The 144,179-nt window shown below is 42.2% G+C and overlaps 2 protein-coding genes, 1 long non-coding RNA gene and 1 other non-coding gene across 6 annotated transcripts in view; 1 reads left to right on the forward strand and 3 right to left on the reverse strand.

Annotated features, from left to right (window-relative positions):
* Nucleotides 1-13,005: 13,005 nt before the first annotated feature.
* On the reverse strand, nt 13,006-44,339 carry LOC135965078 (POTE ankyrin domain family member I). Of its 2 annotated transcripts, none has more exons than XM_065520585.1 (12): nt 43,988-44,339; nt 43,756-43,924; nt 39,246-39,360; nt 38,913-39,086; nt 35,961-36,067; nt 34,491-34,628; nt 31,919-31,989; nt 27,164-27,234; nt 25,412-25,456; nt 24,210-24,376; nt 15,747-15,870; nt 13,006-14,396 (listed from the first exon to the last, which is right to left on the reverse strand). In XM_065520585.1, the coding sequence occupies exons 1-12, from the start codon at nt 44,337-44,339 to the stop codon at nt 13,068-13,070; spliced, it is 2,862 nt and encodes a 953-aa protein (XP_065376657.1). In that variant the 3' UTR covers nt 13,006-13,067. The 2 variants fall into 2 exon arrangements, with proteins under 2 accessions (XP_065376657.1, XP_065376658.1); XM_065520586.1 differs by having other exon boundaries at nt 13,007-14,396; nt 44,099-44,339.
* LOC123571627 (U6 spliceosomal RNA) lies at nt 33,092-33,198 on the reverse strand. The gene has a single exon (XR_006695788.2). It is a non-coding gene; the product is annotated as a U6 spliceosomal RNA (small nuclear RNA).
* Nucleotides 44,340-56,628: 12,289 nt separating the features above from the next.
* LOC135965079 (uncharacterized) lies at nt 56,629-107,966 on the reverse strand. Of its 2 annotated transcripts, XR_010577935.2 has the most exons (8): nt 107,767-107,966; nt 106,829-106,969; nt 102,211-102,276; nt 92,733-92,811; nt 76,109-76,259; nt 74,984-75,076; nt 65,901-66,009; nt 56,629-59,510 (listed from the first exon to the last, which is right to left on the reverse strand). It is a non-coding gene; the product is annotated as an uncharacterized lncRNA (long non-coding RNA). The 2 variants fall into 2 exon arrangements; XR_010577934.2 differs by lacking the exon at nt 76,109-76,259.
* Nucleotides 107,967-138,135: 30,169 nt separating this feature from the next.
* Nucleotides 138,136-144,179, forward strand: part of LOC135964890 (uncharacterized) — a 13,864-nt gene continuing 7,820 nt past the window's right edge. The window contains exons 1-2 of the mRNA XM_065520018.1: nt 138,136-138,406; nt 140,194-140,314. Of these exons, the coding sequence (XP_065376090.1) occupies nt 138,136-138,406; nt 140,194-140,314 (392 nt within the window). The remainder of the gene's footprint in view (nt 138,407-140,193; nt 140,315-144,179) is intronic.

The following is a 144,179-nucleotide window of genomic DNA, read 5'->3' on the forward strand; positions in this document are numbered from 1 at the left end:
CACGCATTGCCATTCGAGGCCTGAGGCACAGACTGGAGCCCCAAAGGCAGCGCACAGTCTGCTCCTGAGCCTGCTGCTCATTTCCTTTACGTGGCTCCATGTGCAGCACGTTTGTTGCACCGAGGCTTCCGCATGCCGGGCAAGGCCAAGTTGGCTCAAAGAGCAACCAGCCACCTCTGCACGGGTGTGCCAGGAGCAGGTGGACCAGCCACCAACCTCACTCGCTGATGGACATGGTACATCAGTTCTTCTACCCTAAAGGTAGGGCTGAGAGGCAGACCACGGGCCGTCTTGAGGAGGACTTTATGTTCAAGTGCAGAAAGCAGGCAGGATTACCACCCAGTGGACTCGGCCTTCTGTGGCCTACAGTGCCATATGAGCCCTGAGGCATGGACTGGTGCCATCTCCTTTATACAAAAATTAACTTAAGATGGATTAAACAGTTCAACATGCTGTCTGTGTTTCCTCAGCCCTCTGTTCCATCAGTCATTAGGTGGAGGCCACTTAGCCTGTGGGAACCTGGCCATTACTGCTTCCTTGAGTAGCTGAGGCTGCTGGTTGGCCCACCTGCTCCAGGTGCACCCTTGCAGAGGTAGCTGGTTACTCTTTGAGCCGGCTTGGCCTTGCCTGGCATGCACAGGCCCCAGCTACTTACATGCTACTCCAAATTAGCTTGTCCCAAAGTCTGAGTCTGGCCAGGACCACAGAAGGCCGAGTCCCATGGGTGGTAATCCTGCCTGCTTTCTGCACTTCAACATAAAGTCCTCCTCAAGACGGACTGTGCTCTGCCTCTTGGCAACCAACAAGCCTGCACTTCGATAGGAGCCCTGAGACGTGGACTGGAACCCCAAAGGCAGCACATACCCTGCTCCTGAGCCTGCTGCTCGTTTCCTCTATATGGTTCCATTTGTAGCACGGTTGTTGCACTGAGGCTTGTGCATGCCAGGCAAGGCCAAGCTGGCTCAAAGAGCAACCAGCCACCTCTGCAAGAGTGTGCCAGGAGCAGGTGGACCAGCCACCAACCTCACTCGCTGATGGACATGGTACATCAGTTCTTCTACCCTAAAGGTAGGGCCAAGAGGTAGACTATGCGCCGTATTCAGGAGAACTTTATGTTCAAGTGCAGAAAGCAGGCAGCATTACCACCCAGGGGACTCGGCCTTCTGTGGCTACAGTGCCACACGAGCCCTGAGGCATGAACTGGTGCCATCTCCTTTATACAAAAATTAACTTAAGATGGATTAAACAGTTCAACATGCCATCTGATTTTCCTCAGGCCTCTGCTCCATCAGGTGGCGTCCACTCAGGTCGTGGGAATCAGGCCATTCCTGTGTCCTCTAGTAGCTGAGGCTGCTGGATGGTGCACCTGCTCCAGGTGCACCCTTGCAGAGGTGGCTGGTTGCTCTTTGAGCCAGCTTGGCCTTGCCTGGCATGCACAGGCCACAGCTACTTACACACTGCTCCAAATCAGCTTTTCCAGAGTCTAAGTCTGGCAAGGGCCACTGAAGGCCGAGTCCCCTGGGTGGTAATCCCGCCCGCTTTCTGCACTTGAACATAAAGTCCTCCTCAAGATGGCCTGTGCTCTGCCTCTTGGCAACAAAGAAGCCTGCAGTTCCATAGGAGCCCTGAGACATGGACTGGGACCCAAAGGCAGCACACACCCTGCTCCTGAGCCTGCTGCTCGTTTCCTCTATATGGTTCCATTTGAAGCACGGTTGTTGCACTGAGGCTTGTGCATGCCAGGCAAGGCCAAGCTGGCTCAAAGAGCAACCAGCCACCTCTGCAAGGGTGTGCCAGGAGCAGGTGGACCAGCCACCAACCTCACTCGCTGATGGACATGGTACATCAGTTCTTCCACCCTAAAGGTAGGGCCGAGAGGCAGACCACAGGCCATCTTGAGGAGGACTTTATGTTCAAGTGCAGAAAGCAGGCAGAATTACCACCCAGTGGACGTGGCCTTCTGTGGCCTACAGTGCCATACGAGCCCTGAAGCATGGACTGGTGCCATCTCCTTTATACAAAAATTAACTTAAGATGGATTAAACAGTTCAACGTGCCATCTGCGTTTCCTCTGGCCTCTTCTCCATCAGTCATTAGGAGAAGCCACTCAGCCTGAGGGAACCTGGCCATCACTGTTTCTTTGAGTAGCTGAGGTTGCTGGATGGTGCACCTGCTCCAGATGCACCCTTGCAGAGGTGGCTGATTGCTCTTTGAGCCAGCTTGGCCTTGCCTGGCATGCACAGGCCCCAGCTACTTACATGCTACTACGAATTAGCTTGTCCCAAAGTACGAGTCTGGCCAGGATCACAGAAGGCCGAGTCCCATGGGTGGTAATCCTGCCTGCTTTCAGCACTTGAACATGAAGTCCTCCTCAAGACGGCCTGTGCTCTGCCTCTTGGCAACCAACAAGCCTGCAGTTCCATAGGAGCCCTGAGACATGGACTGGAACCCCAAAGGCGGCACTCACCCTGCTCCTGAGCCTGCTGCTCGTTTCCTCTATATGGTTCCATTTGAAGCACGGTTGTTGCACTGAGGCTTGTGCATGCCAGGCAAGGCCAAGCTGGCTCAAAGAGCAACCAGCCACCTCTGCAAGGGTGTGCCAGGAACCAGTGGAAGAGTGACCAACATCACTCGCTACTAGTCAGGGTACGTTAGATTTTCTACCCTAGAGGTAGGGTCAAAATATCATCTGCTTTTCCTCAGGCCTCTGCTCCATCAGTCGTTAGGTGGCAGCCACTCAGGTTGTGGGAACCTGGCCATTCCTGCATCCTTGAGTAGCTGAGGTTGCTGGATGGTGCACCTGCTGCAGGTGCACCCTTGCAGAGGTGGCTGGTTGCTCTTTGAGCCAGCTTGGCCTTGCCTGGCATGCACAGGCCCCAGCTACTTACATGCTGCTCCAAATCAGCTTGTCCCCAAGTCTATGTCTGGCCAGGGCCACAGAAGGCCGAGTCCCCTGGTGGTAATCCTGCCCGCTTTCTGCACTTGAACATAAAGTCCTCCTCAAGACGGCCTGTGCTCTGCCTCTTGGCAACCAACAAGGCTGCAGTTCCATAGGAGCCCTGAGACATGGACTGAAACCCCAAAGGTGTCACACACCCTGCTCCTGAGCCTGCTGCTCGTTTCCTCTATATGGTTCCATTTGTAGCACGGTTGTTGCACTGAGGCTTGTGCATGCCAGGCAAGGCCAAGCAGGCTTAAAGAGCAACCAGCCACCTCTGCAAGGGTGTGTCAGGAGCAGGTGGACAAGCCACCAACCTCACTCGCTGATGGACATGGTACATCAGTTCTTCTACCCTAAAGGTAGGGCCAAGAGGTAGACTATGGGCCGTCTTCAGGAGGACTTTATGTTCAAGTGCAGAAAGCAGGCAGCATTACCACCCAGGGGACTCGGCCTTCTGTGGCTACAGTGCCACACGAGCCCTGAGGCATGAACTGGTGCCATCTCCTTTATACAAAAATTAACTTAAGATGGATTAAACAGTTCAACATGCCATCTGATTTTCCTCAGGCCTCTGCTCCATCAGGTGGCATCCACTCAGGTCGTGGGAATCAGACCATTCCTGCGTCCTCGAGTAGCTGAGGCTGCTGGATGGTGCACCTGCTCCAGGTGCACCCTTGCAGAGGTGGCTGGTTGCTCTTTGAGCCAGCTTGGCCTTGCCTGGCATGCACAGGCTCCAGCTACTTACACACTGCTCCAAATCAGCTTTTCCAGAGTCTAAGTCTGGCAAGGGCCACAGAAGGCCGAGTCCCCTGGGTGGTAATCCCGCCCGCTTTCTGCACTTGAACATAAAGTCCTCCTCAAGATGGCCTGTGCTCTGCCTCTTGGCAACCAACAAGTCTGCAGTTCCATAGGAGCCCTGAGACATGGACTGGAACCCCAAAGGCAGCACACAGTCTGCTCCTGAGTCTGCTGCTCATTTCCTCTATATGGTTCCATTTGAAGCACGGTTGTTGCACTGAGGCTTGTGCATGCCAGGCAAGGCCAAGCTGGCTCAAAGAGCAACCAGCCACCTCTGCAAGGGTGTGCCAGGAGCAGGTGGACCAGCCACCAACCTCACTCGCTGATGGACATGGTACATCAGTTCTTCCACCCTAAAGGTAGGGCCGAGAGGCAGACCACGGGCCATCTTGAGGAGGACTTTATGTTCAAGTGCAGAAAGCAGGCAGGATTACCACCCAGTGGACTCGGCCTTCTGTGGCCTACAGTGCCATATGAGCCCTGAGGCATGGACTGGTGCCATCTCTTTTATACAAATATTAAAGATGGATTAAACAGTTCAACATGCCGTCTGTGTTTCCTCAGCCCTCTGTTCCATCAGTCATTAGGTGGAGGCCACTTAGCCTGTGGGAACCTGGCCATTACTGCTTCCTTGAGTAGCTGAGGCTGCTGGCTGGCCCACCTGCTCCAGGTGCACCCTTGCAGAGGTGGCTGGTTGCTCTTTGAGCCGGCTTCGCCTTGCCTGGCATGCACAGGCCACAGCTACTTACATGCTACTCCAAATTAGCTTGTCCCAAAGTCTGAGTCTGGCCAGGACCACAGAAGGCCGAGTCCCATGGGTGGTAATCCTGCCTGCTTTCTGCACTTGAACATGAAGTCCTCCTCAAGACGGACTGTGCTCTGCCTCTTGGCAACCAACAAGCCTGCAGTTCCATAGGAGCCCTGAGACATGGACTGGAACCCCAAAGGCGTCACACACCCTGCTCCTGAGCCTGCTGCTCGTTTCCTCTATATGGTTCCATTTGAAGCACGGTTGTTGCACTGAGGCTTGTGCATGCCAGGCAAGGCCAAGCTGGCTCAAAGAGCAACCAGCCACCTCTGCAAGGGTGTGCCAGGAGCAGGTGGACCAGCCACCAACCTCACTCGCTGATGGACATGGTACATCAGTTCTTCCACCCTAAAGGTAGGGCCGAGAGGCAGACCACAGGCCATCTTGAGGAGGACTTTATGTTCAAGTGCAGAAAGCAGGCAGAATTACCACCCAGTGGACGTGGCCTTCTGTGGCCTACAGTGCCATACGAGCCCTGAAGCATGGACTGGTGCCATCTCCTTTATACAAAAATTAACTTAAGATGGATTAAACAGTTCAATGTGCCATCTGCGTTTCCTCTGGCCTCTTCTCCATCAGTCATTAGGAGAAGCCACTCAGCCTGTGGGAAACTGGCCATCACTGCTTCTTTGAGTAGCTGAGGTTGCTGGATGGTGTACCTGCTCCAGATGCACCCTTGCAGAGGTGGCTGATTGCTCTTTGAGCCAGCTTGGCCTTGCCTGGCATGCACAGGCCCCAGCTACTTACATGCTACTACGAATTAGCTTGTCCCAAAGTACGAGTCTGGCCAGGATCACAGAAGGCCGAGTCCCATGGGTGGTAATCCTGCCTGCTTTCTGCACTTGAACATGAAGTCCTCCTCAAGACGGCCTGTGCTCTGCCTCTTGGCAACCAACAAGCCTGCAGTTCCATACGAGCCCTGAGACATGGACTGGAACCCCAAAGGCGGCACTCACCCTGCTCCTGAGCCTGCTGCTCGTTTCCTCTATATGGTTCCATTTGTAGCACGGTTGTTGCACTGAGGCTTGTGCATGCCAGGCAAGGCCAAGCTGGCTCAAAGAGCAACCAGCCACCTCTGCAAGGGTGTGTCAGGAGCAGGTGGAACAGATGCCAACCTCATTTGCTGCCGTTCAGGGTACCTCAGTTTTTCTACCATAGAGGTAGGGTCCTAGTGCCATCTGCTTTTCCTTAGGTCTCACCTCCATCAGCCGTCAGGTGGCAGCCACTCAGGCTGTGGGAACCTGGCCATCCCGGCTTCCTTGAGTCGCTGAGGTTGCTGGCTGCTCCACCTGCTCCAGGTACACTCTTCCAGAGGTCGCTGGTTGCTCTTTGAGCCAGCTTGGCCTTGCCTGGCATGCACAGGCTCCAGCTACCTACACGCTGCTCAGTCAGCTCGCCCTGCCTTGGCCCAAATTCTACGTCTGGCCAGGGCCACAGAAGGCCGAGTCCCCTGGGTGATAATACTGCCTGCTTCCTACGCTTGAATATGAAGTGCTCCTCAAGATGGCCTGTGGTCCGCCTCTTGGCAACCAACAAGCACGCATTGCCATACGAGGCCTGAGGCACAGACTGGAGCCCCAAAGGCAGCGCACAGTCTGCTCCTGAGCCTGCTGCTCATTTCCTTTACGTGGCTCCATGTGTAGCACGTTTGTTGCACCGAGGCTTCCGCATGCCGGGCAAGGCAAAGTTGGCTCAAAGAGCAACCAGCCACCTCTGCACGGGTGTGCCAGGAGCAGGTGGACCAGCCACCAACCTCACTCGCTGATGGACATGGTACATCAGTTCTTCTACCCTAAAGGTAGGGCCGAGAGGCAGACCACGGGCCGTCTTGAGGAGAACTTTATGTTCAAGTGCAGAAAGCAGGCAGCATTACCACCCAGGGGACTCGGCCTTCTGTGGCTACAGTGCCACACGAGCCCTGAGGCATGAACTGGTGCCATCTCCTTTATACAAAAATTAACTTAAGATGGATTAAACAGTTCAACATGCCATCTGATTTTCCTCAGGCCTCTGCTCCATCAGGTGGCGTCCACTCAGGTCATGGGAATCAGGCCATTCCTGCGTCCTCGAGTAGCTGAGGCTACTGGATGGTGCACCTGCTCCAGGTGCACCCTTGCAGAGGTGGCTGGTTGCTCTTTGAGCCAGCTTGGCCTTGCCTGGCATGCACAGGCTTCAGCTACTTACATGCTGCTCCAAATCAGCTAGTCGCAAAATCTATGTCTGTCCAGGGCCACAGAAGGCCGAGTCCCCTGGTGGTAATCCTGCCCACTTTCTGCACTTGAACATAAAGTCCTCCTCAAGACGGCCTGTGCTCTTCCTCTTGGCAACCAACAAGGCTGCAGTTCCATAGGAGCCCTGAGACATGGACTGTAACCCCAAAGGCAATGCATACCTTGCTTCTGAGCCTGAAGGTTGTTTCCTATATATAGTTCCATTTGTAGCACGGTAGTTGCACTGAGGCTTATGCATGCCAGGCAAGGCCAAGCTGGCTCAAAGAGCAACAAGCCACCTCTGCAAGGGTGTGCCAGGAGCAGGTGGAACAGCTACCAACCTCACTCGCTGATGGACCTTGTACATCAGTTCTTCTACCCTAAAGGTAGGGCCGAGAGGTAGACCACGGGCCGTCTTGAGGAGAACTTTATATTCAAGCGCAGAAAGCAGGCAGGATTACCACCCAGGGGACTCGGCCTTCTGTGACTGCAGTGCCCACGAGCCCTGAGGCACGAACTGGTGCCATCTGCCTTATACAAAAATTAAGATGGATTAAACAGTTCAACATGCCATCTGCTTTTCCTCAGGCCTCTGCTCCATCAGGTGGCATCCACTCAGGTTGTGGGAACCAGACCATTCCTGCGTCCTTGAGTAGCTGAGGCTACTGGATGGTGCACTAGCTCCAGGTGCACCCTTGCAGAGGTGGCTGGTTGCTCTTTGAGCCACTTGGCCTTTGCCTGGCATACACAGGCTCCAGCCACTTACACGCTGCTCTTAATCAGCTTGTCCCAAGGTCTAAGTCTGGCCAGGGCTACAGAAGGCCACGTCCCCTGGGTGGTAATCCTGCCTGCTTTCTGCACTTGAACATAAAGTCCTCCTCAAGACAGCCTGTGGTCTGCCTCTTGGCAACCAACAAACCTGCAGTTCCATAGGAGCTGAGACATGGCTGGAACCCCCAATGCAGCACATACCCTGCTCCTGAACCTGCTGCTCATTTCCTCTATATGGTTCCATTTGTAGCACGGTTGTTGCACTGTGGCTCTTGCATGCGAGGTAAGGCCAAGCCGGTTCAAAGAGCAACCAGCCACCTCTGCACGGGTGTGCCAGGAGCAGGTGGAACAAATGCCAACCTCATTTGCTGCCGTTCAGGGTACCTCAGTTTTTCTACCATAGAGGTAGGGTCCCAGTGCCATCTGCTTTTCCTCAGGTCTCAGCTCCATCAGCTGTCAGGTGGAAGCCACTCAGGCTGTGGGAACCTGGCCATCTCAGCTTCCTTGAGTAGCCTAGGTTGCTGACTGGTCCACCTGCTCCATGCGCACCCTTCCAGAGATGGCTGGTTCATCTTTGAGCCAGCTTGGTCTTGCCTAGTATCCACAGATACCAGCTACCCACTCGCTCCTCCAAATCAGCTTGTCCTGTCTTGGTGCTAAATTCTAAGTCTGACCATGGCCACAGAAGACCGAGTCCCTGGGGTGGTAATCCTGCCTGCTTTTTACACTTGAACATGAAGTCCTCCTAAGAAGGCCTGTGGTCCGCCTCTTGGCAACCAACAAGCATGCAGTACCTCACGACCCCTGAGGCACTGACTGGAGCCCCAAAGGCAGCACATACCCTCCTCCTGAGCCTGCTGCTTGTTTCCTCTACATGGCTCCATTTGTAGCACAGATGTTGCACTGAGGCTTCTGCATGCCAGGAAAGGCCAAGTTGGCTCAAAAAGCAACCAGCCACTTCTACAAGGGTGCCCCAAGAGTCGCTGGATGAGTCACCAACCTCACTCGCTGTCGGTCAGGGTACATCAGCTCTTCTACCCTACAGGTAGGGCCCCAGTGCTATCTGCTTTTCCTGAGGACTCTGCTCCATCAGCCATCAGGAGGCAGCACCTCAGGCTGTAGGAACCTGGCCATCCCTGATTCCTTGACTGGGTGAGGTTGCTTGATGGCCCACCTGCTCCAGGCGTACCCTTGCAAACGTGGCTGGTTGCTCTTTGAGCCAGCTTGGCCTTGCCTGGCATTCACAGGCTCCAGCTACCTACACACAGATACTCCGAGTCAGCTTGTCCCAAATTCTAAGTCTGGCCAGGGCCTCAGAAGGCCAAGTCCCCTGGGTAGTAATCCTGCCTGCTTTCTGCACTTGAACATAAAGCCCTTCTCAAGACGGTCTGTGGTCTACCTCTTGGTAACCAACAACCCTGCAGTTCCATAGCAGACCTGAGACATGGGCCCCAAAAGCAGTGCACACCCTGCTCCTGAGCCTGCTGCTCATTTCCTCTATATGGTTCCATTTGTAGCACGGTAGTTGCACTGAGGCTTGTGCATGCCAGGCAAGGGCAAGTTGGCTCGAAGAGCAATCAGCCACCTCTGCAAGGGTGTGCCAGGAGCAGGTGGAACAGATGCCAACCTCATTCGCTGTCATTCAGGGTACCTCAGTTTTTCAACCCTAGCGGTACGGTCCCAGTGCCATCTGCTTTTCCTCAGGTCTCACCTCCATCAGCCATCAGGTGGCACCCACTCGGGTTGCGGGAACTTGACCATCCCGACTTGTTTTTTGTTTTGTTTTGTTTTTTGTTTTCTTGGGTTTTTTTTGTTTTTGTTTTGTTTTGCATTGTTGTTGCATTGTTGTTGTTTTTGCAGCCACAGGAGATTCAGCCAATTCAGATGCCTTGCTACCCACAATTTGGAACATTCCTTTGGATTTGACCAAGTCAGGAAGAGATGGGAGAAAAATGAAACAACAATAAAACCCCAAACACAAACAGAGTTCAGCAAAACTAACAAATGCACAATCCATATGATTACTGAGTGTTCTAATGGTAAGGAGAAATTAAAAGACAAAACTCTAATTCAGCTACTTACCTGGAAATAAGGTTCAGGCTAGTCATCGTTCTCTGCCCTCTTAGAAGCTGGAAAAAACTTACACTCACCTTCCCTTAAGAAGCTGAAACTCAGGAAAGGAGGTGCCTGCTCTCCATCATCATGGAAGCAGGAAAACTTGCCATCCTTGTTGGAAATGAGTAAAACTTCAGAAAAGAGATATACAACAAAATCAACCATAGATCTCAACCAAATTTTGGGAGATCAGAGGCTCTCTGTTAAGCTCCCCAACCTCAGCAAATTATCGTCTTGGTTTGGGCAATAAAGATAGCCCAGGTTGGTATCAAGCAATAATGAGATTTCTCAAAGGTCAGAACCACCTTTGTAATGTCCTCTTTTTATCTTTAATGGTAGTCTGTTTTGTCAGAAACTAGGAGTGCAACACCTGCTTTTCTCTGTTTTCCATTTGCTTGAAAGATTTTTTTCCATTCCTTTATTTTGAGCCTATGTATGGCACGGCATGTGAGATGGGTTCTTTGAAGATGGCGTACTCCAATGGGTACGGTTCTTTATCCAGCTTGCCCCCATGTCTTTCAATTGGAGCGTTTAGCCCATTTACATTTAAGGTTAGTAATGGTACATGTGGATTTGATCCTATTATTATGCTGTCAGATGGTTATTTTGCAGACTTGTGTATGTGGTTGGTTTTTAGCATCACTGGTCTGTGTACTTCAGTGAGTTTTTTTAGTGGCTGGTGGTGGTCTTTTCTTTCCCTATTTAGTGCTTCCTTCAGGAGCTCTCATAAGGTAGATCTGGTGATACTGAATTCCCTCAGCATTTGCTTGTATGAAAAGGATCTCATTTCTCCTTCACTTATGATGCTTAATTTTGCTGAACATGAAATTCTAGGCTGAAAATTCTTTTCGTCAATAGCAGTTGGTGTAGGCTGGGGTGGGTGCTGCACTCCCCTGTGCTGTCAGAGCAACTACAGCAAAATCAGGTCTCAGAGGAGAACTCTTTCAAAAGTGAACCCCCACCACAGCACAGCTGCTCTACACAAACGTGGCCAGACTTCTTTTTAAGCAAGTCCCCTTTTTAAAGAGGGGAACTCTCAGACCTGATCTCTGCTGGGCAATCTTGTACATGAGATGTGGCTGGTCTAACCTCAGCATTCCTAAAGTGCTGGGATAAAGTGTCTCACGAGAGCAAGTGGACCCTAGAGAGAGAGCTGTCCCTGCCTTCTGGGCTCCACATCACCTGACTTGCTGCTCCACCACTTTGCTCCTCTCCTGGGTGCTCCATCCCAGAGACATGTGAGTTAGCAATCACTAGTGTAATCAGCCCAGGATGGAGGGTCTGTGCTGTGGGCCCAAGCCAGGGTTGCTTGTCTGGTGATGAGCAGTGGAGGGCATGTCATGCACATGGGAGATGGACTGGCTTGCTCCAATAAACTGCAGCTTATTGGAGGTGTTGTCAAGGCACTTAGGGTCTTTGCTCCCTTGATATTCTGAGGGTAGCAAGGGCAGTTCCACTGCAGAGACCGTGGCAGAAAGGATTTCATTGGCTCCTGGAAGCTCTGTCCAGGGAACTGGCAGTTGCTGCTCACTTGACAGCTCTGGTGTGGGCTGGCTAGAGACCCAGGCCAGGAGGACCTGCCCATCAAGCAGACAGTCTGGCCACTTTTCTGTAGGGCTGCTGTGGTATGCTGGGGGTCCTCTCCCATCCCTAATTGCCTCGTATTTTCCAGGGAAGATGATAGCCTGCCCCTTCCTCTGGGAGCTCTGTACCACTGAGGTGCGAACTTGTTGCCAATCTGAACACACCTGTGAGACATGTCTGGAGGCAAGTGGAGAAGTCTTACCTAGTCAGGAGAAAGAAGAACAGGGACTTGCTTTAAAAAAACATCTGGCCACATTTTTGTAGAGCAGTTGTGCTGTGCTGGGGGTTCGCTTCAGCCCCTGGTTGCCTCAGACACTCTGAAGCCCTAAGGCTAAAATGGCTGAGTCGCCCAAACAGTAAACAGTCTGGTTCTCCCCCTGGGAGCTCTGACTCAGGGAGGCCTGAGACCTCTGTCGGCCAGAGAACAGCAGTCAAGGTAGCTGGAGACCCTGGTTGAAAGACTTCACCCGCTGACCAGAAATGGGGTCAGTGACTGACGTAAACAAGAGGCTGGCCACATTTTCGTAGTATGGCTGTGCTGTGGTACCTCTTCCATCCCTTGTCAGCTTGGGCTCTCCAAAGCCTGCAGGCCAGAACAGCTAGTCATCCAAAAAGCAAAGGAGGTGGCCTGTCCCTCTCTCTGGGAGCTCTGTCCCAGGAACATTTCAAATTTCCACTGGCCAAGGAATGCTGGCGGGGGTAGCTGGAGGCCCCAGGTGGGAGGTCCTGTCCAGTGAGGTGGAACAGGATCAGGGCCCTGCTTACAGAATCAGTCTGGCCGTGGTCTGGTAAAGCAGCTGCTCTGTGCTGCGGGATCTCTTCTGTCCCTGGTCGGGGCAGGCTGGAACGACTAAGTTGCCTGAACAGGAAAGATGGTGGCCTGCTCTATCTTTTCTCTCAGAGTTTATCTTGTTTGATGGAGCTTAATTTTCAGCCTGTTGATTTTACTTTCTACATTAGACTTGTTCAGAAAGAATCTGTTATATTTTAGGTTAGATATATGAGAATTCACTGTTTTCTGTAAATAAACCTGTTCATGTCTTGTTCTCTGGAAAGAAGTCTCTTTTAGCTATCTGACTTTGGTCACAGTCATGTAGAGCAGTAGCCAGTCCACAATGACATAACTGAATTTCCATTTCCAGTGTTTCCTTGGTGTGTCTTACATTGTCCAGAACTGAGCATTTTATTCTCAGTTGTCAAAATGCTAAGCTGTTCACTGTATTGAAATACTGTGCTTACTCATTCAATTTTTTTAAGGTGTGCACTTTCATCCATTTCTTCTCAATTCAGAGTACAGGTAAGCCCTGGCTGCCTCCAGCCACTCTCAGGGAGACCAAAAGCCTTCATACACCCCGAGTTGGGGTACAAAAAAGGGGGCCATGAAAACTGTTCAAAATGAAACAAAATCAAAAAGTACTCAGGCCAAGATTTTAAAAATTTTGCATTACATAATTTACATGAAAGCAATGCTATCATCTCCCCTGTGTGAACTCGGGAGAGGACTGGGGCATTCTCCTTAGAGAGAAGTGGGGTGGCTTTTAGGAGGGCAAGGGGCTTCCTGAAACAACGCATCTCACAAAATTGGGAATGACTATTGAAAAGAAGAACAATGTACAATCAGAGTCCTCAGCCACATTGTAGAACTTTGGGGGATGCTCACTCCAACCAACTGCTGTCACCTTCAGCATTCCAGTTTTTAAATCCTAAGTCAAGTCAATAAAAAAAAAAAAAAAAAAAAATTGAAACAATAAAACAAATAAAGTCATGCCAATCTCATCTTGTTTTCTGCGAAGTTTGGTTTTGTCAAGAAAGGGTGTAACGCAACTAAGTCACAGTCCACCTAGAAGCATTTGCGGTGGACAATGGAGGGGCCTGACTCATCATACTCCTGCTTGGTGATCCACATCTGCCGGAAGGTGGACAGCGAGGCCAGGATGGAGCCACCGACCCACACGGAGTACTTGCGCTCTGGTGGAGCAATGATCTTGATCTTTATTGTGCTGGGCGCCAGGGCGGTGATCTCCTTCTGCATCCGGTCGGCCATGCCAGGGTACATGGTGGTGCCGCCAGACAGCACTGTGTTGCTGTACAGGTCTTTGCGGATGTCCACGTCAGACTTCATGATGGAGTTGAAGGTAGTTTCGTGGATGCCACAGGATTCCATGCCCAGGAAGGAAGGCTGGAAGAGCGCCTCAGGGCAGCGGAACCGCTCATTGCCGATGGTGATGACCTGGCCATCGGGCAGCTCGTAGCTCTTCTCTAGGGAGGAGCTGGAGGCCGCTGTGGCCATCTCCTGCTCAAAGTCCAGGGCAACATAGCACAGCTTCTCCTTGATGTCACGCACGATTTCCCGCTCAGCGGTGGTGGTGAAGCTGTAGCCACGCTCGGTGAGGATCTTCATGAGGTGGTCAGTCAGGTTCCGGCCAGCCAGGTCTACGCGCAGGGTGGCATGGGGGAGGGCATTCCCCTCATAGATGGGAACACTGTGGGTGACCCCGTCACCGGAGTCCATCACGATGCCAGTGGTACGGCCAGAGGTGTACAGGGACAGCGCTGCCTGGATGGCCACGTACATGGCTGGGGTGTTGAAGGTCTCAAACATGATCTGGGTCATCTTCTCGCGGTTGGCCTTGGGGTTGAGGGGGGCCTCGGTCAGCAGGATGGGGTGCTCCTCGGGAGCCACACGCAGCTCGTTGTAGAAGGTGTGGTGCCAGATCTTCTCCATGTCGCCCCAGTTGGTGATGATGCCGTGCTCCATGGGGTACTTCAGGGTCAGGATGCCTCTCTTGCTCTGGGCTTCGTTGCCCACATAGGACTCCTTCTGACCCATGTCCCCCATTATGCCCTGGTGCCTGGGGCGCCCCACGATGGAAGGGAAGACAGCCCGGGGGGCATCGTTGCCCGCAAATCCAGCCTTGCACATGCCGGAACCGTTGTCAATGACAAGCACGGCGGTATCATCATCCATGGTGAGCTCATTCAACTGCATAGCCTTTAAAAGATCATCATTCTCTTTTTTCACGCTTTCAATTTCCTCCAAATATTTCTCTTCTCTTAGCTGGCTCTGATGTTTCATCATGTCTAGCTCCAGTCTTAGCATGGCAATTTCTTCCTGCAACGTACTATTTTCATGCAAGAGATCTTTTTCTTTCTTAGGACAAGGAGAAAGCTAAATAAACAAAGGGAACTTTTAATTAGCACTCAATAGAATGACATATCATGATTTCTTCTGAAATTAAAAAATAACATGTGTATTTGTATAATGAAAGAATCCCCATGGTGGACATTTAACTGGAAAAAAAAATTGGACAAAATTTCAAACCTGATAGAGTGTAAATTCCCAGAAGTTTAAGTATTTATTTAAAGACTATGAAAAATAAATCACTAGAGGATTTTAAAGAATCTCAGAATTTATAAAGCCTTTCTCTGAGTTACAAAAAAACCCAGAGGTTAAATTCTTTAAGTTCCTTTTACTGAAGAACATTTTACTGATATTCTACATTTCTAATATTTTTATACTCAGTTATAAGAGTGACATTTATTCATAACTGTTAAATCTAAGCATTGTACCCTTCCACAATGTACACATCTGCATCTAAGCACTGTACCCTTCTACCCTGTACACGTCTGCATCTAAGCATTGGACTTCTACATGCAACACTGAACTCATTTAAGATCACGATTCTTAAAAGGAGAGGTCAAAAAATATATACAAGATGCAGGATTTTCCCCAGGTCTCCTGATGCTACTTCTAGTGATCCTCCACAAAATCACAGTTACTTCTATGGTGTAAATACATAAATACAAAAGAAGCCTTTTATTTCAAAATACGAATGGTAAATAAGATAGAACTTAGAGAGATTTTCTTAGAAATCACGAGATTATTTGCCATTGCAATAACTTTTCTTTCCTCTTTACAATGTTTGAAACAGTAGTAAGTGTGAAATAGGGGAAATACACTGAACTATTTCTCTAGGAACAAAATACTTATCAATAAATTATCACTAAATGTGTATCATGGCATGTCATTGTTTTCAAAGCTCTTTGCATTGAAATGAGAAACTTCTTGGAGCAAACTGTTCCTCTCTGCAAAAGCAAGGATAATGACATCCACAATGTGGCCTCTGACCCAGCTATACATTTCCGACTTTCCTATCAGTGAAAATAATCAATTCACTTCTCTATTAATATTTTCAAAAAAATAAACCAATGTCCAAAAACTAGACAATTTCTTTTTACTAGCGAAACTTATTTTTGATATTGGAAAGATCATCAATTCTGATGAAAAATATCAAAAGCTTCTCCTTTGGATTGAGGCCATTGCTCGACTGCTGCAGGCAAATGGAGTTGAATTCAGAACATAGCTTTATCCTATATGTACATATGTAGATATATGACAAAGGATATATAGAATATATACACACATATATATGACTTAAAAATCCTTTGTATTTCCAAAATATATCGTGTTTTAAATATATACACATATGAAAAATTTGAAAATAACTAAAGAAAATACCTCAGAATTCATTTTCTTTTCAGTCACTTCTATCTGCTCTTGTTTATTAGTCAGAATCTCATCTTGTGATATTCCAGTGTTCCGTTCTTCAGAAACTTGCTTCTGAGTATCATTTTGTTCATCACTAGAAGAAATTTTAATTTTCATGAAATACTGGAGGTGTCCCTAAAATGATCTGCAGGGCACGATGGCGCCATCAGACGTCATTCACACGATGTATATCTGCACATGAATCCTAGACAAGGCAAAGGGGTCTCACATCTGTTAACCCAGCTGCCCCAACCATGTTGGCACCAGGGACTGGTTTTGTGGAAGATAATGTTTCCAGGAACCTGAGGTGGGGGATGGTTCCAGGATGATTCAAGCACATTACATTCATTGTGCACTTTATTTCTATTATTATTCATACATAATGAAATAATTATATAACTCACCAAAATGCAGAATGAGTGGGAGCCTCAGCTTGTTTTCCTGCAACTACATGGTCCCATCTGGGGGTGACAGGAGACGGTGACAGATCATAAGGCATTAGATTCTCATAAGAAGTGAACAACCTGAATCCCCTGCATGAGCAGCTTACAACAGGGTTCGAGTCACACTCCTATGACAATCTAATGCCACCGCTGATCCAACAGGAGTAGGAGCTTGGGCGGTAATGGGAGATTTGATAAATGAATCAGTAAAGTCTCAGAAGTTACAAATTAAATGAATACCAATCAGTAGCACCACTATACACCAACTACGACCAAGCTGAGAGTCCTTATCAAGAATCCAATCCCTTTTACAAAGGCTGCAAAAAAGTGTGAAATACCTAGGAATATACTTAATGAAAAAGGTGAGTGATCTCTATAAAGATAACTTCAGTGGAAAACACCACTGAAGAAAATAATAGATGATGCAAACAAATGAAGATCCATCCTATGTTAATGGACTCAAAGAACTGATATCGTGAAAATGACCATAGTGCCCAAAGCCATCTACACATTCCATACAATTTCTAGCAAAGTACCAATGTCATTCTTCACAAAGTTATTTTAAAATGCTGACATTTATGAAGGACCACAAAAGAGCCTGAATAGCAACAGACATACCAAGCAAAAGGAACAAATATGTTGGCATCACATGACCTGACTTCAAATTATACTCTAAGGCCACAGTAACAAAAACAGCGTGGCACTGGTATAAAAGTAGATACCTAGATCAATGGAACAGAATAGACAACTCAGAAATAAAGTCACTACAACCAAATGATCTCTGAGCAAGGATACAAAAACATACACTGGAGAAAGTACACGTTATTCAACAAATGGAGCTGGGGAAAAAAGATAGCCACATGTTGAAGAATGAAACTGGATCTCTATCTCTCACCATGTACAAGAATAAATTCAAGATGGATTAAGGGCCTAAACCTAAGACCCGAAAATATTGGCCTAGGCAAAGAATTTATGATGAAGACCCAAAAAGCAAAAGCAACAAAAATGAAAATAAATAAGACCTAATTAAACTAAAAAGCTTCATCACAGCAAAAGAAATAATCATCAGAGTAAACCAACAACCTATACAATGGGAAAAATATTTGAAAATTATGAATCTAACAAAGGACTAATATCTACAACCTACAAGAAACTCAAACAAATCAACAGGAAAAATACAAAGAATTCCATTAAAAAGTGGCCAAATTACATGAATAGACATTTCTCAAAAGAAGATGTACAAATGGTAAACAAGCATATAAAAACATGCTAAATATCTCTAATCATCAGGGAAATGTACAATAAAACAACAGTGAGATATCACCTCACTGCAGCCACAATGGCCACTTTTAGAAATCATAAAACAACAGATGTTGGTGTGGATGTGGTGAAAAGAGAACAGTTATACACTGCTGGTGGGAATACAAATTCGTACAAATCTATGGAAAACAGTATGGAGAGTTCTCAAAGAACTAAAAGTAGATCCTACCATTTTATCCAGAATTCTCATTTCTGGATATCTACACAAAAGAAATCGTACTCTCAAAAAGATACCCGCATACATATGTTTACTGCAGCACAATCCACAATATGCAAAGATACGGAATCAACCAGTGTCTGTCAACTGATAAGTGGAATAAAGAAAATGGATATATATATATCTCACATCACATATATATATCATATATATGTCTGTGTGTATATACACACACCGTATACATACATACATACCCAAGACTGGGTAATTCATACACATACATACCTGAGACTGAGTCATTCATAAAGGAAATAGGTTTAATTGATTCACAGTTAGGCATGGCTGGGGGGGCCTCAGGAAACTTAACCATAGCAGAAGATGAAGGGGAAGCAGGCACCTTCTTCATAAGGCCGCAGGAGAGAGAGAAGTGAAGGGGAAAGAGCCCCTTAAGAAACCATCAGCTCTTCTGAGAACTCACTCACTATCACAAGAACAGCATGGAAGCAACTGACCCCATGATCCAATCACCTCCCACCTGCTCTTTTCTCTCAACACCTGGGAATTACAATTTGACATGAGATTTGCATGGAAACACAAAGCTAAACTACTGGGGGGTGTATCCTTACTTTTAAAATATCTAAATGTCATTATTTATAATTCAAAAATGGTAATTTTTATTAGTTATGATTTTATTTGAAAATAAAATGATCTGGTAAATTTTCTTCACTTTTAACTTATTCAGTCAAAATATATAAAAAGCTGGATTTGCCAGCAGAAAATTGTAACTACTTTTTAATGAGATAAAAATGTATAACAATATCATGATTACTGTACAGAGAAGAAAGTGAACAAGAAAAGAAAAGGAATTTAAAAAGAGAGAATATCACTACCATATACATACATGAACTGACAAGGAGACTAAAATCTCCTACTAGAGATTATGTTAGGACTTGAGCAAAAGCTTCTAAAAATACCAAAAACAAAAACAAAACAATTATTTTCAAGAAATAAATTATACACAGAATTCTTCTGGTTAAGATGATGTATCAAAAAAAAATCATCCTGAGAGCTACTATTAACCAATCCATCATAACCAAAACTCTAAGTCTACAATTCTGGAATATTAAAAAGTTTCATTTTGAACATAGTTAATGGAAGGCAACTTTTGAACAGAAAATTTCTGGTTAAAGTTGACTCAACTTAGGAAAGAATTGACCTGTAGCCATGGTAACAAGAAGCCACCCAGAGCCAGTTCAAAATCTAGTCAATCCACCAATGACCACTGGCCTTGCTCACCAACCCATATCCATGTGAGCAGCTTGCTTCTGAAAGACAGCCCAGCAGCAAGAGCTGCTCCATTAGAATAGACAGTGCCTGACCAGTATACGTCTTACTAGAGGAAGCAAAAAATTCCAACTCTGACTTTTTATTTCAAATACCAAAGGTCCATAATTCCTTGGAAAGAATTTGTGGTCCATTAAATTTACCACTCTAATAGTTTTTAATATAAAATACTAGTGGTCGGGTGTGGTGGCTCACGCCTGTAATCCCAGCACCTTGGGAGGCCGAGGCGGGTGGATTGCCTGAGGTCAGGAGTTCAAGACCAGCCTGACAAACAGGGTGAAACTCCCTCTCCACTAAAAATACGAAAATTAGTCGGGCGTAGTTGCGCGCACCTGTAATCCCAGCTCCTCAGCTGGCTGAGGCAGGAGAATTGCTTGAGCCCAGGAGGCGGAGGTTGCAGCGAGCCGAGGTCACGCCACTGCACTGCAGCCTGGGTGACAGAGCAAGACTCTGTCTCTAAATAAATAAAATACCAGTAAAGTTTGCAATTCCTCTCACTCATTTTACCATAATTGCAATTATCATGATTAACAGTAAAAGAATAGTGAATAACCACAATATTGGGCTTTTCTCCCTAAGCGAAAAAATATTAATATAAACAATGTAGCGTATTATAAAGTGCCAAAAGAATTTTAAAAATGCATATAATCACCTGGCAAAATTGTTAAAATGAACCTTGTCGAACACTTTTTAAGTGAGACTCAAGCAACATATCCAGGATAAACTCCACTCGTTTGTCCAACAACTATTTATTAGGTAGCTACGTCTCATATGTTAGGCCTTTTTCTAGGAAGTGAGGATATGGTAATGAACAATAAAACCCCTATTCATGAGAGTGAGATAAACACACAATACAACAGACAGGTAAGGCAAAATACACAGTACGTTAGAGGAGAAAAACTAAAGCAGGAAAATGAAATGTTTATGTGTTTGACGAGGAGGGTGGTGGGAAAGTTGGGAGGCCAGAAAAGCCCCTGCTGAGAAAGAGGATTTTTCTTTAATACAAAGAATATTGTATTTGTATATCAAAGACTCTAGAAAGTGATGATGTTAACAGAGTTGATGTCAAGATAAAAACAGGTTTAAAGTTAGAGATGATAAACCACTGTTGCACTGAACCTTCCCTTGATTATGTTAGACAGCATCCCTGGTAGGCTCCCAGCTGAATCTTAAGCATGATGTGTCCTGGTGATACAATTGTAATTCCTTTCTGCTAGTCATCGTTCTCTCTCTTTTTTTCCTTTTCCTTCATTTTTCTCTGGACTAGGAATTGTGGGTACACGGTTCTTCCTCAGAAAGTGGTTATTCCTTAATGTGTTTCTTTTATCCCTTTTCTTCTTAGAAAGGGTATTTTAAGTAAAGAACTGAAGAGATGGAAAGCTAGACGAATATCCAGACACAGGGAACTTCTAAGGGCAGACAGAGGTGTGCCTAGAGTCTAAGCACTAGGGATAGGTAAGGAATAGCAAGAAGCTCAGTGTGGCTGAAGCAGAGCAAAGAGGTAAGGAACAGAAGTTCAAGCAGGAGAGGTAACATGCCAGATGGTTTACTGCCTTTTGGTTATTAGGAGGAACTCTGTCACATACTCGAGGAGTGAAATGGGAGGCAATCAGAAGGGCTGGGGCAGAGGAATGACACAATTTGACTTATGTTTTAAATCCATCCACTAAGTTAAGAATTGATGAAAGGGGAAGTTTTTAAAAACCAGGACTATCAATTCCCAGTCTACGACACTCATCTAGACTGCAGATGATGGTGGCTCAGATGTGCAAGATATGACTGGCTTCGGGATACATTCTTCAGGTAGGCCTGGCATTTACTGAGAGATTAGATGTGAGGTGTCAGAGAGAGAGAAAGATGAGTCAAGAATGACACCAAGGTTTTTGGCAGAGCGACTGGAAGAGTTGCCCTTAACCAGAGGAGGAAAGACTACATGAGCTGTAGATTTCTGGAAGGCATCAGGAGCCCAGTTTTGCATCTCACAAGTGTATGATACCCAACAGCTAATCAAATAGAGATGTCAAGTAGGCGGGCTGATATAGAGATCTGGAATTAAGGAGAGAGACCTGAGCTGGAGACATACATTTGGAATCACTAGCATATACACAGTAGAAAAAGTCATGAGGGGCAAGGCATGGTGGCTCACACCTGTAATCCCAACACAGACAGACAGATCACCTGAGGTCAGGAGTTTAAGACCAGCCTGGCCAACATGGGGAAACCCTGTCTCTACTAAAAATACAAAAATTAGCCGGGCATGGTGGCGTGCACTTGTAATCCCAGCTACTCAGGAGGCTGAGGCAGGAGAAGCACTGGAACCCAGGAGGCAAAGGTTGCAGTGAGCCAAGATCATGCCACTGAACTCCAGCCTGGGTGACAGAGCGAAACTCTGTCTTAAAAAAATAAAAAAGTTATGAGAAAGAAGATTGAGGACTGAGCTCTGGGAAACAACAACGTCCAAAAGGAGAAAGATGAGGAAGAGCAAGCAAAACAGACCACGATGAATGGACTAGAAAGGCAGGAGGAAAAACCTGAGGGGGTGAGGTCCTGAAAGCCTAGTGAAGACGCCGTTAGGGAGGAGATGTCCTTCACTGGCTCAAATATTGCTGACAGACTAAATGAGGTGTAAGAAAAAATGCCTAGATTTAGTTACAGAAAAAAGTAGTGATAACCTTGAGAAAAACAACTTTGGAGGAGTGCTGACACCGAAGACTTACTGGCATTGAGATCAAGAGTGAACAGAAAGAAAACCTGAGTTCGTGAGTGTAGACAGTTCTTTTAAGGACATCATACTTAACACAGTCATGACTGAGAATGATGTAATTTTCTTCCACAGTCATGGAAAAGTGATAGACAAGCAATAGCAGTTTTCAAATATATATAGCAGGTGGAGTTTTCAAATTTTATATAACAATTATGTATTTTAAAGTTTATAAAAATTATATACATATGGCATTAAAAAATGCCAGACTGAGATATTAAAGGTCCCTTGAACATTTCTAGATTACATAAGCTGATTATCATTTTGTTCATGCTGATACATAAAGACCAAGAAATACTGAAGGTTTCAGGGAGAGTATTTCTTGCTTGATAAAAATCAGCCAATTCGGCCGGGCGCGGTGGCTCAAGCCTGTAATCCCAGCACTTTGGGAGGCCGAGACGGGCGGATCACGAGGTCAGGAGATCGAGACCATCCTGGCTAACACGGTGAAACCCTGTCTCTACTAAAAAATACAAAAAAACTAGCCGGGTGAGGTGGCGGGCGCCTGTAGTCCCAGCTACTCAGGAGGCTGAGGCAGGAGAATGGCGTGAACCCGGGAGGCGGAGCTTGCAGTGAGCTGAGATCCGGCCACAGCACTCCAGCCTGGGTGACAGAGCGAGACTCCGTCTCAAAAAAAAAAAAAAAAAAAAATCAGCCAATTCTAGGAGAGTTGATACTCATCAAATATACAAAGTCATTGATCACAGTAAAATACTGAGTTCTACTAACAGGAATAAAGTGGGAGAAATGCAGAAAATAATCTTATTTTTATTTTAAAAATTTTATGAAGCCACTGTTGAAAAATACGGTGAGGTGAATACTGAAATATATCCTTTTCTCAAAGGGAGGATAATGCCACACGCAGGGGACTTTTACAAATAAGAGTCACTGCATTAGCAGCACCTTCCTTTTAGCACAAGGGTCGGAAAATAAGCACCTGTGGGCCAAATCCAGCCCACTGCCGGTTTTTATAAGTCAAGTATCTTGCAACGCAGCCAGGCTTACTGACTCTACAGTCCATGGAGTCAATTAGCTGGGTGTGACGTTGCACACCCGTGGCCCCAGCTAGTAGAGAGGCTGAGAGGGGAAGATCGCTAGAGCCCAGAAAGTCAAGGCTGCAGTGAGCCGTGATCACACAACTGCACTCCAGCCTGGGCAACAGAGCAAGACCCTGTCTCAAGAAAATAAATATATATAGTCCACAAAGCCTAAAATATTTACTAACTGGCTCTTTGCAGAAAAAGCTGGACAACTCCTGGTTCAGTGGATAAAAGATCCTTTGATGTATTTTAATAAAATTTTTACCCAATACAATGAAGTGTTTATATTAAATCTAGATCCCCATGTATAATCCCTCGGCAATATTTAGATTGAGGGTCCAATATTTCAGCACTCAGGCCACTGACAACACAAATTTAGTCACTAGCAATCTTGTGGCTAACAAAGTACAGTGTCAATGTAGCATGTAGCTTCCATTTGCAACACAGCAGATATTACAAGAATTCTAACAAGAATTCTTAAGATGTGTCATCAAACTAAATGCTTTAAATACATTTTAATTGTGAAATAATCAGTACTCTCTAGATCTAACCTCATCTTTAAAAAAATGGTTTATACTACCTTATTTTGGGGGTATGGAAACTGAGCTATTTCCTATTGATAAGGAATTAGACTAGCTCCAACTTTTTGATATAATAATGCTGTAATAAATATATAGGTAAGTATATATGTAACATATCTATACAAACATCCTTTACATGTATTATATATCCTTACTATGTTATATATGTGTGTGTGAATATGCCACTAAATTAATGCTCAAAATGTATACTAACAGTGTATGAAATGTCTTTTTCAACAAAACCATTTCCTTTGCAGCAACACGGATGGAGCTGGAGGCCACTATCCTAAGCAAACTAATGTAGGAACACAAAATCAAATGCCATATATTCTTACTCATTAGTGGGAACTAAACAATGAGAACTCATGGACACAAACAGGAGAATAACAGACACTGGGGCCTACTTGAGGATGGAGCATGGCAGGAGGGAGAGGACCAAAAAACTACCTTTTGGATATTTTGCTTCTTATGTAGCTGAAACCTCCATGATACAGTTTACCCATATAACGAACCTGCACATGTACCCAAGAAGCTAAAATAAAAGTTCACTAAAAAGAAAAGAAAATGCCTTTTCCCTCACATTTGCCAATACTGGTTATTTTTCAAATAAATTAATGACCGGAAAAAATGGTAACTCATTGTTTGCTGATTTTCATTTTTCTGATTACCAGGCAAGGCTGAATATCATAGTAAAAGTATAAAATGTGTTCATCATGAATATTAGCCCAAATTAGGATTCGTTTGACAGCACATGGTTGTCTCCTGTTAAATGTTGCCAGAGGCTTACCTGTGACACTCTTCATTCTCAGTGTCAGGAAATTGCTGACTTTCAGGTGTTCTGCTCTTTCTTTGTGGAATTAATCCATCATCACCATTGCCAGCAGCAGCACCATCAGTCAGGTTTTCTGGTAATCCCACATGATTACTTCTGTGCTTCTTCACTTCTTCTTCAACCTTGAGTGGAAGTTTGATATTAAGGATGGTTATCGTTTTATTGAATAGAAAGGATCTTTTCAATTGATTTTATCACTTGAACAGTTTATCATTATTTTAGTCATTAAAAATATTTCACATTTAAATTTAATCATATATACAGAACTAGTAGCATATAATTTTATGATGTAATTATCATTAGTATCTCACTAAAATTTTTGAAACGTTTGCTTGATTTCTGTTTTACTGAATAAAACAGAATTTTCCAAAATTCAAAAAGGGCCCTCCTTCATTTTATGCTTTTATTCCCAACCACTCTTCAGAATCTTATATATGTATTTACCCCATTTGACTTGTGGGAACACACACATAAAAAGACAAAGACGCAAATTGTGTCTCCTGTCTTTACCACCTAGATTTTACATTCAACGGTCAGATTTAGAGGATGAAACACTGTGGGGCTTCAGGAGTAGAAAGGAAGATTGCTCTTTTCTGCACTAAGATATTCTTCTCCCACTGCCTTTGATCATTCCTTTTTCATTTGGTTCCTGGGATATCGAAAACATGATGGTGCTCACTGAAACATGGGAACCAAAGTTCACCACAACACAAGGAGCAGAGTGAAGCTGCTGAGGCACAAGCGTGGAATTCCAGAAAATGAGATGCTCCCCAGATTTCACATTCAATAGCCATACAATTTTCCAGCTGGAAAATACACAGAATAAGAAACTGTCCTCTTTAGCCACATTATCTATTGATAATCAGACTAAAACCAAGAAAGATAAAATGACTGATCCAAAGCTCCTAAAGTGGCATTACTTAGCATTTTAAGGCACCATTCAGGATTATTCCATAATAATGAAAGAACATCTCTAGGGTTTGCATCTCTTTAAAACTCAGTATACAGAATTCTTTCTGAGTTAAATATTAAATTTTTCACTGGTGATTTATGCTACTTACACGATAGGATCATGTATGCCTAAACTTACTACACTTTGTTAAACAATGTAACATAAAAATCTAATTCAACAGAAACATCTGAATATAAAGGTATACCTCTCTATCACAATCCTTATTTATTTCTGGTTCTTCAGACATTTTCTGCAAATGCAAAAACAGAAGGTTAATCTGCTTGCTGTATTTCCGTGATGTCTCCTCTTTCGGAATTTATGTTTTTAAAGTAATTTTATTCTTCAGTAATCAAGTATGGACAATGAAAAATAAGAAAATAATTAAACTTAAAATTTAACTGTTAAAATAATTAAATAATTAAAATTAAGAATTAAGTTTTTTTTTTTTTTTTTTTTTTTTTTTGAGACGGAGTCTCGCTCTGTCGCCCAGGCTGGAGTGCAGTGGCGCGATCTCGGCTCACTGCAAGCTCCGCCTCCCGGGTTCCCGCCATTCTCCTGCCTCAGCCTCCCAAGTAGCTGGGACTACAGGCGCCGCCACCACGCCCGGCTAATTTTTTTGTATTTTTAGTGGAGACGGGGTTTCACCGTGTTAGCCAGGATGGTCTCGATCTCCTGACCTCGTGATCCGCCCGTCTCGGCCTCCCAAAGTGCTGGGATTACAGGCTTGAGCCACCGTGCCCGGCCAAGAATTAAGTTTTTAATCTACATGTAGCTACTGCCACATCACTGGCTTCTAACATGTGAAAAATAATTCACCTTAGATAAAGGGAGAAGAAAAACATGAACCAGCAAACTTAACTTTTCACCATTTGTTTGGACTAAACTTAATTTGTTACGTGTTAGATCTACCAAAAATGAATTAGCAGATGATTTGTAGTGTTTCAAAGGCTTCCTCACTTGAAAAGGGTTTGCCTCACGAAACCCTAACTAGTAAGCCCCTACATTGCACTGAAGTCCTTTTTTTTAAAAGATTCCTAACTGAACTGTATGCACGCTTTAAATTATTAGGAGTTGAAATAAACACCAAACAGAAAGAAATGCAAATTCTTAAATTTTAATTGAAATTATATGCTGTAATATGAGAGTGTTATGAATATAGATTATGTGCTTAAGTCCAGTTCTATAATGTGTACTAATGACAGTGGATAAAATTGTTTGATAATCTGTACTGATTTTCTGCAACTGAAGTAAGTTCGAATGTTACTGTGTTTGTGCATCAACACCAAAGCTCCCATTCTGCAAGATGTGATTCTTGGAATAGGCAGTTGGGTTGCTTTTATGAACCTGATTCCCTTCCTGAACAGAAACGCTGAGGTCAATGAGAGACCACAAGGCAGAATATATCTTTAACCTTGGTATCAGTGACTGACAATAGAAAACTGCAGATTTTCAATCACTGGCCATGATTGCTCCTTAACCATGAATCCAGCTCAGGGACCATCAGGATTACATTGTTCATAATTCTACTGCTTAATAATATAATCCAATAATTGATGTTACTTTATCATGTTAGGGTGTTTTAAAAATAAAAGAACAAAGTTCTGGAATTTGTTTTTGCCTCTATTCCAAAAGGAAAGATTAGCTATAAGCTAATCAAAAAGGCAGATAAGAATATTTTAAATAAGAATACTGCAAAATTAGAGTATTTTAAATTTCACAGTGGTTATGTTTTTGAAGTTAAATATCAAATGTCAATTAGAATCCATTGATTCTTCTGTTAATGAGATTGCTGAATTTATTAAAATAAATTTTAAGAATCTATTTTTAAATTCTTAAAAAAAGAATCTATTGATTCTCAAAACCTAGCCCGAAAGGTAATTTCATTTGGACTATCTAATATTATTAAAGCAAAGAAAACAACATTAAATCAAAAATTTAAATTTAAAAGTTTCCATGCCTCTGGCTGGCTATTTTCACTGCCTTTAAGCCTTTGTGACTCTTCCTCTGATGTCAGCTTTAAGTCTTGTTCTGTTGAGAAATCCATGTATTCAGTTAAAATGAACCACTTAGAACAGTTAAAAACTATTGTCTTTATAAAAATAGATTTAAGACAACATTTTATTTTATTTCATAAATTCAGGGTTTAGTCTTTCATGAAATAGTTACTTAGGAAATAATTATCCAAAACTTCAACAAACCACTTGGGGAGACACCTGATGTGATTCACTCACAAATTCATCCACCCAACAGAAATGAACAAAACCACCAGAAACACAACTTTAAAATACAGTAGAAACGTATAAGGTGACATGGTATGTTGTTCTCCACTTCCTAACAGTGAAGCAGTAAATGTAATGAAAAGAAAATTTAGTTTTCCTGCACTTAGCTACTCTGACTCTAAGGATAGCAACAGGCAGGACCCAGGAAAGGTCGGGGTGACCCTGTCTGAGAAGCCAAAGCCCACAGGTATGGGCTCCAGACATCCCAGAGCAAGGTTAAGAAAACAAATTCCTTTCCCGTCTCCCCTTCCCCTTAGCATTTACTCATAGCTATTTTTATAAATGCATATATTTTGCAACCTTCTGTTTTCCTTCAAAGCAGCTGCAAGGTCACAGGCTATGCTGAGGTTGCAAAACTGTCACTATATGATTAATTGCCTTTATTCTGCTTCTGGAAGCTTGCCTATATAAGCCAAGCCCTCCCTTTGTTCAGGGCTCAGCTTTTGGATGCAAATCTGCTGAGCTGATGTGTACCTAAATGAAATCCTCCTGTTTCACCCACAGGGTCTCTCCTGCCTCCTGTTTTTTGCAACAATAGTACCTTATAAATGATTCCCAAAATTACTACTGACTGACACCTTTATTAGTGTACAATGTCTTCCTAACATCTAAAATGTTTCCCTCCAGGATTCTGACAAATTTATTTTTTTCTTTCTTTTTTTTTTTTTAGCTGGGGTCTTACTCTGTCACCAGGCTGGAGTGCAATGGTGCATTCTCAGCTCACTGCAACCTCCGACTCCCTGGTACAAGTGATTCTCCTGTCAAGCCAGGATTACAGGCATGCACCACCATACCTAGCTAATTTTTGTATTTGTAGTAGAGATGGGGTTTCACCATTGGCCAGGATGGTCCTGATCTTCTGACCTTGTGATCTACCCGCTCCAGCCCCCCAAAATGCTGGGATTACAGGCATGAGCCACCACACTCAGCCTTCTTTTCATCTCTTAAAACAATGCTGTGTGAAGTCTTCCTTGATTCTGCATGTCTTTCCCCAAATAAACAGGTACCTCCCTCCCTGAGGCTGCCTTAGTACTTCAATGATTTTTCTACTGCATCTTTACCACCAGAACTGTGCATTATTCCTCCACGTGTCTGTCCCCTCTGCTCCAAGACTGCAGAGGACAATCCTGCACATCGTCTTACTCACATTTTACTCAGAAATTTCTTACTGAGTCCTGCTACATACATGCTAGGCATTAGGGCTTAAAAAGAATGAAAATAAGGCATGTCAGGGATGGCTTTTCTAGAACACATGCCTAAGCAGAGACTGAAATATTGAGGCTAGCCAGATTAAAAGGGTAGAGGCAGGAAAAGATGACAGCATGCCATGCAGCAGCAAGGGCAGGAGCGAGGCCTAAAAGAGGGAAAGGATTTACCTGCAATAGAAGGATGAGTGAGCAGGGCATTACCAGCAGGTCATCAATGCCAGAGAAAGGGCACACAGGGAAAAGGGCTAAAGATGGAGAGTGGGGCAGAAGGCAGATTATGAAAGCCTCACATCCAGGTTAAATACTAGTGTACAACCTGGAAAGCTGGAAATTATCTGACATTTCTCTCTGTGCCCCAAACCTTTCTCACTCCATTATCACTAAATCATATTGACTATACCTCTTTTCTGCCTCTGCTTTATACTCCCACTACCACTGGGAACATAAACATTTACAAAATGGTTTTTATTTAAAAGAAAATGCCAACTATTAATGCGTTTTTTACATGAAAAAAATTAAGCAAAACAAATGAAAAAAGCATAACACCAAAAAAAGGCCAACATATTAAAATGAGTAACTGAGATTCTGAACTTTATTTATTTCACCATGGATGGGTGAAAACCTTCTAATACACTGATACTAGTCCAAGGATGTGTGACAAGGAAACTATAGTTCACTACTGCAAAAGCTTCCTTTGTCTCCTGGTTTCTTTACTTGGTTCCCTTCCATCAATTCCAGCAAACTACAGGCCACAGGCCAAATCTGATCTGCCTATGGCTTTGTAAATAAAGTTTTATAGGAGCTCAGTCATGCCTCTTTGCTTACATAGAATCATCGTGGCTTTCACACTACAACAGCAAACAACAGCAGGGTAAGTAGGTATGATAGAGACCACATAACCTCAAATATTACCCACCTGGTCCTTTACAGAAAAAGCTTGCTAACTCGTTTTACACCATGACCAGAAGGCCTTAGTACTAAAATTTAATATTGCAATTCCCCTGCTCAAATGTCTCCAATGAGCCTCTGCAGCAAACACTGTGGTCTCCCTTGCAATAGCCATGCCTTATTCTTTCTTGCAGAAGAAACACAAGTCTATTGGGATATTTATTATCTCAATCCCCCTCCTCAGCCTCAGAAACAGAAATGTTTATTCTAAGCTAATCACATATTTGCCTTCCCAGTGGCTGGTTTGGGAATGAGCATGTGATGTGACCCAGCCAATGAAATGTTACAGGAAGCCCCTTGCATGCTTCTAAGTTTTCTCCCTGTTTAAAAGGCACATGTGAAGAAAAGCAGCTCTTGTGATGTTGTGCTGTGAGAACAAGATGTTTGGAGCTGCTGCGATTAGCCAACCCTGAAAGGAGACATGAATAAAACACTGCCAACAGCACAGCTGAAAGAGGAACAAGTGGGATACCTAAGATATCACCGAACAACCAAAACAACTCTGGTTCCTACTGTTTTAGCCACTGCTCATCAGTATTTGCAGTCCAAAGCATTCTATCTGGTAAATTTCCTATGGCCCACAGGATAAGACCTACTCATTTCTACAGTATTAAAACGTCTACCATAAATTTGCCTTAGCTAAGTATTCACCTCATTCCCAACCTCTGGTATCTCACACTTTTGTTACTAGCAAAAGTGAACTGCTCAGAAACCCTGAAAAGTTCACTCAAGCATCTTGTCTTTTGCACTTGCTGCTCTTTCTGCCAAACAGGCAATCTCATTAGACGTTCCTTCTGGCAAACACACCAACTCGTTCCATGTTCCTTCTGCCAAACATTATTCTTCTGCTTCTTTACCTAGAAAAATTCTTCTCACTCTGTATGTTTACCTTAAATCACATCTGTTTTTTTTCCAAAACTTTTATTCCTCATCACATATGTCTGGCACATAATCAATATATAATAAATCATAATTATAAGCTTCCAGTGGGCATCTAGCACACAGCAAGCACCGAACAAAGTAGTAAAATAATAAAAACGACAATGATAATAACAAGCTCCTGTCTGTATTTTTGTTTGTGTTCTGTAGCATTACAAAAATGGTTAGTATCTAAAAGATATTTGATAGTTATTTGTTAAGTGGACAAGTGAAAACATAGATAGAAATGTGTTCTTTGAAAATTCTGTTGAAAAAGCACAGAAATGGAGACAGCTCTATCATGAGCACCTTAAAGATCAAAACTACATCTGTTCCACCTTTGTCTCCCGCAACTTATGAAATCTACCTTACAGAAGCTTTGTGATAAATAGATAGCTAAAGGTGTCCTCCTACAGTTTGGATTATACAATGTATCAGGTGTCCACAACCCAGTAGCATACTAGCATTTTTGTTATTGTGAAACATTTTTCTACTTTTATTATAATCTACTGAGCCTAGAGTGCAGCAATTTGTATATTTATTATGGCAATCTTTTGGCAAATGATAGCAGAGCATCTTGTTCTAACAAAATTACTGTTACCATGACAATTAACTAGCAGGTAGAACACATCTTGTTCCAACAAAGTAAATGTATCTCTTTCCAACTTCAAATGAGGAGGAATGAAGTCAGTAATAGTGAAACCTTGTTGGGACAAGCATGTGTAACATGACTTGTGCTTAGCATTCTTGTGATCAAAAATTCCTTACTTTACTTTTTTATCTATGGTAGGACCACCCAGAGCAGGAGTCCACAACTCCCAGGCCACAGACTGGGACCAGTCCATGGACTATTATGAGCCACACCACACAGGAGGAGGTGAGCAGCAGGCAAGCCAGGGAAGCTTCGCCTGTGTTTACAGCCACATCCCAAGGCTCATATTAACGCCTGAACTCTGCCTCCAGTCAGACCAGTCAGAGAATTAGATATTCATTGGAGCATGAACCCTGTTGTGAACTGCCCGTATGAGGGATCTACGCTGTGTGCTTCGTATGAAAATCTAATGCCTGATGATCTGTCACTGTCTCACTTTGCCCCCAGATGAGACTGTCTAGTTGCAGAAAAATAAGCTCAGAGCTTCCACGGATTCTACATGATGCTAAGTTGTATAATTATTTCATTGTATATTACAATGTAATAATAATATAAAGTAGCACAATAAAGTCACATGATTGAATAATCCTGAAACCACTCCCACCTTCCCTCAGCCCATGGAAAGATTGTCTTCCACAAAACCAATCCCTGGTGCCAAAAAGGTTGGGGACAACTGACCTAAAGTAATTCACTATCACAAGTCTTACCTGGATTGCTATTTTCAGAAGAGATTTTTAGCATCCGTTTTTCTTTGTAGTCAGAAAATAACTGGCAAATTCTATGTATAAAATGCAATAAACCAAATTACTATTTTAATACTGATATAAAAAATACTTACCAAATGTAAAATTCTAATATCATAATATCAGAACTTAACAGTATTATCCCATTCACTTGTGAGTGCATTCTACAAACTTCTCTTTAAGCTTCTAATTAAAGAAGAAAACAATGTAAGGTGAAATGCTCAGAAATCAAGGGCATTGTGACCCAGTAAATTAGCTTACATTATCATGACATAATAGAAAGCATCTCAGCTCTGCGTAAGTCCTAGCTCCATAATGAACAGCTATTTGTTCCTGGACAATTTGCTTCTCTTAGGCTCAATGCCTTCTTCAACAAAGTGAGGACTTTGCTGCCTTATTTCATATTTCACTAGGTTGTTATAAAGATTTAACAAGATATTTTTTAAATGCTCAGAGAAATAGTAAAGCTATGGAATAATCTGTTCCTAAACTTTATGACTAAAATTATCTTGGAATCCCAAATAAAACCCAATGTGTATTTTGTTCGTAGGTTCTAATACGCAAATGTAGTTTTCAGAAAATGTTATTAAGTCCTAATTTTGCTTTTCAGTTGTCCTACTCCTTATGGCTTATAATTCAGGGCATCTCAACTATGTCATAGTTTGCAACTAAATTTATTCATAAATATCTCATTAAAGTAGCTAATGTGATTGTCCACTATTATGGAGTTGGCCAATCACACCAAGGGCAGAAAAACTAATGGATGTTAAGACTTGGCTTGGACCAATGATCCTTCTCTACAGACTCCAACTCTGAGCCAGATGTTTGTTAGGATAACGCTTTATATTGATGTTCAATGCCAGCCGGCAGGGGAGACCAAAACTCTTTTATTTTTTTTAGTTTCCATGAAGAAGTTGCAAGTTGACATTTTCTAGTTTTCGACATACATGCTAACAATATAATTTTGCACCGAACATGTTATTCAGCTCTAAGTCATCTCATAGACCATCTTACATGACTATTTTTGCAGCACAAATCACAATTTCAGTATTTTGGTGGCACCCATCTTTTGCTTTGCTTCACAGTGTTTCCTTACAGCTAGTCAGCAAATAGTCAAATGACCTTCCAGTGACTGCACAGAATATGGAATGCTTCAAAAATTTATGCTGCCTCCTTATGCAGAAGCCACGCTAATTTTCTCTGTATTGTTCTAATTTTAGGATATGTGCCGCCGAAGCAAGCACAAAGCCCTACTTTTACACATGATTAGTGATGAGTCATGGACGAGGCTTGGCTCTGTTAAGTCCAACTAACCATTGAAGAGATTCTGAGAATTCTCTTCAATGGCTTCCTGTGAGGTAGAATTTCAAAACATTTTAAAATCTTGAGCTAGAGATAGGAGTAGCTTGGACGATTTTCATTATCATGTAAAACAGATCACTCAAGGGGCCAACCACAACTGGGAGTCCCTGCTAGGGGAAGGTTCATATAGGACTTTCTCCTGCCTAAGGTTCTATACAGGATATAAAGGTGCCTCACAGCACAGATCTGGTAGCAAAGAAGAAGAAACAAACACTGATCTCTTTCTGCCACGTTATTTGAACCCCTCTGACCCTTCAGAACAAGCCCACCTGATATCTGCTAGAGAAAAGACCAACAACTGCCTCAAAGGATCTCTGACCATGAAGGTCTCAGCTAATTCTTGGCTAAGATGTGAGTTCCACATTAGGTTCTGAATATGGGGGGAAGGGTCAATCTGCTCACTTTGTCTGCGGATAAAGTCAGGATGCCCAGCAGCCAGAGCAGGGTGCTGGTGCTTTGGGAACAATGGCTGAGATGGTGCTTTGGGAACAATGGCTGAGAATATAAGCATAGGTATGGGAACTAAAATACGCTGTAACTTCAAAGTCACCGCATGAATTGTCAGGAAGGCTTGAGGGATCTGAATCAGTAAGGGCATCTTGGTGTCAAAGGTCAACCATTACCAGGCAGCAGGACCAGTTTGAGTGGCAACAATGCAGCCACAGAAACAATGGAAACAACAGAATGACTGGAATGTCCTTTTTTGCCTCCTCCTTCTGACTTGATAAAAGGGACTGTCTTCCTTGGATTTAGTGAACCCCTTCGGTTCCTGAAAAATTCATGGAGTATGTAGGAGATAGTCCCCAGAGGACAGTACAAGACTTTCTGCTAAACTGGACATTTCAAGACCCAAATAACTAATCAGAAAAATCAAAGATGTGACACCATTTTTTATCCCATGCATAGGTGTTATACTTGGATGAAATGAAGAATGTTGGGATCTCTAAGGATAAAGGTCTTAAAAGTCCTGAGATAAAGAATCCTCCACCCACTGGTACTTCTAACTTGTCTTGCTTTTTTTCTGATTTCTGGCTGATGCAGGGTAGTAACTCACTGCCATTCTAAAACTACCTGAACCGAACTATGACATCTCACCTGATACGTAAGACGCAATTGTTATAATTATTTTAAACCTCAATTTAGCATTAACTCCCCTTTTAATGTAAACACTTACACATTATGATGACTAGAAACAGCATACTCTCTGGCCGTCTGTCCAGATAGATCTTGAGAAGATACATCAATATTTTGCTCAAGTAGAAGGCTGACTAGACTTGCTGATCCACAACATACAGCAAGTATGAGAGCGGTTCTAAAATGACAGAGATAATTTCTCCCTTAGGAACTGCAATAAAGTTATTTTTAAAGCTAATTTGATATATTTTACCAATTTAACATCTTGTCTCTCCGTGCAGAATCAAACATTTACATGCACCAAAAGACATAGCATCTTGGGTGCTCAAGTGTTCATCTTTGTAAAATAACACCAAGGTTAAAAGAAAGGGACAAAAAGGAAACCTCTTATCTCACTGGGGCATTGCATAGTAGAAGCTACTAATCTAAAGTCCTTTGATGGGCAAGAAACAATGTTAGGGCCACTTATCTGAAGTGGACAAAGATTTAAGTGAAGATTTCATCACAGCTTCCCTAGACTGATACGCTGTAATAGAAAATTAGCTAGAGGGTAACATAAACAAGAGCTCTCTGCATGCTGAAAGCAGTAATAATAATAATAGTAAGAATAGTAGTCACAGGAGTGTCAGTTAATGATGCCAATAAGCATGTACTAGGCACTGAATTAAGTGCCATATATATCTCTCTTACTTATGCACAGTCAACTTTGAAGCATATATTCTCCTGCTTTTCATATATGACAATACATTTGGTGGTAAGTAACATTCCCAAGGTCACACACCTAGCAGGTAAGAAAGCTAGGAATTAAATTCCGTCTTGTGTGAATCCAAAGCCTAGCTCTTTTCTCTTTATCACCCACCTACAGCTTGCCTTCATGAAAGGAAAAGTGTATCCACTTAAAACTATCTTCACTCCCTCTTTCCATACCAATTAAAAATAAAAACATCAAAATACACTGGAAATAAAAAAGGAAGAAAGCTGTTGAACCCACAGTATGTGGGAATAGCAATTAATTGTCATGTAGGGATAAGCTAACATTAATATTCTTCAAAGAAAGCAACTTAAAGCAGAGTCATTGAAAAGACAAAAGAATTTTCAACCCCTACTTATGTTTAATATAGCATATTTAGTGGAAAAGCATGTAAGACACAGAGGTTAAAAACTGGTAGAAAGAGTTAAGAAGTTCAATACTGAGTCATAAAGTAAACTGAAAGTTAAAGTTCACACTTCATAAAATTAATACGAAATCCCTCTAGCTAACATAAGATCATGTAACCAAAACATCATACAACAAAGAACATCAGTCAATACAATAAGAGAAGATGAATCCTACAAAAACTGTTCTTTATGTTGCCCAGTCCAAATAATTGTTTTTCTACCTGACTGATTTGTGTTGATACTGATCACTGTCCCCATAAGTATACATTAATCTTATTAATTTAACATTTATGACTTGAGTGACTGCTATCCATCTAGTTAACAACACACAGATTGAAAGAAATAACTATACCTTCCATATCTATCAAATGCATTTAAATTAGCTTTTTTCTTGATTAAAAATTTCACCACTTGCTGTTTTTGTTCATGTACGCCAAGTAACAGCGGTGTGAGGTCATGCTGTAAAACAATATAAAGCAAAAAAGAATGTAATTCAAAAAAGTACACATTCCTCAACTGAAGCAGAAACTTTATATAAGATCCTAGGGACTTACACGCATACAAAGTAAGTAAAATGTAGCTGCTTCCTTCTCAATCTTCTGTGCTTTCCCACGTGCTGCTCCCTCCCTTGGGAACACCCCTCTCTGCTTCACCACATTAACTCTGATCATCTCAAAAACTCACTTTCAACATTCACTGCTTCCAAGACTCTTTGCTTCTAACCCAGCATTTGGCAAGCCATTATTGGATGATAATATTTTTCCCATCTAAACAAAGAGCTTCTTGAGGGCAGGGGCTGTATCTTTTATCTCTATATCCTCCACCCTAAGAAAAATTGTTGTGTATAAAGCAATAATTTGCATGTAAAATATTTCTTTCGTTTCACATGTTTTACCAAAAGTTCAAGCTCCAACATGCAATAAAAATTGTTATTAATACTCATACTGCCCATTTGAAAAAATTTCCCAACATTTATTTATTTAAAATCTATCTGTATTTAATTTTTCCAGATTGTTAATAGATAATCAGTTCATAGGACTACTGAAACTAAATTAACAGAATTCCTATCTGTATTCTTAATAACTCCATGGTTTCTAGTGTTTAAAACTCCCATGTTGATTATGCCAAAGCTCTACATACTTATGAGACACACTGGATAGTCCATAATACAGCTTCAATTGACAAAAAAAAATTTTACAATGTGCTACAATTCTAATTGAGAAAACTCTGCTCTTAACAATGACTTACTGACCTAAGTACTTGAATGACAACAAAGAGACACAAAATCCCGAGAGGATCATCCTCTACTGACTCAAAGACTACTCACTGCACATTTCTAAAGACCTTCTGAATGGCAGCGAATAACTGACGGTAGGAAGGAAAGGGTATTACTCTGTAAGCTGATGAATATTAAGCCAATAATATTCATTTTAATGTCTCACCACAGAGATAAAAGTCAGACTAGGCCAGGAATGGTGGCTCACACCCGTAATCCTAGCATTTTGGGAGGCTGAGGCAGGTGAATCACTTGAACCCAGGAGTTTAAGACCAGCCTGAGAAACATGGCAAAAACCTCATCTCTACTAAAAAAAGAAGAGAAATACAAAAACTGAGGTTGGAGGACCATCTGAGCTTAGGAAGGTCAGGGCTGCAGTGAGCTGTGATTGCACCACTGCACTCCAGACTGGGAAATAGAGTGAGACCACATCTCCAAAAAAAAAAAAAAAAAAAAAAAAAAAAAGTCAGATTAATGTAATTGGATAGGAAAGATTTAAAGAAATCAGCACATATCCAACTCCAACTCTTCTACAGATATCTTAAGTTTCTGAGATATAAGAATTTACATATTACATTTATGTATTCAGTGGTTCTTAAGCAGGTGTGTATCCAGATTTTGAGAAAATTGTTGTTGTTGTTATTGTTGATGTTAGAGACAGGGTCTCATTATGTTAACCAGGCTAGACTCGAACTCCTGAGCTCAAGCAATCCTCCCCCCTCAGCCTCCCTAGCAGCTGGGACTACAGCCATGCACCACCATGCCTGGCTTCAAGGAAACATTTTTAAACATACATATCTAGGCTTTACTGGACTTACTCTATCAAAATCTTCAGGAAAAAGCCTAGACTTATTGATTATTTTAAAATTTTCCTGAGGTTACTGGGATGCAAATTTCTAGCTGGAAGCTAGTACAACAGACAGTTAATTCAGTCTCATTTCTCACCCACGTGACCAATTCTCTTTCTTATTTGAAGATTTGGCCAAAAAGAGGAAAGAGTAGGAGACAGACTCATTTGCTGAAAACACCACATAATTTTCCCCGGTAAGAGAAGAACAAGGTCTAGTAAACTCAAAATCCAACTTGATCTTGTTACTTAAAGCTCCTTATCTCCCACCTTCCCATCCAGACATGCTAGATTTGAAAGCAGAGTTGAGACTCTAACTGGCCATTTCTACCAGAATAGGGTACTAAGTCAGTTAATTACTTGTTATTCCCTCTGCTCAAGGGTTTCCCATTACATGACCACCTATTTACTGCCAATCTGGTTCTTCAGAGGCCTCCTAAAATTGATCTCTAGGCACTTCACAACTCACTAACTCCCTCTCCCAAAATGAAAACTGTCATTCTCTAAAATTGAACCTTGTCTCACCATACAAAGGAAACAAATAAATGAACAATACACAGACACACACACACACACACAGAGACACACACACGCATATGCACACAACCTCTTCATGGTCTTTTCCCTCTATTACCTAATTTCCAGACTGGCCTTGATATTTCTGATTGCTCTTTTTCCCTTTCCACTTCTGCCTCATGAGCAATCAGAAATATCTTAAGCCTTGCCACTGAGAGGTGCATCACCTCATATCTATTACTGTTTTTTAGGAACTTGCCAAAGCGGCAGGATTTCTATTCACTGAAACATGTTTAAGTGTTCTTGGAGTTTTCATGTAAAACCTATTTCAGGGCAAATTTTGCAATTTTACATTCATTAGGGAAAAAAAAAAAAAAAAACCTAGGAGGGAAAAAATGAAAAATAATAAGTATTACCTTTTACCAATTCAGTGTTTTCAAAAAAGTATTTACCACAAGTGCATTAAAAAAAAAAAACTGTACCCTCAAATGCTTCTTTGAAAGTAACAATATTTAAAATAAAATCTTAGATAATTAAGTCATTTCAAAATATTTTCATTCAGGTTATGCTTGAGCTTCCAAATATGGAAAACTGGCCCTTACACAGGTCACTGTTAAAATGAATGCATTTCAGTATTTTGAAAAGAAAACTGGTAGATCTAATACCTTGTTTTTTGATTCAATAGCAGCACCATGTAAAAGCAGTGCTTTGGCCATTAATTTATCTTCATTGTAGATAGCATAGTGTAGAGCAGTATTTCCATACTCGTCTGGAATATTTGGATCAGTGCCATGTTCTAGCAACATTAATGCACATTCATCTTCTTGGCATTGTACGGCCTGTCAGTGTTAGACCAAAAACAAATTATAAATGCTAGGAATTCAAAGTAACATTCCACAGCTTTCACCAACTAGTTACATTTAAAGGAGAAAACTCATTTTTGTGCTATGTATTGAAATCAAACCCATCTCACACTGATATATTCGGCTACTGTATACCTTTGTCAGAGCTGTCCTGTTTTTGTTGTCAAGGACATTAAGTTGACATTGTCTGTCCAGCAGGAGTTTTACTACTTCTGAATTCCCATTGGCAGAGGCCAGATGTAGAGCAGTCCTAGGAGAGTGAGAAGACTTTTTAGGAAATTGTTAGTGCACTAGCTACAGGCACATCAATGATTCGTGTAATTACAAACACTGAATAGCCTGCTGTTACTCTGCCTTCAAAACAAACATTTACTTTTCCCATGAAGAAAGCACACTATTTATTACCTCTCATTACTCGCTGTATTAATGAAAGAGCAGCCTATTTGAAAAGAAACAGCACAGCCCTTGGATGACATTCAGCTGGGACTGGAACCCTACTTGAAGCTCTGTCACTTCCCAGCTGTTGCTTAGCCTTTTGGTGTCTCAGTTTCCTCATCAATAAAATGGGAATGAAAATAGTAGCTTTCTCACAGGAAACCACTGTAATGCTTAAATGAGACTCTACGCAAAAGATATAGAATAGTTCCTAACACAAAGAACAGCTCAATAATTGTTAGATATTATAATTTTTACTAATACCCTAAAGACATTTGAATTAAGTGAGATGATACAATTATACCTACATTTTCAGGTATGTTTTAAAGACTACAGGTAACGTTGTATTTCAGTGATTCTAAGATGATCATCGTCTCCATGTTGTCTCCACTGAAATACCACTTATAATTCATGATTTACTATAATTGGCGGCATTTAAATAATTCTCTTATTGAGACATAAAATAATGGGGCATCATATAACCCCTGGTGCCTTACATTAAGTAGAATATGTTATAACAGGCCTGGGGCAGTTCCAATCAGATGACCAGCATTTAGATAAATTTTAGTTCTTAAAAAAACTATGGAATAAGAGGGCTGAGGTGAAAACAAAAACAAATTTCTAAAATAAACTAATTCTTACTTTGGTTTTCAAAAAACTTTAAGCCAAAGAAAACCTGGAAATTCAAATAAACACCATGGGCTCATTTGTTTCAATACTTAGATTTATACAATGTATGTACATCAGATATTTCCAATCTTTCCTATTAGGATTTAAGACTGTTATAAATTTCCTCTTTTTAAAATGGATTTATGAAACTATTTGTGGAGCTTTTTTCAACGTTTACATTCAGGGGTACAGGTGCAGAGGTGCCGGTTTGTTACACAGGTAAACGTGCACCAAGGGGGTTGGTTGGACAGATGATTTCATTACCCAGGCGTTAAGCCCAGTACCCGTTCACTCTATTTCCTGCTTCTTTCCCTCCTCCCACCCTCCACCTCCGATAGGCCCCAGTGCGTGTTCCTTCCCTCTAGGTATCTGTGTGTTATCATTTAGCTCCCACCTATAAGTAAGAACACGCAGTATTTGGTTTTCTCTTCCTATGTTAGTTTGCTGAGAATAATGGCTTTCAACACCATCATGTCCCTGCAAAGGACATGCTCTCGTTCTTTCTTTTATGGCTGCATAGTAGTCCCTGCTGTTTATCTACCACATTTTAGTTCTTAAAACAACTAAAACAGTCTTTATCCAAGACTTATAAATGTTCAAAAAGGCAATTAAAGGTTATCTTTTACTATTTTCTACCTTCAGAAATGTTTTTGTTTGAAAGGAGGGAGGAAAAGCTTCAATTGAGATTAAGTCCTAATGCTCCAACTTTAAATCTCTCAGCTTGCTCATGCCCAGCAGGTAAACATGAAGTTTTCAAAGATGGAAGGATCCTGAGAGATAGTAGAATACGCCTGCCACATAATAGGTGTCTGGCTTATGTCTGATGACTAAATGGACTGAAAGAATGGATAAACGCAGCTTGGGAGTTCAATATTTTTAAAGGAAACTGCTGTAGAGTAGGAGAATACATCTGCAACAGTAATAATCATTTATATTTGCTATTTTAATTTTCATAAGTACATAACTCAACTAAAATGAATCACACTTTTTACACATGTTAACCTATATATAATGAAAAGATAATTATATAATAAAATGTATATACAATAAAATCTACAGGAACAGGTAAACAGAATCTCTCTACTTCTGAAGAGGATAAAAGTTCACAGAAGACAGCCATCCACAGAAATAAAAATAAATAATAGAATGTGAGAAATTAGTTGTATCTATGCAAGCAGCATATTCCTTCTCTTCCCAAGGATTATTTCATTACTAATGAATCTTAACTAAACTTCAGATGTTCATTGCAGAAATCACAGATAAGAGAAAGGAAAAAAATTCACTTACAAATCCCCAGAAATAAGTTTGATTATATTTTCTACATATTTTCAGCTAACACAAGAGCAGATTATATTGGTGTATATGTTTAACAAACTTATTTTTTTCTCACTTGATATAGCAAAGTACATCTTTGCGTGTCAACATATCTCTGTATCTACTGACGCCCTCAATAGTTACTTATTATTCCATCCTATGGATGCACCGAAATTTGTTCATAAAATCTATGAATTCTTCTAAATACACTGCTGTTTTAAGCAATACTAAGAAAAACAGATGTATCTGTTTCATAAAGATATTTCAGCATAATGGAATTGATCAGTAAAAAGCATATACATTTTAAAAATGTGGTTCTTACCACTAAAGTGTGTGTTTGAAAAGCTGCAGCAACTTAAACTTTGAACAACTATATATGTACCACTGTTCTTCATCCTCACAAACTTTGTGGATAAAAAACAGTATTTCATTCCTTTTTTTTTTTTTTTTTTGAGATGGACTCTCACTCCATCGCCCAGGCTGGAGTATAGTGGCGTGATCTCGACTCACTGCAACCTCCACCTCCCTGGTTCAAGCAATTCTCTTGCCTCAGCCTCCTGAGTAGCTGGGATTACAGGTGCATGCCACCATGCCCAGCTAATTTTCTGTATTTTTAGTAGAGATGGGGTTTCACCACACCGGCCAAGCTGGTCTCAAACTCCTGACTTTGTGATCCGCCTGCCTCAGCCTCCTAAAGTGCTGGGATAACAGGCGTGAACCACTGCACCCGGCCTTTCACTCCTCTTCTAACTTAAGTAGAAAACAGTATTTCATTCCTCTAACTTAAATTCCTTCTCCTACCAGGAACACTGTTTTCCTACGTACGTAGGTCACTGGTAGATACGCTAAAAAGTACTATGCCCAATTTTAGAATGCTTATTTTATTATTACATCTGCATATATAGGCCGGGCACAATGACTCACGCCTGTAATCCCAGCACTTTGGGAGGCCAAGGTGCATGGATCACAAGGACAGAAATTCAAGACCAGCCTGGCCAAGATGGTGAAACCCCATCTCTACTAAAAATAAAAAAAAAATTAGCCAGGCATGGTGGCAGGTGCCTTTAATCCCAGCTACTTAGTAGGCTGAAGCAGAGAATTGCTTGAACCTAACAGGCAGAGATTGCAGTGAGCCAAGATCACACCACTACATTCCAGCCTGGCCAACAGAGTGAGACTCTGTCAAAAAAAAAAAAAAAAAAAAAAAAAAAAAAAAAAAATATATATATATATATATATATATATATATATATATATATATATATATCTGCATATATAAATAGGCATTTGTGTTTTCTTCTGGTATGTTTCTCCTTTTGTATATTTAAAATTTTTAATCTATACTCTTATTTTTGTGACATAAAAATCTAGCTGGTTTTCTCCAAAAATGAATTATGAACAATCCACCTTTTTTAAATAATACAAAATATCACCATTATCAAGTGCTAAATTCTTACATATATTTCGGTATTTCTGGATTTCCTATTCTGTTCTACTCATTGATCTTTTCGGCTGTTAGTAAACAATTTGTGGAAATAGCACATGCACATTTTGATATCTGGAAAAGCAAGTCTTTTTCCATTCTGTTACAAAAAAAATAATTTATCACAATAATAAAAGACAGCATGTGTAAAAACTCTAAAACTTTCCTATTTTTATTTGGCTTAGGTAAAAGTGATAAACAGAAAAAGCTCACATCTTCAGAAAATTCAATCTTCCTTTTCAAGCACACAAACCTTCTTGCCATTTCAGTTTCCTTCTAAGGTTCCTCAGTAAAGAACATATTTACATAGGGTACATTGATAAAAAATCCATACTGGATTTTATTTGAAGAATATTTAGCCTTGAAGTTGATATGTTATGGGGCTTCATTCTTAGTTCTCAATATACACTTTTCTATAATACATAGAACATTGCTTTAAAATGTGTACATTAAAAATAATCCGCTGCATCAACTTAATTTTTCGAGTTAAATCACTTTAAAACCATTTATTAGTGTTCTGTGAGGGAAATTATAATTGGATTGGAAATCAGCTCAAGTTTTGTTTTGTGTTGCGGCTCACGAAGGGACCTGTGCCCTGACCTCTGACCTCGCTGAGGTTTCCACACCCAGGGTGGTATGGGGCCTGCGGAGACAAGAAAGCCAGGTCCCCCTCCTCCCCCACCAGGAGGGTATGTCCCCATCATCCCCCCACGTCCCTCCTCCTCCCAGCCCAGGCCCGGTTACCTCTTTTGCTTGTCCGTCTTGTTCACGTCAGTGTCCCTGAGCATGACGATGAGATCCTTTCTGGGGACTTTACCCCACCAGGCAGCTCTGTGGAGCTTGTCCAGATCTTCTCGACGGACGTGGTACCTCGGCTCCATGAAGGCGCTATCGTCGTATTCTTCCCAAGCGCCTACGTTGCTCTTGCTGCTCCTGACTATCTTCACAGCGGAGTCATCCTGGTCTCCAGAAGCGCCCAGGTTGCTCTTGCCGCTCCCCCTGCGGCAGGGGAGGCAGTGGCAGCACCACTTGGCCATCTTGCTCCTGAGTGTCTTCATAGCAGAGTCATCCTGGTCTCCAGAAGCGCCCACGTTGCTCTTCCTGCTCCCCCTGCAGCAGGGGAGGCAGTGGCAGCACCACTTGGCCATCTTGCTCCTGCGTGTCTTCCTAGCGGAGTCGTCCTGGTCTGCAGAAGCGCCCAGGTTGCTCTTTCCGCTCCCCCTGCAGCAGGGGAGGCAGTGGCAGCACCACTTGCCCATCTTCCTCCTGAAACCAAATGGCTTCTTCCCAGAGGACGCAGCCGGCATGGAACCGACTTCAGCCACCATCTGCTTTTAACAGCAGATCCCGTCTACCAACCAGTTTCACCAACTAGCAGGTAACTCCGGGTTTCCGATCTGTTTGAAGAGAAAGATCAATCCCAGCCAAAACCTGCCAACCCCAGCAGGGGAGCCCAGCCCACCCCACCCAGGGAAAACCCACGCCCACCCCAGGAAGGGCCACCCCCCCCCCCCAAATAAAACACCCAGCCCACCCAAGGGAATGCCAAACCCAGCAGAGAAAAGGTCAAGCACAGCAAAGGAACTAGGGAGGAAAGGTCAACCCAAAGGAGAAAACGTCAATCCAAGGAGGTCCCAGGAGGAACAGAAGGCCAAGCGACCCACGCCAAGCCAAGCAAAGAACGCAAAGCCAAGCCAAGCCGCTACGCGCGTGTGCCGTGCGCGTGCAAGCCGTTACAGGCCAGCCAGTTACCAGTTACGCGCGTGTGGCGTGCGTGTACAAGCCGTTACAAACCAGCCAAGCCGTTAGGCGTGTGGCGTGCGCGTGCAAACCGCTACAGGTCAGCCAGTTACGTGCGTGCGGCGTGCGTGTGCAAGCCGTTACAAACCAGCCAAGCTGTTAAGCGCGTGTGGCGTGCGCGTGCAAGCCGTTACGGGCCAGCCAAACCGTTACAGGCCAGCCAAACCGTTTCGCGCGTGCGGCGTGCGCGTGCGGCGTGCGCGTGCGGCGTGCGCGTGCGGCGTGCGCGTGCGGCGTGCGCGTGCGGCGTGCGCGTGCGGCGTGCGCGTGCGGCGTGCGCGTGCGGCGTGCATCTCAGGTGGCGCCAGTGCACGTGGCACAGACAGTGGCGGATCCGTGCAACCCGCATGGTTAAGTCTTGGCGCCACGAATGTCACTGACAGCCTTGTGTTCCCAGCAAACTTCGCCGAGTCAGCGGAGCTTTCAGGCCATTGAGAAGCCTCTGGTGGGGGAAAAAAGCCTCTTGAAGCAGGACTGGGCCTGAGCGCCTGGAACCTGAGGATGCTGACAGCCTCCTATGAAGAAAGCCCCCAAGACACTCCTGGCGGTGCTGTTGTGCCTGGCAGCGGCTGCAGCTCGGAACTCGGGCTGAGGGAGCTGGCTGCAAATGGCCTCAAAATCGCGGAGCACAAGACGCCCACCGAGCCCAGTGCCTGCCTGAGGTGCCTTCCACACTTGCTCCTCTTTGGTCGGCACACAGAACACGAGGCCATCAGCGAGGGGGCACTTGCGGTCACAGGATCGCGGCCACCTCCTGCCCCGGTGCCCCCTGCCTGGTGTCCAAGCCAGAGCCAACAGCTGTGGGGCTTCTGGCCTGGGGGGCTCTGCTCCACTGGCATGCAATAGGGTCAAGGTGCAGGCTGCTGTGTCCAGACTGGCAAGAGGAGACTTGGAGGAGCATCTCCCACGGATGGGGAGATGCAGAAAGTCACCCCCCTGTGCAGATCCTGGGAACACGACACTGTTCCCGCCTCCCTGGTGCTGGCGTCTGAGCTGGACCAGGGCAGTGGCACCTCAACCCTCCTGCTGCATAAGCTCCTCTTGCTTGATAATAAACTAAATTTTGAATGAAACAAAAAGAAAAAAGACACACACACTAAATTTCCTTGTCCCTCTGTGATCCCGAACCAGGAAGCAAGGGGAAGCCTGACCTCCTGGTCTCTCCCCCCAGCTGCAGGCTGAGCAGTTTCCTCCAGTTGGGCTCAGTGGGACCGGGCTGCCCTTCCTTCCTGCATGGACATCCCCATATCTTCCATTGCCCCATACAGAGTGCCATGATCCGGGTTCAAATCCCGGCTCCAGCACTCGTAGCCTGAGTTACCTGGCAAATGCCTTGCCCCCAGGCACCTGCTGTCTGTGTCCTTCCTGACAGGAGGGACGGGAGGTGCTGTCCCTGACATGAAGTGCTGTAACAGTCAAACAAGCGGAGCACGAGACGCCTGGGTGGGGGACTGCCCTGCTGGCTGCTGGGGGTGCTCACCGAAGAGCACCTCCCATCTGCCCACATGGCCTTGCAGGTCTCAGCACTTATTAGGCACTTGACTACGGTAAATCCCTAAACAAAGCCCTAAGCTGCCCTGGGGAATGTGACCAGGGCAATGGACCAGGAAGGACAGTCTGGGGTGCCAGGCATGAGGATAAGCCAATCTCTTCCCGGCAGCTTTGGGTCCCAGGGCACCCTCAGTGGACAGAGAACCCAGAGATGCCACAAGGCTTGAGCTGCATCCCCGAGTTCCAGCCCAGCCATGCCGGGCCCAGGGGTACTTAGGGCACTAAGTTGGGATGAGGAGGGGCCAGGTGACACTCCTGTGTTCCAGGATCTGGTCAAGAGGGTGGTACCCTGTCACTGCCTGGCTCCACCTGGTCCCAGTGGAACAAGAAGAGCAGGAAGCTTCTAGCACCCACCCTCTGGGCCACCAACAGCCAGATCCACAGTGTGGTTACCTGAGTCAGCACCACCTGCCTTGGGGACCGGAGCATGAAGGCCCAGATATGACCAGCACAGTGGGGCAGAGGATGCAGGTGGGCAGGATGTGCTGTGTGGATCCAAGGAGCCCCTCTCTCGAGGCTGGGGCATAACCTCTCCATCTTATTGACGCATAATATTTTACCTCTTTGTAGGGTACATACTGTAGCAGGACGAGCCGCAGACAAAATTCCTCAGACACCGGATTAAAGAAGGAAGAGGTTTTTTATTCGGCCAGGAGCATCGGCAGACTCGCGTCTTAAGAGCCGAGCTCCCCAAAAAAGAAATTCCTAGCCCTTTTTAGGGCTTACAACTCTAAGGGGTCCACGTGAAAGGGTCGTGATAAATCGAGCAAGCATGGGAAATGTGACTGGGGGCTACATGAATCAGCTAACAGAACAAAAAGTTTTACAATGCTTTTTTCATACAGTGTCTGGAATTTACAGATAACACAAGTAGTTTAGGCCAGGGGTTGATGTTATTATTATTACTTTGTTTAACTCCTAGGACTGGGTGGTGGTGCCAAGGTTGTCTGGCTATTTATCTTACTTTTGTTTCTCTCTCTCTTTTCTCCTGTCTTTGAACTAGGCAAGGTGGGGGGAGGAGGGCAGCAGGAGTAGTAGTGGTCTCCTTCCTTAATACAAATGCTTGTTACATGCATAAAATGTGTATTCTGGTTACTTCGAATATTTACACATAATATTGTTATTTAGTCACCATAGTCTGCTGTCAAACATTACAGCTTATTTCTTCTAACTGCAGGTCTCTACCCAATAGCCAACTTCTCTTCATTCTCCCTTCCACACCCCGTCTTCCCGGCCTCTGGTACTGCCATCGCATTCTCTGGGTCCATGAGATCAAGCTTTTTTTTGGCTCCTACATGTGAGTGAGAACCTGCGGTATTTGTCCTTCTGTGCCTGGCTTATTTTACTCAATGACTTCCAGATCTACCCTTATTTCTGAAAATGACATGATTTCATTATTTGTTATGCCAAATAGTATTCTACTGTGTATATTTAGTACATCTTACTTATCCATTCATCAGTTGATGAATACTTGCATTGACTCTGTATCTTTGCTATTGTGAATAATGCTGTGATAAACATAAGCATGCAAGTTACCCTTTGTTACACTGAACTTTTTCCTTTGGAAGAATACCCCTCCCCCACACACCCCCACCCCCCGCCAGTGAGATTGCTGGACCATACAATAGCTCTCGGTGTTTTTAGAATTCTCTATACTTGTTTCCATCATGCTTGTACTGATTTGCATTCCTACTGACAGTGTAGCAGAGTTTCCATTTCTCTGCATTCTCATCAGCATCTGTTATTTTTTGTTTTATTAATAATACCCATTCTAAGTGAGGTGAGATAATATCTCGCTGTGGTTTTGATTTGCATTTCCCTGATCAATGATGTTGAACATTTTCTCATATACATCTTAGCCATTTGTATGTCTCTATTTCTGTCCTTTGCCCATTTTTAATGGTATTGTTAGCTGCCCCCGCAGCCCATGGCCCATAGCTACTCCCACCTGAGCACGCCTGGGGGCCTAGCACAGCAGCTCCTCGCCTGGAATCCAGCATATGCCCTTCCAGACCCGGGCAGTCCTCCCGATGCTCTGCCCAGCCCTGCTGGGAGGGTAGCCGCTGGGTTGGTGTGGCTGCAGGCGGAGACCTTGCCTGCCCTACTCAGCCTCCTGCACCAGCGCCGGGGAGGGTGTCCAGCGCATGGGAAGGTGTGGGCTGGCTTTGAACTCAGGGGAGCTGGAGCGGGCAAGCTGGGAGAGGACCGTGGGCAAAGCCATGGGCTATGGGCTGTGTTCAGGAGGAAGTTTGTGGCCCACCAAGCCTGTGGTGGCGGTTAGGGACGTGTAGTCACAGGACTGGGCAGGGCCTGGACCAGTAGCCCAAAGTCGGCCTCAGCATTGGCACAGCAGGACAGGCCTGGGAGGCCCACTGCGAGGACTGGACTGGGTGGAGGGTCTGAGGCCCTGGCCAGAGTCACAATGGGGCACAGAGCAGGGTGGTTGGAGAAGCCTCCTAGGGCAGAATAAGAGAGTGAGGACTTAGGACTTAGGGGAGTAGTAGAGGAGGAGTTGGGTGTGCCCCCTAAATCTCATAACATACCACTAGGTGCTGTGGGGTTGTCCTTGTCCCCACCACACAGGATGCTGACATATCTGCCACCTTCACCGCCTTCAGGCCCAGATGACTCACCCTGAGCAGTTAGAAAAGCACAGGGAAACATTCATCCTGTGAGAAGCTCGGGAAGCCACTTCCCTTCTCAGGACACCTCCTGAGGCAGCAGAGGCCAGGCTGGCAGGGAAGGTGGGACAGCCGGAACATTTCTGGGGCTGCCCTGACACCTGGTGGCGGCCCTCAGAAACCAGCAGCTGCATGGAGGAAGTGCCAGCCAGCAGGAGTGCAGGAAGCGGGAGAGAGGAAGGAGGAAGGGGAGAGAGCAAGTCCATTCTAGACCAGTGGTCCTCAAACTTGAACCTGCAGTGGCATCACCCTGAGTGCTGTCCCTGACTCGGGAAACTGCTGGAAAACTCGGAATTGCTGGAGAATCTGCATTTCCAAGAGGTTCCCGGAGGCTGCTGTGCTGCTGGTCCGGGACCAAGCCATGGGTCTGAGAAAGGAATGAAGGGATGTCTGCGCTCCTACTGGGTGCCTACCAGGTGGTACTGTATATTACTATACCTTCCTTATAGAGGAGGCCACCGAGGCTGGAAAGGCCATGTTCCCACACTATCCACGTCCGTGCCCACAGAAGTGATAACCTTTTGAGATCAGTGCAGCCCCAGAGACCTCCCTAAGGGTCCCTGCTGCACATCTGTTGAGCAGGTCACAGCCTGGGTTTGTCTGCACCAGGCAGGCAAGACAGCTCCTGAGAATGGGTCCTGCCCGGCACACCTGCCCAGGCACTGAGCCAGGAACACACAAGCTGCTCACCTGGCCTCTGACAGGTTAGTGAAAGAACGGGGCAGGGCCTGCCTGGGGTGCTGCACAGGAGCACCTAGCTCACTGCCCTTTGGAGATGACCCTGTTTGAGAACTGCCATTCTGATGACACAGCAGTGGAGGGTCTGGTGGAGCTGCCAGCTCCCCTGGGGCCCAGGAGGAGTTGCCTCTGACCTATTTCCCAGTTCCCAGGCAGGGGCATGCCCAGAGAGCCATGCAAAGCCAGTGCTGGGCCCCTTCCTTCCTCCCACTGGCCAGTGACTGTCCCTGGGCTCAGTCGCACCACAGGAGGGGAGGAGGCCATACTGTCCAGTGTCGCTTCTCTCAGCATTGTGCTGAGCTGGAGGGAAGGCTAGGAGGCCTCCTAGAGGAGGGGACACCTGTCCAGCAGCTCAGCGGAGGTCAGTTAGGTGAGCAGGGAGGGAGAGGAGAGAGGAAGGCAGAGGTCTCAGAAAGGGCGGGGCTTGGAGGCCAGGACCAGGGGAGTCAAGGCTTTACAGAATCACCTGAGGGCAGGCGGAAATGCAGACTCGGGCCACCCCAGACTCCCTCAGGACGTTGTGGCTTTAAGTCCCAGGAAAATGCATTTCTAACCTGCTCCTGGCCACTGGAGTTTAGTCCTCAGGATTCCCAAGACCTTGGCAAGGTGGCCAACTTGTGCCCCCAATACCAGGTAAAATGAGAGCAAGGTGCCAGGGTAGCCTCTGCCCCAGCCCAGCCCACACTGCCTGCTCCCTGCCTGCTGGGGTCCCACAGGTCCCAGAGCCAACCACCAAGCCAAGCAGGACCTCAGACCTGTCCAGGTGCCTCAGGGCTGGCACACCACGTCTGTCGCCTCATCTGTAAGCCTGCATCATGAGAAACACATATTGTCAGTAGTTACAAAGGTTCCCAGCACCACTCTCCGTGCCTCCCGTCTGTGCTGACTCAGCGAATGCCCATCACAGTCTTTCAGGGTGCTCCTACTGCACCTGTCGTAAACAAAAGGGGAAACGCAGAGGCGAGCTGCCCCCCACAGCACACAGCTGGTAGATGCCCAGTGATGGCTCAGGCCAGACATCACTGCCACCGTGCCTCGTTACCCCCGCATCCACCAGCTTAGGTTAGTGGTTGAAGGGAGAAAGTTCTGCAAGAAGAGTAAAAGTGGGGCATTATGCAAAGACCAATAAAGGGTCCTGGGAATACAGAAATGCCAAGACTCCATGTTTACACTCCCTGGAGGGGCAGAGGAAGCCTTTCCCACCTGCAAAGCTCAGGCGTGGCAGGGCCTTCCTTGGCCATGAGAACAAGAAGGGAATGGTCTCATCTTCGAGGGCTATGGAGACACCAACTGTCACCCAGTTTTACAAATAACAGAAGAGAAGCTCAGGAAAAAAGGAGCAGAGGAAGGGTCAAACCTACAGAGGACTCAAGTGTGCCCAGCACCACGCTCGGCCTTCCCACACACTCAGGCCACTTAGTCCTCTACCAGCCCTGTGGGCTTGGCGTCATCCCTCCCCTCCCGTCATTCACAGAGATGAAAAGGCTCAGAAGGGCAAGCTCTGAATCTGGGGCCCCACGTGGTGTAATCTGGACCCCAATAATGGGGTGTAATCCGGACCCGTCACTCATGTGGTGTGGTGTAACCTGGACCTCACATAGTGGGGTGTAATCTGGACCCCCACATGGTGGGGTGTAATCTGGACCCCACGTGGTGTGGTGTAAGCTGGACCCCACATAGTGGGCTGTTATCCGGACCCGTCACTCTGGTGAGGCCTGGGCAGTGCTCCCACTGCCCCCTCTCCAAGTATGGTCTCGCTGACTGCTGTGCCCCCTCACCTGGCACAGCACCCGGTGGCAGCTCATCCCGGTCAGCTTTGCTGTACGGCAAACAATGCTCCCCCTGCCTTCCGTGACACGGAGCCCGAGGGGCAGCTGTGAAGGCTCTGCCGCATGAGTCCTATCTGGGACCACAGGGGAGGGAGCAGCTCCTGCAGTGGGGAAAAGGATGAGAAGGCTGCAGAAGCCCCCTCTGCTTCCTAAAGCACCTGCTCAAACATGACACACTCACGCCCCCTTCCCCCAGGCACGGCACACCACCCGTGAGGCTTGGACTCTGTTCCTCTGGTGGGCAAGATGACACGGACAGGCACTCGGCATCGGGCAGGAACTTACAGGCTGCTCACAGGAAGGGGCAGCAGGACAACCAAGGGCAATAACGTGTCATCCTCAGCATGACTTTAATTTAATAAAGGACAAACGGATGAAGGAACTATATTCCTTGCTGGAAAGGGTGAACATCTTCTCTAGGTCCATCCACACCAGTTGATAAGTAGGGAAAGAAACGATCGAACAGCAACAAAAATATCCGTGACCAAATGACATTTGTGTTGTGTGAACTAACGATCTGCTTGTAATATGCAACCACTGGCTTTATGAATCAGTAAAAACTCTGCAAAGGAAAGTTAGTATAAACCCAGCTTCCACCGAGCATTGACAATACTTGACAATCATGATCTGTCATTAACTATGGCCTGTTGCGTTTATCAGCAGCTGAGGTGAGGGCCATTTCTTCCTGAGCTCAGACAACACCTCCCAGACTTCAAGCACTGAGCCCAGGCCACATGATTAGCTCTCACCACTGGAAGGGGAGCGCCACTCCAGAGCTGAGGATGGTGTGTCTTCACTGTCTTTTTTTTTTTTTTTTTGAGACAGACTCTCGCTCTGTTGCCCAGGCTGGAGTGCAGTGGTGCTATCTCGGCTCACTGCCAGCTCTGCCTCCCGGGTTCATGCTATTCTCCCGCCTCAGCCTCCCGAGTAGCTGGGACTACAGGTGTCTGTCACCACACCAGGCTAATTTTTTGCATTTTTAGTAGAGACGGGGTTTCACTGTGTTAGCCAGGATGGTCTCAATCTCCTGACCTCATGATCCACCCGCCTCAGCCTCCCAAAGTTCTGGGATTACAGGCGTGAGCCACCGTGTCCCGCCTTCACTGCCTTTTCTTCCAGCAGGTTGTATAAGTTCCCACAGCGGATTCCAAGGCAAAGAGAGAAAAGCAGCTTTGGTACCTGAACAACAGCCTGGAGCAGAGGACTCTAATCCCTTTTGAACCCACAATGGACTGCGACTTGAACAAGAAATAGAGCTTTTCGGTCAGGTGCGGTGGCTCAAGCCTGTAATCCCAGCACTTTAGGAGGCCGAGGCGGGCGGATCACCTGAGGTTGGGAGTTTAAGACCAGCCTGACCAACATGGTGAAATCCTGTCTCAACTTAAAATACAAAGTTAGCTTGTATTGGGCGTGGTGGTGCATGCCTGTAATCCCAGCTACTCACGAGGCTGAGGCAGGAGAATCACTTGAACCTGTGAGGTGGAGGTTGCGGTGAGCCGAGATCCCACCATTGCACTCCAGCCTGGGCAACAAGAGAGAAACGCTGTCTCAAAAAAAGAAAAAGACGAGACAAGAAATAGAGCTTTTTCTGCATTCAGCTGCTGATTTGGGGTGGCTTACTACAGCAGCTGACCTCATGTTAACCTTGTGTGTACAGCGCTGACTTCCGCTTCTACGTCCTGGTGATCCTGGAGGTGAGCTGTGAGCTGCACTGCAGGAACCTTTAGTCACCGACTAGTTCCACACCACACTGAGGAGCCCCCAACCAGGAGTAACTGGTACATCCTAGCATTGTTAGCTATAGAAAAAGTCAAAATGGTATTGGATAAATTATGGGACAAATAAAACGAATAAACAGGTTCTTTAAGTGCTGATATGGAAATATCAGGTATGTTAAGTGAACAATTAAGGCACAGAACAACATACAGAGAAGTTTTTAAGGTCTGACCCAAGGACCCTGAGACTGCCCAGGATCCTTTTACGGGGTCCGCTAGGTGCTCCCTTTCCAACTACACAACAGTATAAGGATGTACATCCTTCATATATCCCAACCAAAAAGCATCACAAAGATGAAAATCCAGCTGTCTTCTACTAAGCATGGCACTAAAGAAAATTGTGATGTGAAAACAATGTCATGCTTCACTGATTCTGTTTTGAAGAATAAGTTTTCTACGTTCTTTTAAAATGTCGCTATAGGCCGGGTGCAGTGGCTCACGCCTGTGATCCCAGTGATTTGGGAGGCCGAGGCGGGCAGATCACCTGAGGTCAGGAGTTCAAGACCAGCCTGGCCAACATGATGAAATGCCATCTCTTCTAAACATACAAAAAAAAATTAGCCGGGCATGGGGGCAGGTGCCTGTAATCCCAGCTACTCGGGAGGCTGAGGCAGGAGAATCGCTTGAGCCTGGGAGGCGGAGGTTGCAGTGAGCCCAGATCACACCATTGCACTCCAGCCTGGGCAACAAGAGTGAAACTGCCTCAAAAAAAAAGTCACTCTGGGTGGCTCACACCTATAATCCCAGCACTTTGGGAGACCAAGGCGGGCAGATCACCTGAGGTCAGAAGTTTGAGACCAGCCTGGCCAACATGATGAATCCCTGTCTCTAATAAAAAAAATACAAAATTAGCCAGGCGTGGTGGCAGGTGCTTGTAATCCCCGCTACTCAGGAGGCTGAGGCAGGAGAATTGCTTGAACCTGGGGGGCAGAGGATACAGTAAGCCAAGATCACACCACTGCACTTCACCCTGGGTGACAGATAGAGACTCTTTCTCACACACACACAAAAAAATTAAATAAAAATAAATATCACTATACAATGGGTTTATTACTTTGTAAATCTCAATTTTATTTTCTAATATAATATTGATATAAATCAATTTTTTTTTTTTTTTTGAGACGGAGTCTCGCTCTGTCGCCCAGTGCAGTGGTATAATCTCGGCTCATTGCAAGTTCCGCCTCCCAGGTTCCCGCCATTCTCCTGCCTCAGCCTCCTGAGTAGCTGGGACTACAGGCGCCCACCACTATGCCTGGCTAATTTTTTGTATTTTTAGTAGAGATGGGGTTTCACCATGTTAGCCAGGATGGTCTCAATCTCCAGACCTCGTGATCTGCCCGCATTGGTCTCCCAAAGTGCTGGGATTACAGGTGTGAGCCACCACGCCCAGCTGATTCACATTTTAAAAGCTCTTTGGGGGCTCAAAAACTTAGTAGTGTAAAATCATACTGAGATTGATTCAAGCACCACTGTTGTATATCGTATACTACTTTCGTGTAAAAAAGAAAGAAAAATCATCTTGTACTAGCTTACAATGCATAAAGAAAGCTATTAAGGATAAACCACTATCAGTGGTACTGGGCAGATGAAAGACCTTTTACTGAATGTATCTTTTTGTTGTTAATTTTCGAGCTATGTATAATCTATTCACGAAAGTAAGTTAAAAAAAAAACCCTAGGGGGCCGGGTGCGGTGGCTCACACCTGTAATCCCAGCACTTTGGGAGGCCCAGGCAGGCGGATCACAAGGTCAAGGGACTGAGACAATCCTGGCCAACATGGTGAAACCCTGTCTCTACTAACAATACAAAAATTAGCTGTGCATGACGACGTGCGCCTGTAATCCCAGCTACTCAGGAAACTGAGGCAGGAGAATCGCTTGAACCCTGGAGTCAGAGGTTGCAGTGAGCTGAGATCGTGCCATTGCACTCCAGCCTGGCAACAGAGCGAGACTCCTCTCAAAAGAACAAAACAAAACAAAACAAAACCCCTAGGGGCCAGAGGAAGCAGGAAGGCCAGCCCCAGAGAAGATGGAATAGGCCAGAAAGTCTGTGTGTGGATGACACCACCTCAGCCCAACCCCTCCAGAAACATGGTCTCCAGGCAAAACATCAAAGGATTCTTCTCTAAACAAACAAAAGCAAGAGACAGAGCTTCCAGGGTGTGGCTCCCCCAACTTAACTGTAACCGGCAAACACCATCACCACACACCCAGGGTCTGCAACATGGGAGGCAGCCAGAAATAACTGTAACCGGCAAACACGATCACCACACAGCCAGGGTCTGCAACATGGGAGGCAGCCAGAAATAACTGTAACCGGCAAACACCATCACCACACAGCCAAGGTCTGCAACATGGGAGGCAGCCAGAAATAACTGTAACCGGCAAACACGATCACCACACAGCCAGGGTCTGCAACATGGGAGGCAGCCAGAAAAGCTAGCCCAGAGGAGAGGGAGGCAATTCAGGAACTAAAATGATTTTTTAAAACAAAAATAACTGGCCAGCGTGGTGGCTCACGCCAGCACTGTGGGAGGCTGAGGCGGGCGGATCTCGAGGTCAGGAGATCAAGACCATCCTAGCTAACACGGTAAAACCTCGTTTCTACTAAAAATACAAAAAATTAGCCGGGCGTGGTGGCGGCGCCTGTAGTCCCAGCTACTCGGGATGCTGAGGCAGGAGAATGGTGTGAACCCGGGAGGCGAAGTTTGTAGTGAGCTGAGATCAGGCCACTGCACTCCAGCCTGGGCGACAGAGCAGGACTCCGTCTCAAAAAAAAACAATAAAAGTTAAAAAATAAAAATAACAAAAAAAGAAGTCATGTATCCAAAGATGCTGGAGAAGTTATTGGACACACACTGCCGGGGAGTCTGGGTGGGAAAAATAGTGTCCATTTTCTCACAGCCATCCCGAGTGTGACTACACAGGCCACTCCTGTTTGTGGAAATCATATATTCACATGGCACAGGGAACAAGAAGGCGTTTTAACCTCAGATGTGGAGACCTACTACCTGCATGCTCCTGAGTAAATTATTTAACTTCTGGGCCTTGGTCCCTCCAGTGGAATACCTCCCTTACAGAGTCACTAAGAATTCAGTGAGTTGTCTCTGATGTGACGATATAGTCTAGCATTTGGTAGGTTCTCAATAAATGGCATTCTTATGATCCATGACAGCAGAAAAAGCTGAGAGTATGTTACTACAAAGTAATTTTTTAAAGACACAGAAGTCACAATGAAACATGCTTTAAGGTTAATGCTTTAATGTATTGACATTTTCACTTACAAATGTACAATCTGCATATGTAGGAAAAAATCAGTTCTCTAGACACAACAGAATACTAGAGACGGGAAAGCAATCACAAAAAGATCAACTCTGGGGAGAAAGTGGAACTGCATTCCATGCCTTCATCTACGCACACTAGGGAAGGAAAAAGAAATATTACAGAGGATCAAAACTTGTGGAAAATACACTTGGGTCATTTTGTCTCAACTGCAGGACCTTCTTATGATCCAGATGGCTACCTTGAGTCCTGGATAACCTAAAATGGGCAAAGTCTGGCCTTGTTCACAAATGATGACCCGAAATATTAACAGTTCTCCCTCTCCTCTTTAATATCCAAGACCCTGAAGCTGACTCAAGGAATGAAAAGAACAACCGGATCAGCATGTATATAATGTCACTGGCCAACTTCTTCAAGGTATGGATTATTTAAAAGTACACATGGAAGTAAAATGCTTACTCAAACCCGAATAAGAAGTTTCTTCTAACTCAAGTACTTCTTGACTTGTACGAAGTGTAGCACTGTAAACAAAGGACATCGTTGAGAAACCGAGGCTATCAAAACATTGGCATCTATGGGAGTTGTGGCCAAGAAATAAAATACCTGAGTGACCTTATCCCGAGTATGCATTTTACACCAGGATCAAGTCCCTAGTGACAGTCAAGTTCCAGGCTCATCTATGGCTGCCTAATGAGGCTGGCCCCACTGGGATGGGGACTGGGGAGGGGACACACATGAGTGCCCAAGCTTCAGTCCACACCTCTCCCCTTCAGCCAGAAGCAGCCAAGGGAGCACAGGAACATCTGCCTCAATAGCATTTTGGCAGCAAAAATCAATACTCTGTGGTTCCTGGAATTCTCACCCAGCAATTCCAAGTTCAAAATTACCAGTGCAACATGAAAAACTGTTAATAGTTTTTAAGTAAAGGGTACATACAGCTTTAATAATGATTATAATCTGAAGAAAGTCATTCTTCTTATACAGGATGGAGAATCCTCAAAGCAACATTTTAAACCATGGACACTAGACTTGTCATATATTACATCTATTCAGAGATGAGAGATAAAACACACATCCTTCCATGTGGGAACAGATACTCCCATGTCAACACGTCCCCTAGGATCAGAGAGAAAAGCAGACCCGTGGTCACCACTCAGTTTCTCTGGCGTCTGACTTTAGATGGAGTCCCAGGTAGGTTGGCCTAAGTTGGCCTCAGAGGGAGGTGGCTGAGCAGCAAAGCAAGACAGCATGTGTGTAACCAGCCAGGCAAAATAACAAGTCTGTGCTACCTGGAGTGTATTTTCAGGACAACAGGACCATATGGAGTGTGGGGCAGGGACATTCACTGTGCTAAACTGCCTCTGTAAAAGCACACTGTTGAAAGCATGCGGGACAGAAAACTGGAATAATTCAGAGCTTAAAAACAAGAAATAACAGAAATGTGAATATTTCAAATACATACACCAGAATATTGAAAATAAGAGCATTTGACAGAAAGGCTGGAATGGTTTTTCCAAAGACTCACACATTTTGGGGCTCAAAATTCAATGTTCTAAGCTTCTCTATCACAAAGAGATCAAGAACAAAAGCAAGGCTGGGGATCCTGGCCGGGCTGAGTGGTACCTTGAGCCAGTCCCTGTGTCCTGAGGGTCCCTGGGCCCCATTTCCCACCCATAACCCAAGTCTGCTCAGCTACGGTCTGCCCTGGTGCTCCGTGAACAGCCACAGGCCCCACTTCTGCACAGGATGGGCCTTCAGAGAGATGAGAGCATCTCCCGCACAGCGCAACCCCGTGAAGGCCTGAAATGGGAACGCCCTAACTAAGGCTCTCCTTCCGCTCCCTCGCTGTTCCTTTAACATTACATCCTCAGCAAGTAGAAAACTAGGCTATCGGGAGGCTTAGGCAGACACACACTCAAACAGCTCTCTTGGAATAAAGCAAATCTGCCTTCACACACTTGTTATTGTTCCGGCTTCTCCAAGTTTTAAAGGATAAAACCCTCAAACTTGCAGGCTCAAATCAATTCCCAATGCGGGAAACGTTCTCCAAGTATGGCTACCAAAACCATACCAGAATAAGGTGAGAAGCAGCAGCTAGAGTCAGGCAGACTTCTGAAGCATCATTTTTCAAAGGCGGGCTGTGCCCTGTCATCCTGAGCCGTAGGCCTTGCCGGGGGCCTGTGGAGCCCCAGAGGGCAGGACAGGGGCTCTCACACCATGGCCCCGGGAAGTACCTGGGAGCTTACCAACCCACAACTCCTAAAGTAACAAGCAACCAGTTCTGGTCTGTGGTTTGAAAAAGTTAAATGGAAAGCTATAGCTTTTCTTGCCACAATCACTCATTAGGCATACAACACTATATTACCAGCATAACATGAAAATAAATTAACCCTTAAGCACTACACCTAACTCTAAAAAGAAAATGCCTTTCAAAACAGGTGTGCTCAAATAAGGTGTTCCGAGAGTTGCACAAGGACAGTCTTGGAATGAGCCAGTGCCCCGGAGAGCCAGCGTTTGAACACAACAGCACAGTTCAAACCTTTCTCTGTGGTACTTATGTGGATTAGTTACAATTATGACATCACTACTTTCAAAGGAACCATTAAAACTATTATTAAAAACATTTGTCACACACAGAAATGCCCTGCAAATCATATTATTGCACACAGGGTTATCAGAAGCTATGCACATCAAGACCTTGAGGCCCCTAGAAGACCCAAAATAGAGACCCTAAGGCCATGCCCGTGGCTGCTCCTGCCAGCATGCCCAGTGCCAGGTCACTGTCGTTGTCTCGATACTGCTCTCGAATGATGACTTGGTTAGCAGGCTGCTGTCCATAAAGTCCTAAAACAGAAGGAAAGTAGTAGATCCCTAAGCAGCAGTTTGTGAAGTTTAACATCACACGAAGTGCCAGTTCTCCTTTCACAAAAGGGATCTGCTGTCTCCTGTCACACTGGCGCCCCAGCCCTCCTCCACAGCAGGCACATCGTGTGGCCCACATCCCTGAAATCGCACTGGGAGGAAACCAAGATCCTCAGCTCACTAAGGGCCAAGGTCCCTAATCTGCAAAGAGCAGAACCCTAAAGAAGCTTTCAGACTCCAGCCTTTGATTTCTACTTCAGCCCTCCACACCATGCTTACTGGGTGGCAGACAAATGGGGAACATGGGAGAGACACAGTGCCCAACAAAAGCCCAAAAAGGAAATGCTCACTTAAAGCAAATTAGCTTCTTAGTATGCATGCAAACCAATTTTTAAATTAAACCTTAAATCTGCACATATAACTTGATTTTTTTTCTTCTTTTTTTTTTTTTTTTTTTTTTTTTTTGAGATGGAGTCTTGCTCTGTGCCCAGGCTGGAATGCAGTGGCATGATCTCAGCTAACTGCAACCTCCACTTCCCGGGTTCAAGCTATTCTCCCACCTCAGCTTCCTGAGTAACTGGGACTACAGGTGCCTGCCACCACGCCCGGCTAATTTTTGTATTTTTAGTAAAGACAGGGTTTCACCATGTTGGCCAGGATGGTCTCAAACTCCTGATCTCAAGTGAGCCACCCACCTCGGCCTCCCCAAGTGCTGAGATTACAGGCGTGAGCCACAGCGCCCGGTCTACTCTTCTTCTTTTTTGAGACAGTCTCACTCTGTCGCCCAGGCTAGAGCGCAGTGGCTCGATCTCGGGCCACTGCAAGCTCCGCCTCCCAGGTTTACGCCATTCTCCTGCCTCAGCCTCCTGAGTAGCTGGGATTACAGGCGCCCGCCACCACGCCTGGCTAATGTTTTGTATTTTTAGTAGAGACGGGGTTTCACCGTGTTAGCCAGGATGGTCTCCATCTCCTGACCTCGTAATCCACCTGCCTCGGCCTCCCAAAGAGCTGAGATTACAGGCGTGAGCCACCGCGCCCGGCCCAGCCTACTCTTTTTTACTACATGTCTTTATGGAGAAAAAATATTTATGTTAAGAGGTGAAAACTTCAAAAAAACAAACCACAGACAAATTTAATATTTAATTTGCAAGACTAAAATTTACAACTGGAAATGTACTGTTTGCTCTCTTCCATGCTTCACAGCTACAATGCCTAGTAGCTAAGTAGCTTTCAAACTGCTCAGGTATTAATAGGGTTAGCTTTCCTCCTTGATCCTCTATTCCTTTAATGGTTCAAAGGCTGGCTGGCCAGGCTAGATGGCTGGCACCTGTAATACCAGCACTCTGGGAGACAGGCGGGTGGATCACTTGAGGCCAGAAATTTTAGACCAGCCTGGCCAACATAGTGAAACCCTGTCTCTTCAAAATTTACCAAAAAAAAAAAAAAAAAATTAGCCAGGGGTAGTGGCGCATGCCTGTAATCCCACGCTGAGGCATGAGAATTGCTCGAACCTGGGAGGCGGGGGCTGCAGTGAGCTGAGATCCTGCCACTGCAATCCAGGGTCTGGGCAACAGAGTGAGACTCTGTCCCCCCCCCAAAAAAAAAGAAAAAGAAAAGAAAAAAAACAAACTACTCACTAGTGATGTGCACATGTGGATGAAGAGCAGAAGTGAAACCCTCAGTGATAACAAAGGTGAACATTTCCAACCACTTGCAGCACTACATACACTGAAATGCTCTTACTCAACTGAGTGCGCTCTTATCCCTATTCTGCAGATGGGCAAACTGAGGCACACAATGGTTAAGGACACTAAGGCCACACAAACCCAGGCATTCTGGCTACAGTATGCATTTATACCCACTAATGCCTCAAATCCAACAGAAGATGATGAATGACAAAAATCAAAAGGCACAGAGTAGTACAATGAAACCATTGTAAATACAAGGGCTGATCTCGTACAGGTAACAGTATTGGAAGCAAGTGATTATTTTTGCAATGTTTAAATTTCAAAACTAGGGAATTATGGCATTTACTTTCACAGCCCTGACATTTTAAAACATTCAGTAATGTTAACTCCAACTAGCCAAATGTAACACGATGAAACCTGTGAGCTGACCTAATGAGAAGCTCTCCTGGAAAATCTGCATTCTCCTGCCCTTGCAGGTCATGCTGAGGTCCGCTGGCTGCAGGACCAGGCCACTCTCCTGTGGCTCCTGCTCAGCTCTGCTCCTGCACTGAACTCAGTCCTTGCCAGAATCAGCTGTGGATGCTTCCAGGTCACACTATTTTAATTGCCTAGTTTAACTAATACTACATAAATGGTCAAAATGTGAATGAGAAAAAGGCAGACACAGTTTCTATGGCAACTAAGATACTACAGGAAAACTAAATAAAGGAAGGTACTTTTACAAATTATCATCAAATCAGGGAATGGAGAAAACTATAAAAGATGGAAGGATGGGAGCACTATAGTCTCAAAATCTAGAAGTCTGCTCTTGGACTTACCCCTGGAAACTGCAGTGCAATGACGTGTCATGAGGATGGTCTCTACAAGACAGAAATAGAAGACTCCAACCAAAGGAGCCAACTCAAAGCAAACACCCTAACCCCACATGATGAGAGAGCCGAACGAGCACCCACTAGTGGGTGAAATCACAGCACAATGTTTACAGAACGTCTACAGTACTCTGTACTTTCTCAATTGGCTGACCAACCACTGGTCCCAATCACTCAACAGAAAGCCTTAACCAGCTCTGTGCGTGACTAGGAGGGTTCTTGTGGACTAGCTCTAGGCTCTGAGACCCTGGCAGACAGGATGGCATGGAGGTGGCAAAGCACCCATCTGGTTGTCAGCACAAGCTGCTGTGTATCAACCACAAACCCAGCTGACGCTTCCACAGCAAGCAGGTCTGGGGGCTGCCTGGTCACCACCCTGAGGCAGGCTGCATAATGCCCACTGATCCAGCCCCTTACGTGGCAAGCATTCCGAGTACTGCCTGTGAGAGTGCTACTTCTACTCTACTGACGAGAGCTAAGGGCAAGGATGGACTCATTTCTGGAAGCGCCCTAAACAACCACGTCCGCAGTATCTGTGCTCTCTGTACAGTAAGAAAACAGCGGCAACTGCCCTAAGAAGCTGAGAAAGAGGCTGGCTCTCATGTGGCAAGGCTAAGGCTTAAAACTCACCACCCCATGGGATTCCAACAGAAAAATGTGCAAAAGGAAAATGATTCATAAAAGGGGATATAAACTAAAGCAACTCGATGATTCCACTTCAGACTTACTGAAGCTATCAAAACTTTCAGAGCACAACAAGCAATCTTTATGGAATTACAGATAAACCACAGCATCAGTAACTGCTAGTGATATTATCAGTTGGTAAATCATTCTGGGATCAACTTGGTAAAATGCTATCCAGATTTAATGTAATATTAAGAGTTGAAATGATTACAAATCTGGGATGTCCCTTAAACTAATCCAGAGGTAGAGAAAGGAGGCTGAGGTAGAGATAAAAGATTAGACATGATGTGGTAACTACTGAAGCCAGTGATGGACACATGATAGTTCATTATACCATCATCCCTATTTTTTATGTTTGAAAGCATTTATATTTTTAAATCATATCCAAAAGAACCCTCAAAAATGTCTATGCTTTCTGACGTATTAATAGAGATGCTTCTCAACTTACAATGGGGTTACCTCCCAATAAACTCATCGTAAGTTGAAACATCATAGTCAAAATGCATTTAATATGCCTAACCTACTGAACATCATACCTTAACACAGCCCACCTTCAACTGCTCAGAGCACTAACATCAGTCTGTAGCTGGGAAAATCAGCTAACACAAAGTCTACTACAATCAAGTGTCGAAGATCTCATGTAATTGAATGAGTACTACACTGAGAGTGAAAAACAGAATGGGGGTAGGAGTACCTGAAGTACGGTTTCTACTAAATGTACATTGTTTTTGCACCATCGTAAAGTCAAAAAATCATTAAGTCAAACCATCCTGCGTTAGGGCCTGTCTGCATATACAGACATATTCTAGTTGGGGGAGGAAAAAAAAAAGAACTATATTCTAGGCCGGGCAAGGTGGCTCACACCTGTAATACCAGCACTTTGGGAGGCCAAGGCGGATGGATCACCTGAGGTCATGAGTTTGAGACCAGACTGGTCAACATGGTGAAACCATCTCTACTAAAAATACAAAATTAGCCGGGTATGGTAGCACATGCCTGTGATTCCAGCTACTTGAGGGGCTGAGGCAGGAGAATCACTTGAAACCAGGAGGCAGAGGTTGTAGTGAGCCGAGATCATGCCATTGCACTGCAGTCTGGGCAACAAGAATGAAACTCCATCTCAAAAAAAAAAAAGAAATATATTCTAATGCATATTCAACAGGAACAAAAAGGAAAATGACTAAAGATGTTCAAAGAAATATCTACAATAGCAAAAAAAGAAAAAAAAAAGAGAGAGGAAAAAAACAGCCAATACTGGAAGGTTTAGTAACACGTCACCCAATATGATAATAGGCAATTACTAAAAATACTTATGAGTATTACGTAGCACTTGGGATTCAATACATATAATTTAAAAACAAGACTAGAAACACAAATGCATGATTATAAGGAGAAAATATTTTATATGGAGGAAGTACGGGAGGTCCTCAAATAGTTTCATTTAACGTAGTTTCATTATAACATTAAGAAGAAGAAAAGAACCGATTCCCCTCGGGGCATCGCCTGTGCAGAGCGGGAAGGTTCTTTCCACGTTTGCGTGGGTTTTCTTGGGATAGGTCAGTTCCTTCCCATCCCAAAGATGTGTCCCTGAGGTGAATCAGCGTGTCTAAACTGTCCCAGTCGGAGTGAGGGGGTGTGGGTGAGTGTGCCCTGCAATGAGATAGGATCCTATCCATGGTGCATTCCCACCTTGAGCCCTGAGCTGCTGGGAGAGGGTCCAGCCACCCATGGCCATGAACTGAAATAACTGGGTAAATAATTATCTTACTTGTCTTTATTAATCTTACATGTATGTAGAGCTCACATTAATTTCAATGGTTAATATTAGAAGTGGTGATGTTTTTGTGACCAGAAATAAGCCACAGAAACTTAACTCTTGTTTATACCAATTAATCTGCGGTAACATCAGTTTCATTACATGTTGTTTCACAGAAACTCAGAGTTTCCAAGAATCTACTGTTGATGTTAAGTGAGGACTTACTGTAATTCAAACAAAAGTATGTGTGCTAGACTCACAAGACAATGGACAAATATTTAATCTGTCATAATTCTTTATTATTTTAATGGTTTTTCAACTTGACATGAAAAAGAGTCAAGCAAAGCAGGATCCTCCCAAGTCCCTGCTAGTTGAGTGACTGTGCCTCAGATTCCCAGAAGAGAGCATTGTGGAATTTCTCTATTTCTACTCCAGACTCCAGAACCCGTTTTAAGTGCTAAATGCATCCAAAGCCAAAGCAACCACCAACAACTACAAGGACACCATCTGAGATTGTAACCAGAGGCCTCCTTGACTTCTCTGGGCACCACGATCAGTGGCCCACCCTTCTGGTACCAGCTCACCTCCCTCTGCCTCTGCACTGAGACACCATGCTAGTTTTGCTCACAGCCCGGGATTCCTCCTCCTCCTGCAAACCCCCACATTCCTGTCTCTCAAGCTCAGCCTCTGGCTCCAGCCCACCCACCTGTGCATCCTGTGCTATGGTGCTGTGCCCACTGTGCCTGGCCAGCCTCACTTCACAGGGGCCATCGACCACAGTTCTGCCCTCCCCACCCTCACTGCAGCCCCAGCAGTGGCCAGCATTGTCCCACACCTCCACCCTGCCAACCACCTTGCCCAGGAGACCCAGACATGATACCCCTACACCAGCTACTCACGCCTGCCATGTGTTTCATGTAAGGTGAAGAACAGAAAGAACAGACTCCAAGCCCAGAATAAATACAAGCCCTTTCCAGGCCTCTACTCCACTGTGAAACAGAACATCACCTCAGAAGTGATAACTTTCCAAGGACCTCACCAGAAGAACAGCTGAAAGGTCCCTCTCATCCCTTAAAATGGGCCTCTTACTCTGGCTGCTTCTCAATGTAAGTGAATCCCAATAAGTACGAAATTCTCTGAGAACTAATCCAGACACAATTAGCAAAGTTCTAAAAATCAAGCCTACTCTAGCTTTGCAGAGCAATATGAAACTACCAAAGGCTTTTTTAAAGCACAGTAACACAGTGATATGTGGTCTACAACCAGAAAATACAGCTCACTTAACCTTAAACTGAAAAATAAAAATGTTTACAGGTCTCTCTGGTCTACTCAGCAAATGGACAGAAATGAGGAATGAAAGGCTGGCTTGAGTTACCTGCATACGGGTACTGGTAGGGCACGGCATACGCCTGCCCATTCGCAGCATAGACAACTTGAGTTCCTGGCGGGTACGCACCACTATATGGCCCATAGCCGTACGCCTGCTGAAAAGAAACAGGCCCATTAGAAATACAATTGTGAAACTTCTAGTAATGTATTAAAATTGTGGTCTCCAGGTTGCAATCAATAAAATTTAACAGTCAATTAAAAAGACAAAACAAAACATGAAACAGTGTGGTTATGCCCCCTGTTTTAAAATTACTAAAAAACAAACAAAAGCTACAATTGGACCCCACTTTCAGGCTACAGAATGAAGAAGGCAGAAAAACACAACAAAAGAAGAGAACTGGACTTGCATGAGATTTGGATTTCAATTCAGTTGTGCTGTTAACCTGACCTTCAGTAAGTCACCTACCTAGGCCTTCCTTTGCCCATCTGTAAAATGATACGGTTGGACAAGGTGATAAGGAGATTCACTGAAACCACTATCCTCCAGGCGAAGCCAGCCTGGAAGCAGAACCCTCTGTGGCCCAAGTTCAGCAATTCCAGGCACAATATGGAAGATGAGGGTGTCCTGAGGTACCTGGGCAGGTGACTGATGGTTTTCGGGCTGCACACACCTATGAAAAGACATGGCTAGAAATGGGCAGCAGATGCACCTCAACCGGCAGTGAATGACCACTATGTGCTGAGAAATACTGAAATCAAGACCGGCCTTCCTGGCATACTCACAGGCGAGAGGAGATCAGACATACTTGCACAATCACTGTCATTCTGTGACAAGTGCTCTGATACAGGGAGAACAGAGGTGTAGCCAGGCAAATGTGTGTGTAGATCTAAACCTGTTATCTTACAAAAGCAGGAGACAAGACTCCCACTTCTCGAAGATGGAGTAGACATTCTTTCCTGTATTCCTCCTGCTAAGTATAACTACAATCTCTGGACATTATATACAAAGCAAACACAAGAAGACTGAAGAGTGAGGAGAAGACAGACAGGCACGGAACTTTAGCACCTGAGGGAGGACCTGGGTTTCCTTTTTGCTTCACACATCCCACACTGGGTAATGGGGAAGGTGGCAAGCTGGAAGCGCCAATCAGTGCAGACCAAAAAGACCCTGAGAAGAGCTGCTCGCTTTAACAAAGAATCTAAGAAAGAAAGGAGCAACCTAGCAAGACAGATCATTTTTAGACAATAACCTCTCTACTCCAGAGAACCACCACAGAAAAACCTTCAGCCTCACACCAGCAAAGGCCAAGTGTGAAGAGCTTGAATTTCCATGCTCAGCAGGCACCGCCGGGTCCTCAGAACACCGTTGAGTAAGACTGAGTAGGGGGCTGGGAATTTCTTCCCTGCCAGATGGAAACAAAACACCCCCATCCCGCTGGGTGGTGTCCATGGAGACCATGTGGGGAGCCAGAACCCCACTCCCACCCAGCAGAAAATACGGTGCCCTCCCTATTCCACTGAGACCAAGCCGAGAGTGAGTCTTTCAGGACGTCTCAGTGGCAACCATAGTATCAGCGGAGGCTCTGGGGGAAACAGTAAGAGCCTTTCCTCTTCTCAGACAGGGTGATTTCAGTGGAGATCTAGTGAGAACCTAAATTCACAACTCCTTCCACAGCGACAAGAAACCTGGACCATGGGTGTCAACTGAGGCTCAAGGCGAGCCTGGACTTCCACCTCTACCTGGCAGCAATAAAGCAGCCCCCGAGAAGCACGTCTGCTAAAACATGAGATTTAAATAAGATTCAGTCTTACAGTACTTAAAATGTACAGCTTTTGATCAAAAGCCATTCATCACACCAAGAACCAGGAAGATCTCAACTAAATGAGAAAAGACAACAAAAAACACAAACACAAAGATGGCAAAGATGTTAGAATTATCCGGAAAGATTTTTAAAGCAGCTATCATAAAAACTTTTCAACAAGCAATTATGAACATACTTGAAATAAATAAAAAATATAAAGTATCTACCATAAAACAGAAAAATCTCAGTAAAAAGTATATAGATACATACATTCAATTTTTTATATATCAAGATATAAAGAATAACCAAATAAAAATTTCAGAACTAATACAATAACCAATTTAAATAGTTCAATGAATGAGCCCAACAACATAATGGAGATGACAAAAGGAAGGAATCCATAAACATGAATATAAAGGGTAGAAATTACCCAATCAGAACACAACAGAGGAGAAATAGATTGAAGTAAAAAAAAAAAAAAAGAGCATCTCTGGGACACATCAGACTAACAGGGATGTCATCAGAGTGCCAGAGGGAGTAGAAGGAGGCTGAGGTTGGAAAAGCACTCAAGAATAATGGTTTAAGGCCAGGCACGGTGGCTCACGCCTGTAATCCCAGCACTTTGGGAGGCCAAGACGGGCGGATCACGAGGTCAGGAGATCCAGACCATCCTGGCTAACACGGTGAAACCCCGTCTCTACTAAAATACAAAAAACATTAGCCGGGCGAGGTGGCGGGCGCCTGTAGTCCCAGCTACTTTGGAGGCTGAGGCAGGAGAATGGCCTAAACCCGGGAGGCGGAGCTTGCAGTGAGCCGAGATCACGCCACTGCACTCCAGCCTGGGCCACAGAGCGAGACTCCGTCTCAAAAAAAAAAAAAAAAAAAGGAATAATGGTTTAAAATTTCCCCAATTTAGCAAAAACCCAAGCCCATATATTCAAGAAGCTGAATGAATACCAAACAGGATAATCCCGAAGAAATCCATACAAATACACATTACAGTCAAACTTTTGAAAACCAAAGTCCACAGAGCAAGCAGAAGGAAGGAAATAAAAGAGTACAATCAATGAAATTGAGAAACAGAAAAAGTGAATAAAACAAAAAGCTATTTCTTTGAAGCTATTTATAGAATTAATAAAACCTTTACTAAACTGTCAAAAAGAGCAAAGACAAATTACCAGTATCAGGAAAGAACGAACTGGAGGATTTTTACTATAGACTCTGCAGACATCACAAGGATAATAAGAAAACACTATAAAGAACTCTACACACATAAATCAGACAACTTATAATAAAAGGAACAATTCCACAAACACTACAAACTATCAAAACCTACTCCATGCAAACTAGAGAATCTGAGTAGACCAGTCACTATTAAGAAAGCTGCATCTGCAGTAGGCCTGGAGGGAAAGGTCATATGAGGATACAGGGAGAAGAAGGCCATGTGCAAGCTCAGGAGGGGCCTCGGGAGAACCAACACTGCCAGCACCTTGATCTTGGGCCTTCAGCCTCCAGAACTGTGACAAATAGACGTGTGTTGGTTAAGCCAAACAAAGGAAAAAGAGGCCGGGCGCGGTAGCTCACGCCTGTAATCCCAGCACTTTGGGAGGCTGAGGCAGGTGGATCATGAGGTCAGGAGATCGAGACCATCCTGGCTAACATGGTGAAACCCCGTCTCTACTAAAAAATACAAAAAATTCACCAGGCGTGGTGGCGGCACCTGTAGTCCCAGCTACTCGGGAGGCTGAGGCAGGAGGATGGTGTGAACCCAGGAGGTGGAGCTTACAGTGAGCCAAGATTGCACCACTGCACTCCAGCGTGGGCAACAGAGTGAGACTCCGTTTCAAAAAAAAAAAAAAAAAAAGGGAAAAAGAAAACAGATGTTGTCATTTAAAATCTCCCAAAAAAGAAACCTCTAGGACCTGACAGTTTCACTGGAGATTTCTATCAAATTTTAAAGAATTAACTCCAATTCTACACAATTTCTCCCAGAAAAGAAAAGAGCAGAAAACACTTTCCGATTTATTCTATAAGGTCAGTATTGCCTTGATAAAATAAGACAAAGCACAAAGACAGAAAACTATAGACCAATATCCTTCATAAATATAGATGCAAAAATCCTTAATATTAGCAAATTGAATTCAGCAATAAATAAAAAGAATCATACACCATGACCAAGTAGGTTATCAGCAATAAGGCTGTTTCGCTTTTTTATCATTTGTGTGTTCACTGGAGCAGCACTTCTCATCTCTTTTGATAACTTTTCCTGTGCACCCACCACCTGGCAAACTGGCCTAGCTTTCAACCTTTCTCAGCTGCCACCATGTCTTCCTCACTAAGCTTCATCATTTTTAGCTTTTGATTTAAAGTAAGCAGCCTGCAACTATTATTTACTTGAACACTCAGAGGCCACTGGAGGGCTACTAACTGGCCTCATTTCAATATTGTGCCTCAGGGACTAGGGAGGCCTTAGGAGAGAAAATGATGGGAACACACAACATTCAACAATTAGGTTTGCCATCTCATATGGGTGCGTTCATGGAGTCCCAAAACAATTACAACAGTAACATCAAGGCTCACTGATCTCAGGTCACCACAGTACATATAACAATCATGAAAAAGTTTGAAATATTGTAAAAAGTTACCAAATGTGACACAGAGAACCAAAGCGAGCACACACTGTTGGAAAAATGGCACAATAGACTTAACTGACACAACGTTGCCACAAATCTTCAATTTGTAAAAACTGCAGTATCTGCAGGGCTCAAAAAATGAGGTATGCCTGTATGTATTCTGTGCCTATAGACACCCTACCTTTTTGTTTCCTTTCTATGTTTTTAAGAAAATGCTCTACCACTCAGTTAACATGAAACTTTATCGATAGTGTTCAGTTACACAAAGATAGGAAAATGGTCATACTGTGAAAGGTCATAAGTACTAACATCCTATAGTAAATGTTAAGACCGTGTTCCAATGTCAAATAAGCTCAACACTTCTCTAAATGAGGATTGCAAAACCCACTGAAGATTCTGATAAGGTGATTCCACTGAGTGAGTTGAGGAGAACTGTTTAATTTTGCATCTTCCTTAAACAAACTCATTTGCAAAGTGAATTTCTTGTTTTCAATACACCAAATATTTACTTAGAAAAGAACTCATTATCTGAGTAAGAACTTTTAATCTATTCAAAATTTCTCTACCTTCATTCCTTCTCTCTAATGTGTCTTATTAATTCAGAGTAAAACCAAGAAAGAAACCCCATACTATTAACACTTTCCATTTTTCTTAACTCTTCAGTATTTACCCTGACATATTACCACTACTGTGATTCCTTTTGAGCATTTTGAAATGTCTCCATGAACATTTCAGAAAATCCTTTACAGTTCAGTCTGGCACGGTGGCTCACACCCATAATCCCAGCACTTTGGGAGTGCAAGGTGGCTGGAGGTCCGAGACCAGCCTGATCAACATAGTAAAACCCCGTCCCTAGTAATAATAGAAAAAAATTAGCTGGGTGTGTTGGTACACACCTATAATCCCAGCTATTCAGGAGGCTGAGGCAGGAGAATCGCTTGAACTCAGGAAGCAGAGGTTGTAGTGAGCCAAGACCATGCTACTGCACTCCAGCCTAGGCAACAGAGTGAGACTCTGTCTCAAAAAAAAAGGAAGGAAGGAAGGAAGGAAGGGAGGGAGGGAAGGAGGGAGGGAGGGAGGGAATCTTTTATAGTTTAAACCTCATTCTGCTTTAGAAGAAAATGACATATATATAAATGTTTAGGTTTAGAATTAATAAAATAAAAAATGATAAAAATACAATGCTGGCCTAGCACAGTGACTCATGCCTGTAATCCCAGCACTCTGGGAGGCTGAGGGGGGCAAATCAGGTCAAGAGATTGAGACCATCCTGGCCAACATGGTGAAACCCTAACTCTAGTAAATTACAAAAAATTAGCCGGGTGTGTGGCGTGTGCCTGTAGTCCCAGCTACTCAGGAGGCTGAGGCAGGGGAATCTCTCAAACTCAGGAGGTGGAGGCTGCAATGAGCCAAGATCACGCCACTGCACTCCAGCCTGGCGACAGAGCAAGACACTGTCAAAAAAAAAAATGCTTACAATATTTTATGAAATCTATTTAAATGTCCTTTCTGGTACTGAAAAAACTATGTCCTCCATCCTTCAGTTCTGAAGGCAAACACATCTGTTTTGTAAACTGTGATGCAGGTCACTTCGGCCTTAAACTTGATCAGTGCTTTAAACAATACAAACAGCAAACATGTTAAAGGCAGACATTTAAAAACACCATTTCTGCTAGATGAATTAAAAAATCTAACACAAATCTAACAGCATTTTTAAAGGTACTATTCTTCCTAAATTTTTGTCTGATTTTAAACAAAAGACAACACAGAATTTAAAAGAAAAAAAATACAGAAATCCCTTTTAATCTATTATAGGTCAGATTCTCCAAGAAATAGACACAGATTTTACACACGCTTGCTGGGGAGCACTGTCAGTAACAGCACCCCGGAGGTGGGAGGCACGCAGGAATGAACAGGGATGCAGCTGCACTATGAGCTCAGAAGCCAATGTGGCCCTCCTCGGGGCAAGGGTGGGCAAGGTGACCCAAACACTTACAGCAGCTGGGGAAATTAGTGCCATCAGTATTCAAAGAGGGGTTTGGAACTCACGTTACGGCATTCACTACGTAATTCCTTCCTCCAGAAGTATTCCCACATCTACACATAGCCAGAATCACATTTAGGTGAGTACTCACTGACTTGTACTAAGTATATTTCTAGGATTAAATATTCTTTAAAAATGTTATCGAGTATATAGTATTCCATTTTATGTATATACCATAATTCATTTAGTGCTAACATTATTTCAAAGGTCAGTGATTCCAATTTTCCCTCTTAAAAAGAACACTACTGTAATAAATGGGAACAAAATATGTACATCTTGAATGACTTTCTCAAAAGAATCAGAGACATGAGAGTCCAAAAGAAAAAAAAAAAAACATTGAGAGTAAATACTCCATATACTCAAAATTTACTAAAATTTGCTTCCTTATTTAATAAGGTTCATAATATCCTAGCAAATGCTACCATGCAACTTTTCCAGAAACCTTGAAAAGGGGTATCTTACTATCATAAACATACTCCACTGATTGGTGTTAAAATTAAAGAGCATTGTAGCATAATTTTCTGAAAATTATCATATCCTTTGCCTATAAGTAAAATAAGTACATCACTTATTTTAGGCATAGAAAAGCCATTTATGGAATTAAATAATTACATAATAATTATATATATTTTGATTTAGTTTTAAAATGTGTCTTAGTATAACTATGTTCCTCATCTAGAATTTAACTCATCACATGATGAGGACTATATATTGAAGTTTTTTTATTTTCTACCAAATACCTTATTTTCTCAGTATCATTTGTTGAAAACTATAAGCTTCCCACTATTTGTTTTTGATTTGTGCAATAATCACCCTCTAATTTCTTAAATGGAAATTATTTTTGCATAATATTGTTTTAAAATGTTATCTTCAATAACTAATTTAGCAGCTAGCAAGGTGATCAGAAATCTTTTGAACTACAATAAAGCTGTGCTAGAGAACTTCTGGCCTAGAAGTGAGCCAACAGCGCCCCAGCGCGAAGAATGATAGGGCACGGTAATTTCCTTCCATTGCACTTACATGAAATGTGCTGTGGCTGCTCTCCTGTAAGGAACTATTATTTACTTACCTTGTGGTAAGTGAGGGTGCATTCTCGCTTCACTATCCACACTTAATCCTGTCAGCAAAGGCAGTTTATGAAAGAGCAAATCAAGATTCATGTACTATCCACGGATAAGACAAAAGAAGTCTACCAGCCAAGGAAGAGATGAAGTCAGCCTAGGTCTGTTTAGTATTCTGACAAGCCAGTCAAGAACTCAACAGTTTCTACACCTTTAATTATACTGTGTAATATACAAATAGGAATAGGAGGAGAAATGGTCTTACTAATGCTGGGGAGGAAGAGATAAAGCCTGAGAATAGTGAAATGCCTATGCTGAAGATAAAGGGACTATAAAGAAATTGTAAGGACGCAAATGACCCTATGGTACTCTATGCAGAAATTTGTATTTTAAAAAATTATTTTATTATCAACAACAGAACAGCATTTCATCTCTAAATTTTTATTTAACATTAACAGTCACAAATTTCAGCTGGTTTTACGATCACAAGGCAGAAACAAGTCACATTAATAAAATAACAGCATATAACCACTAACCATTCTCAAATATCTTTAAGGAGATAATTTTATCAAGTTTTTAAAACAATTTTAATGCAAATTTTAATTATGCAAAAATAATTTCCATTTAAGAAAACAAAATAGGTGGCCAAGCACAGTGGCTCAAGCCTATAATCCCAGCACTTTGGGAGGCTGAAGCAGGAAGATCGCGTGAACCCGAGAGGTCAAGGCTGCACTGAGGTACGACCATGCCACTGCCCTCCATTCTAAAAGAGTCAGATCGTGTCTCAAAAAATAAAAAAAAAAGCATCCACAAACTATGTCACACAGAGCTTTGTGAGGTTAAGCACTATCTATTACCTTCCAACCACTTAAGAGGAAGAAAATGTATAGCTCCTCCTACTTAAAATATTTACATTTAACGTGTCAGAAAATACCTAAGGCCATGCATGGTGGCTCATATCTGTAATCCCTTTGGGAAGCCAAGGCAGAAAGATTGCTTGAGCCCAGGAGTTTGAAACAAGCCTGGGCAACATAAGGAAACCCCATCTATACAAAAAAGCTTAAAAATTAGCTAGGCCAGGAATAGTGGCTCATGTCTGTAATCTCAGGATTTTGAAAGGCTGAGGCAGAATCACTTGAACTCAAGAGTTAGAGACCAGCCTGGGCAACACAGTAAGAGCTCATCTCTACCAAAACTCAAAAAAAGTAGCCAGATGTGGTAGCACATGCCTGCAGTCCCAGCTACTCAGAAGTTGAGGTGGGAAGAACACTTGAATCCAGGATGTCCAGGCTACAGTGAGTCATGATTACACCACTGCATTCCCATCTGGACAACAGAGTAAGACCCCAACTCAAAAAAAAAAAAGTAAAAGAAAAATAGAAAATACCTTAGCCTGATACTTTTTAAAATAAATACTATTTCCAGCTACCTACCTATAAAAATACGATAAATTGTTAATTACTATGATAGTAACACAAAAATAAAAACTATATAATCAGCACTCAATATTCTGTTGTAATTATGCATATGATGGGCTTTTTTTTTTTTTTTTTTTGAAGGAAAGATTGACAAGGTGTGGTGGCTCTCACCTGTAATCGCAGCACTTTAGGAGGCCAAGGTAGACAGATCACTTGAGCTCAGGAGTTCGAGACCAGCCTGGCCAACATTGTAAAACCCCATTTCTACCAAAAAAAAAAAAAAAAAATTAGCCAGGTGTGGTGGCACATGTCTGCAGTTCCAGCTACTAGGAAGGCTGAGTCAGAAGAATCACTTGAGCCTGGGAGGTGGAGGTTGCAGTGAGCTGAGATGGCACCACTGCACTCTAGCCTGGGTGACACAGTGAGACTCCGTCTTAAACAAACAAACAAAAGTAAACAGCTAACACTAAACAATTTGGAAACAGGTGGTTAATGCAATAGTGAACGTGTAAGCAGAAGAAAACACAGATATACAAGAGTAAAGATGCCCTGATGGCCTCAAATTCTGGGAATCTTTTACATATAGATACAATAAAACTTCAGCATCATTCTCTAGTATACAAACTCATTCCGAGTAACCAAAAATATTATACATAATTTCAAAGTTAACAGTTGCAAAACAAATGATTGCCTAAAATCATCATAGAAAAATATTTGAGACTAAATGTAAAAATTAAATAACCTGGGCCAGCTGTGGTGGCTCACACCTGTAATCCTAGCACTTTTGAGAGGCTGAGGTGGGTGGATCACTAGGTCAGGAGATGGAGATCCTCCTGGCCAACATGGTGAAGCCCCTGTCTCTACTAAAAATACAAAAATTAGCTGGGCGTGGTGGTATGTGCCTGTAATCCCAGCTACTTGGGAGGCTGAGGCAGGGGAATTGCTTGAACCAGGGAGTCGGAGGTTGCCGTGAGCCAAGATCGCGTCACTGCACTCCAGCCTGGCAACAGAGTGTGACTCCATCTCTAAATAAATGAATAAAATAAAAAATAAACATTTTGAAGTATGGTCATAAAATGTGATTTGAAAGACTTAAATCTATAACTACTATTCAAGAAAAAAACTATTCCTTAAAACTAAAAAAACATAAAATTATATATTCTACAAAAACAAATCAACTTCATCTACGGCCCAGTCCTACCCAACTATGGAATGTCAGAATAGAAGGTCTCGCCATGGACTCAAGAGCTGACATGAGGAATGTCACCACCATCCTGCTCTTTGAAGACTTCTCACCTTCAACAGGCAGAGTGGACATTGCTACTTGGGCCATGATCTTTGTGCAAGGGAAGTAATCAGAAAGTGAGTGGTAGAAATCTGGTGTCCTACACCCACATTCAGGGCTTCGAGGGTCTCCCATGGGCTGCCTAATTTATAGTTTTCTTGCCTAAGAGAAAAAATAAGGTTTAGAAATTATGTACTTGATTTGCCCAAAACTCTCATCAGCTAGAGAATCCATCCCCTAACTTTCTATTTAGTGTTATTTCAATAAAATTACATCAACATTACACCCAAAATAAATCCAGATGGCTGAGTCAATCAGTGAAATTTCTCCCAAGGAGGAGGAGGAGGAGAGGTGCTTTACAACCCAGTGATGGGCTACCACAGCTCAACACAGGACAGAGCTGCCAAGCTCCTTTTCTCCCCCGCATATCCTGACACAGCAAAGAGTGGGTGCAGTGGACTGAGGCTGGGTGGAGATAAGTTCCTCTTTTTACTAAAAATAAATAGATCACAGGCATCAAGTAACATGTGAGATTCTTTATAACACAGCATATTGTTCTCTTTGAAAGAAACCTGTAACATTTTGTTAACAGCAAAGACCCTCAAATGAATTTCAAACACTATAAATATATAACACATCAACAGGAAATACTAACTGTCAGCAAGGATATCAAAAACCTGGAACCTTTATGCATTGCTTTTTGGAATGTAAAATGGTGCAGCCCCTGTGGAAAATGGTTTGGCAGTTCCTTGAAATATTAAGCATAGAATTATCATATGATCCAACAACTCCCTTTCAGCGTATATACTCAAAAGAACTGAGAGCAAGGACTCAAACAGGTATTCGTACACTTGTGTTCACAGCAACATTATTCACAATGGTGAAAAAGGTACAACCAACCCTAATGCCCATAAATAGGGGAATGGATAAGCAAAACGTGATATACACGTACACAGAATATTATTCAGCTGTATAAAGGAAAAACAATTCTGGCCAGGTTTGGTGGCTTACACCTTTAATCCTAGCACCTTGGGAGGCCAAGGCAGGCAGATAGCTTGAGCCCACGAGTTCGAGACCAGCCTAGGCAACATAGCAAAACTTCATCTCTATAAATCTTTTTTAAAAAATAAAATTCTGATAATGCTATAGATGAACCTTGATAGCACTATGCAATCCATGCATGTAACAAAATTGCAACTGGATTCCATAAATGTATGTAAAGTTTTAAAATGGAGAATTTATCAAGGAAGAAATGTGACCCACAAAGAGCAGAGAGGAGTGAAACAGGAAAGCCACCCAGCCAGAATTGGTGTTGAGCTAAGAGAGGCTCTCCACTGTAGGAAAATGGTGAGTAAGCAAGAGCTGCTGGTGACTCACCCTTCTGCCATTGATCTTTGAAATCATGGGCCCAGAAAACCCAACACCTTCCCCACAGGGCTCCTCAACTGACACAGAGAGCTACATGGAGTCTGGGCAGACCCTCCAGTCAGGGCCACATGGAATCCTAAGGGCCTTGGACTCCTGACCACAACAGTGCCAGTTGCTAAAGCTCTGCCACTAGGGGAGGACAGGCTCTCTCACATGCCCCCAGGATAGGGGCCATACCTACAATGCTGAGGAGCAGACTCACCTCCTGTCTCTACTCTATCTCCTATAGAGGCCCCACTTCCACTACACCTCGCCTAGAAATGCCCTCTGGCCTGGGTCCCAGCGCAGCCACTTAACGCCTACTTAAGCACTCAGGCTGGTTGCAACTCTGCAGACAGAGCTCCCAGAGGTAACTGACAAGCCTGCTGTTTCTGCAATTGCCATGGCCCCAGGCTCTACCTCTCATAGGCTAGGGAAGAACTAAAGAGCCCAAGAACTACTATAGGCTTCCAGCATACCACGGTTGCCTTACAGAAAAAGTAGACAAACTGTTTTCCACGTGGGTCCCCTTCCCTGCTACTCTTCACTGTATAGAGTCTCCTGACGTGGGCCCCCAGCACAGCCATTCTGCCCCCGACTACTCCCATGGGTTACTTCAGTCAGTGACCATCTCTGCATCTCTCCGCAATGGAGCTTTCAGAGGCAACCCATAGGCTCCCCGCCATTGCCACTGTAGCAGTACCACCATTGTTGGCCTTGGTCTGGGAAAAGAATGAAGACCCTGATTGCTTTGCTAGCACTTCCAGCATGCCACAACCACAAGATGGAGAGAAGCCCAGTCTCTCTTCTCTGCGGGCTTCTGGCTCCCTTCTCTTCACCAGGTGGAACCCTGCGCTTAAGCCCACAGTGCAGCCACCTCACCCTTGGCTGAACATTCTCACTGACAGAGGCTCTGTGCCTCTCTAGGGTGGAGTTCCCGGAGGCAACTGACAACCCTTCTGCCATTACTGCTGCAGTGATCCTGCCCTTGCTGCCCTCAAGCTGGGGAAGAAACAAACAGCCTGAGTGTTTTGCTCATGCCTCTAGCAGGCCACAGCCAACAGATGGAGGAGTGCCCAGTCTCTCTTCCCTATTGGCCCCAAATCCTCTGCTCTTTACCAGGCAGGGGTCCCAGCGTGGGCCCACAACGTAGCTGCTCCATACCTGACTGATCAATCTGATTGGCAGCAGGTCTGCATATCTCTGAGGTGGTACCCCAAGAAACAAGTGAAAGGCCTTCTGCCATTGCCAAGGCCAAGGTCCCCGTCTCTGCTGCTCCCAAGCTGGGGAGGGAATAAAAAACTTGAGTTAACCCCAGGGCTATGATGCCAGCCTGGGAGTGCCAAGCCAAGACCTGTGGCTAGTACTCAAGTGGAGGAGGAGCCCCCACTCTCACAGCACTGAAAGGGGGAATGGCTGCAAACACAAGAAAATACAGAGGACCAGTGTTGCCAAGAGCCTATCCGCTGGCCATTACACTTATGTGCCATCTACTCAGTTGCAGCTCAAACATTAACACCAATAATACTTTGCTATATGTCCCCCTGTGAAATGAAAGACAAGAATTCAGCCTCAAAGACACTTTGCAAAGTCTTGGGCCCTCTGAAAACATCAAGGAGTAAAACAAGCTGACTGTACTGAAATTACAACACAGTTAAAGAAACACCAGCCTACACGAATGAAAAGAAACCAGCACAATGCAACTCTGGCAATGCTAAAAGTCAGAGTGTCTCCAAATGACCACACTAGCTCCCAAACAATAGTTCTTAATCAGAATAAAATCGCTGAAATGACAGAGAATTCGGAATCTGGATGCCAATGAAGATCATCAAGAATCAGGAGAAAGCTGAAACCCATTTCAAGGAATCTAAAAAATTCAGTGAAACTATTCAAGAGATGAGAGATAAAATCGCTTAAGAAGGAACAAAACTGATCAGATAAAGCTGAAAAACTCACAAGAATATTTTGTAGTACAATCATTAATATTAACAACTGACTACATCAAGCTGAGGGAAGAATTTCAGAGCTCAAACACCAATTCTTTGAATTAATTCAGACAAAAAAAACTGAAAAACGTATTTTTTTTAAATGAACAAAACCTTTAATAAATATGGGAATATGTGAAGACACAAAATCTACAACTCACTGGCATCTCTAAAAGAAAGGGAGAGAGAACAAGAAACTTAGAAAACATTTTTGAGGATATTGTCCATGAGAATTTTCTTAACCTTCCATGAGAGGTTAAAATTCAAATTCAGAGAATTCAGGGAACCCCCAGGATATAGCATACAAGATAACCATCCCCAAGACATGCAGTCGTTAGATTCTCCAAGGTCAATGTGAAAGAAAAAAATATTAAAGGCAACTAGAGAGAAGGGGCAGGTCACTTATAAAGGAAACCCCATCAGGCTAGCAACAGACCTTCCAGAAAAAATACATGCAACACAAGGGCAGGCACGGTGGCTCATGCCTATAATCCCAGCACTTTGGGAGGCCAAGGTGGGCAGATCACAAGGTCCAGGAGATCGAGACCATCCTAGTTAACACGGTGAAACCCTGTCTCTACTAAAAATGCAAAAAATTAGCCGGGCATGATAGCAGGCACCTGTAGTCCCAGCTACTCAGGAGGCTGAGGCAGGAGAATGGGGTGAAACTGGGAAGCAGAGCTTGCAGTGAGCCGAGATCGCACCACTGAACTCCAACCCAGGCGACAGAGCAAGGCTTCATCTCAAAACAAAAAAACAAACAAACAAAAAAAAACAAAAAAAAACCATGCAAGACAAAAACAATTTGGGGGCCTATATTCAGCATTCTCAAAGAAAATAAACTCCAACCAAGAATCTAATCACACCAAACTAAGCTTCATAAACAAAGGAGAAAAGATCCTTTCAAGCAAATGCTAAAGGAATTCATTACATTATCCTGCCTTAAAAGAGATTATTTGTCAGGTACGGTGGCTCGCCCCTGTATTCTCAGCACTTTAGGATGCTGAGGCAGGCAGATCATGAGGTCAAGAGATCAAGACCATCCTGGCCAACATGGTGAAACCCCATCTATATTAAAAATACAAAAAAAAAAAAAAAAAAAAATAGCTGGGCGTGATGGCATGCACCTATAGTCCCAGTTACTCAGAAGGCTGTGGCAGGAGAATCACTTGAACCTGGGAGGCGAAGGTTGCAGTTATTAGCTGAGACGGTGCCAATGCACTCCAGCCTAGCAACAGAGAGAGACTCCATCTCAAAAATGAATAAATAAATAAATAAATAAATAAATAACAGAGATTCTTAAGAGTGTATTAAACATGGAAATGAAGAACTACTACTGGCCACCACAAAAAAAAAAAAAAAAAAAAAAAAAAAAAAAACACCACAACTAAGGGCCTGGGCAACATGGTGAAACCCCGTCTCTACTAAAAACATACAAAAATTAGCAGGGTGTGGTGGTGCACACCTGTAATCCCAGCTACTCAGGAGGCTGAGGCAGGAGAATCACTTGAACCCAGGAGGTGGAGGTTATAGTGAGCCGAGATCACGCCACTGCACTCCAACCTGTACAACAAGAGTGAAACTCCGTATCAAAAAACAAAAAAACAAAAACAAAAAAACACACACACTTAAGCACATGGGCTATTTACACTATAATGTAAATACACAATCAATTTTACATTACAAACAGCCAACAACACAATGTCAAGATCAAATCTGCACATATCAGTATTAACCTTGAAAAAGAATGGGCAAATGCCCCATTGAAAAGGCACAGAGCAACAAGTTAAATGAAGAACCAAGACCCAACTGCATGCTGTCTTCCAGAGACCCATCTCACATGCAAGGAAATGCATAGGCTCAAAGAAAAGAGATGGAGAAAGATCTACCACACAAATAGGAAAAAAAAAAAAAGAGGAGGAGTTACTACTCTTATTTCAGACAAAACAGACTTTAAACTAACAATGATCAAAAAAGACAAAGAAGGGCATTTCATAATAATAAGGGGTTTGATTCAATGAGAAGACTTAGCTATCCTAAATATATATATGCATAAATTTGTATATATACACATACACACACACGCATATATATATGTGTGTGTATATATATATATATATATATGCATCTGCACCCAATACTGCAACATCCAGATTCATAAAACAAGTTCCTAGAGACTTATGAAGAGACTTAGATAACCACACAATAATACTGTGAGACTTTAAAATCCCACTGAAAGTACCAGACAGTTCACCAAGGCAGAATACTCACAAAAATATTTAGGATTTAAACTTGACACTTAACCAAATGGACCTAACACTCATCCACAGAACACTCCATCCAGCAAAAACAGAATACACTATCTGCACATCACACAAACTCTACAACTGACCACCACATACTTGGCCATAAGGTAATTCTCAACATATTCTAAAGAATCAAAATCATACCAACTACACTATCAGAATATGGTGCAATAAAAATAGAAATCAATACCAAGAAGATCTCTCAAAACCATAAAAATTTAATCAAAACTAAATAAGCTGCTTCTGGATGACTTTTGGGTAAAGAATAAAATTAAGGCTAAAATCAAGAAATTAAGTGAAACTAATACAGACAAATATACAACATACCTAAATCACTGGGAAACTGCTAAAAAAAAAAGTGTCAAAGAGAATGTTTATAGCACTAAACATCCACATTAAAAAGTTAGAAAGATATAAAATTAACAAGCTAACATTATATATTTTTATTTTATTGTATTTATATATTTATTTTTGTGACAGAGTCTCTGCTACCCAGGCTGGAGTGCAGTAGTGCAATCTCAGCTCACTGCAACCTCTGTCTCCCAAGTTTAAGCAATTCTCCTGTCGCAGCCTCCTGAGTAGCTGAGACTACAGGCTTGTGCCACCATGCCCAGTTAATGTTTGTATTTTTAGGAGAGACACACAAGGTTTCATCATATTGGTCAGGCTGATCTCAAACTCCTGACCTCAGGTGATCCACCCGCCTTGGCCTCCCAAAGTGCTGGGATTATAGGCATGAGCCATTGCACCTGGTGATATATAGAGGAACCAGAAACGTAAGAGCAAATCAACCCCAAAGATAGAAGCCAAGAAATATTAAAACTGAACTAAATGGAGATTTTTTTTAAAACTGTACAAAAATCCAATTAAAATGACTTTTGAAAGAAAATTGATAGACTGCTAACTAAAGAAAAAAAGATTTTCATAAATACAATACAAAATGACTAAAGAAATATTATCACTGATGCCACAGGAATACATGAAACAATTAGATAACTAATATAAACATTTCTATGCACACAAATTAGAAAACACAGAAGAAATGGAGAAATTCCTGGAAACATACAACCTCCCAAGATTGAATCAGGAAGATATTAAAACCACAAACAGAGCAATACTGAATTCTGAAATTAAATCAATAATAAAAAAGCTTACCAGAAAAAATCCTGGACCAGATGGATTCACAGCCAAATTCTACCAGACATATAAAGAAGAGCTGGTACTAGCTGTACTGAAACTATTCCAAAAAAAGTAGGAGGAGGGACTTCTTCCTAACTCATTCTATGAGGCCAGTATCATCCTGACACCAAAAACTACCAGAAACAGAATAAAAAAGGAATTATCAGGCCAATATCCCTGATGAACATAGATGCAAAAATCCTCAAAAAAATTAGCCAACTGAATCCAGTAGCCCACCAGAAAAGCTAATCCACCATGATCAGATAGGCTTTATTCCTGGGATGCATGGTTATTTCAACATATAAAATTAAATGTTATTCATCACATGAACAGAGCTAAGAAACAACCACATGATCTCTCAGAAGATTTATTAAGATTAATGCAGTAAAGGCTTTCAATAAAATTTAACATCCCTTTATGTTAAACACCCTCAAAAACTAGGCATCAAAGATATGTACCTCAAGATAATAACAGCCATCAATAACAAACTCACTGTCAACATCACAATGAAAGGGCAAAAGCTTGAAACATTCCTTTTGAGAACCAGAACAAAACAAGAATATCTACTCTCACGACTCCTATTAAATATAATAATGAAAGTCCTAGCCAGAGCAATCAGGCAGGGGAAAGAAATAAAAGGCATCCAAAACAGGAAGAGAGGAAGTCAAATAATTTCACTTCACAAATGATATAATTCTATACTTAGAAAAGCCCACAGTCTCTACCCAAAGGTTCCTAGATCTGATAAAGAACTTTAGCAAAGTTTCAGCACACAAAATAGATGTATGAAAATCAGTAACATTTCTATACACTAACAACATCCAATCAAAAATACAATTATATTCACAAGAGTCACAAAAAGAATAAAATATCTGGAAACACAGCTAACCAGGGAGGTGAAAGATCTCTACAATGAGAATTACAAACCACTGCTAAAAAAAAATTAGAGATGAAAAAGGCAAACAGAAAAACATTCCACACTCATGGATATGAAGGATCAATATTGCTAAAATGGACATACTACCGAAAGAAACTTACTTTCCAATTCAATGTTATTCCTATCAAACTACCAACGACACTTTTAACAGAATTTTTTAAAAATGAAAAATCTTATTTGAAACAAACAAAAAAGAGGCTGAATATTCAAAGCTTTCTATGCAAAAGAACAAAGCTGGAGTGATCACATTACTCGATTTCAAACTATACTATAAGGCTACAATACCTAAAAGAGCATGGATACTGGTACAAAAATAGACATACAGACCAATGGAACAGGCTAGAGAACCCAGAAATAAAGCCACACAACTAAAACCATCTGATCTTTCACAAAGCCAGCAATAACAAACAATAAGGAAAGGACTCCTTATTCAATAAATAGTGCTGGGATAACTGGCTAGTCATATGCAAATGATTGAAGCTGGGCCACTTCATTATACCATATACAAAAATTAACTCAAGATGGATTAAAGACTTAAATGTAATATTTAAAAGTGTAAAAAACTCTGCAAGAAAATCTAGGAAATATCATGCTGTACATTGGCCCTGGCAAAGAATTCATGACAAAGACTCTAAAAGCAATTGAAACCCAACCATCACAAAATTGACAAGTGAGACCTAATTAAGCTAAAGAGCTTCTGTACAGCAAGAAAAACTACAAACAGTAAACACACAACCTACAGAATGAGAGAAAAAACTTACTTATCCAGCAAAGGTTTAATAGCTACAATCGATAAAGAAACGTAACTCAACAAGCAAAAAACAACCTTGCTTAAAAATGAAAAAAGAACATTAACATACACTTCCCAAAAGACACACATGCATCCAACAAGCATATAAAAATACTCAATATCAGTTATTAAAAAAATGCAAATCGAAGTCACGAGAGACCATCTCACATCAGTCACAACAGCCATATTAAAAAGGCAAAGAATAGATGGTGGTGGGTGGTGAATAGAAAAACCTTATACACTGCCAGTGGGAATGTAAATTTTTCCAACCACTGCTGAAAGCAGTCTGAAGATTTCTCAAAGAATTTAAAACCAAACTTCCATTTGACCCAGCAATCCAATTTTTTGGTATACACCCCAAAAATAGAAATCATTCGACTGTAAAGACACATGCATACTTATGTCCATTGCAGTACTATTTACCATAGCAAAGACATGGAATAATCTGATGTTCTTCAATAGATACAAGGATTTTACAAATGTGATATATACATATATATACACACACACACGCGTGTATATATACACACATATATATATACACGTGCACACACACACACAATGAAATAGTATTCAGTCATTAAAAAAGATAAACTCCTGTCCTTTGCAGCAACACGATGAACCTGGAGAACATTAAGTGAAACACACCAGGCATAAAAAAATAAATACTTCACATTGTCACTAATATACAGAATCTAATAAAGTTGGTATCATCGAAGTAGAGAGTAGAATGGTGGTTACTAGAAATTAGGGTGTGTAAGAGTGCAAAACAAGGAGAAAATGGTCAATGGGCAATAAGTTACAGTTAAGTAGGAGGAATATATTCAAGTGCACAGTAGAGTGACTATGGTGAACAATTTTGTATTAAATATTTCAAATGGCTAGAAAAGAGAATTTTGAATGTTCTCACCACAAAGAAATAATAAAATGAGATATCAGACATGATAAATCCCATAATTTATTACATATGTAAACATGTATCTAATGCTCACATTATGCTCCAACGATACGTAAAAGTATTGTGTCCATTAAAAACAAAATTAAAGGCCAGGCGCAGCGGCTCATGCCTGTAATCCCAGCAATTTGGGAGACTGAGGTGGGCAGATCACCTGTGGCCGGGTGTTTGACACTTGTCTGGCCAACATGGTGAAACCCTGTCTCTACTAAAAATTCAAAAATTAGCCGGGCATGGTGGTAGGCACCTGTAATCCCAGCTACTCGGGAGGCTGAAGCATGAGAATTGCTTCTCATGCTGGGAGGCGGAGGTTGCAGTGAGCCATGATCATGCCACTGCACGCCAGCCTGGGTGATAGAGTGAGACTCCGTCTCAAAAAAAAATTATAGAAGGAAAAAATGAGGTCATAAACTAACCATCTGCCCCCAAATTGTATAGAAAGACATACAAATAAAGATAATGACAACTCACCAGAAGAGAAACCCATAAGAAAAAACTTCAGTAGCGATTAGTACTATGGTAGAAAACCTACAATGTAATTGAGGAATTGCTGAAGCTGAGAGTGGACAAGTTTGAGAGTGAAAATCTTCATGGAGGCCAGTCTTAGTTCCTCCTCACTTTTGAGAGTTTTATTTTCAGAAGCCTTACCAGATTCTCACAGGAGTAACAGAAAAATCTTATCTTTCTGGCATAGGGAAGGGAAATGTACCCTACTAAAAGCCACTCAGAGCATTCTGTTCTTACCAAGCTCTGCCATCATTAAACTGTTTTAGCAAAGCCTAACCTACTGGGGTTTTGTCAGAGTTTATATGACCTGAGGTAAGGGAAATACCCATCACCAAACTGCTGTAGTATTCAGTTGGGAAGAAGAGAAATATTCAATTTCAGACCACTTGAGCCCTTCATGTGAGTGAAGGGACATAGGCAACTCCCATTCTCTCTAGCCTTCCTGTCAAACCTAAGGGCGTGGGAAATGTGAGGCATCTTCTAAGAACACAGAGGCACAGACTCACTAAAAGACACAACAACACTCACAGTGGTTGGAATGAACATATCCTTCTGTTCTCAATAAATGTACCTGGACAAATTGATGGGAGCAGAGGTAATAAGCAACCTACATTTTCCTCCCTGTATCTCATGTTCTGTGTCACAGATGTATCCTCTGGAGGACAGAGCAGTTCTCCTATGTTTCTCTAAAAGAAGTAAGATTTTTCTGACTCCCAAAGTAATTTTGATCTAGTTCAATTCTGAAAACTAAAATCCACTAAGGAACATATACAAAGAACACCACAAATCACCCATACGGAGCCCACAGGGACACATTAGGAAATGTGACATTGTGTTGTAGTAATTTTGAAGGCTGGATTATTGGGAGTTATATTTTGTTGACAAGTTCTGAGAATATACAATCCACTAGGCAGAAGCTACACAGAAAAATGAGCTTTGACATTAAAATGTTTGAAACCCAGATGGTACAACAAAAGTTTCAGAATTGTACACTCTATGCAGCATGACTGTGGATGTGTTGATGTTTTATATGTATATTATTTGATGTGGAAACGAGTGAGGAGGCTGCATTATCCAGAATGTATATGAGATAATCAGAGTTAACCACGAAGTGGGTAAAATTAAAATAAGGATGGTGATCATTTGGAACACTAAAGAACATTGATAATGAGAGATCTACAGTTTTTCCCAGATATACGAAATACGTTTTCTTTGTTATTAAGACTAACATACTTTCTGCTTCTGTTATGCTTAAAAATGCCTTGTTTTTCCCCCAAGCTTCCATTGAACTTTCACCCAACACCTTCTTTTCTTCAACATCTTCACATTCCTTCAGGATCACAAATCTAAGTACCATGACCTGATCAGCTATCACTTGACCTTCATTCATGTTCCTCACTGTAGTGGATGCTTGGTCTCCAGATATGCTTGAATCACTGCACTTAGGGAATGAGTTCAAATCTAAGTCCTTGTTCTACATTAGCAGAGTGAGGATGGGCCTATGTATCTCTAACACCTGTCTCCCGAGTGTACACCAAGCCAGAATCATCAGCCCCAGCAACTGCTGGTTGGCAAGGCTTAAACAAATGTTATTTTGTAAAGAAATTCACAAATAACATTATCACTGTCTTTTCTTTTTTTTTTTTTGGTCAATTTGTCTTTCGGTAGTAACGTAATATTCTTCATTGTGGCTTCTTCTAACGTGATGCATACCAGTCTACTTAAGGTCAGCAAATACTGTTCACTTTCTCTAATGAAGTCCTTTTTTCACTCTGACATTATCCGGGGATGTCTTCATTATAGAAATTACACTGCATTCAATCGCACACATGGTGATCCTTTTGTCCCAGCATCCGAGGCAATCCCAGCACCTTCACAGCACCAGCATCTCTCCAAGAGCCTTCCCAAAGAAAAGGGCCATTCAGACCATCCTGCTGTTAGTGAGCTACTTTGTGTTCTGAGAGGACCTCATCATATCATCCTCTTCAACCCTACTGTGGACATATAACCCAGTCATCCTGAGTGTGCGGAACCTGGTGGGCAATGTCTATGCCACTGTTGCTCCACTGGTACAAATTAGCTGATAAAAGGATAGCTGACATTCTCCAAAATATGCAAAGTGCTATAAAGTTTTAACAAGTTAGCAATGGAAAACATTTCTAAATACTAGTCTTATCCCATAAATTGTTCAAGTAGCCTTGGAATTCTTTTTACCTTACTTAATAAAATGCATGGAATCACACTTTTATTAATATTTATCTGATTTCAAAACGGATGCATCCAAAAACCACGTAATTTCTTTAGTTCAATGTCGACCATGGGTCGACATTTCCATGTCAAGTCTATTACACTTTTATTTTCATTTTATCTTGGTAGCAGAAAATGTTTCTCTCGAAGAATACTCTTAACAATTTTCTATCGGCAATCAAATCTCTCAAAGTTTTTACTTCTGAAAAAATTTAATTTACTCTTATTTATGAAAGACACTTTAGCTAAATATCCAATTTTAGCTTTTATACTATGCTTGTTCATTAGAACATCCCTGACTGGAAATAATATGTCAATTTGGAGTTTACATTTAATCTATAACTTATTTTAATGGGTTTAAAATAAAATTTACATGTAAATACTTGAGATCTTCTTTATTAATGAAATTTACTTATACATTAACTATAGCCTCCATGAATAAAGTCCTCAGTCCTTATTCATATTATAAAACAGGTTTGTACCATTTGACCAGTATCTGATTCCCCCAAGACACAGCCCTTGGTCACTAGCATTCTAGTGTCTATAACTATAATTCAAACCCTTTTTCAGACTCCACATATAATTGAGATAATGCAGTGTTCTTCTTTCTGTGTCTGACTTATTTCACTTAGCCTAATGACCTCAAGATGATCCATGTGGTTGCAAATGGCAAGTTTTTTTTCAAGGACTGAACTGTGACACACACATACACACATGTGCACACATGCACATACATATATGTTATTTCCTTTTGGTTGTTGTTAAGATACAACAACAGGCTGGAGTGCAGTGGCGTCATTATAACTCACAGTAACCTCTGAATTCTGGGTTCAAATTATTCTCCCATCTCAGCCTCCGAAGTAGCAAGGACCACAGGGGTACACCACCATGCCTAGCTAATTTGTAAGGACATGGTCTTGCTATGTTACCCAAGTTGATCTTGAACTTCTGGCCTCAAGTAATCCTACTCCCTCAGCATCCCAAAGCACTGAGATTACAGGTTTGAGCCACCATGCTCAACTACGTAATATTCTGTTTAACTTCTGTGTTAATGGACATTTAGGTTGTCTTCATATCTTATCTATTGTTAATAACGCTTCAATAAACATAGGAGTGAAGATATCTCTTCAATATAGCAATTTTACGTTCCTTGGATATTTACTTAGATGTGAGATTGATGAATCATATGACGGTTTTATTTTTTATTATTTGATGAACCTCCATGCTGTTTTCTATAATGGCTTTACCATTTACATTCCCAGTGATAGTGTACAAAGGTCCCTTTTCTCTACATTCTTGACAACATTTGCTTTCTTTTGAATTTTTGATAAATATCACCTTAATATTTGTTTGAATGAGATCTCATTGTGGTTTTGATTTGCATTTTTCTCATAATTACTAATGGCTTCTTTAAAAGAATAACATTTAGTTTTTAGCTGCTTTTTTAAAAAAGTGTCACTTTTTATTGTTACTTTTATTTTGGGGGGTTAAGTTTCATGAGTTTCTTGCAGATTTTGAATACTAATCCTTTATCTGATATTTGGCGTACAAGTATTTTTCTCCAATTCTGTAAATAGCCTTTTAATGACACTGACTGTCTTTCACCATGCAGTAGACTTTTTAGTTTGATGTAGTCCCACTTTTTTCCTGTGCTTTTGGCATCAAATACAAAAATTTACTGCTAGGACCAATGCCAAAGAATTTTCCTCAGTGTTGTCTTCTAGAAGATTTTTGGTTTCAAGTCCAATGTCTACATCTTTAATATATTTTAAATTAATTTTATGTATGCTGTAAAGGTTGGGGGCAATTTGTTTTTGTATGTGGATATCTCATTTTCCCGACACCATTTATTGAAGAGTTTATTCTTTTTCCATTGTGTATCTGTATGCCTTTGTTGAAAATTCATTGACTGTATACAGATGGATACATATAGCTGAGCTCCCTATTCTGTTCCAGTGGTCTATTTGTTTGTGTTTATGCCAATATTTTGCAGTTTTGATGACTACAGCTTTGCTATATAGCTTGAAATCAGGCAGTGTAATGCTTCTAGCTTTGTCCCTCTTGCTTAAAATTGTTTGGAGTCTTTTATAATTCCACACAAACTGTAGATTTTTTTAGATTTTTGTTGAAAATGCTATTGGAATTCGGATAGAGACTGCTTTAAATAATACACCAATTTGAGTAGTATGAATGTTTTAGTATTAATTTTTCTGATCCATGAACACTAAGTATTTTTAAATGTGTCTTTTCGATAATTGCCTCCATTAATATTTTACAGTTTGTGTTGCACAAATCTTTTACATTCTTTATTATATTTATTCCTAAGTATTAGGTTGGTGCAAATATAATTGTGGTTTTTGCCATTACCAACCTAATACTTAATTCTTTTTGATGTTATGGTAAATGTAACTGTCTTCTTGATTTTTCCCAGGTATTTGTTGTTGGAGTAAAAAAATGCAACTGATTTTCTTTACATTGATACAGTATCCTGCAAACTTCCCTAGTTTACCAGTTCTAAATTTTTTTCATGTAATGATGAGCACACTGGCCTGTGTTTACACATTAATTGATAGTATCTATTAAGGTATCACAGTGCCTAGAAGTGTGCTCTGTTGTATTTCTGCTGTGACAAATTCCATAGCATCTTTTAGTTTAATCTTTTCTTAAATGCTTTGGTTTGGTATTTGATAATAATGTGTGTCTTTGGTTACTTTTTAATTGTGAAACATATTGATCTCCATGACTAGTCAAACTTTCTAATAAAGTTCTTTCATAGTTTTATGTATATTTAGTTAATATAAATCAAAATGGTAAATTTTTATGATAGTTTTAAAGTTACTAAGGTTGAAAATATGTCAGTTTTTCACTGGTCATGAGTCTGTGGTTTCCTTATTTCAAACAATTATATATGTCTATATATATATGTGTGTGTTTAATGGCTTACAATCTTGCCCAACATATTTGTATATAGTAAGCAAATACTAATCAAAATTATTAATCAAACTATCATCTTCATATTATTCTTCAAATGGCATATTGTTTGTTCCAATTAAAAACTGTGTTTGTCTTATATAATTATCAATAAAAATTAGAAAGTCTACTTTGTCTGCCCTCTTGAGAAAATCCAAAGTTAAATGGTATTTTTACTAATTTCCTTTAGAATCACTACCTTATTTTCCTCCACAATAAATGTAAACATTAAGGATAAAATTGTATTTCAATGATCCATTCTACAATAGACTTTGGGTCATTCATTGATTGGGCTGAAGCCTCACTCTATATTATTTCTGATTTTTTCATGTTAACAGCCTAGAAAATCTATTACTCATAGAATATTACAAATTAGAAAATAATTTTTTTTTTTTTTTTTTTTTGAGACAGTCTCGCTCTGTCACACAGGCTGGAGTGCAGTGGCGCGATCTGGGCTCACTGCAATCTCCACATTCCAGGTTCAGGCCATTCTCCAGCCTCAGCCTCCCAGCCTCACCTGTAGCTGGGACTACAGGTGCCTGCCACTGCACCTGGCTAATGTTTTGTATTTTTAGTAGAGGCAGGGTTTCACCGTGTTAGCCAAGATGGTCTCGATCTCCTGACCTTGTGATCCACCCGCCTCAGCCTCCCAAAGTGCTGGGATTACAGGTGTGAGCCACTGCACCCAGTCGAGAAATCAATATCTTGGATGTACAAATTATAAAAGTAAACTGAAAAGTATAATATAAAATATACATTTATGTATTATGAATTGTCACTCAAGTAAAGCAGAAATATTAATTTAAAATACTTTCACAAAGAAAAGTCCAGGGCAAAATAACCTATGTAAAACATTCTACCAATATTCAATAAATAATTCATGCTAATTCTTCAGCAGAAAATACTTCCAAAAAATGAAGAAGAGGAAACACTTTCCAATTAATTCTAGAGCCCAGTATTACTGTAATACTAAGGCCAGACACAAGTATAATAGAAGGACTGTGGGCAAATATGCCATATTCATATAGACACATACATCCTCAGAAAACATAGGCAAGCTAAATCCAGGCACATAAAATGTGAATATACACCAAGACCAAATGTGATTGTTTTGCAAATGCAGTTGTGACTTAATATCTAAAATTCAATCAAGATAATGCCCAATACTAGTAAAGAACAAAAAATGATCCTGTAAATAGGCACAGAGAAAGTTACAAAAATCAAGCATCCATTCCTGACAAAACCCCCAGCAAACTACTGATAGAATAAGATTTTGAGACCCACTAAGAGGTATCTATGAAAAACCTATAACTAACGTCATACTTAACGGTGACAGACTTGTGCTTCTTTACCTGAAAGTTTGAGAAGGCAAGAATTTCCACTTTAACCACTCTACTCAGCAGTGTACTGGAGGTATTAGCCAGGGAAATTCTACAACAGAAAAAAAATTGTCCAGATTTAAAATAAAAATAGAACTGTCATTATTGCAAATGAAATAATTTTCTGTAAAAAAAGGGATTCACTAAAATATGAGTAGAATTAATACACAAATTTATCCATGTTACAAGACAGAAAACTGGCATGCCAAAGTAGATTATGGTTTATATAAAAGCAACCAACAATTAAAAATAAAATAAACAATTCCATTTATAATGGTATCAATAAAAAACATTGAGAAAAAATTTAAGAGAGGTACAGGAATTTTACACAATTTGTAATGCTGAAAGAAATCAAAGATAAACTGAAAAATAACTGGAAGTCATCTTATGTTCAAGGATGGTCTGTTTCTAAGACAAAGGACACATGTTTGAGGGGATGGATACCCTACCCTCCAGGATGTGAGTGATTATTATGCACTGTATGCCTGTATCAAAACATCCCATGTAACCCATACTTATGTATACCTACAATAATTTTAAAAATACTTAATATTATTCGGATAACAATACCCTATAAATTGATTTACAGATTCAACGTAATCCCCTCAAATTTCCAAGTGTATTTTTTTAGAAATTAGAAAGTCTCTCACTCCTTTAAATCAATATATATGTACAGAAAATCAAATTGCACAAAACAATTTTTTAAAAAGAAAAACATAATCAAATGACTTGTACTTCCTAATATCAATTCTTACTAGAAAGGAAAGAGTAGGATTCCGCAGTTTCTTCACATTTTCCGTATGTTCTGACCAAGAATACACAGACACTTGACTGCTCTGTTATTCCGTGGCCTGGACACCTGCATGCTTTCCCCTGCAGACCTGAACCCAAGCCAGGGCCCTGACCATTCAGACATCAGTAAAGGTGTTGTGTTTAGGTTGTAATTCGAAACACTTAAAAGAAAGTATCCCTGGTCCTGGAACAGATTCCTTAAGCTCTACTATAAACTGCATAACCAGACCCCTCACTGCAGACATATCTAGAAAAAACGTCCTTGGTCTCCTTTTCTCCCAATAAGATGAGCTGCAGCGCCCACTGTGGGTACATCCCTTAAGAAATGCTTTGGGATCATGATACCAGGGTTTAGAGTTTACTTCTTTGTAATCCTAACCCCCTTTATCTCAGAACAGTCTGGGGAAGTCCCTTGTGAAAATTCCCCTGTGGTCACCTTTGGGGCAACTCCAGGTAAGTGCTGAGCTGGAGGAAGAAGTAGGGGAGTCAGCAGAATTTTAAGGAATGAGCTGGGGAAAAGAGGATCCCACTGGGAGATCCTGAGATGCTTGCAAGGGTCTGTGTGGGCTTTGTTGCCTTTCCCTCCCTGATGCATGCGAGCAGCCCCAGAGATGCTGAGACGCTCCAAAATCTCCAGCAGGATACAGGAGGCTGATGGAGGGTCTGAAATTGCAAAGGGTCAGTAAGGAAGTCTGGTGCTTGGACATACAGGGACAGAACTGGTTGGCATCAGCCATGGCGGCCTTCATATTAACAGGCAGGGGAATTGCTTAAAACAGGGAGGTGGAGGTTGCAGTGAGCCGAGATGGCACCACTGCACACCAGCCTGGGCAACTGAGCTAGACTCCATCTCAAAAAAAAAAAAAAACAAAAAAGAAAATGGGGGTTGAACACAGGTGGCTCAGGCCTGTATACAGTTCCAGCACTTTGGGAAGCTGAGGCAGAGAGATCACTTGAGGCCAGGAGTTTGACACCATCCTCGGCAGCATAGCAAGATCCCATCTCAACAATAAAAAAACAAAGAAATTAGCTGGGCATAGGGGCAAACGTCTGTAGTCCCAGCTATTTGGGAGGCTGAGGTTGGGGGATTGTTTGAGCCCAAGGGTTTCCAGCTGCAGTGAGGCATGATCAAGCCACTGCACTGCAGCCTGAGTGAGAGAGCAAGAGCTTGTCTCTAGGAAAAAAAACAAAAGACATGCAAGTTTTCACCACCTTCTGAGAGTAATCGACTTTCAGGAGGAATAAAGAAGGAAAAAAAAAAGACCACTAAATGGTTGAGGGTGTGTTCCTGGTTAGGCTCAGTTGCTAGCTGAGTAGTATCTGAAAAATTCATTAGTAAAACTACAGCCCTAGGGATGAGTCATGAAGTTAAATGATGAATGTTAAATTCATTAGAAACGCCCATGGTCTTTCTTTACATGAATTCCAGTGAAAAATTCCTAAGTGCCTAAATAGTAAGGGGTCTGAAATGATAGCAGCTCTTTACTAAAGACTAAAAAAGGAAATGGCATCTTCAAGAATCATGAGAGAGTTCCATGCTGAAGAAGCTCTAATTTTGCATTTGCTCAAGTATTGATTTGATTTGGCTAATATGACACTAATCTTAGGTAAAGTGTGCAAACAACTCCATCTCCTCATTAATAAAAACTGAGTAGGTAGTCTAGTATCAATTCTGATTTTTAAGAAGCGAGTTAGAAAAGAATTATGGAATCAATAAGATGTTTGAATAGTTAGTTACAAGCTATTCAAAGGAGAATTCAAAAAACCACACAATATGAGGACATAAAGTATGAAATAAATTTCACTAATATATTTAAAAATAAACTGATTAGACAGGCAACAACTGGGCACAGGTCTCCTCATCTCCAGCAACACAAACCCAGTCACGCAGCTATGGGGTTGAAAAGGCTGCATGGTCAAAAAGGAACTGGTCCGACTTGAGATTTTTTACTTTGCATTTTGAGACAGAGTTTCACTCTGTCACTCTGGCTGGAATGCAGTCCTGCACTCATAGCTAACTGCAGCCTTGATCACCTAGTCTCAGGGGATCCTCCTGCCTCAGTCTCACCATAGCTAGGACTACAAGTGAGCATCACAACTCCCAGCTATTTTTTTTTTTTTTTTTTGGTGGAGAGAGAGACCTTGCTATGTTGCCCAAGCTGGTTTCAAAACTCCCACCCTCAAGAGATCTGCCCACCTCGACAACTGCAGTAACTGATTCTACAGACACACACCACCATGCCTGGATAATTACATGTTATTAATTTTTATTTGTGTAGAGAAATCTTGCTATGTTGCCAAGGGTGGTCTCAAACTCCCGGACTTAAAACAATTCTCCTATCTCTGCCTCCCAAAGTGCTGACACTACAGGCATAAGCCACTGCACCGGCCTGACTTGAGGTTTCTTTAATCTATCATCCCTTATTTCATATAATTGCGAAAGCCAGTACTGTTTTTTATTATTCTTATTATTATTACTTAGTATTTCAACAAGAATCAACCATCTCTCAGGACCGGGCGCGGTGGCTCACACCTATAATCCCAGCACTTTCAGAGGCTGAGGCGGGCGGATCACAAGGTCAGGAATTCAAGACCAGCCTGATCAATATGGTGAAACCCCATCTCTACTAAAAATGCAAAAATTAGCCAGGTGGGCTAGCAGGCGTCTGTACTCCCAGCTACTTGGGAGGCTGAGGCGGGAGAATCGCTTGAACCTGGGAGGCATAGGTTGCAGTAAGCTGAGATCACGCCACTGTACTCCAGCCTGGGCAACAGAAAGAGACTCTGTCTCAAAAAAAAAAAAAAAAAAAAAAAATTCAACCATCTCTCACCATTGCCATGACCCTGGTCAGAAACACGTTATCTCCTGCCTGGATGTTGCCACATTCAGGACTCCTGTTTCTACCCAAATCTCCCCACAATCTTTCTCAACTCAGCAGCCAAGGGATGTTTTTAAATCAGAAGAAAGATCACGTTGCCTCTCTGCTCAGAACCTCCCGCAGTTCCCATCCCAGTCAGAGTAAAAGTCAAAGCCCCAGCAATAGCCTCCCAGGGCTTACACAATCTTTACTGATCTCAGCCCAACAACTCCCTGGCCTCCTCCCCTACTTCTCTTCCCCTTCCACTCCCCCCACCCGGCCCCACTGGTCACTTTCCTGAGCTTCAGACACATCACGGAGTTCCCTTCTAGCAACTTTATCCTGTTGTTTCTGCCTACAATGTTCCTACCTCAGCACCTTGGCCAGCTGCTTCCCCCACTTCAAGTCTTTGCTCAATTTTCACTTAGGGCGACCCTGGCCACTCTATTTAATATTGCCATCTGTACCCATTCCTGCCATGCTCACTCCTTTTTTTTGTTCCCACAAAATCTCGCTGTGTCACTCAGGCTGGTGTGCCATGGCATGATCACAACTGAGACCTCGAACTCATAGGTGAAGCAATCGTCCTGCCTCAGCCTCTCTAATAGCTAAGACTACAGGTGCATGCCACCACACCTGCTAATTTTTAAAAAATATATATATGGCATCACTATGCTACCCAGGCTTGTCTTGAACTCCTGGGCCAAAGCAATCCTCCTGCCTCAGCTTCCTAAATACCTGGAATTATAGGTGTGGGCCACCACCCCTGGGTTCATGTTCATTTCTTCTTGCAGCTGTTACAAACTGCCCTACATTGAGTGCCTTAATACACCACAAATCTACCACCTAACAGTTCTGGGAGCCAGAAGTCCAAAATAGGTCAATTAAGGCTAAAGCCAAGGTGTCAGCAGGACTGCATTCCTTCTGGAGGCTCCAGAGAGGATGTGTTCCCTTGCCTTTCCCAGCTTCTAAAAGCCACCCCCATTCAATTGGCTCATGGCCCCTAACTGCATCTTCAAAGCCAGAAGCGAAGCATATTCAAATCTCCTTCTCTGACCTCTGCTTCCATCATCACATCTCCTCCAATTCTGACTCTCTTACCTCCCTCTTTCTCTTATAAAAACCCTTGTGACTGCTAGACACAGTAGTCGTGGCTCACACCCATAATTCCAACAGTTTAGGAGGTCAAAGCGGGGAAAGGCTTGAGGCCAGGAGTTCAAGACCAACCTGGGAAACATAGCAAGATCCCCAACTAAACAACAAAACCAAAAAGAAATAAGAAAAGAAAAAATTAGCTGGGCATGGTGGTATGCATCCGTATTTTCAGCTACTTGAGAGGCTGAGGTGAAAGGGTCGCTTTAGCCCAGGAGGTCGAGACCAGCCTTGGCAACGTAACAAGATCCCATCTCTACAAAAAAATACAAAAATTAGCTGAGCAAGGATGGTGTGCACCTGTAGTCCCAAATACTTCAAAGGCTGAGGCGGAAGAATTGTTTGAGCCCAGGTGGTTGAGGCTGCAGACAGATATGACTGCATCATTACACTCCAGTATGGGTGAGAGAGAGACACTCTGTCCAAAAAGAAAAAGAAAAGAAATACACATTTGGTTTCTGCCCTTATCCCGGCACAGAGCTTCTAAAGTTCTCATAAACTTCTCGGTGATAAAGGTGATAGGAGCATCTTCTGTTTCAATATTTGGTCTTAGTCCCAGGTTTCTAACACAAGAACCTCTAAGACCTATGGGATCTCCACCATAGTAAGAATGCATTTGATGATGTTACTGAGATGACTGGGTGACTGAAAGCTCCTAGACAGCTTCAGGAGGAGGGCTGGTTGCCAGAAGAGCAAACCATGTGATTAGAGGCTTGGAACTGTCAGCCTCACCTACTGAGCTCCAGAAAGAAACAGTGGCTGAAGATTGACTTAATCACCAACAGTCAACTGATTTCATCAATCATGCCTGCATAATGAAGCCTTCATAAACACCCTAAACAACAGGGTTTGGAGAATGTCTGGGTTGCTGAACACAAAGGGGATACTAAGAGGTAACATGCCCAATAGAGGGCATGGAAGCTCTGTGCCCCTTCCCACATACCCTGCCCTGTGCATCTATTTCCCTTTTTTTTTTTTTTTTTTTTTTTTTTTGAGACAGGGTCTGGCTCTGTCTCCCAGGTTAGAGCGGCACAATCGTGGATCACTGCAACCAGTATGCCTCCCTAGTTCAAGCCATCCTTTCACCTCAACCTCCTGAGTAACTACAAGTGTAGGCACATGTCACCGCACCAGGCTAATTTTAGAAAAAAAAAATTTGTAGAGATGGGGTTTCACAGTGTTGCCCAGCCTGGTCTTAAATTCTTGAGCTTAAGCGATGCTCCTGCTTCGGTCTCCCAAAGTGCTGAGAATACAGGCAGAAGCCCAGCATGTGTACATCTCTTTCATTGGCTGTTTCTGAAATATATCCTTTACAATGAACCAGTAATAGAAAGTAAATTGGTGAGATCCAGTGGCTCACGCCCATAATCCTAGCACTTTGGGAGGTTGAGATGGGAGGATCATGTGAGCCCAGAAATTTGGGACCAGCCTGGGCAACATAACAAGACGCCATCTCTACAAAACATAAAAGAACATAGCCAGATATGGTGGTGCAGGCCTGTACTCTCATTGGGAGGCTGGGGCAGGAGGATCACGAGTCCAGGAGTTCAAGGCTACAATGAGCTTTGATCACACGGCTGAATTGCAGCCTGGCAACACAGTAAGACCCTGTATCTCAGAAAAAAAAGAAAATAACCTGTTTTTCTGAGTTCTGCAAGCTGTTCTAGCAAATGATTCAACCGAAGAAGGGGGCCATGAGATCCTGGTTTCTAATTGATTGGTCAAAAGTACATCTAACAACCTACGACTTGCAATTGGCATGTGAAGTGAAGGTAGTCTTGTGGGACTGAGCCTCTATCCTGAAGGGTCAGCACTAACTCCAGGTAGTGTCAGAATGCAATTGGGGGATACCCAGTTGGTATCCAGATTGTCCGAAAACTGGTGTAGAATCTCCACATGCACATTTGGTTTGAAGTGTTTGACCACAGCTACTATTCAAGAGAAAGAACTACTCATTATTAAAAAAAAAAAAAACATAAAATTATGTTCTACAAAAAACAAATCAACCTTATCTACAGCCCAGTCCTACTCAAATATGGAATGTTAGAACAAAAAGTCTCATCATGGACTCGAGAGCTGACATCAGGAATGTCACAGCCATCCTGCTCTCTGAGAACTCATCTTCAACAGGCAGGGGGGACACTGCAACTTGGGCCATGATCCCTGCGCAAGTAGTAAAAAAATGAGTAGTAGAAATCCAGGGTCCTAAACCCATATCCAGAGCGGTAAGAGTTTTTCACCGGCTGGCTAATTTACAGTGGTCTTGCATCAGAGGAAAAATAAGGCTCAGAAACTAGGTATTCAAGTTACCCAAAACTCTCATCAGATACAGAATCCATCTGCTAACTTTCTATCTAGTATTAATTCCATAAAATTAGAAAAATATCACTCCAAAAATAAATCCATATGGCACCTAGCATCAATGCATTTCTCCCAAGTAAAAGAGGAGGCAAGGTGCTTTACAACTCAGTGATGGGCTACCACAACACAGGACAGTGGTACAAAGCTCCCTTTCTCCCCCGCATAACCCAACACAGAAAAGAGTGGGTGCAGTGGAATGAGGCTGGGTGAAGAGAAGTTCCTCTTCTTACTGAGAAAATAGATCACAGGGCATCAAGTAACATGTAAAAGTCTTTACAACAAGGCATTTTTTTAAAAAACATTTTCTAATATTTTGGTATCAGGAAAACCCTCAGATGAATTTCAAACACTATAAAAATGCAATACATAAACAGAAAATATTAACTGTTAACAATAATAGAGATAAATTGGAACCTTTATGGATTGCTTTTTGGAATGTAAAATGTTACAGCCCACTGTGGAAAACGGTTTGGTAGTTAACATATTAAGCATAGAATTACATGATCCAACAACACCCTTTAAGCTCTATACCCAAAAGAACTAAGAGCAGGGACTCAAACAGGTATTTGTACACCCGTTTAACAGCAGCATTATTCACAGTGGTCAAAAGGTAGAACCAGCCCTATGCCCATCGGTAGGTGAATAAAGAAAATGTAATATACACATACGCAGAATATTATTCAGGCATTTAAAAAAAAAAAACTCACCAGGTTCAGCAGCTTACACCTGTAATCCTAGCACTTTGGGAGGTCAAGGCGGGCTGGTCGCTTAAGCACAGAATTTTGAGACCAGCCTGGGCAACACGGCAAGACCTCACTTCTACAAATAAAATTTTTTTCTTAAAAAAGGAAATTCTGATAGTGTTACGAGCCTTGACAGCATTATGCTAAGTGAAATAAGCCAGACACAAAAGGACAAATATTGTACAAGTCCACTTATATAAGGTATTTAGAATAAACAAATTCATAAACAGAAAATAGAATAGTAATTGCCAGGGGCCAGGAGGAGGGTTCAATGGGGAGCTATTGCTTATGGGGTACAGAGCTGCAGTTTAGAATGGTGACAAAGCTCTGGAGATGGAGAGTGGTGATGGCTAACAACACGGATGTGCTTAAAACACCAGGGACCTGTGTGCCCTTAAAAATGGTCAAGTGTTATTTTGTATTATGTATATTTTATCAAAAAATAAAAATAAAACACCAAAACAGTACACCACATAAGGACATACTAAGATGACAAAATCTAAAGCAACTTTTTAAAACCCAGATAGTTTTTCTGTAAACAGCATACGAATTAAATGCTTATTAAAAATTTGCCCCTTTAATTTAGTTGAATTAATTCTACTTTCAGAGATTAAATAATTAAATACACTTAATTGGAAGCATAACTGAAAAGCTAAACACTGAATGCAGGAAGAGGAACTGTAAAAACACATCTATGTACATAAACTAATTTACTGACAACACTCGAGTATCCCTTAACTAAAGCCCCAGTATTACAGAGAAGATGGACAAGCACTTGAAAAGCTGTCAGCAGGAAACTGTTATACCTAAAAATGTCAATAAATCTGCATTAAAGAGAATGTTCTATTTTTCTATTATTAAAGGTTGTCACCTAGCGTTACCATCTGTTACCATGTGCACTGACTACTAGGCCAGATTTAGACATCAACAAGTAATGAAGCATACATACTTAGGAAGTTACAATTTATAATAAAAACTATGATCAGAAAAATAGTATTTGCATCATGAAGACCTTCAGTTACCACTTAGTTTTCATCCTCATAGGCTTTACTGATCAATATAGTAAAGAGGTATATTAACTCTTATAACTTAAAACAACTTGTTGCCTAGGAAAGCATACCAAAAAGAATCATCTTTTATTTCCAAGACAGGTGTTTTAAGAATAATATAATCTGTAAAAGAGAATAGACATACAACAGGCCAGGCATGGTGGCTCACGCCTGTAATCCCAGCACTTTGTGAGGCCAAGGCAGGCGAAATCACAAGGTCAGGAGATCGAGACCATCCTGGCCAACATGGTGAAACCCTGTCTCTACTAAAAATACAAAAATTAGCTGGGTGTGGTGGTGCGTGCCTGTAATCCCAGCTACTCAGGAGGCTGAGGCAGAAGAATCCCTTGAACCAGGGAGTCGGAGGTTGCAGTGAGCTGAGTTCATGCCACTGCACTCCAGCCTGGTGATGGAACAAGACTCCATTTCGAGGAAAAAAATAAAAAATAAAAATACAACAAATACAGTAACACATAAAATCTCTTTTTCTTTTAACCTTCTGCTGGTCCTTCAGTTGCTGCTGGTACTGTTCCATCATTGCCTTCTGAAGAATGATGGCTTCCTAAAAACAAAATAAACATATAATAAACCAATAAAAACTCACAGTGAAAGACAAAAGAGAATCTAGATAACAATGCAATCATTTTTAAGATATAATAAACATGAAAAATGATTTTTTAACTCAATGGAAAAAATACTTTCTAATTCAGAAAAAATTATAACACTTCTATTTGGAAGCTAAAAAATATTATTTTAGAATACAAATACAGAGTAGACCAAAGTAGGTTTGTGGATTTAACATTAGTTACTGTAACTGTATGATAAAATTACTGGATATTGCAACCTGAAGAAGCACAATTATGCTTCAAGTACCATGCTCATCTGTCTCACTCACACATACACACACACACACACACCCCGAAGTGTGAATGCTTGCTTTGCTCAGACACTTAATTAACTTTCTATAAATAAGTTCAGGGTTTGCTGTAGAATGCTTCCTGCTTTCCATTTTCACTATGGTGAAAGCTATGGAAACTCGATCCCCATAATTTAATCAAAGTTGTACTTAAAGTAACTCATAAGTAGAAATTTAAGATCCTATCTTCAGTATCAAGAAAACATTTTAATCCGGGTAATATAATCTGCTTGCTTCTAAAAACTGGGACATAAAGCAATAGATCAGTTAGGCAGTCACATGGTAAACAGGTTTATCCTACTGGAGCAGAAGTTTATTCACAAATAGGAAAGAAAGAATCTAAGATTATCAGAGCTCCAGTAAGGATTAAGACCACAAGTTGCCCCTAGTATACATCCACTGTCCTTAAAGATCTGAGCTACTAACATGGAAAAGATTGAAAAACACTGCCTTCAAGTATAAATAAAAATGTATTACATTTCGGAAGAATACATTGCTTAGGGGGAAGGAAAGCAGATGCTCATCTATTTTGTCCTATCTATTGATAAATAAAGTCAGAAGCTGTACTAAAACTAAAATAAAAGTTATACATACATTTTCTCTTAATTTTTAAAGAGTAATGATTAGTCTGAAAAACTCATTTGGTGGTTACTGTTCTTGAATTAAAAGTGCCATACTGAGGTGAAATCTTTTTGGTTTTCAATACCTAGCTTTATTATGTCACAATTATCTTGGGATTCTTTTCAACTTACTGCATATTGTGAAAACTCACCTGAATTCAAAACTCTAGGTAAATCTACAAACATCTGTGAATCCATCTTTAATTAACTTCTAAAACACACTTTCTCTGCACACATTTCCTTTCTCTTTTTTTAACTTTAATATTTGGATTTAGGAAGCATTAAGTTCTTTGACTGTAAAGTCAAAGAAAAAAGAGATATGAGGTCAAAGGAATGATAGATAATAAAGAAGAGGCCGGTAATTAAAAAGTAAAATTTCAGTAAAGAATGACAGTTAAGATCGTTGTTCATGTTACTACCTGAACACCAAGGGTTTGGTCCAGGTCCTGCTGCTCACCAGACAGTAACTAGTCATTGAGGTGACAAGTATTACCAAGCAAGAAAGCTTTAACCTGGTGCTGCAGCCCAGGAGATAGGGGCTCAGTCTCAAATTTATCTCCCTGACTGACTAAAACTAGGGTCAGGAAAGAAATGTAATAATGTGTAAGAGAACAGAAATTAGAGAGGGGCAGGAGGCATCTGGTGCTGAGATCTGATATTTTTCAGTTATTTGATACTGAAGGTCTTTTTTTGAGGAGAGAACTCAGATAAAACAGATACAAGTTTCAAGGTTTAACAGCAGGGTCAACTCTTACGTTGATCCAAACAAAACCCTATCCATGGGACAACTGGGCCGGTGTCAATGTAAGCAATAATTCTATAGGTCCTTTTTGTTTAAAATCTGAACAATTAAATTTATATTATATGCTAAACATAAGGAAAATACATCTTATATACTCAAGGCCAGAAGAGATAGAAGTAAAACCTACTACTAACAGCCTATGAGTGTCAAGTTTGGGAACACTACAAAAAATTACAAAAAAGTAATAAATGCATAAAAGTTACAAATTAACAAGTGCTATTTCAGAATTCTTCTAAATACTAAGTACATGAACTTATTAATATTTGCATTACTAACCACACAATAAGAACCCGACTTCTGACTATTCTGAGATAAGGTATAAATGTGTACCTTTACCTTAAATGGGAAAGTGTGTCTTGTATCCACTTTGAGATTAGTGAAAGGGAAAACTGATTTGAAAAATGTTTGCTTGTCAAGTTCATTTATATGTTAAGAAAAGGTCAATACAATTTTTCCTTTTCAATGTAGAAAAGTAATACATAATACTATAGTTATAAATACTAAAACACAGTCTGTGGAATACAAGAAAACATTAAATACAAACACTACGTAGGAAAATGGAGGTAAAAAGATGATACCTTGCAAAGACTTCAGCAGAAGATTTTTATCAACGTCATCGCTTTCAAAAGGGCATGTTTTAGGATACAAAGATAATACTTCAACAGTAACCCTCCCTCCCCAGGCTAGAGGCAGTGACTTATGCCTGCAATTGGGAGCCAGCACTTTGGGAGGCCAAGACAGGCAGATCACTTGAAGTCTGGAGTTCGAGACAGACCTGGCCAACAGAGTGATACCCCATCTCTACCAAAAAATACAAAAATTAGCTAGGTGTAGTGGCATGCACTTATGTAGTCTCAGCTACTCGGAAGGCTGAGGCAAAAGAATCCCTTCAACCTGAAAGGCGGAGGTTGCAGTAAGCCCAGATTGCACCACTGCACTCCAGCTTGGGCGACAGAGTGAGAATCTGTTTAAAAAAAAAAAAAAAAAAAAAAAGTCATGTTTACATAGAGTTAGGCTGCACAGCTCACTCTCTTAACCATCCTGTAATTCTGCCCACTCTATGCTATGCTCAGTCACTGACGCACTTGTTTGGTAGCTCCCTTAGAGCTTAGAACCTAGGTTTTATGTCCTGCTCTACAGCTATATAATTTAACAATTTTCCTCTTGAGTTTGTTGGATTCTAACCCTATATATAACAAATCTTATTAATAGTACTGAATCTTAAAGGAGGCTGTGATGTCTTTAGTCCCTAGAAATATTAAACAACCTATAAACAAACGACCATATGAGAGTAAACAATCCAAATTTCTACATGCTTTAAAACACTGAGGCAATGTACTGAGAAACACACCTAAGAAACTGCAACCAATCTACTCTGGACAAAAATTTAGACACTGTCTCTTCAAAATAAGCTATCTGGTGGTACTTATGCATATTCTTACATATAGCAACAGTATTTTACATGCCATAATCTTAAAAATAATTTTAAAAGTGTCAAAATTATAAGCCTTAATCCATCTCTGTGGGCTTGAAAAATGATACAATATACATTTGTTTCTTTAAAGTATTCAATAAAATGCATAAACTTCTAGAGCAATCACTGAAAAAAGGGTTCATACTAAAGGTTGTAATACTAGGAAAGAGGGCTCAGTACTGCAGGTTCTTAAAGGCAAAAGTTAATAAAGCCTTGCTTTTGGTTGTGAATCCTGGCCTTAAAACATTATTCACATGATCTCCCCTTCCTTTTCCTATTGTAAAGATGTGGTGACAAACCAGGTTTGCTCATGCAGATAATAATCTTGAAAACAGTGGCAGAGAAATAACATGAAGGAAATATAGTTTACTTAATGACCTCCTAAATTGGAACTTATTACCCCATGCCTCTTGCATATCTCCAGACTAATATAAAAGAGGTATGAAATGGCTGTTTCCTACCAGTATTTTATTTGATGCTTCATTTTTTTTTTAATTACTTGTATAACTACCTACAATGCGTTAACAGGAACAGGAAAGCATAGCTATTCAAGTAACTAAATAATTATATAAATCTCTAAGACATAGTAATGGACCAATTATTTTTAAAGTACAACACACTGACAAGTAGTTTATTGTTAACTCAGTTTTGGTTTGGGAAAAAGCAAACAAAAGCAGGAGGAGGTGAAGGAGAAACAAGAATAGAAACAAGAAATAGAACCAGCAGCATAAGCAAGTAAAGAGGAACGAGATGATGATGATGAGAATAAAACAGACTGGAAGAAAGGAAAAAGAACAGGTGAGGGAACCAGAAGGCCTATTATGATACCTTTTTTCCCCTCCTTGATTCATGAAAACTGAAAAAGTTCAAGACTTTTTTACAACAACAACAAAAAAAAACAAGCAAAAAGATACACAATCACCCCCTAAATTTTGTTAAGACTGAGATAATGCTCCATTCACGTCTGGCTCAGGTGCCAGCAGAAGGAAGGGACCCTCCAGATTCTACAGAAGAAGGGGGAGGACTCCTCCTTGCCCTGACGGCACCTCCACTGCTACCACCGAGGCCCACGGCACAGCACCCACAGCTTCCTACCCATGCCAGGCCAGGTGGCTCCGCAGCGCTCCTACTCCCACTTCCCAGGACCCCAGACTTGCGGCTGCTGCCACCACTAGGGCCAATGCCAATACAACCACCGTTGCTGTCGCCCTCGATGCACTGGCGCTCCATACAAGGCTCTTACCACCTGGCCACAGCCACAGCCCTGCCCCCCAACCTGGCCACAGACGGCGGCCCTCCTACCTACTCCTCCAAAGCACCAGCCACCGCAGCGAAGCCAGCCGCCACGTCCCAGGCTCCAGGCTCCAGCCTTCACTTTCCAGCGTGTGGCAGGTTGTTCCTCCTTCTGGCACGGAGCAGCTGAGCCAACAAAGTCAGAAAAGCCTAGAACATGATGCAGGGAGTGGTAACGTTAGAGCCTAACCTCGTCATAGTGGCCACTGGGTGGCAGTGACAGGTTTCAGTTAACTGGAGACTCCACAGTGGCCTGCTCCCCATCCACAGGAGCCGTTGGGCCCACCGGGGCTGCGGCTCCTCGGCGAGCAAGAACAGCAAAACTCACACCCAGCCACCACCACCCCGCCTGCCCTGTCCCCCCCTCCCCGCGCCCCCCGCCCAATCCGAGTGCCAGTTTCCGTTCCTAACGCCTCCACCCACAGGGCCCTGTCCCCCCATGACGCCTGCTACTCCGTGTCCAGGGATCCCAGATTGTCTCAACACAGAGCAAGAGGACGCAGACCCAGGAACCATGACGGGTGTCGGGGCCCTGCCATGCTCATGATTCCCATGGAAACGCTGTGCCCCCACCGGGCTAAATCCACGAGCAGTAGGAGGTCTCCCTCTAGATTCTGGAGCCTGGCTCCTTCCTTGGAGGCCACCGCTGTGGCGGCCACCTTTGCCACCACCAGCAGTGTAGCCCTCGATAGTGTCCCGAACACCCCCACACTCCCAGGAAGTGTAACCACCGATAGCGCCCCCAATCCGTCCTCACCTCGAGCACCCAATAGCGACCCCAAACCGCCCCCATACCGGAAGAAATGACGCCTAGAACAGCGCCCCAACCCGCCCTCCGTCCCCGAGCACCACAGCCCTGGATAGCACCCCAACCCCCTCCCAGCTGCAGGCAGTGATGCCCGGAATAGCACTCCCACGCAGTGGGCAGTACAGTTGAGGATACGCACCTACCGTGGCCGCCTTTCTACCACTCCGGCAGCTGTGCCGTCTCTGTTGCAGCCACCAGCCTCAGCGAGGCGAGCCACTGTGCCACAGGCTCCGGCCTCCAGCTTGCGTCAGCGGAAACCACCTTCTCCTCCCGCTATAGCACCGTACCGAGCCAGCTGCTAGTCCGCCATCTTACTGCTCCGGCTGCACTTCAGTCTCTGTTGTCGCCACCAATGTTCTGATTGGATGAAAGAAAACCTCTAGGCTTATTCTGATTGGGCTTTCCTATCATGTTCTGATTGGTTAGCCTAAGGCTTGCTCTCATCCAATCAGAACATGTAGTCCAGGAACCTTGGTATATAAAGCCTGCTAAGCGGGAGTCAGCCCGTTCCAGGCTCTTTTGCTTCTGTGTGTTCTGCTGGTGTGTGCCCAGCTTAGAAGTGGGGAAGGGGCTGGGCATGGTGACTCATGCCTGTAATCCCAGCACTTTGGGAGGCCGAGGCCGGTGGATCACGAGGTCAAGTTTAAGACCAGCCTGGCCAAGATGGTGAAACCCCCGTCTCTGCTAAACATACAAAAATTAGCCGGGAGTGGTGCTCCTGTAGTCCCAGCTACTTGGGAGGCTGAAGCAGGAGAATCGCTTAAACCCAGGAGGCGGAGGTTGTAGTGAGCCAAGATCGCGCCACTGCAGTCTAGCCCAGGTAACAGAGCAAGAATCCATCTTGGAGGAAAAAAAAAAAAAAAAAAGGAAGGGGGAAAGAAAGAGCCACCTGCTGCATGCTGGAGGCTGTAGCCTACAGCTGCACAGCTGGGCTCACTGCAGTGAGTGGCAGTGATGCAGCATGGCAGGAGCAGTAGGATCTGGATGATTTCCAGCTTCATCCATGTCTCTGCAAAGGACATGAACTCATTCTTTTTTATGGCTGCATAGTAGTCCATGGTGTATATGTGCCACATTTTCTTTATACACCAAGCAATAAGATTTATCATCTGGGAGGCCAGGTGCAGTGGCTCACGCCTGTAATCCCAGCACTTTGGGAAGCCAAGGCAGGCAGAACATGAGGTCAGGAGCTCGAGACCAGCCTTACCAACACGCTGAAACCCCATCTCTACTAAAAATACAAAAAAAAAAATTAGCCAGGAGTGGTGGCGCGTGCCTGTATTCCCAGCTACTCAGGAGGCTGAGGCAGGAGAATCACTTGAACCCAGTAGGTGGAGATTGCAGTAACCTGAGAATGAGCCACTGCACTCCAGCCTGGGAGACAGAGGGAGACTCCCATCACATAAATTAATTAATTAATTAATTAATTAAATTTATCATCTGGGGTATCAGGCGAGAGGACTAGCTAGGTTGGGTACATGGAATTAGAATTCCTGAATGAAGAAATTCAAAATTAAAGTTAAGAATATTATTGGTCTATATAGCATTTACAGAAAGGCCAAAGAGACAATATTCCAGACTATAGAGGTTAGAGAAAATCAAGTTATCTATCTTAAGAGCACATTTTGTATTTTGTTTTTTTTTTGAGACAGAGTCTTGCTCTGTCACCCAGACTGGAGTGCAGTGGCGTGATCTAGGCTCACTGCAAGCTCCACCTCCCGGGTTCATGCCATTCTCCTGCCTCAGCCTCCTGAGTAGCTGGGACCACATGTGCCCGCCACCTTGCTCGGCTAATTTTTTGTATTTTTAGTAGAGAAGGGTTTCACTGTGTTAGCCAGGATGGTCTCGATCTCCTGACCTTGTGATCTACCCGCCTCAGCCTCCCAAAGTGCTGGGATTACAGGCGTGAGCCACCGCGCCAAGCCCAGCCTCCTTTTCTTTCAATTTTGGCATAACACAGAACTCAGCAAAACTTTGACAGTAAATACTATTTACAATATTATTGTCTTCTCTATCTACTTGTTTATTTACTGAGAAAAAAATGTCAGCGTAATCACAGAAGCAACCTAATGAATAAACTACACCTTGATTATAAGAAAGAATGAAAATTGATTCATCCTTCTTGAATACAGAGTTTTAAAAATTCTTAAGTGAACTATGGCTTATTGAGTACATCACAATACTTTTCTGTTACAAAAACAAAGACAAATGACTGCTTTGGGGTTATTTCCCCAAATAGCTTCCATGGGTTTCTCCATCTGGTACATTGCAAAACTTCTTTTAACACCTAAGCCCTCAGGAGAATTTCACAGCCACTTTGTAAATCCTGGAAGTTCAGGAAACTGCCAACACATGCTGACCATGCTAAGTCCCAGTCTCCTTGGAAAGGAGTCTTGATAGTAGTGGACTCTCCCTTGAGGAAGTCTCACATGGCAGAAAACCAAGCGACTGTAACACAGGGTCTAGTTGTGCAGTGATCTGCCTCGCTCACTGTCCCTGGGGTTCATTTTCCTCAGCTGGGCACACACAGAATTATGGCTTTCTTTGAACAGAGTTCTTTTGTATCATACATACCTATGTTAGAGCCATTTGACTCCCTTCATTGTTGGTGGTCTCCAAGCATAAGAAGAATATTATAGGTCAGGCATGGTGGCTCATGTCTGCAACCCCAGCTCTTTGGGAGGCCAAGGAGGAAGGATCACCTGAGGCCACGAGTTCGAGACCAGCCTGGACAACACAGAGAGACCGCATCTCTACAAAAATTTTTAAAAATTAGTTGTACATGGTGGTGCATGCATGTAGTCCAAGCTACTTGGGAGACCGAGGCAGGAGGATCACCTGAGCCTGGGAGGTTGAGGCTGCAGTGAGCTATGATCACACCACTGCACTCCAGTCTGGGCAAGACAGTGAGCTCCTATCTCAAAACAACAACAGCCACAACAACAAAAACATAAAAAGAATATATAAATGGGAGAATGTGTTCTTAGAACTCACCCACTCGAAACTCGAGGACATCAAATTGACAGTCTTGGTGACTTTCTAAGTAAAAAAATCTTCAAAATGATTATAAATAGATGATTTTTCCTGATTTGGATTGCTGAGAGTTCATTCACAGTTTAGGTTTGTCGAGTAATTCCTGACTCCATCATAGCCAGGAGAAGTAAAGTTTCCTTCAGAAGTGTTTGGAAGAGACCCACCACACACTAAGAAAACAGAAGGCAACAGAGAAAGTGGTAGTAAGATTCAGGCCACAACAGAAGAGATAAACAATACAGGAATAGTAACTAAAACATCAACATTACTGCTTTGATTTGTTTTTCTAGATGCAGTCAGGATTATGATTATGGGTAAAAGGCATGCAAGTTATGGAAGTTTCTGCAAGTTTATAAAGGAAAAATGTGCAAAAATCAGTTCTCTATCTTCCTGTTGGTGTAGATTAGGTGGCTGGGGTTTGGCTCTGTATCAATAAGTTAAAATATTGAGGGCTACTGTTCATTAATATTTAATTTAGAGGAATACCCAAATATAATGGTGGCAGGTCCTAATGGCTTGATTAGCAATTCTCCACTTGATCTAATAATTTAATTTAAATCAAACAGATAATAGGACATTGACCTACCAATGAATTTGCCCCCTTTTAATAAAGTAATAGATGCTTCTTGTACCAATGAAATAATTTAGTGGTTTTTTTTTTTAATATTCACTTCCACTTCTAAATTTTAAAACCCTTAGGTAATAGCACCAATCCAGGAAATAGGAGGATATTTATAATTAGAGACCATATCTTGCTTAATTTTGAAATATTCTATATCAAATCAAACCTCCCATTTATTTTCACTGGAAATACGTGTGTGAATAGATGACTAGAAACAATAAAGCCTGTTCTGTCCCCAGCAAAATTAATTACTCTCCGAGACTAAGCTACCTTCTAGGAGGTAGATGCTCTCTTTCCGCACCAAATAATTGACCAAGGACTATGGGACAGGTCACCAATCTTCATGGTAACACGACTGAAACTGTGCTAGAAGTTCATCTAATGGCATTAAAGTTTTAAATTCACCACAGCAGTTTCTTCCTGAAACCAGAAAGCTTTTTTCTGTCTGCAGTAAGTTTTTGATCTGCTTATATGTGTTTGTCTTATGTCAAATATTTCAAGTGAACTTTGATCACTAAAGGGAAAATGGATGGCTCTGCTGCCATTGGCAGTAGCTGGGGGGCATCTGCAATGCACCTGATCAAAATGAGGTACATTTACAACATCCCACATTATCTGCATCTTCACTGGAGGTATAAGAAGCAGTGAAGCCTCCATATGGCCTGGATCCATCCATGTGAAAAAAAAATGACTTTCATTGTGTTTCCTGAAGATTTAATCTCACTGCTTACATTCACACTACTACACAGTTTCTCTAGCTGGGGTGAGTTACTTCTAATGCCATTGAATACCTTTGGGAAAGAGTTTAACCTTTAGACACACAATCCATCTTACTGCATATTTCCTAGGAGGTGATATTCCCAGCCCAGACCCACTTCCTTCTATGGGAACCCTGCCCTAAAATGAATGATCTAACAATGCAGGTTTCTATCCCAGTGCCACAAGCCACTATGTTACCCTGAACACATTTTGTGACCTCAGGATGATTTCACTAGAGTGAAAGTATTGCAGTAATGCCTTCCTGCCATGGGGTGATAGATTAAAAGCTGCTGTACACTTTGGAACTAGAAGCCGAGCTCCCAATGTAAAGGAAGATAAGCCATCATGCTTACAATGTGGTGTGCAGAGCTCACTGATGGGCAGTTTTTCTTAACAATGCATCAGGACTTTTGTTATTTGGAAAGGAAGCTTAAATGTTAGTTTCTGATGATTCGATGTATATAATGAAGCAGATATTTTTATATATTTTAATTTTTGTTTATTTTTTGAGATGCGGTTTTGCTCTTGTTGCCCAGGCTGGAGTGCAATGGCATGATCTCGGCTCAGCTCGCTGCAACCTCTGCCTCCCAGGTTCAAGCGATTCTCCTGCCTCACCCTCCCAAGTAGCTGGGATTACAGGCATGCACCACTGTGCCCAGCTAATTTTGTATTTTTAGTAGAGACGGGGTTTCACCATGTTGGTCAGGCTGGTCTCGAACTCCTGACCTCAGGTGATCCACCTGATTCGGCCTCCCAAAGTGCTTGGATTACAGGTATGAGCCACCATGCCCGGCAAGCAGATATTTTTTAATACCTTGAAAAGTAATTTGAAAAATCAATCTCCATATGCAATTAAACATAATAGTTCTTTCCTCATTAGTTATGGATTCAAAGCTTCAATTTTCTTATTTGAATTTTTAAGAATGAATTATTATTGACTCCAAAATATTAAATAATAACTGTAGTCATTCACATAGTTACAATAATTGGCAAACTATTGTTCCAATGCTATACAAAATAAAAAAAATTTACATGAAATAACTAAACAATAATTCATTAAGTGATTAATATTCCAGTGTTTAAAAGGATTTGAATGACTCGAGATTAGAAATAATGACTCAGACTATGGCACTAAAAGTTATGCAGTAGGAGAATGCACTCCACAACAAAAGATGTCAGCTTTTAAATTTTACTATAATTAATTAAATTTAGCTCTCTGGGGCTTCTGGTCTAAAGTGTCTTCTGGCTCACTAGACCAGAAGAAGAGTTTGCTATCATTTACTGAGCAGACAAAAATACCAGTCTTTGCTCATCATCTACTCAGCCTGTCTTATCCAATCAGCACAATACCCTCCCGGGCAGATAATAGTATCCCTGTTTTCCAGATTAAGATACCAGAATTCAGAAAGATGATGTAATTTGCTGAAGTTCAAATAACTAGCAATAATAGAACTGGGATTCAAACCATCCTTCTGATTCCAAACCATGAAGTAGTGTATAAAGAAACAGATGAGGACAAATATTTCTATAATGCTGAATACAGGAATGGGCATCACATTGCTAAAATCAAAAGAGATTAGAACCAACTATAAGGTTAACGGGACATGTTGGAAACCATGATCAATAGCGTTATTCTGCCTCTGAGTCTGCCTTTGGCATAGAATCACAATGACTGAACATGTTATCGTCATCCATTTATCACAGAGTTCTGCTCTTAGAAGCAACCAGAATGCAATTCTCATCATTCTCCTCTAATCCCTTTTGTACTCAGAAACTACAATTCTCAGAATACAAATGGATAGGAAGTAGGCATGTGAGATTTAGGACAGGCTATAAAATTTGCTATAAGCAGGGACAAAATCAGATACAGGTAGTATTGTAGGATGCACCAGGTGGCATAGCTTTTCATTTTCTCTGTCTGTAAGAGTCAGATAGGCAGGTGGGTTTGGAGAAATTTTAGTCTCAGACCAGCTGGATAAGGCATTAGCCAGGAAGCAGTGCAATAAAAGTTAAAACTGCCTCCTCTGCACTGGCAGATCTTCTTTCTTCTTCACTCTTTTCTCTTTTTTTTTCTTCTCCTTCTTCTTTTCTCTTTCTCCCTCTCCTTCTCAATCTCCTCCTCCTTCTCTTTCTCCTTCTTCTTCTCCTTTTCTTCCTTTTCTCCCTTTTCTCCTTCTCCTTCTTCTTTTTTTCTCCTTCCCCTTCTCCCTCTGTCTCCTTCTCCCTCTCCTTCTCCCTCTTGTTCTTCTCCCCCTTCTCCCCCTCCTTCTCGTCCTCCTTCTCCTTCTTCTTCTCCCCCTTTCATCTTTCTTCTCCCTCTTTTTGGCAAGTTCTCAATCAAATAGAGTGGGGACAAAGGCCAACCCACATGCCCTTGTTTGGAGCAGAGTAAAGAGGAACCAAAATAAACATTGAACAGATAAAATATATTATAGAAAAAGGAATGTGGACATTATACTAAAGATTCAGAAAACAAATTAATTCTGAAAGTGATTCCTTGCTGGAGTTTTAACCTCCCCAAGAGAAAAGACCTGTGGATATGACATTTGTAGGTTTCCCTGCTTAAAGAGTCAGGGCACCCTCATGCATACAGAGATGCCAGTCATCCTTTCGGTAATTCATTCTTAAATATGAATGAACAGCCAAGGATCAGCAGACATTTAGGGAACTGACTATTGTAAAAGGTAGAGACCAATATGAGTAAACAGGAGATAGGAACATGAAGAAAACTGACCCCACATAAGCAACACAAAACTTCAAAGTTACTATTAATATATTCATGTACATATTAATATAGTGAACATATAAAATATTTAAATATATATTTTTCAAAGAATGACGGTAAAATAAAGATAATTTCAGGTATATCATTTCTGAAAAAATGTATTGCCCTTGCCCTTGTCCTTGGGGAGCTACAAGAGGGTATGCCTCACCAAAAGAGGAAATTAATCAAGAAAGGGACTTGCATAGCATCACAAAGCCAGCTTTCTAGCCCAGGAGCAGAATGAAAGAACTTGCAAATCTGAAGACAAAGGGAAATTCTGAAATGACAGCCAGCATCAGGTTTGCAGCTGATGGACAAAGACTGAAGGAAGGATATTACTGAGGAAAAGAAATGGAACTGATATGTTTTACTACAGAAGGTGAAGATGCACACCCAGGGTGGAAAGGGTGTGGAAGAATTAGTGATCAATGCGTAAAACCCAAGAAAATATAAAGAGGACACAATTATTATTACTCCTTGGGAAAACAAAAGCAAGTGTTGCCATAGTACACTACTTGGCTCAGTCATGAATGGTATTTACATGATCATGGTAATGTCAACTGAATGACAATTTAAGCAAAAGCTGTGACATACGTATTTTGGGAGACATTTGGGAGATTATATAAACTGTACGTACTTCATGTGCATTTGTGGTGGCAGAGGGCTAATGCTAATCTTCCAGACTAGGATGTGGATAGATAATGTCCAAAAAAAGCAAAGAGTAGTAGAATAGGAATATTATTTAGAAACAATGACATAAAATCCACCAGCAGTAGCTGCAAGAGTTATAAGTTGATAATTAAGGGATAAGGAGATAACAAGTAAGATCTGCTTTGGAATTTGTGGTTGTGGCTACAACTGTTATCTTTATTTGAGTTCTAAAACTATGAATGATCATATTCTCTTTCCTAAAGGACATGTGAATACTCTGCCTGTAAAATTCCTAATAACCATTATATTCGTATGATTTAAACTACGAAAATAATTTCAAAGGTAAAAAACAACTGTTATTTATTTTTTGAACTCTCCAAATATTACTCAATAAGCATCCATTATATTTATAACCAGAAAAACAGACTAAAATTAGAATTCAAGTGGATTTATATCACATGATTACAAGTATATAAAATATGCTTTGCCAAGAAGAGATGAGAAAACGCATCAAAATATGGTATAGTGGGAGTGGTTAGTATTTTTTTCTACTTCATCTTTGTTTATATATATTCAATCAATAATAGGAAACAAAGTTTCTTTATAATAAACAACCTTAGTCCAAAATTTCCTGGCTCTCAAACAAAAGAAAACACACTTGGTTTCTTATTTTCAAGATCTGAAAGACAACAGTTCAGTCCTTCAGATATTAGAACTTAAATAAAATCTGAAGGTTGAATGAGATCATTTTAGGGCAATACAAAGTGGTCATAAGATACAAATATATTTCATATTTTTGAAATTCACTACCCAACAGGAGACAATTAAACTGAAAGCAAAAGTGGCTTCTTATTAAAGGGATAATGATAGTACCTCTACTATCCATTCATTCAACAAGTATTTATCTCTATTATGTACAGGCATTGGGGATTCAGTGAATCCCCAGCAGTGAATGAACCTATAGCTTGACCTCAAGGAGCTTACATTCTAGTGGGGGAAGCAGACAATAAACTGATGAACAAACCAAAATAATATATGGCAGCAGGTGTGAAATGCTGTAAAACAACATGGCAGAGAAGGGTCAGGCCAGGGTGGGGTCTGTAATATAAGGTACTTATACCACATGGATTAAAAGGCATTCAAGCAGAGACCTGAACGAAGTGAGGGTGTGGCGCAGGCCACCATCTGAGCAGGGGTATTCCAGATGAAGGCAACAGCTGGACAGGGAGAATCTCAGCACATTCAAGGAACGGAACGGAGGCCAGGTGGCTGGACCCCAGCAAGCAGAGAAGAGGGGAGTTTGAGATAAGGCAGACAGGTAGAAGAGGGAGGGGCAGCAGGTAATATCAGCCAGGTGGGCCACAGGTGCAATTTGGGATTTTCCTCTGAGTGAGATGAGAAGCCATTAGAGGATTTTCAAAGGGAGCAATATGATGTAATTGAGGTTTAAAACCATCACACGCTGCTGTGTTGAGAATGTTGGGAGATGAGAATGGACCAGGTGGAACTTGCTAAAATAATCCAAGTGAACAGTGGGGGTAGTAGTAGTAGGGATAATAAGTAGTTTGATTGTAGATATTTTTAAAGATACACCCAATGGGACTTGCCTAGAGATGCCATATAGGGTGTGAGAAGAAGTATTCCAAAATAGACATCAAGATTTTTGACCTTAGCAACCAGAAGTTTGGAATTATTTCCTGAGATAGTATATACTGCAGAAGGGGCAAGTTGGGGGGAGAAATGTGCTAATATTAATCCAGTCTACCTATCTACAGACACATGTGTATGTATAGCACTTCACAGTTAACAATCTATTTGTTATTCACACTCAGGGATCTCATTTGCTTTCTTTCACTGCAGGAAGCTGAGAGTGCTGAAGGCACATCTGAAACCACTGGAGGTTGGCGACATAGAGGTCAGGTAGCAGTGCTCTCCCACCAGGAGTCCCTCTGCACCCCCGGAGAGAGCAACCATTATGCAGGACGACCCATCTGCTCAGAACTTTCGGTGGTGGCTTGTGCTGTGACTCTGGTCCCATTCACCTATGTGCTGCTGTAGGCTTAGCTTCCCACAGCCTCCCCAGTTTTGCCATTTGTCATTATCATTCACTCTTAAAATTTATTCTGACCCTGATGCATGGAGTGATAGCCGTTAGCCTCTTAAAACAACTTTTACAACTAGTTTGACAGTTTACTGTGTTTTGATCTCCCAACAATACTTAGAATTTGTCTGAGTTATAGTTGCATAGACGGCAATTTTCCTGACCTAGTTTTCTGACTATGATTTGTGGGTCAGTAAACTCCTTAAATGATGGAATATAACATCTCAGGCCGCAGGGAACACTTACTATCACATGCTTGTTGTTGCAGGATGGATGTGTGGCCGGCCTCAGGTTGTTAAACGTTAGGGTGATCCGCCTTCCCTCTGGGATGGTGATTCTCCACTCGTAGATCCGGCCATGAGGATTTGGGTTCTGTTAGTTGGGAGAAGTAGATGTTCCAGCAGAGCCCTGAAGACCCCCACCACACTCTGATGTGAGGGGAAAAAAGCTAAGAAAACTTCCAATCAAATCCAAGTGTCTCTTTCCATCAGGGAAGCTCTCAAAATTCAGGTGTTTAAAAATTATCCTTCTAGACAAAATTATTCTCTGTATTTATGTGGGTGACGATTTTAGTGAATATATACATGCATTTCCTATCTCTATTAATATTTAACCCTGGCTTCCATGGATGATAGTCCACAGACAGCAATTTAATTATCATCATGGCCCAAGAAATATGAGAGACCAATGAATACAATGAACTTAAGAATCAGGAAAAATGGGTCAGGTGCAGTAGCTCATGCCTGTAATCCCAGCATTTGGGGAGCCCAAAGTGGGCAGATCACGAGGTCAGGAGTTCGAGACCAGCCTTACCAACATGGTTAAACCCCATCTCTACTAAAAATACAAAAATTAGCCGGGTGTGGTAGTGGACACCTGTAACCCAGCTACTCAGGAGGCTAAGGCAGGAGAATCGCTTGAACCCGGGAGGAAGAGGTTGCAGTGAGCCAACATCGCACCATTGCACTCCAGCCTGGGTGACAGAACGAGACTCCATCTCAAGAAAAAAGAATCAGAGAAATAAGCTAGGAGTGGTGGCTCACGCCTGTAATCCCAACACTTTGGGAGGCCAAGGCAAGACCCCATCTTTACAAAAAAAATCAGGAAAATCAGAAGGTTAATGTAAGTATCCAGTTCTTCCAAACAAGATCTTTATTTCATCTGAGTTTGTTGGATTTGCAGTAATGCAAATTCTGAGTAACTACAGGACTTTCTTAAGGCAGGCACTGCAGTATAACTCTCATCCTCTTATTATATCTCTCGTGATACTAGTTATTTTCCCTTATAGCATTGATCACAGCTGTAATTTTTCATTTATCACTGTGATTTTTGATTAAGGTCCAAGAAGATAGGGGTCATGTTTTGTTTTGTTTTTCAAACTGTTGTAACACCAGTGCCTAGCACAGTGTCTGTCCAATGCAGGTGCTCAATGTTGTTTTGAATGAATCAATGAAATCACCTTCCATGCTGGATTCAAATCACAGTCTGAATCCTGAGACAGAGAGTCATCTGTGACAAACCTGACCACGGCAGTATTGCTACAAGTGTCTATGCTGTCAGGAATGGTGTTTGCACAGCATCTGCCCAAGATGCCTCCTGTGAGAGACAAATAATATACGTCCAGGTGATTGATTTCTTTTAGTGTCTATTTGAAGTGTCCTGCGTGTACAAAGAAAATAATAAAAAACAAAACCTTGCCCATGAAGAAACGTTAATCTCTGTCAAGAAAACAGGAAAACATGAGTGAAAATTAACATATTCAAATATATGAAGAAGTGAAAAAAAATGCAACCAGTTAGGGGAAGGATATCTCAGGACAATGAGGAAGGCTTGCTTATTTGGTTGAAAAAGTGCTCTGAGACAACAGAGTGACAAATAACTGCCTTATGCTGCTGCCAGGAGACATGCATGACCTTCTCTCTGCCTCAAACTATAGAACACCCCTCCAATAATAGCATGTGGCAATGGGATGTCTCAGCAGCAACAGGTTGCCTTCACACTACCATTGCTCTCCCCAAGTGACCTCCAGGATAGGCTATATGACACCTGGGCTCTGGGCATCCATTGTTAATGGTAGAATTGAGGGAGAGAATCGCTGGTACTGCCCAAAGCTCATTAATCTGCACTTCTTTGCAGAGTATAGACATGCTTGTGCCTTTCTTGGAAGTGAAGAAACTTCAGAGGCTGAATAAGTACATGTGAAAATAAACACCCCAAAGAGAGCAGATACATTTCACTAACCGGAAGTATGATAGTCCCAGATCTCCATGAAGTCTTTTTCACAGCTAGAGGAATTCTGAAGGTTAAAATCTTCAAAAGAGATGGTGAGATAGTGTCTGGAGAGCCCCTGGAGATGCCACTCACAGAATAAGTTGTCTCTATATGGAAGCATTAGATGGCCAATGCTTTCAACAATACAATTTTGCCCTGCTACTCTTCCCCCACATTGAGCGAAAGAAAGAAAGAAGAAAGAAAGAAAGAAAGAAAGAAAGAAAGAAAGAAAGAAAGAAAGAAAGAAAGAAAGAAAGAAGGAAGGAAGGAAGGAAGGAAGGAAGGAAGGAAGGAAGGAAGGAAGGAAGGAAGGAAGGAAGGAAGGAAGGAAGGAAGGAAAGATTTGAAAGATTCTATGTCAAATTTTGTTTTTTTCATTTCGCCAGCACATGTGAAAACTTTTAGGTGCCAAGTGACTATGAATTGAAGTTTTTAAAATTCTGAAAATGGTTAGTGCTTTCCTCATTATTTGAATTCTAGGGTTGATGTAAACAGAAGTGATACCACAAGTCCAATTCAATAATGGGAAACAAGATGACCACTAAATGGCATATTCTGTAATGTCACATTAATTCTTTTGGTACACTGCGTTAGAGCTATTAGTCGCAAGCAAGTTTTATCTCAAGAACAAACTGGTAGACTCATCTGACCTGCCTAGAACCCTGTGTTGATTCTAAAGACTGAACCCAAGCTCAGCTGGAAGAAGTACTGTGGGGACGCCTGCCATTTCTAGTTTTACTATCAACTAAACTGTTCACTACAGTAACTGATATCTCAGGGCCTTGAAAATTACTGTTCAATTATGTCTTATTAGCTGGATGTGATAGCTAATTGAATTACATGCAGCTTGACTCGGGATATAACATGATCTATGGTATAGTTAAATATTGTTACAACTAGGCTTTCTGAACTTTTGCTATATTAAATATTTGCCTGGTTTGTGTCTAGACCTATTAGATACTAAGTTATATGCTATCATGACCATACTATAGTGAATCTTCAACAAGCAAAATTACTGTTCAATTTTTAAATAAGGAAATCAAAATCCTGAAGAGACATATTTGCTTTTTATCCAGTGACTGATTTGGCACTAGAGACTCAGAGAAAAAAAAAAAAAGCTTAATTATTTTATATATGATGAGCAATTTAAAGACATTGTTCTAAGTATAGTTATCTGGTTCTTAAACAGTTTTATTACTTAAAGTAATAAACATACTGTTGTTCTTCCTTTTCCTTAGTGGATACATTCCAAGTCCCCACAGTGAGTGCCTAAAACCTCGGATAGTACCAAACCCTATAAAGACATATAGACAATTTTTTTCTATATATATGTATCTATGATAAAGTTTACTTTATGTATTAAACATAGTAAGAGATTAACAACAATAACTAATAATAAAATAGAACAATCATAACAGTATACTGTAAGAAAAGTTATGAAAATGTGGTCTCTCAAAATATCTTGGTGTACTGTACTCACCTATTTTTGGGGGCCTCTGTTTACCAAGGGCATTGAAACCATGGAACATGAAACCATGGATAAGAGAGAACTACTGAATTTCATAGTACACAGAAGAAACAGGAGTTTGATTCAACTACACGTATTTCTTCACAAATAAGTTAGAAAAAATATAAAATATTCAAGTTTACTAAGATTACATTTTAAAATAAAAATTAAAAGAGAAATTAAAGTTGATGACTGTGGTTTTAAACATTTACACTCCTTACTTATTTCTAGCAAGGGACAGTATCCATGTACATAACCCACTCTGCTGATGGCAAAATGACTGGTACACTGTGTTTTCAGGCCTGAGTTATTAAGCATTTCCCTTTTCCCCTAGATTTCCTTGCAGTATGTGCTACTGAAAGAAATGAATTGCCCTGAGACATGACAGTTAAAAAATACTAACTTTTGGTAGGAAAAAAAATGAAAATGTAAGTGACATACTTGGGTGTCACTTCAATATCAAATTGATCTTCAAATTGCCGCTGTATGCATGTTTACAGTGGAGCCACTGAGATCCAAATGCAATCAGCGTGCGGGGGGGTGGGGGGTAATTATCAGAGTGGTTGGGAGAGGTCACATACCCAGCAGACTCAGCTTCATGGATGTAGACATTGGCCCCACAGGCTGTCAGCAAACACAGTTAAAATCAATCTATGCTCTGGTGAAGGAGATGCATTCAAAGGACACAAATCATCTTTTAAAGTCAACTTCTCTGTAATTTGTCTCAATTTCCTTTCATCTGTTATGATCCTCATTTTCTTTTCCAGCAAACGAATTCTCAATTTGCTATCGAGGGAGCTACCAGGTGTGACACTTTTTAATTTGCCAGACCATCTAACTATTCTCATTGGAAATTTCATTCTTTCTTAAAGCCAACCAAATGCTTATGGCGCATGGTGCATGGGGCAGAACATCACAGAAGCATGAATAAATATCCACCACTTCAATAAGCATGTAAGTATGCTAGCAGTTACAGCTTCCCACTGAGTGTTCAGTGCAGCAGAATGATGCAGAACTATGATCGTGGTGTATTCAAAAGACTAAGCAGATGTATCTTTGCACAACTCTGGAGGCATTCATTCATTACATCTCTTCAGGATTTAGATGCATTTGAGAAACAAGATCAATGGCATGAGACAATTTATTAGCCATGTTTTGCCAGACGATAAAGGAGCTTTTTAATACTTCTTTTCTAGAAAAACAAAGTATTATAAAAAATACTTTTCTATTTTCAATAAATATTCTTTGGCATTTTCAACAAACAAACCAGACAGGAGTAAATGTACTTACAATACCAATGAAATTAACCTGTCCAATCACTTAGCCACACAGATACTTGATCTGCTCAACTCTAGCAACATTTATGTCCACTGTCACTCATCCACTTATAGTCACATCCTGAATTCTGTCAATACCTCTAACTCCCCCATCTCTGAAACTCTAAATTGCAAATCCCTTTCATGAGTTCCAACTCGCTTGCTTCATGTCTTTCCTTCAGATTTCCCTTGCAAAATACCAACTCCATAGTTGTGTTTGATTCAAGCCATTCATTCATGGAAATTGATGCCCCTGCAAATATATGTTCTCCCATCTCAACATCGCCAAGCAATTCACCCATTTCTTTTCATATAACAGCCATTTCATATACATATACATTTCATATACAACAGCCATTTGGAACTTTATTCCCTAAACCCTTGACTTTCCCCATTTCCTCTTGGTTCTCAGCACACTACATTAGGTTCCATTTTACAAAGAAAGTGAAACAATTACATGATAATCCCTTCCATTTGTTACCCTTCATTTGTTACTATCCTTAATAAATTCATCCACATCTTTATGCTCTATTTTACCCTCTGTATATTATCTTCCTGTATCTCTGGATCAAGTTCCCATCCTATTTTCTCCTCTGGGATCTTGCCCTATTTAATCTCTCTCTCCCTCTCTGTCTGTCTCTCTCTTTCTCTCTTTTAACCCTTCTTTCTTCAATCCTATGAAAGCACTCATGTTCTCCCAAGTCACCTCACAGTTATATGCCCAAATAACTTTTTAAATTCTTATTTTATATCCACAGCTTTTAACATGATCACATTGTCCTTCTTTACATTTTGTCCCTTGACTTCTGTGACACCAAGCTCTTCTCCTTTTACTCCTCACATCATTCTTCCTCTTGGAATGAATACTGTATTAGGCGCCTCTCTCCAGGGCTTCCCTGACATTGCTGAAGGGCCTCAGGAATCCTCCTGTAGGCCTTTCATCTCACTCTAAATAATTCCCCAATTGCTGTTATACATCCTGATTACTTCAACTATAAGTAGTCTCTTAACAATTCCCATATTCACAGATTCAGTCTAGACCTCTGTTCTGCCCTACAGATTCCTGTTCCGACCACTTAGTGGGCATCTCCAGTGGAGGTAATTCAGAGGTTTCAAACTGAACATGTCTCAAATGAGGACTCTCATTTGCTCATCATCCAGAGTTCCATACCTGAGTCTGCTGATGACAGCGTCAGCCCCTCTTCCTACGGACACTCTGTATTCACTTTACTGCCTTATTTTTCTCCTTCATACCTTTCACCATATGACATATTACATATTTTACTTATTTATTGTCTGAGTCTTAACACTAGAATTAGGCTCCATGAAGACATGGATTTTGTTTGTTTACTGCTATATCCCTGGGACCTAATACAGTATCTGTCCCATGGAAAGTTCTTAATAAATGTCTGTGGGATGAAAGGATCCACTCAGCCAAAACCCAACAACTGCTTCTAAGGCTTCTCCCATCACTTCCCTCCTGCCTCACATCCAGCTGACCTCCAAATTCACTCCATCCCATACTGATAATATCTTTGATATGCCCTCTCTCTTACTTTCTTACTGGCATTGCCTTAGTTCAGGGAGTAATATTCTTCCTAAATTACTCTTTCATCTGGTCTCTCTCTCTTTAGTCTTCCCTGCCACCAATGTTTTCAGTGTTGCAACCACATTAGTGTTTTTAATCTGATCACACTGTTCAGGCTTTGGAGTAAAATCTTCCAATGCCTCCCATTACCTTTTGATGAACACGTAACTAACTTATGGTGGCATCCATGGCCCTGAGCACAGTGATTCCTACCTGCTTCATCACTATTATGTTTACCTCTTTTTGACTCTATTCTAAAGCGGTGGTGAATTCTTTCAAATTATTGAATATGACTTGTAACATTGAGACTTTCTATGCACTCACATCTTTTTATCACTGATTGGCAAATCTCTTCATCTACTTCCTCTGGAGCCCTCTCTGATGTCCTGGGCTGAAGTAGGTGTTTCTGTTCTATACATTCCTCTTTCTAGCAATGATTATACCATATACCATGTTCTTTTTTTTTTTTTTTTTTTTTTTTTTTTTTTTTTTTTTTGAGACAAGGTCTTGCTCTGTCACCCAGGCTGGAGTGCAATGGTATGATCATGGCTCACTGCCGCCTCAATTGCCTGGGCTCAAGTGATCCTCCCAACCTACCCAACTTAGCTTAGTGAGTAGCTGGGACCACAGAAGTGTGCCACCATGCCCAGCTACTTTAAAATTTTTTTGGTAGAGACGAGGTCTTTCTGTGCTGCACAGGTTGGTCTCAAACTCCTAAGCTTAAGTGATCCTCCTGCCTTGGCTTCCCAAAGTGCTGGGATTATAGGCATGAACCACTGTGCCCAGCCCTACATTGTTCTAATTGCACTCTTGCTTGTCTGTCTCCTGCACAACGCTGTGAACTCCTTGCCAGAACTTGGTAGTTTTCATGATGTGAAACACTTTGTAAATGTTTGATTAGTTAATTAATAGATGAGATTAATCAGGTGAGAATAAAAGGCATCTACCACAGGATCCTAGAAATCTCAATCAACCACAGCGAAAGAGTGTCTCTGGAGAAAAATGGTACAAAACTAGGTGATTCAATATCGAAAGATGTTCACAAAAGGACCTATGTTAAAGGCTGAGAAATAGGAGTGGCATGGGAGTAGATAAGGTGGGAAGATAACCAGATAGATGTGGGAAGTAGGAGGCTGGCTATAGTTATGGAATATGGTTGAGTTGGTAAGTAGAGAGAAATAAGAGTGATGCTATTGCTTCAGGTTGCCAACAATAGGTTGTGAAATCAAAAGACTTTTGTTTAAGTCTGATGTCAACTACAGTCATAATAAGCTTTAAGAAAGACAGGGAGAAAGCAATGGCCATAACCATACTTGCATGAACAGCGAGTCCATAAAGAAATAGAAGAGGTGCAATGTCAAATATACCCTTAGTGTATCTCTCAGTGTATCTGAATTACCATTAAATGTTGACTTTAAAAATTTAAATCAAGACTGAGTCTATTGGCTGGGCACAGTGGCTCACTCCAGTAATCCCAGCACTTTGGGAGGCAGAGGCAGGTGGCTCACCTGAGCTCAGGAGTTCAAGACTAGCCCGGGCAACATGGTGAAACCCCATCTCTACCAAAAATACAAAAATTAGCTGGGTGTGATGATACATACCTGTAATCCCAGCTTCTAGGGAGGCTGAGTAAGGAGAATCACTTGAGCCTGGGAGGCGGAGGTTGCAGTGAGCTGAGATCCCACCACTGCACTCTAGCCTGGGCGACAGAGCAAGACCTGTCTCAAGAAAGAAAAAAAGACTGAGTCTGTCATAAATAAAAATAGAAAAGTAGAGTTCTGTAGGACGGTCTGATGTCTACTCACTAGACTCAAGACACTGCTACTCTCAAAATGCTTTGGTACCAGGTGAAAACCTTCCCATTTGTGACTCAGCTGCAGAGCTCAGCGTGGAGAGAGAGAGGGATGAGAAGGTCCCAGCCTAGAAACCCATAGTGCAGGTGCCCAGAGAGTTGCATTAAAGCTCCCTCCTTGTGCCAGAGCTCTGTGCACTGGGAAGTGACCAAAGCCCCTTCCCTGGTGTTTTGGACCTTACTCCAGCTATTTGATTATTTCTGGGTGTCAGTTCATAAACACTCTTACTCATTTATTTTACCAAAATGAAGAAATGATATTGACTTTAAATCTCATACAATGTGCAATAAAACATATGATTTCATTGAGATATATATATATATATTTTTTTTTAGGAACCTGAGATACAAGTAGTAGGATCATTTTGAAATCTGTATTATCTAACTTCTGGTGGGACAAAAGCAAAAATTTATCATATTTTATTTACTTATTTATTTATTCAATTAAACATTACTAAAAAGTAAAGTCACCAAAATCAAATCATTACAGTAGAATTAAATGCAATTATAATCAAGTGTAATTAAGTACAATCAATTAAGTAAAGATCTTAGATAACATATAATTCAATCAGTAATAACAGAATCAAAAGATTATGTATTCCTTTAAAAACAACATACACATTATTACAAAATAAGGCAAATGTAATTCTTATAATGTTTCTATAACTAGATTTAACTTACAATTAGACATCTTATAATGGAAAGGTCTAAGGAATTTCAGGGATCACGAAGAATAGTTTATCTTATACTCATGGAAAATTTCAGTTTGGTCACTAATTAGATATGTGGCCTTGAAAAAGTCCAAGCTTCATTTTACTTATCTTTAAAATGGAAATAATAATACTTTACTTGAAAAGTAGTCACAATGAGATATTGAATGTATCAAACATAATAAGTACTTAAGAGTAGGCATTCTTATTAATTCTATTACTGTTAGTTCAGAAAAGAAAACTTTATATGTTTTTTCTCAAATCTATTTAATCAAAGATGACCAAGCAATTGCAGGAAAAGTAGATATAATTCTCAGTGAAAATACTTACCTAAACTCTTTGCCTCATATTTGATCTTAAATCCTTGCCCCTCATTACTATAATCAGAAATTAACTGAACAAACATTTGATTATCTGAGATGAACAGAGTCGGTGAAGCACGGCTGCCACAAAAATGACCATTCCCTCCACAGGCTCCAACGAGTGGAGAATATCAGGACCATTTCTTAGCAAGAAAGACAAATTAAAATCACATCAACTCCTTTACATTGCAAAAGAAGGAGTATGTAATTCTTATCCATTTATGTCCAGGAGAGAAAAATTATCACTTTGTTTTCTGAGTAAAGTCTATGGAAAACGTAATTAGAAAGGGTAGCAAGCAAGACCTACCACGAAGTAATCACCCTGGTGGCCAGAAGAATCTCCATTTGGAATCTGGAAAGGCTGTTCAAAATGAACAGCAATGGTCAGGCCACTTTGGACCAGGACGTCCCAAGAACAGTTGAGGTTGGATGAATAGGTCTCCAGATACTTGGGGGATGTGATGATCCCTTGTCTGCATGCAAATATCCACCGCAGCCTTCCCACAAAGAAACAAAGGTAGGTTACTTGAATAGGATTGGCAACTGGATTTTTATGCTTTCTTAGTTTCCTTGGGGGGTTTTCAAAGTGTAAGCAATAAAAATGCTTGAAAATATAGCCAGAGCGTAGGAAATAGTCAGTATAACAAGTATGTATTGAGCACGTGCTGTTGGCTACTCAGTTTGTGGTGGTTGTTGAGATATGGGATATAGAGGTAAGTAATGAAGACAAATTACCTGTTTCATAAAGATTTCTTTGTAGATGGGGAAGACATACAATAAACAAATACATAATATGTGAGATGGTGATAAATTCTATAAAGAAAAATGGATGGGAGGAGGGAGAAGGGTACCTTATTGTGAGAGTTAAGTTAGAAAAGCCACATCATTGTAGTAACATCTTAGCAGAGACATTAATGAAATAAAGAATCAAGCCAGATGGTTATGTGGGAGAAAACATTCCAGTTCAGAAAACAGTTAGTGTAAAGGCTTGATGTGGTAAAGGTACATCATGGAAGTCAGAATGGATGAGGCAGAATGAGAGATTCCAAAGGTAGCATGTCCAGGTCATGCAGGAAACTGAAAAGACTTATTCTGAGTAAGAAGAGGAAGACGAAGGGTTTTGGGCATCAGAATGGCATGATCTCACTTACGTTTGAAAATATCACTCTATGTGCAGTCCTTAGACTGTAAGGAGTGGAGGGCAGGGAAGGGCAGGAGCAGAGTGTCCAATAAAAAGGGGACTGCCTGAGGCCAAGGAGAGATGATAGGCACAAGGGCTAGGCTGGTAGCAACAGAAATGGAGAGGCGTGGTTGCAATCTAGATACATTGTGAGGGTACAGCCAGAGTGATTTGTTAATGGTTAAGTATGAGACAAACAGAAAAGTCAAAAATAACTTCAAGATTTTTGACTTAAATAATGAGAAAAATGTACTTTCCATTTGCTAACATTGTGAGGAGTATGGAATTATGGGCAGGGGTGACATGGAAAAGGGTAGGAATAAAGTGTTCAGTTTTCAAAGGTTAACTTTTTTTGTTATCGATTATCTATCTATCTAATTGGGGTACAAGTGGTTTTTGGTTGCATGGATGAATTGCATACTGGTGAAGTCTGAGATTTTAGTGCACTTGTTACCTGACTAGTATACATTACACCCAATATGTAGTTTTTTATCCCTCATACCCCACCCATCCTCCCTGCTTATGAGTCTCCAAAGTCCATTATATCACAGGTTAAATTTGAAATACATTCTAGACAAGGAGCTGCCAAATACACACACACACACACACACACATACACACACACTCATAGATACACATATTTATATATATTATATATATATTATATATGTATATACACACACATATATATGCACACATATGAATCAATTACAGTGGTTCTACCCTCACTATATACATACATATGTATACATGTATGTATGTATAATGAGCTGTCATACATATTAATATATACATGATTAATTCTCCAGTCATCAGGGACTAGAAGCTCATCAGCAAGGAAGGGTAGACAGCTCACACAGCTAGTCAAATTGCAGCATGAAAATTTATCTTAGGTCTAATTGCAAAGCCCATGCTCTTAAGCCACAATGCAGCCTGCGTCTCTTGAGCGTGAGGAACACAATTTATCATCAGTTGCTCCCTACTTTATAAAAGGTATATAAAAGCATGCAGGAAATATTAGATTAATTTTTAATGTTAGGTTGAGAATCTACTTTAAAATTATGTTTTTCAGTTAAAAACATGGGAGTCTTTCACTCCTCCATGGACTACTTTATTATCTTTCATTTAGTTTGGATTTAAGGCTATTACTGGACTTCACATGTCAAGTTTGAAAAGTCTCAATCATACTGCGCAAGATGGCATCCCATATATGGTACCTGTTTTTCACTCATCAAGTTCATATTTCAAGAGTAACAAACTCTTCCTGCCAACCCTCAAATGGATGACTTTAACCAAGTGATTTATAAGGATCAATGATGATGTTTTGCTCCTTCGATGAGTTACGGATATGAGCGGTGCTCTAGTTCCAGCCCTCAGCTAGGCTGAAAAAAATGCTTTAAAGCTCTGTCTCATGCATTCCATGGACATACCTCTTCTAGAGTGACGATGCCCCACCCAGAGACCTGAAGCAGGACACTTTTGTACGACTTGGCTACAGTGCTTTGGATCAGGACTCAGCATTGACATAAGGGGAGCCAGCCATCCAGAGCCTGGCAGAGATCCATGTCCTCTGACTTGCCTTGTGTCCTGGTGCCCAAAAATATTAGGAAGAGAGAAAGTGAGAGGAAATGAGACGAGATGGGATAAAATGGGATTAAAAAAATATTTAAACTCATTACTCTTGTGAAAGGATGCACTGAACCCTGCCCTGGTTACACTGGAGTCCAAGGTGAAGCGGATGAACATGTACTCTCTCATAGACCGGCTGGGCCCAAGGATTTCTCTGCCAGAGAACTGCTAGCTGCTGGGCCAAGTCATTGTCTCCTACGTTGAAAGAGAGGAAACAGCATGAAAATACAGTCTTGAGAATTTACTCTACCATCATTTGCAACTTAGCCAAAGTAGCTCACATATTTTTTTCAGAACATCAGGATTCATAAGAGACAATGCGATTTTCAAAAAGAAGGACCTCTCAGGGGTGATATCATTCTGGTTCCAGCTTGCAATGGTGCTGCCTGCCCTTTTCTTACACCGTGTCTTTTTTTTTTTTTTTTTTCTTGAGATGGTCTCCCTCTGTTGCCGAGCTTGCCCAGGCTGGTCTCCAACTCCAGAGAACCCACCTCGGCCTCCCAAAGTGCTAGTGAGAGGTGACAACGTGCTAGCAACCCTAGCTCACTCTCGGCGCCTCCTTGGTCCCGGCGTCCGCTCTGGCCCCGCTCTAGGAGCCCTTCAGCCCGCCGCTGCGCTGTGGGGGCCCCTCTCAGGGGCTGGCCAAGGCCAGAGCCGGCTCCCTCTGCTCACGGGGAGGTGTGGAGGGAGACGCGCGGGCGGGAGCCCGGGCTGCGCGCGGCTCTCGCGGCCCAGCGCGGGTTCCCGGTGGGCGCCGGCTCCGCAAGACCCACAATCAGTGCGGCCAGCCAGCACTTGCTGGACTTGATCGAAGGCTGAATCCCATGCGTGGACCGCCGTTCCCTCTTTGCGGGATCCTTGGCCATGATACATACCAGGTCTCCCTCTCTTCCGCGCTTCCCTTGTTTTCCTCTTGATTGTCTGGGATGAGCTCCCTCTGGGCTACTGGGGCTAGGTACTGCAAAGTCCCCAAGCAAGTGCCAGTGAAACGTGAAGCCGGCTGGGCTTCTCGGACAGGTGGGGACTTGGAGAACTTTTGTGACTTGCTAAAGGATTGTAAACACACCAATCAGAGCTCTGTGTGTAGCTAATCGGATGAGGGACTTGGAGAACTTTTGTGTCTAGCTAAAGGATTGTAAACGCACCAATCAGCACTCTGTGTCTAGCTAAAGGTTTGTAAACACACCAATCAGCACTCTGTCAAAATGGACCAATCAGCTCTCTGCAAAATGGACCAATCAGTAGGATGTGGGTGGGGCCAGATAAAGGACTAAAAGCAGGCCACCCAAGCCAGCTATGGCAACCTGACGAGGTCCTCTTCTAAGCAGTGGTGGCTTTGTTGTTTTGCTCTTCACAGTAAATCTTGCTGTTGCTGACTCTGGGTCCATGCCCCCTTTGAGAACTGTAACACTCACTGTGAAGATCTGCAGGTTCACTCCTGAAGCCAGCAAGACAAGGAACCCATCAGCAGGAAGGAACAACTCCCGACGGGAGGAACAAATAACTCCCGAAGCGCAACCTTTATGAACTGTAACACTCAAGGTGAAGGTCTGCGGTTTCACTCCTGAAGTCAGTGAGACCACGAACCCACTAGAAGGAAGAAACTCTGGACACGTCTGAACATCTGAAAGAACAAACTCCGGACACACTATCTTTAAGAACTGTAACACTCATCTCGAGGGTCCTCGGCTTCATTCATTAAGTCAGCGAGACTAAGAACCCACGAACTGTGGACACACTAGGATTCCAGACATGAGCCACTATACCTGTCCTGAGACCTCAGTGTGTTTTTTTTTAATACTTTAAGTTCTAGGGTAAGTGAGCACAATGTGCAGGTTTGTTACATATGTATACTTGTGCCATGTTGGTGTGCTGCACCCATCAACTCATCATTTACATTAGGTATATCTCCTAATGCTATCCCTCCCCTTACCCCCTTGCCACAATAGGTCCCAGTGTGTGATGGTCCCCTTCCTGTGTCCAAGTGATCTCATTGTTCAATTCTCACCTATGAGTGAGAACATGTGGTGTTTGGTTTTCTGTTCTTGACATAGTTTGCTGAGAATGATGGTTTCCAGCTGCATCCATGTCCCTACAAAGGACACGAACTCATCCTTTTTTATGGCTGCATAGTATTCCACGGTGTGTATGTGCCACATTTTCTTAATCTAGTCTGTCACTGATGGACATTTGGTTTGGTTCCAAGTCTTTGCTATTGTGAATAGTGCCACAATAAACATACGTGTGCATGTGTCTTTATAGCAGCATGATTTATAATCCTTTGGGTATATACCCAGTAATGGGATGGCTTGGTCAAATGGTATTTCTAGTTCTAGATCCTTGAGGAATCGCCACACTGTTTTCCACAATTATTGAACTAGTTTACAGTCCCACCAACAGTGTAAAAGTGTTCCTATTTCTCCACATCCTCTGCAGCACCTGTTGTTTCCTGACTTTTTAATGATTGCCATTCTAACTGGTGTGAGATGGTATCTCATTGTGGTTTTGATTTGCATTTCTCTGGTGGCCAGTGATGATGAGCATTTTTTCATGTGTCTGTTGGCTGTATAAATCTTCTTTTGAGAAGTGTCTGTTCATATCCTTTGCCCACTTTTTGATGGGGTTGTTTTTTTCTTGTAAATTTGTTTGAGTTCTTTGTAGATTCTGGATATTAGCCCTTTGTCAGATGAGTAGATTGCAAAAAATTTCTCCCATTCTGTAGGTTGGCTGTTCACTCTGATGGTAGTTCCTTTTGCAGTGCAGAAGCTCTTTAGTTTCATTAGATCCCATTTGTCAATTATGGCTTTTGTTGCTGTTGCTTTTGGTGTTTTAGACATGAATTCCTTGTCCATGCCTATGTCCTGAATGGTATTACCTAGGTTTTCTTCTAGGGTTTTTATGGTTTTAGGTCTAACATTTAAGTCTCTAATCCATCTTGAATTAATATTTGTATAAGGAGTAAGGAAAGAATCCAGTTTCAGCTTTCTACTTTCCCAGCACCATTTATTAAATAGGGAATCCTTTCCCCATTTCTTGTTTTTGTCAGGTTTGTCAAAGATGTAAATGTGTGGTATTATTTCGACCTCAGTATTTTTTAAGGAGCATATCTGAGTTCTTCCACACTGGCCACTTACACATGGCACAGGGTTAGAATCTGGGTTATAACATTCAATGCACTGAATAGCATTTAATCTGTAAATTTGGAGAAGTATGGCCATTTTAGCAATATTGATTTTTCCTATCTATGAGCATGGAATGTTCTCTTCATTTGATAGGATGGAGGGTGGCAGAAGGGAAAGTAGCAGAAATCTCTTGCAATTGGGCATATGTTGCTATTTTTGGCTTTAGTGAGTGAGCTCCTGAGATCCTCCCATGGGAGGATCTGTTGACCCAGGGACCCAGCAGCAGTGCAACCCAAGACCAGTGGGTGAAGTCAAAGAAGTGTCCACCTGATGGCATCTTATCTATCCTCAGCTTGTAGACTGTGGCCACCCCCTGCCCCCATTCTCTTTGTTCTCAGCCCCACCAAACAAAATGTACCTGTTCCAGAATCCTTTTTCTTGAGGTCCTGTTCTGTGCTAAGTGGAAGCTAGCTAACACGCTAATTCTTCAACCGTATATTTTTAAAAGGAACCACTGCAAGCGTGAGAACTTCAGAACGGTGGCAGGCTGTGGAGAAAATAAGACGGGGGAGTGTAAGTCTGTCACTTTGCAACTCCTAATTAGCCCATGTTCGCGGCTGATCCTGAAAAAGGTTTATTTTGCTATTGATGATAGAATGTCTATAAAATAGAATTGATGTAATAGCAAAATATTATACATAGATTTTCAGTTGATGCACTCTCTCCTAAATAACTTGGTGTGTGTGTACATGTGAGTATGTGTGCAGGATGTTAGAGAAGATACACTAAGAAGTGCGATACTTAAGTACATGCATTATTCTAGAACATCTCTTCTCTTTTTTTATGTTTTTATTTTTTAGAGATAGTGTCTTTATCACCCAGGCTGGAGTACAATGGCATGATCCTAGCTTTCTGTAACCTGAAACTCCTGGGCTCAAGCAAGCTTCCCAGATGGATGTGCACCACCATGCCTGGCTAATTTCCCCAGACTGGACTCGATCTCCTGGGCTCAAGTGATCCTCGTTCCTTGGCCTCCCAAAGTATTGGAGTTACAGGCCACTGTGAGCCACTGTGCTTGGCCTTCTTAACTTTTCTTAAGTCACTGACTTTTTAAAATAATAGAGTGAAAACTACAACCCTGATCCGTAGAGAAGTGCATGTGATGGTTCTAATTTCAGCAGGCTTATGGATCCCATTGTGTTCATCCATGAATTCTTTAGAGGTCCATGTAGCTCAGATTTAGAAATTCCAGAGTTGGGTAAAGATAACACTAATATGTTTGCAGGCAGTGTGAACATAGTGATGCAATTTTTTTTTTTTTTTTTTTTTTTTTTTTGAGACAGGGTCTTACTCTGTCACCCAGGTTGGAAGGCAGTGGCACGATTTCGGCTCACTGCAATCTCCATCTCCCAGGTTCAAGCGATTCTTCTGCCTCAGGCTCCCTAGTAGCTGGGACTACAGGCGTGCATCACCATGCCCAGCTAGTTTTTGTTTTTAGTAGAGATGGCTTTCACCATGTTGGCCAGGTTGGTCTTGAACTCCTGGACTCAACCAATCTGTCTGCCTTGGTCTAGTGATGCTATTTCTTAAAGGAGATGTTTCTTGGAAATTTGTATGAAACTTTAGATGATTTTTAATGCATCACAGAACTCATTATTGATGGCTTCTTTAAAAATGTTGCTAAGTGCCTCCTTATTAATCTGCTTAAATTTACATTTGGTTAAATAAGAATTTGTAATCCTGTAGCTCCCAGGCTTGAATGGAACATGGTGTGGGTACATGCAGATTTTTTTAAAGGGAATACCTTTCCCATTTCCATTTTTCGTTTTCTTCTTTAGCTTCGTAGGCCAAAACCACTTGAATACAATTGATAACCAGTTAACCAACTCATTGACCTTGCATTTTGCTATTTTCAGTCTGAACCCTCTTTTGTCTAATTTTTTGCTATTTCTTTAGCTTTTTTTCCCCCTGCCTAAATATTCTTTGTTCTAGTCACCTGATTTTTTCTAAAATCTGAAGTTCCTACCCCTCTCTCTGAATTTTGCTCATCCTTCAGAAAGTTGAGATGAATGCTCATCTTTCTCTGTGAAGCCCTCCTTTTCATCCAACTGAACCAGCCCTGTGTGGAAAGAAATACAAGGCACCCCACAGCCTGCGGGACCATCAAGAACAACACCTATGTAATAACTTCAGCAGGAGATGAAAGGGAAAGAGCAAATTTGTTGAACCCTCACTCTGTATCACGTGAAGGAAACAGGTGTAAAGTGGTTAAATGACCAGAAGGAGGGAAAGACAGAGCTTTCTGCACGGCTTCCAAGTGGCTGCTCCACCATGTCCCCTGCTGTCTCTGCAAGTGATGTGTGTGTGCACTTGAGATGTCCCATCAGGTCAATCTAGGAGCACCATGGACGAAGTGTTCCTGTGGCTCTGGATCCTTACTCATTCCAATAGAAGAACAGGGACAGTTCCTAAGGTTAAAAGCCATAGTTGTGTTAGTTCAGAGGGAAAGATCAAAGCTCCCATGTGGATTTGGTGGATTTTCCTAGCCCTGGGACTCTTCCTTTCCCTCCCCTTCCTGCCCTCCTCATGCAGTGACCCTAAAGATAAGGTCCAGTAGGAAGAGAAGCAGTCCAGTTTTGTCCTCTTGCTGGATTAATTCCCTTTTGTTTGTTTTTGTTTTTGTTTTTGTTTTTGTTTTGAGACAGGGTCTTTCTTTGTTGCCCAGGCTGGTGCAGTGGCACAATCTCAGCTCACTGCAGCCTTAACCTCCAGGTTCAAGTGATTTTTCCACCTTAGACTCCTGAGTAGCTGGGACTACAGGCATGCACCACCATGCCAAGCTAATTTTTTGTAGAGGTGGTATTTTGCCCCATTGGCCAGGCTGTTCTGAAACTCCTGGGCTCAAGTAACCCACCCACTTCAGCTTCTTCCCAAAGTGCTGGGATTACAAGTGTGAGCCACTGCACCCAGCTAGATTAATTCTTAATTGTAAAAGAAGACAGAAACTAATGGCAAAACATGCTTTTTATGTGTGTATGTAAGAGTGCAAGATAGAATGTGACTTGCTTACTGTCTACCACGTAATGCTAATAATCGAGGCTTACATGTAGATATACATTCATATATATTATACATAATAAAGACATGTACTCACATAAAAGAGCCTAGATCACTCCTTTTATAACACTGAGCTTGTTTTTCTCCATTGATGGGTTGCAGTTTTTTTTTCATATTCTCTTTTTCTCTCTTCCCAGTGTTTTGGAATTTCCTGGGCAATTTTCCTACCCTTCCTTTTCTTACCCTTCGCTGGGTGTCACTTCCTCCCCATGCCACTGAATGCCATTGAATGCCATTTCCTTTCCTCTCGGTGCTGCTTCTCCCTCCCAGCTCCCCAATTAAAGCTCTTTATTCAAGTACGGCTTTGCTGGAGGGGTAGCGCATCAGAACTGGAGTCAATTTAGAAGCGGTGTTCCTGCAAGAATTCAGAGTTCATATGTCCTCCTGAAGATGCTTTGGAAGTTAACACAAGATTCAGAAATTAATTTTTATATCCTCGGAGGAGAAGAAATCTATGCTTGTCAGTTTTTTAGGAGATTTGTTTGGTTATACATACACACCTTTTATAGCTCAGGAACATATATTTTTGCATGTTTGGCTTTATACTTTAAAATCTACCTTATTAATTGCTTATACTTTTTCCTCTAATTTTCATGTAATTGATTTTTCACATTGCTGCTGAAAGAGTAGGACCATTGTGTTGCAGTGAGTTAAGCCAGGGATTTTTTTTGTTTACTAAAGTGACTTAGGCTATAGAATCCTGAGGCAGCTCATACTAGGATAGAGTGAGCATGTGCTTTCGGGGCACAGGTTCTCAGTAAATACTTGTTGTTTATTAACTGAAAGCAGCATTACCTTTGTTATTTATAAAGCTAATAATATTTGGAGAACTTTGTTACTTATAAAGCTATTATTTGTTGGCCTTTTTGGGGTAGATGCTTAGATATTTTGATATTTTATGTTTACCTTGAGGAACATGTAGAACCTTCTAAATGAGAATTTCACTGTTTCATAAACTTTATGTTTAAATAACTTAGAACTACTGTAATTCACTCCTTTAATAGCTGCTTTGGGTGAAATCCCATAAAATCTGTGAAGCCAGTTATCATTAGTATACTTTTGAACTTCAAACTTTTATGGTAATATGTAATAAGTTCATTATCCACCCTGTGTTTTTAGCCAGAAAACAAACGTAATTGATCACTGTAACTACAAATGACCTTTTTTTTTTTTTTTTTTTTGCATATAAAGTGCTTTCCAGAGGAGAAAAGCCTTGAATTCCCTAGCACACTGAATTAAGTCACTCAGTGGCAAATTCATAGTGACCAAGGGTGGTCATGCAAAGAAATGTCACCTGCTATACTTCAAAACACTGAGCCCTAACGGCAGGATGCTGGGTGGTAGTGATGGCACAGACAGACCAGCTCGGGTGCAGCTGATTGGGGTGCTTTTTGAGCAAAAGCATCTTGTGGCCCTTGAGGCAAAGACACAAAGCTGTAAGAAGTGGCAGACTCTGGGAGCAGCAGGCACCACACAAAAACATAAGGATGGGAGCTCTGCTTGGGTGCAGCCCACGGGAGGGTCAGGGGGTCACACTTTGGTCTTTAGAGTCATACGGTTACCAGCGACAGCCAGGTTCTCTTCAGCTCCAGAAGGGCAGCACTAGACCCTGCACCATGCTAACGCACACCCACGGCTGCCAGGAAGCCAGAAGCTGCTCTGAACACATGATGCTTTCCATCCACAGCACAGGCATGAAATCTGGAGTTATCCATCTTAAGCAATACTGATCTTAGCATAAAATCCTGTGTGGGGAAGCAGAAGTTGACTAGAAAGTGTTTGCTTGTGGCACCCACATTGAACGTGTTAGCTATCTAGAGTATCATGTGTTTCATTCTTGTCAATCCCCCAGCTCAATAGGCGTCTTCATTTGGATAAGATTGATTATTATACTCATCGCATTATTGCACAGGGTAAGGGACATATGTGTTGGATTGATTATCCTGATGCTGCCAATGAATTAAGTTTTCTGAACCAAAATATGGTTCCCAAAGCAGCAACATCAGCATCCCCTGAGAAGTTGCTGGAAATTCAGATTCTCAGACTTTACCCCAAACTTACCAAATCAGAAACTCCGGGATACCCCTCCATCTGTGTTTCAGCAAGCCTTCTGGCGATTCTGATGTCTCTGTGGTTTGAGACCCACTGCCATAGAGCAGGGCTGTCTAATAGAACGTTCTGTGGTGATGGAAATGGTCAGTATCCCTGCCATGCAGTAGTGGAGCCACTAGACACCACATGTGTCTGTTGAGCTCTTGAAATGTGGCTGCTGTGACCAAATAATAGCATTCATCGTTTAATTTAATTTTGATTAATCTGGGTTTAAATTCAAATAGCTGCATGTAGCTAGTGGCTGTCCATCAGATAGCCCAGCCCCAGAACACACCCTGTTAATTATTATTGTGTAACTCCTAAAATGCTTAAGCTATTGGTTGTGGAATTATTAATTTTAGATCATAGAACAGAATCTTCCTTACTCAATTCAACAGAATTGAAATGCAATTGTTATAAATTAAGTAGTTGATTTTGATTCTTCATGTGGAGGGGAGATAGTTTGTGGGCTGCTGGCCGGTTGAGGGAAGCTGTTCTTGAGCTGATTGATTGTTGATTTTGTGAATAGGCATCAACTGCATTGCCGGGTGGCTCATGATTGTTGCAGATGTAACCAATGGCCATAGATACATGTCCTTTTAGGAGTAAAGCTGTTGCTCAGGGAGGGGCCGTGTCAGTCCAGAAATCAGATGGACTCTGGTTTCTCCAGCCTGTCCAGCAAAGTGGAGGTGCTTCCAGCCAAAAAGAAGTTAATGAGCCCTGCAGGCACTTTGGTCTGACTGCAGGCAAGCAGGTTGGTTTTCCAGCCTCCTGGGGCACCCCTGGAGGAAGCAGATGGGATGGGAAGTAAACCTGACTGATATGAGATATCACACTTTTTCGGGCTGGGCTCCAGGCCCCTGTTCATGTTTTTAGTTACCTGGATAGCCTTGGTATCGGAGTTTACATGAACCATGGCCAAGCTTATCGCCATACAAATGTTTGAAGAATGATTGAATAGCAAATGGGATAGATGAATTACAGCCTATGAAAAGTCCTTCTGCTGCCAATTTATAGTTTGTGCTTTATGAGATAAAGATGTCTTTGGCTTTTACATTTGTATTTTCAAGTATAAATATATATATATATACACACACACACATACATACACACACTAAGGAAGGAGGAAACTTTCAGGTCCCCAGTGGTTGATTTTCACCTTTGATCTGCATACTAGTATTCATAGCATGCTGCTGAGTTGACTTTTTTATTTCTATGTAATAATAGTATATCGATCTGTTGCTAATCTGATGTAACCTTTGTGTGTGTGTATGTGTATGTATGTGTGTGTGTCTATATGTGTGTGTGGTGTTGATCAAGATACATTATTCCAGAGGCCAAAATCAGAAACTAGGGAGGTCGAATATTTCATTATTTAAAATTGAGCTAATATAATGCAATGTTAAGAGGACAGCTCTTCAGATACTGGGTTATTTAAACAGCTTCAATGTACGTCACCCAGGAAGGGATTTGAAGGTTGCTGTCTTTCTTCTGGTGGCAATGCAAGAAAACCAAAAGGAAAAAAACAATTGCACTTAAAAGATCCTATACGACAACTATAAGTATGTATGCTTCGTAATATTCAATTTTATAGGCTGCTATGGTACACAAATTCCCTTTTGTGCATTTTTGCTCTGTTTCCCTCTTCATTGTCCATCTGAAACAAACTATGCCAAGCACTTAGCTAATGATACACGAAAAAGCATTTCAGCGGCCACTCAGAAGTGAGCGATTGCTTATGAAAAACCCATAAAAAATAAGTAAGACTGATAGGTGAATTCAATGGTCCTTTTGGAGTTATATCTTTCTTTGCTTTGAAGAAAAGCAAAATGTGCTGCTGCCATCCCTTGCTAGGAGTTCTGTTCCCAGATTCACATTTATGTTTCCATAGTGGTACCACCAAACATAGCAGAACTGAAGAATTTGGAAGTGCTCAGCTTTTTAAATAACCAGATCAAGGAGCTGCCCACACAGATCAGCAGCCATCAAAAACTCAAACACCTGAACCTTGGGTGAGTATCAGTGGAGGGGAAAGGATGGAGAGGAAGAGAGTGGAAGGGGCGTGCTGGGTAAGGCCAGGGGAGGAATTCCATTTATATCATTGCACAGAAGTGGATTCTAATTTCTTTTTGTGTTTTGGGCTTTAAAAAAAGTTTTATTGTTTTAATATATCCTTTCGGTGGCCTACATTAGTGAATATTTGAGAGCTAATTGAGAAGCTAATAGTTGGCATAATAAGGAAGTTACATTTTTACTGTATTTTGTGTCCAGTAAAATTTTATCTCAGTTCTCTTGACCAAGAAGGGACTTACTTGCCTAGAATGAACTGGCAGACAAGTTGTAATATGGTTGATTTTTTTTCTCTCTGTGTTAAATAGGAATGGTTTACAAAGCACCTTCATGCCATGGAGGGAAGAATGTATTCCCTAATGTTGCTTCATTCATTTTTGCAATTCTTCTCTGTAGTTGAGAGGTGACAATTCTCTGTCTTTCTTTATGCCAAGGTGAAGAGAGGAGTTTTGATTCAACTGAGGTTGCAGAACCAGGTAGCAGTAAATAATAATAATGATAACCTGTCTTCATGTGCTGTCTTCATGTGCTTTGCAGCACTTGATCCTCTCAACATTTGTGAGGTAGGGAGGGCAAGTTTTAGTGCTTTCATTTTATACAGAGGAAGCCAAGCCTTTTCAAAGGGGCTAAGGGACTGGGTTCTGGTCACCCCTGAGGTTAGTGCCCAAGCTGGGAAGAGAACCCCATAGGTTATGGGTCTAAAGGCTCCATCAGACACCATTGATATGGTTTGGATCTGTGTCCCCACCAAATCTCATGTGGAATTGTAATCTCCAGTGTTGGAGGTGGGGCCTGGTGGGAGGTGATTAGATCATGGGGGTGGAGCTCTCATGAATGGTTTAGCACCATCCCCTCTTGGTAGTGTCCTTATGATAGTGAGTGAGTTATTGCAAGACCCCTCGTGCTATCCTTCTCCTGCCATGTAATACACAGGCTCCTTCATTGCCTTCCACCATGAGTAAAAGCTCCCTGAGGCTTCCCCACAAGCAGCGGCTGCCATGCTTCTTATACAGCTGGTAGAACCATGAGTCAGTTAAACCTCTTTTCTTGTAAGTTACCCAGCCTCAGGCATTCCTTTATAGCAATGGGAGAACAGACCAACACATCCATAGACCCAAATCGGAACTGCGGCATCAGAATTCCATCTTCATTGGCACAGCTGTTAGATGAAACTGCCCACTCATGTTTCTGTCTCTGTGCAAAGTCGTATATTCATTAAATTTTAGCCACTAAATGCTCTGGTTAAGTTAGTGATTGATGTGGAGTGGCAATAGATGCTGGCCAGATATTTGCCTTTTCTAAAATTTATTTATGTATTTTATGAGATGGAGTCTTGCTTTGTCGCCAGGCTGGAGTGCAGTAATGTGATCTCGGCTCACTGCAACCTCTGCCTCCCAGGTTCAAGCAATTGTCCTGCCTCAGCCTCTCGTGTAGCTGGGACTACAGGTGCACACCACCATGCCCAGCTAATTTTTGTGTTTTTAGTATAGACGGGTTTTGCCATGTTGGCCAGGATGGTCTCGATTGATCTCTTGACCTCGTGATCCACCCACGTGACATCCCAAAGTGCTGGGATTACAGACGTGAGCTACCACGCCCAGTCACAAATGACATATTTAAACGCTCACAGCACTGCCTGCCTGGGGCCTAGGAATTGTTGTTTTTTTGGCACTGTTGAGTATAATGTGTGAGGCAGGCAGCTGTAAGGTCAGAGGTCAGACTAGACAGGGAATCCTGGATATCTGCTGTTCAGTGAATGAGGATTTACTAAGTTCCCAGTGTGTACCAGGCGTGGTTCTAGCTACTGGCCATCCAGCCCTGATGGAGCTTCCATTGCAGTTGAGGAAACCAATCATAAAAAAATAAATGTTTATAATAATGACAGGGAGTCAAAAGTGCTAATGAAAGGCCTCTGTGCTAAATAAACAAGCTCCTCCAGGGCATGGTGGCTCACGCCTGTAGTCCCAGCGCTTTGGGAGGCTGAGGCTGGTGGGTCAGCTGAGGCCAGGAGTTCAAGAACAGCCTCCTCAAGATGGTGAAACCTCATCTCTACTAAAAATACAAAAATTAACTAAGTGTGGTGGCGTGCACCTATGATCCCAGCTATTCTATCCAGGAGGTTGAGGCAGGAGAATCGTTTGAACCTAGGAGGCAGAGGCTTCAGTGAGCTGAGATCGTACTCCAGCCTACGTGACAGAGTGATACTACATCTCAAAAATAAATACATAAATAAATAAATAAACGAGCTCCAATTTTATCGTGCTGACAATTGAGAAATTTGCATAGCCGAGTAGTGGATATGAGATATGGTCAGATTTTCCTACAAAAGATCAGTGTGGAGAAGAGGGTGGAGGGAGGGAAACTAGAGGTTAGGAGACCAGTAAGAACATGAGCTTCATGTCCCATGTGAACTAGGACAGTGACAGTGGAGGCAGGGAGGGATTTTATATGAAAACTATACAGGTGGTAACATTGACAGCAGTAACTGATGGGATAGAATGATACCTACGTTTCTGTGTTGGACAGCTGAAAAATAGAGCAGATGGAGACAGGTTTGTGAAGAAAATAATAAGCTCAGGTTTTGTTCTGTTTGGTTTGAGGCACCGTAGGACAGAGCTGTAAACTTTTCTTTTTATTTTCCGTTTTTCTTGTTTTGTTTTGTTTTGTTTTGTTGTGTGTGTGTTTGTTTGTTTGTTTTTAATTTTGGGGACAGAGTTTTGCTCTTCTTGCCCAGGCTCCAGTGCAATGGTACGATCTCAGCTCACTGCAACTTCTACCTCCTGGGTTCAAGCGATTCTCCTGCCTCAGCCTCCCGAGTAGCTGAGATTACAGGCATGCACCACCACATCCAGCTACTTTTGTATTTTTAGTAGAGATGCCATTTTACCATCTTGGTCAGGCTGGTCTCGAACTCCTGACCTCAGGTGATCCACTCGCCTTGGCCTCCCAAAGTGCTGGGATTATAGGCATGAGCCACTGTACCCAGCCCTAAACTTTTCTTTTTCATGAATGCATCTTAGTTGCCTTCTTGTTCTCTTTGGAGTTGTTTACACTTTTGGCTGTCGTTGTTTTATTGATTGTGTAAAGCTTTTTGTATTTAATTACGTAGCTGCATAGATGGAGTTGTCAAAGTTTGAAGAAAACCTCCCAGTTCTTTGGGAAAGGAGCTAAGATGGGTTTCACTAAAGGATGCCTCTGTCCTCAAATGGCATGAAGAATTATGTTCACACAGTAAGGCAAGTTACAGGGAGGACGCCTTATTCTAAGGAGCCAGGGTGAAAGAAAGCATACACACAGGAGATCACAAAATGGAGCAGGCAAGCCACTTGTATGCGTGATCCAAAAGGCACCCTCAATAAGAATTTGCTTTCAAAGTTTTATATAGTATTTGCAGTTTATTCTGTTGGTTGTAAGACATGAGATAATTTTATGCCACCTGAATAAATAAAAGAAAGTTTATTTCTATTCTTAATTGCTTAAATACAGTTTATTTCCTAGAGTTATTTTCTAAAAAATGTGAAACCACACATGTTCCCATGCTGATTATTATTTCTAGGATAACTTCACAGCAGGACCACTGTGCCCAACTATTCAGAAATAACGTTTGACCTTGTTTGTTGCTAGAGCTTGTCTCATGAACACAGAAGTTTTTATTAAGTACCATGTGGGGTACTTATGGATTTGGATTATTTATTTATTTATTGAGACAGGGTCTCGCTCTGTCTCCCAGGCTGGAGTGCAGTGGCGTGATCTCCGCTCACTGCTACCTATGCCTCCTGGGCTCAAGTGATCCTCCCACCTCAGCCT

Source organism: Macaca fascicularis, chromosome 9, assembly GCF_037993035.2.
Source record: "Macaca fascicularis isolate 582-1 chromosome 9, T2T-MFA8v1.1".
Taxonomy (NCBI): Eukaryota; Metazoa; Chordata; class Mammalia; order Primates; family Cercopithecidae; genus Macaca; species Macaca fascicularis.

What these genes read in the sequence shown, in the direction of transcription:
- LOC135965078 (XM_065520585.1), bottom strand. Translation starts at nt 44,339, where the DNA reads ATGGTGGCTGAAGTCGGTTCCATGCCGGCTGCGTCCTCTGGGAAGAAG. An exon ending in AAGACGGACAAGCAAAAGAG is followed by an intron (nt 39,361 to 43,755) that starts GTAACCGGGCCT and finishes TCACTCTCCTAG; the next exon opens with GACTGCTCTACATCTGGCCT. An exon ending in TTCTGAAAATAGCAATCCAG is followed by an intron (nt 27,235 to 31,918) that starts GTAAGACTTGTG and finishes ATTTCTCAACAG; the next exon opens with AACAAGACTTAAAGCTGACA.